General features: G+C 35.9%; 7 protein-coding genes across 7 annotated transcripts in view; 5 read left to right on the forward strand and 2 right to left on the reverse strand.

The window, feature by feature from the left end:
• The first annotated feature begins 11,865 nt into the window (after positions 1-11,865).
• On the forward strand, positions 11,866-25,318 carry LOC144354730 (uncharacterized). The gene is made up of 12 exons (XM_085505232.1): positions 11,866-11,998; positions 12,240-12,299; positions 12,416-14,183; positions 14,336-14,416; positions 14,697-14,768; positions 15,144-15,230; positions 15,453-15,524; positions 16,034-16,102; positions 16,485-16,559; positions 17,177-22,114; positions 22,242-22,384; positions 22,537-25,318. The coding sequence occupies exons 3-12, from the start codon at positions 12,605-12,607 to the stop codon at positions 22,663-22,665; spliced, it is 7,245 nt and encodes a 2,414-aa protein (XP_085361358.1). The 5' UTR covers positions 11,866-11,998; positions 12,240-12,299; positions 12,416-12,604; the 3' UTR covers positions 22,666-25,318.
• Positions 25,319-28,642: 3,324 nt separating this feature from the next.
• Positions 28,643-112,139, reverse strand: LOC100369761 (serine-protein kinase ATM-like). The gene is made up of 59 exons (XM_085505233.1): positions 112,131-112,139; positions 111,064-111,238; positions 108,688-108,762; positions 107,972-108,136; positions 107,133-107,298; positions 106,673-106,835; positions 104,724-104,828; positions 100,095-100,162; positions 99,394-99,457; positions 98,698-98,855; positions 89,900-90,007; positions 89,039-89,170; positions 87,942-88,070; positions 86,951-87,139; positions 85,706-85,994; positions 85,345-85,470; positions 84,366-84,605; positions 83,755-83,932; positions 81,079-81,251; positions 79,536-79,571; positions 78,668-78,750; positions 78,390-78,548; positions 76,787-77,020; positions 76,246-76,366; positions 75,204-75,374; positions 71,988-72,148; positions 71,180-71,429; positions 70,509-70,615; positions 69,415-69,550; positions 68,416-68,697; positions 67,341-67,418; positions 66,512-66,670; positions 65,847-65,976; positions 65,328-65,613; positions 64,178-64,322; positions 63,831-64,019; positions 62,815-62,980; positions 62,271-62,367; positions 61,150-61,290; positions 60,262-60,459; positions 60,066-60,168; positions 56,579-56,727; positions 54,455-54,685; positions 53,528-53,765; positions 52,510-52,680; positions 50,806-50,928; positions 49,627-49,826; positions 48,951-49,161; positions 48,157-48,270; positions 46,927-47,079; positions 46,292-46,430; positions 44,860-45,083; positions 43,357-43,473; positions 38,050-38,202; positions 37,151-37,319; positions 35,542-35,628; positions 34,530-34,644; positions 33,389-33,452; positions 28,643-31,354 (listed from the first exon to the last, which is right to left on the reverse strand). The coding sequence occupies exons 1-59, from the start codon at positions 112,137-112,139 to the stop codon at positions 31,019-31,021; spliced, it is 9,138 nt and encodes a 3,045-aa protein (XP_085361359.1). The 3' UTR covers positions 28,643-31,018.
• On the forward strand, positions 94,284-94,827 carry LOC144349935 (complement C1q-like protein 2). Its single transcript, XM_078008275.1, has one exon. It carries the CDS (start codon positions 94,284-94,286, stop codon positions 94,761-94,763), a length of 480 nt encoding a protein of 159 aa, XP_077864401.1. The 3' UTR covers positions 94,764-94,827.
• On the forward strand, positions 96,044-97,870 carry LOC144349936 (uncharacterized). Its single transcript, XM_078008276.1, has 2 exons — positions 96,044-96,132; positions 97,157-97,870. Exon 2 carries the CDS (start codon positions 97,161-97,163, stop codon positions 97,635-97,637), a length of 477 nt encoding a protein of 158 aa, XP_077864402.1. The 5' UTR covers positions 96,044-96,132; positions 97,157-97,160; the 3' UTR covers positions 97,638-97,870.
• Positions 112,140-113,942: 1,803 nt separating the features above from the next.
• LOC100369611 (c-Myc-binding protein-like) lies at positions 113,943-117,882 on the forward strand. Its single transcript, XM_002733593.3, has 4 exons — positions 113,943-114,074; positions 114,486-114,607; positions 116,426-116,555; positions 117,571-117,882. The coding sequence occupies exons 1-4, from the start codon at positions 114,060-114,062 to the stop codon at positions 117,619-117,621; spliced, it is 318 nt and encodes a 105-aa protein (XP_002733639.1). The 5' UTR covers positions 113,943-114,059; the 3' UTR covers positions 117,622-117,882.
• A 7,354-nt stretch (positions 117,883-125,236) lies between these two features.
• LOC102802472 (15-hydroxyprostaglandin dehydrogenase [NAD(+)]-like) lies at positions 125,237-134,431 on the forward strand. The gene is made up of 7 exons (XM_006815055.3): positions 125,237-125,347; positions 126,694-126,820; positions 128,037-128,143; positions 128,896-128,992; positions 131,880-131,956; positions 132,281-132,426; positions 133,445-134,431. The coding sequence occupies exons 1-7, from the start codon at positions 125,255-125,257 to the stop codon at positions 133,566-133,568; spliced, it is 771 nt and encodes a 256-aa protein (XP_006815118.3). The 5' UTR covers positions 125,237-125,254; the 3' UTR covers positions 133,569-134,431.
• Positions 134,432-136,958: 2,527 nt separating this feature from the next.
• LOC100370056 (nose resistant to fluoxetine protein 6-like) overlaps positions 136,959-144,179 on the reverse strand; it is an 11,155-nt gene continuing 3,934 nt past the window's right edge. Inside the window, exons 4-14 of the mRNA XM_085504957.1 lie at positions 143,769-143,856; positions 143,407-143,633; positions 142,382-142,558; positions 142,157-142,247; positions 141,726-141,999; positions 141,114-141,193; positions 140,302-140,409; positions 139,999-140,137; positions 139,358-139,544; positions 138,530-138,672; positions 136,959-137,692 (exon numbers count right to left, since the gene is read on the reverse strand). Of these exons, the coding sequence (XP_085361083.1) occupies positions 137,552-137,692; positions 138,530-138,672; positions 139,358-139,544; positions 139,999-140,137; positions 140,302-140,409; positions 141,114-141,193; positions 141,726-141,999; positions 142,157-142,247; positions 142,382-142,558; positions 143,407-143,633; positions 143,769-143,856 (1,655 nt within the window). The 3' untranslated portion in view covers positions 136,959-137,551. The remainder of the gene's footprint in view (positions 137,693-138,529; positions 138,673-139,357; positions 139,545-139,998; positions 140,138-140,301; positions 140,410-141,113; positions 141,194-141,725; positions 142,000-142,156; positions 142,248-142,381; positions 142,559-143,406; positions 143,634-143,768; positions 143,857-144,179) is intronic.

Raw genomic sequence — 144,179 nt, forward strand, 5'->3', positions numbered from 1 at the left:
CAGCAAGAAATTTTACGACGCTCGCCTGCATATACACGGAGCAGATGAGCGGAGTCAGAAATTAAAATATTACAGAATTGAGTCAGGTCAGTTCTTCTGGGTTGATGTTTTTCACCACTGTGATAACTGTATATTTTAAATAGTTATTTTTACTGACAATACTAAATGATTAGTTATCTCGAAATATCGGACCAATCAGTGAATAGGCGATGCCAATTTTTGATGCACACTTCAAATGAAGTTCCACATCGTATTTGTTCCATCACATGGTATATGCTCAACCTAATAACGTGTGACAACGATAGCTTGACATGTTTTACCAACTGTGAAAATTGATTGGCTGATTCATGGTTAAAACTCTTCACTGGACTGTCAGTGAATGAAAATGTGAAGAAAAATTATATTTGAAAAGGCATTACGATTGAGGCAATGCAAAGTGCTCTGAAAATCAAGTCAATTTAGGATACTTTATATAAGTGAGAGACAGATGTTCTATAAATGTGCATATAAATGGTGCATGGCTATTCCGCAACCATGCACATGCTTACCTCATTTAAATAGTTCGTGCTCTACATGCTTAACGACATGCCCTACAGCATGCTTATATACTCTAAGCATGGTTTTGTTACTATTCACATGTACATTATAGATACTCCCTAGAGGCGCATGCCAGTTTGCTTATTTAAAATATTGACAAATCAATGACGTCATACTTATTATAAATGATAAAAACACTGTACCCAATTCATTTGAAATTGTTACATAGTCACCATGAAACTAGGGGTTACTATTATGCCATTATGTCTAAAAACAAGTCATTGTCAATGACACGTCCCCGTTCCGTTCATATTTGAGTGACATATACATTCAAAGCAGATCATGACCGAAATGCACCTGCATATGTACAACACATTGTGCTAAATCTGAACAAAATCCATCCATGCATGACTGAGATCCGGTTCTGGAATTGTGAAAATACGTGATTTTGATGCATTTTCGGCCTTAAAATGGCCATCATTCCGCTATTGTTAAGCCGATCATGAAACAAATGCACATATCTATTTGTGACATGATGTACCATGTGTGTGTGAAGTTTGAACTTGATCAATCCAGACATGTCTTGGATACGGATCCAGAACTGAATTCTTTAACAAAATGGCCGCCAGTCGGCCATTTCGAACTTGATCCGAAAAAAAAAGACGTGCATCAAGGTCATATTATGTTTAATGTATGTACCAAATTTGAACAAAATCCATCCATGCATAACTGAGATACGGGTCCGGAATGGTGAAAATGTGCGATTTCAATGCATTTTCGGCCTTAAAGCGGCCCCCATTTGGCTATCGTTAATGAGATCATGAAACAAATGCACATACATATTTGTGACATGATGTACCTTGTGTGTGTGAAGTTTGAACGTGATCAATCCAGACATGTCTCGGATACGGATCCAGAACTGAATTCTTTAAAACAAAATGGCCGCCAGTCGGCTATTTCGAACTTGATCCGAAAAAAAAATGACGTGCATCAAGGTTCTATTATGTTTAATGTATGTACCAAATTTGAATGAAATCCGTCCATGCATAACTGAGATCCGGGTCCGGAATGGTGAAAATGTGCGATTTCAATGCATTTTCGGCCTTAAAGCGGCCCCCATTTGGCTATCGTTAATGAGATCATGAAACAAATGCACATACATATTTGTGACATGATGTACCTTATGTGTGTGAAGTTTGAACTCGATCAATCCAAGCATGTCTCAGATACGGATCCAGAACTGAATTCTTTAAAACAAAATGGCCGCCAGTCGGCCATTTCGAACCCAATCCAAAAAAAAAATGACGTGCATCAAGGTCCTATTATGTTTAATGTATGTACCAAATTTGAACAAAATCCGTCCATGCATAACTGAGATCCGGGTCCGGAATGGTGAAAATGTGCGATTTTGATGCATTTTCGGCCTTAAAATGGCCGCTATTCGGCTATCGTTAATCGGATCATGAAAAAATGCATGTGCATATGTCCCATATAATGTGTGATGTATGAGTGAAGTTTGAACTTAATCGGTCCATGCATGTTCGAGATACAGGTGATCACGGACGCACGGACGCACGGACGGACGGACGGACGCACACAGGGCAAAACATAAGTCCCCGTTTTCGGACTGCGTTCGAACGGGGACTAATAAACACGTGTCAGAAAAGGAGAAGAATTCAACTCCGTCATACGTCGTGTCGACTATCTTTACGAAACAATTTAGTCTAGACATAACCATATTATACTGGAATGAACCATTGCCTTAATTTGAATCCTGATTCCGGATTATGCGATGCATTAAGTATGTATCGCCATCTTTCTTCCAAATCGTGATACTTTTACCAACATCTATACCTGATCCATCGATTTTGTGAAGAAGCACCGTTCCACACGAGTAAACAGTATCACGTTCAGTAATAGGACTTGCTTCGGTGACGACAAGATTCAGTTCACGATATGCCTTTCGAAAATCCTTGGTCAGAATCCTTACTCCTGGAAAAATCAAATCAATAGCAAGTTAATAGTTAATCGATCTTTCTTATACATCACACATTCTAGTCATAAATACAAACATAAGTACTATTTATGAGAGATATTCTTAAAGCGGGAGGGTCGTCACCTGCGCACGCGCGGGAATTGAGTCCCAGGCGACGATAACAACACACGTTAAAACGCAAAGGCTCATGGGTAGATGATTGTTTATAAACAATGACAAGCTATGGCCATCTGACGAATGCGCAGGTGACTCCCCCGCTTTAATATCGAACGACTACACAGCCTAACAAAGTTGTCGATTTGAAGGGTATTTCATTCATCTACGTAATTTTGACTCACAGAAGGTTTTGTCGGTAGAGGGCGCAATTTATATGAAAGAGTATTATGTAATCGGTGACTTTCAAGGAGGGATTCCATGCATGGCAACATATTGTTCAATTGGTATTGCACGCGTTCTATTATGATCTTTATTTCGCGTGCCATGACACGATTAACTAGAGAACAGTCAAGTTTTACTGTATAGTAATGTTTGCATGAACAAATATTTTCGTAGTATTTAATACAGTGTTTGCCAATAAATTCCTCATTTCTAAATACACTAGTATATGGAGCTAACTCACATCCACTGAGAACACACATAATCTTATGAAGGGCATATATATTAAACGAGTCTAGAAATGCATATTCGTCCCGAGCATCGGTGATCAATAATAAAACGCCACCACATGAGTTACTATCGTTTCAGTCATTCTTTGAACGATTATGTTTAACTAAATATTGCTACACTACAGCAAGTTATTATCAACATTGTCGGTAAATGTACAGCAATTGCTTCCAATGTTGTTGAAGTTGTTTTGCTACGATAAAGTTTGTTTTGATACATTTGCGACGCACCCAGACTTCAAGTCGTCGCTCCACTTTCCAATCACGCACTCGTTGACTGTGACTGTCACATTCACAGTCATCATGTTGCGGAGTAAACAGGGATTTCCGACTCCACCTGCGATTCGCGAAAAGATAGTTGAGCTGTATTTAGAAGGAATATCTTTTGCTGACATAGCGAAAAGGGTTGGTGTGACGAAATCTATAATATATGCAAAAATTTCACCTCAACTGGTGATATTGAACATGATACTGGCGGTCCACAGCAATGCCGAAACATGAACACATTTTCAGCAAACCAGTCTTACATTCAAAATGTATGTCTTCTTAATTTAGCGGTGGCTGCCACTGCAGTCAGAGACGGACAAGATGACTTTGAGGGTGTTTTTTCTCATGCAAATTTTGTTATAGAGTTGTTAATTTTTAGTTTGATGATCGTTTTTATATAATTGATTGTTGGTTGGTTGAAATTTTAATTTAATTTAATTTACAGCAATTATACTTTCTTTACTCGCGAAACAGTCCGGGTATTTCAAAACTTCAATAACATTGGAAGCAATTGCTGTACATTTACCGACAATGTTGATAATAACTTGCTGTAGTGTAGCAATATTTAGTTAAACATAATCGTTCAAAGAATGACTGAAACGATAGTAAATATTACTGGTATAGAGTTAATTCTTGGTATCCGTTTCACGGATTTTAAACGTCAATTGTTTTTGTGAATGAGTGTCCAATACTAGTTAGCTCGATGCGGATGGCATATAATTTGCATATATTATCGACGTTCTTACAACATGGTTCACTGATAGTTCACCCTATTGAAGTAAATGTTTATTTCCGAGTCATACAATACAATTTGATTTTTTTACTAAATTGCGAGTTAATTCTATCAGTTATTATGGCTTTGAGTTTGAGAGAGTTGGAACTTAGTTGAGAACTAAAGACATTTGGTTTATATCCAAAACTACAGGACCATTAATATTTATTATCGTGTATTTTAATTTTTTACGAACGATTTTTAAAAATCTGTTGTCAAATCACGTGAACAAGCTATGTTTTTTTATTAATGAGATATCGACAATACTTGAATAGCTTTATCACAGAAATATGATACAATATATGGCATAAATACGTCAGTTCCGTTTGATAAAGCGCTGTTCTTCTGTGATTAGTTTTTTGGGTCAGGAATTGACAATAATGATTTTGTAAAGAAATGTAAATTACTGCCCCTGTTAATAATAAATCCGTTACCTTAGGGTCAGTAATGAGATTTTGCTATATTTTCTATATTTACATTCGGGAGTCACAGTTGAATGATCATATAGAGGTACAGCCATATATTTAGACAGCATTGCAAAAATCCTAGTGAATCACGAACATATATTTAAACCATGATTGTCAGTACAGCTCAGTACAGCTCATGAGCCCAATGAAAATGGCGACTGGTAAGCTCTAATTTACATATAAGCACGTGGTCGATGTCTATCCCCTAGTTTATCCACATATCTCACCTATGACATATATACATATCACTTAAACCAAAGTACATTTGGCATCGCAAACTACACCCCATTTACTGGCTTCGTCCCGATACGTGTAATGAATGAAGTCTGTAGTGTAGTGTAGTGTAGTGTAGTGTAGTGTAGTGCTGTGAAGATAAAATGTACCTCTATAAAAATGACCTTTTCCTACAAATAAAACTAATACTATTTGTGTCTATTTATTAACTCGACCTTTGACCTACCTTCCTTTCCTGTCACGGTCTCACTGCCAGGAGGCATATATTGGATATCAGGTGTCATATAATCCAGCCATTTTGTATCGGAGGTTTTCCAGGCATGGCAATACTCATCGCAGACATTTTGTAGTTTGGATTTCAAATCACTTGCAGACATGGCTGTAGAGCATTGGCGCCTAGAATGATACACCAAGCCAGCATACAGACTCGCACATCGACGGAGAGTAAACATAGCCGATATCAAGGCGACGGTAGAGTTGACTTCTCAGAACTCAGAACTCAGAGTGCGCCCTCAAACAAAGAAATTAAGGTTTATGATTTAGCTCTTGTTTTTTAGGGGAAAAGAAAACATTCTGAACTATAAACTTAGATATAATATTTTTAGACCAAACTACGGCACTTAATTAGCTAATTTGCATATTAATTAGCTACAAAATCATTTACATCTTGTAGTTCAATGTTAGATTTCAATGATATTTGATTGAGATGTGCGAGTTTTTTCACAGACCTGATAATTTTTTGGATCAATCATTTTTAAAATAATTTGCTTATTAATTCCACGGATTTTTATCATGTTCATGGCTGTTTTTCTGTTTACCTGAAGTTATTTCAATAAAATATGAATGATATACTTTTGCTTCGATCAATCTGCTTCAATAGGATAGTGTTAGAATGGTGACAGAATTTAAAAAAAAATTGAGAATTTTTTGACAGTCTTGGCTAATCTGCAGCGCCCTCTATCATCGTTATGGTGCCTTCATACTGATTTTTTTTTACATTTCTAAGATTTTTTGACAGTCTTGGCTAATCTGCAGCGCCCTCTATCATCGTTATGGTGCCTTCATACTGATTTTTTTTACATTTCTACGATTTTTTGACAGTCTGCAGGGCCCTCTATCATCGTTATGGTGCCCTCATACTAATTTTTTTTACATTTCTACGATTTTTTGACAGTCTTGGCTAATCTGCAGGGCCCTCTATCATCGTTATGGTGCCTTCATACTGATTTTTTTTTACATTTCTAAGATTTTTTGACAGTCTTGGCTAATCTGCAGCGCCCTCTATCATCGTTATGGTGCCTTCATACTGATTTTTTTTACATTTCTAAGATTTTTTGACAGTCTGCAGGGCCCTCTATCATCGTTATGGTGCCCTCATACTAATTTTTTTTACATTTCTACGATTTTTTGACAGTCTTGGCTAATCTGCAGGGCCCTCTATCATCGTTATGGTGCCTTCATACTGTTTTTTTTTTTACATTTCTACGATTTTTTGACAGTCTTGGCTAATCTGCAGGGCCCTCTATCATCGTTATGGTGCCTTCATACTGATTGTTTTTACATTTCTAAGATTTTTTGACAGTCTTGGCTAATCTGCAGCGCCCTCTATCATCGTTATGGTGCCTTCATACTGATTTTTTTTTACATTTCTAAGATTTTTTGACAGTCTTGGCTAATCTGCAGGGCCCTCTATCATCGTTATGGTGCCTTCATACTGATTTTTTTTTACATTTCTAAGATTTTTTGACAGTCTTGGCTAATCTGCAGGGCCCTCTATCATCGTTATGGTGTATTCATACTGATTTTTTTTACATTTCTAAGATTTTTTGACAGTCTTGGCTAATCTGCAGGGCCCTCTATCATCGTTATGGTGCCTTCATACTGATTTTTTTACATTTCTACGATTTTTTGACAGTCTTGGCTAATCTGCAGGGCCCTCTATCATCGTTATGATGCCCTCATACCGATTTTGTTACATTTCTGACATTATGACATCGTCATCTCAAATGTTCAAGGAATCTGCGCAATCGCAGTTCTAAGAAAAGCTTTTATCGTTTGAGGGCGCACTGAGATTCGATGTCTGACAAGACGAGTCAACCAAATTGTTGCATGTTTCCACAGATACCTTTAATTTTTTGCTGTGATCAAAATACTTAATTAAATATCAAAACAACAAGAACAACAAAATATAATAAAAAAAACTAATTTATTCATTAACCCCAATTTCTTCGTCTGAGGGCGCACTCCAGGTTCTGAGTTCTGAGGTTCTGGGTTCTGAGGTTCTGAGGTCTTTACTAGACTCGTCACATCCGACAATATACAACACACACTTACATAAGGTAAGGTTCATGCCAGGTTCGGCCACGTATGTGCAGTCGGTCCGGCGAACCATTTATTTAACAAAACATACTAATAAAGCCGACTAAAAACGGCTGCCATTACATTGCATGTAGTGTTCAAATTGAAATAAACTAAATGAGAGAAAAAATAACTTACATGAACTGCAAAAAAGATCGATTATTGATGCTCGAAATCAACATTACTCGGTTAAAGAAACATTTAAAATAACTGACAAAAAACATCGACAAAATAGTAACCCCCGTTACTGGCACGCCGACCGCCCAGGAAAAACCAGGAATAAAAAACCCTTTGAGGAAAAAATACCTGGAAACCTGTACCCGTCGCACTGTCGATCGTGCCCAGGGGAAGGTGGCGGGTGTCGCCCTGTATTATACAACAAACTTACAAAACAACAAGTTGAAAACTGCACTGTAGCGAGACTGGCCTAGATTGACATTCAACCTTCTGTCCTCCACTTAAATACCCCTCGTCACATGACCCCACATACCATACCCGTCTGTTTGCCATCTCGCACAGACAATAGTTACCCGCTATACTGCGAAACGCGGTTAACAATATGTCTTTACTAGACTCGTCACATCCGACAATGTACAACACACACTTACATAAGGTAAGGTTCATGCCAGGTTCGGCCACGTAGATTAAAAAAAAAGAACGGGCCCGTACGTACGCCTACAAAGTTTGCGAAATTGACAAATGACAAGCCAGAGAGTCAACAGCGTCGCCATCTTGGCGGTATCTGATTGGCCCTGGCCGTAAACGTGCATTAGATGCGGCAGTTGCACCTCCCGCCCGCAAAGAATGAATGCCAAATCTAAAGCATCATCACCATGCACTGCCCGAGACGTTTGACAATCGTCTCCTTCGCTCTGGTGTAACATAACGGCACACAAACTCAATCGAGTCTAGAAATAACGACTGTATTACCCTGTTTGCACTGCTCAGCTTTAACTGAGAAAATAAAAAATGACTTGTGGTTTTCGTAAATAACATAGCAAAATAAAAACTCTTCAAATTAACAAAACTGTACCGTGACATAATGAGTATTTCATACAAAGCGACTTCAAAATATTTCTGCAGATACAGAGGCTTCTCTGAATTCAACAACAAATATGCTGGGATAGACTATCAGTGAAAAGATGGATGGTTGGATAACCGTAACCAGCTGTAATAGGTAATTGTGTAAACATGACTGTTGGAGACTAAGCAAACATTCAAACAAATAAGAAAAAAAAATACAAAAGTGACCCTTCCTTGCCGATAATAGTGTTTCCATTATTGATATACGCGAAGTTCTTGATTGTTACCGTAGTATTTTCGCTGCGCGATTCACAAAGTAATACTTCGTCAGCCGAATAGGACGTCGTCCAGGCTCAGACCTGAAACAAAAAAACACTCTGTTAATAACTCTTACATCATGGCTTCTCATGCCAAAACGTTTAAACAAAACAAATGTGTAACGCCACCAGATAGAAATTGAAAGTTTCATTAAATACGCCATTGTGGCATACAAGTATTAATCTTACCATTCGTTCCACTTTAATTGCATATATATTGTCAGCCGGGCATATCACTGTCCGAAAGAGGCCGACTGCCACATGGGAATGAATAATGTGCCACGAGCTTGGTCTCATCTCAACTTCGCACATACCTTGTTCATTAATTTTGTAAAGCCATTTTTGAGTGCTTGTTTCCCATCCCAACTTTGGGAAAGAACATCAATTGTCTCAGTATTGGGACATTTTCAGCTAGGATTGAACCTCGCATAATGTACTAATGCTGTCAAAAGCATCCTTACCCCCTGAAATGTAGATCTCGGAGCATCCAGCTTCTGGGCAGCATCACTACTGATGCTCCAGTCGTAATTTACTGTTGCTGTCAAACGCGACCCCATTCACTGAAATGTAGATCTCATATAGCTTTAAGCTTCTGGAAAAGCATACATATGGATGATCTTGTCGTCGTTGACTGTTGCTGTCAAAATCAACCCCATCCACTGAAATGTAGAACTCACAGAGGATCAAGCTCCTGGACAGCATCATTACTGATACTCCTTCCGTAATTTACTGTTGCTGTCAAAAAGCAAACATATCCACTGAAATGTGGATCCCACAGGGCATCAAGCTCCTGGAAGGCATCAAAACTGAATACTACAATCGTTGTAAACAACATGTTTACTAAGCCCATCGGCTAGAACATTCTGCCCCAGGGGCGCACACCTTGGGCATACCAGCGTATATGCTATCGCATAAATCAAATTGCATAACACTATATCCCGTAACTCAGGCACTCTACTTTCGACTCTCGCAATCTTCGACACGATCTTGTTATTTGTGCACAATTGCACGTTTTAAGCCTTCAAAACTTTTACTGTTTCATAATAACATACGGTGAACTGCAACGAGTTCCTTCCAGGTTGAACTTCCAACGTGTCCTTATAGAGACCACTTACCTTCTTGGTCAGTATACCTGCCATAGCCAATTGAGGACGTGCCAGTATAAAAAAACACACGGTGTATGAAAAAACACCTTCAAAGTATTTACTGTTACATAAAATCCTCACTACTTCCTGGTTATCCGCATATCCACTGAAATGTGGATCCCACAGGGCATCAAAGCTCCTGGAAAGCATCATTACTGATACTCCTTCCGTAATTTACTGTTGCTGTCAAAAAGCAAACATATCCACTGAAATGTGGATCCCACAGGGCATCAAGCTCATTGAAAGCATCAAAACCAAATACTACAATCATTGGCTAGAACATTCTGCCCCAGAGGCGCACACCTTGGGCATAGCAGCGTATATGCTATCGCATAAATCAAATTGCATAACACTATATCCTGTAACTCAGGTACTCTACTAAGATAAACTTTAGACAATAGATCAACAACCGATTTGATTTAGCATGTAAAATTTTCGACAGAATATATGTAGAGTTTCAGAAAGGTTGTAATTTAGAGGAACATAATATGCAATTCTGATATCTTCAAATATTACAAGAAATATGTAAATACAACTTTTAAATCTGTTTTCATAATGCATTTATGCAACTCATTGCTTTTTGCGTATAGTAAAACTGTAGTTAATAATACTACATATATTGTGCATAAAAGAATATATTATATTTTCAAGTCGCCACATGTAGAACCCATTTAACATGAATAACTTGGAAACAATTACCAATATGCGAGAAAATGAACAAAGGGATCTATGATTGTATTGCAGAATTGAGTTTGATTTTAAAATCTTTTGAGAAGGTTACAAATGTTATACCTTAATATAGCCTTTGTGAAGCACTTTGGACAGAATTACGAAATTATTCAAATTCAGTGTGCTAACACTGATTGTCTGTCAACACTAAGTACAGGGAGTCTGCGTATACACATATAACGAATAATGTTTTTTTTTTACCTTCACTGTTTTTAGATAAGTGTTTTGACTAGATTTGCAAAGGATTTTTAACAGATACTTAAGTAAAAACAGTAAAAGCAACAGTAAAAATTTAAACAAAAGTTTTGAATAATATACATTTCACACTGGAACTGCATGTGTTAGCTCTAATGTAGAACGACCTACTCTGGTAGATGACGTCACTATTATAATTAAAGTCAACCAATGACCAAGATAAGTAAAGTTCTCAATAAATCTGATGTAGTAACTGGAGGTAATGACAACCGGGAAAGTGCATATATTTTGTTGTGGTTAGATTGTATTCAATGGCATGATGGGTAGCATAGAGACCCTTAATAGAGGGCGCAACCACACACAAGTCATACACACAACTAAGTTTATTAATTACAGTTGGCCTATTAGGGCACCATAACATGATATTGTTAGGTTGGATATATAGTTTATCCACATAAACATTGAATAAGACTTAGGACATAACACTTCCTTAGAAACTTCCAAGTAGTACCGCAAGTAATACAGCTCACACGAATTTGAAGATGTATGCTGGAACTTTGTGTTTTGCTGACCAGTGGTCAGTGGTTGATTCTGTCAAAAGCTTTTTATGCATTAAGAAAACATACAATACATTACCTCTAAGATAGTTATAATTACGAATAAGCTATTTTAAGGTGATATCACATAAATACATAGAATGTTTCTTTTTAAAACCAAACTTATTTATGCTGTAATCATAAGGTTTATATTACTGTTTATAATGGCTATATGTCGGTAGTTGATCTTACTGTCATATCTCCATTTTTGTCTTTCAATATAGCTCGGAGCTTGTCAACTACCGATTATGAGTGTCTACTTTTACAATGTTGTCACTGGGTTTCCTTTCCTGTTAGACTTCAGACTTCTCACAGTTTCTATTTTGTCGAGAAGGAAACATAACATGTTATTTTACTTTTTGTACAGTTTTTGTACTTTGATATTTTGAATTATTTTACATTGAGTTTGATATTTTATATGATATTTGTTTGCGTAAGTTAAACAATGTATACCCAATCATTATTGATTCGGTTTCCATATTGAACAGGCAGTCTGGTTTGAGGGCGCCATTTGTGATTGTGTGAGGGTGCCGTGCGCAAAAATAAGGGATTTTCCATCCTATAGGCGGAAGTAACTTACCAAAACTATACTTTGTTTATACTTCCATACTTTAATTGTGTATATGTTGACTTTCACACGAAGAAACTAATTGGTGTCATCGTCAGACTGACTATGTGATGTCCATTTAGCGACACATTGGTAGGTACCAATGCTTAAAGTTGTAGGTTTTGAAAAATAATTGTTCAGGCATCGGCTAATGATTATACCTACCTATGTAATAACATTTACTGTGCGGAAATAGTATATTGTATAACCAAATATAACGTTTCATTGCTAGGCTTTATATACAGTAAATGCCTGATCTGATTCGTGTTTCACTTGAAAAGCTTGAAAGAGGCTCAGTTTCAAAATCATGATTATTTATGTTTTGTGATGGCAGATTTATTCTGTACGAGAGAAGCACAGTTACACAGCCCTGGCTTATTCTACATAAGAATAGGTAATTATATGTTGAACGACATTTAAGTCTATAATTATCATATCATGTATACACACATTATATGTTGAGAATAATGATTACTATCATATCCATTTTATCTATGTTCCTTTCCACAGCTTCCCAACAAGATGTTCAAGAACTTGTTATTTCCATCTCTTTTAAAATTGTACTTTACAATATAGTATTTCTAACTTTGTAATATTGTGTTATAATTAGAGTATTTGCAAAGTAATTATTCAATAACTTAACTGCTGTTGTCAAAACACCAATTGAATTTCACTGCACGCACATACACAGAAGTCAACATGAACTTGCATATATTCTCTTTCGATGCTTCAGATAATGCATCCAAAAAACACATTTATAAAACACATTTGGTCAAACGCCAAGAAATTTCAGTTAAACCCGAATCTATTCCAAATCAAACATACAATCAGGTCATTCAAACTGCTTTAATACAGGTTAATCATAAACCACTATCCAGTACACCCGATATAAAATTCTACCAAGATGGACACTTAATGACAGGAGATAACTTTGTCCCAACAACAGACATACTTTGTGTTTGTATATACAACAGTAGTTCTTCTTACTGTACACAGCTGTATCCTATATTTTTTATGAATCAACGTCATGAATACATAGGATGCTACTTAGTGAATTGCTATGCACAGATTGAGTCCATGGTGACAGATTGGTTTGATTCGTTCAATGATTGTTTAAACATTGAATTAAGCTGTCAGACACGCAAGGGATTTCTCAATAAGAGCCAAACGCTACAAGAATGTGGTATATTTAATTCATGTTTGCTACATGTGCATATTTTCTACACATTAACTCTCAATGTTTTACAGCATAATTTGTATAGTGATATTTACACATACTCGGTTGATGAATCAGATACTGTTGGTAGACTGAAAACCTTCTTACAGGATGATGACCCCAAACTAATGGGGGATATTTGGTACCAAAATACTAAATTGAACGATGACATATGTGTTGGTGATTTATTTCCATTGGGCAATTTTAAAGGCACTGCTGACAATGATGAAATTATCATTGTAACACAGCCATCACACTGCCTAGTCCCCATCCCTCTTGTGGTCAATGGAAGCTTTAAAGAAAATTCCAATATATTTGTAAATCCAAGTGAATGCACTGTCGAAGATCTGAAAAAGAAAATGGAATGTCAGCTAAATATACCAATGTCAATGCAAAAATTGTACCACAACAAGGAAGAAATGCTTGACGGACATGTGTTATCTTCATATTACGACGAATACAGTTACCCACTGCAACCGATTGAAGTTGAACAAGTTCAACTGTTGAAAGTAAATGTTGAGATAATGGGTCAGAAAAAACAGTTTGTACAAAGCAGCTTCTCTTGTATCAAAGATTTGAAAAAGAACATATCATCGTGTTTTAAGTTTCCAATTGAAAGTCAAGTTTTGTATATGGATGATGAAAGTGAGGTTTTAGATAATAAATCATTTCATGAAATCAGTAATGTAACACGTACGCACCCAGATATCTGTCTTAGGCTCAGGGTTTATAAACACAGAAAGATTGTTAATGTGTATGGCTTGTCAAAACTTTTTTCTGTGCAAATATTTGATTCCAATATAGAGACATTCAGTTTTGTAACAGCTAGTATTGGCAGTAGAGAGGGAAAAAATCCAGCGCAGTATGTGCTGACATGTCCTACAGTAGATCAAGTGCTTGCAACTGACATCCCATTAAGTGAATATGACCTACCTGGATACATAAGTGTCTACGCAAAGCTAGTACCTCCAAGGCAAGACATTATCAAAGTGATTGAAGTTTCACCGGCTGGTGAAAACAACTTGATAGAGGCAACAGTTGTGCACGGAAGGCTTTTCTATGGTAAGAGGATTAACTGACTATATTTGCTTATGATTAAATAGATCATGATACATGTAAATATGCCTAAAAGTGAACAACAACTAATAGTTGAACACTGTACTTTGATTGCATGGAATGCGATTCCAATATTAAATATTCATTTGCATTTGCAGCTCCAACATCATACAAAGGATCCCAAGTGGATGAAGTGCCCAAGTTGTATATAAAAACTGACGAGGACACTACTGGAAAGGGTAATTTATACAGCTAACTCATGTTTTGTTCTTCGTACGTGTTTATTTCATTTGTTTGCACAATTACATTCCTTCCACGTTCATTTAGAATATAAATAAATTTACAATGCTCATAAATTGCCCTGTTCTTGATAACGACAAGCAAGATTCTTCTCTTGGTACAGAGGACACAGCCACATATTTTTTTACTATGCTGTGAATGTCCAATATAACCCGGATATTGCTTAATATATTTTGCATGTATACGCATGTCAATTGTTTTTCTTTTCGTTTCGTTAAGACGAGAATCCGACTCATTTGAGTTCCAGGAAACCTGCATCTGGCTGTGCTGAATGCGACAGCCGAATACGAGGCAAGTAAATAATGAAAAAAACACGGTAATACAATGCTATTTGTTGATACATATTCTGTGGTCACATAACCAGTGATCGTCACGCCGCGTCCTGTTCGATATGGAACCATTATGACGTACGTTTCTTTACTTGAACTGCAAAGTAATTTGTTTAGGAGAGGTGCACCGTAGTATATACTAATGAACAATAAAGAAGGGTTCATAGGTTAACCTGCATAACATAGACAAATTGTGATTGATTTCTTTTATTATTTAAAGCAACTCACTTCTCCTGGTCCAAAGGTCACATACCACCGTCTGTTGCCTCACGTAACGTGTTTTGTATACATGACAAAGGTTGTTGCTCAAGCCACATTGCATGTATTCACATTCTAGGATGTGCTGTCTCGGATAATGACAAGATCACACATCCATCAGTTGCCAAGGAAACCAAACATATTGAATGTGACAACCAAATACAAGGCAAGTTGTCTACAGATGTAAACAAGGACATGTGTATATGCTATGCGAAACATGTAAATACAGCACTACCTTCTAACATATGTTTGTCTATGGGTACATGACTATGTTAGCTTTTCTGCTGTTTTAACACGCCGTGTGTAACAACTGATATTACTTTTTAATTATTTGTCAAAATGTTGTTAAGAAAGCACATTATTATTAACTGCAGTGTCATTTGTTTAGGAAAGGTACACAGTAGCTGTTTAACTGATTATAATGAAGTGACTACCACCAAGAAAGATGACGAGGTCAAAGGTGAAACTACATGATATAGATTGTGATTGATTTCATTTTTTTAAGTAAACCACTTCCTCGTTCGTATAGACTACTTGTTTTTGATTTATAACATGTTTTGTACTTCTAATGTATAACTGACAGAGGTTGTTGCCCAAGCCACATTGCATGCAATCTCATTACACAATATTTCTGGCTTAGATAAAATAAAAAAACTTCTTTCTCCTGATTGCCAAAAGGCCCAACCCTGATAGTGTTATTAAACAATGTATATGTTATTTACACTACACCAAACAACATGGTAATACAGTGCTACGTGATATCTAGGAACCTGGCCATTGTTTACATCTCTGATATTCTAAAAGGCTGCATATAACATTTTGCATATGCAATTTGGATACATGACTATGCTACTCTGCTGTTTTAACATGCCATGTGTAACAATTGATATTACTTTTTAATTATTTGACGAAATGATGTTAAGAAAGTACAGCATGACATTATTATTAACTGCAGTGTCATTTGTTTAGGAAAGGTACACAGTAGCTGTTTAAATGATTATGAAGTGAACACTACCAAGGAAGACGATGAGGTCAAAGGTGATTGTTTTCATTATTTTATATAAACCCCTTGGTTTCAAAGTTCATATGAGATTACTTGTTTGATTTATGACATGTTCATATAGCTGACAGAGGTTGTTGCTCAAGCAGCATTGCATGCAATCTCATTCTACGCTGTTCTGGCTTAGATAAAGAAAAGACCCCATTGCCACTGGTTGCCAAAAGACCCAACCCTGGTAATGTTGAAGGCAACGGCCGAACACAAGGCAAGAGTTTTCCAAATGTAAATATTGACATGTTATTCACACTAACCCAATAACATTGTAATACAGTGTGAAGGTACGTGGCCATTGTTAGTATCTCTGCTTTTTAACAGGCTGTATATGAAAATTGAGTATTGACTGTTATTTAATTTGTTTAGGAGCAGTACACACAAGCAGTTCAAGTGATAGCAACGCCAATAAATTGACCACCAACGGAAATGACGACTTTAAAGGTGAAACTTCATGATATAGATAAATTTGATTTATATTAATTCTAATTTAAGCAACTCACTTGTCAAGCATTCGTATTTCATGCTGCTCTGTCTTAGATAAAGTACTGATTTTGTTCCCACTGGTAGCAAATGTATATAAACCAGATGACATTAATGGTATCAATCAAATACAAGGTAAGGTTTGTCCAAATATAAACAATGACCTACTATACATTGCAACAAGATTAAAAAAATACATCGACAATAAACTAAGTCATCACCACTATTTACAACCTTAAATAATTTAACAATTTCAGTTATAACAGCACTCTGGTATTCAAAAGTGTTTTGGCAAATAAAATATGCACTGTTATACACAGATGATCTCAAATGGCATCAATGTCACTTGTCCGGTGTGACCTTGGATGTGCAGAAATCGTTTGACTACGTAGAACAGAACGAGTCTTTTCCCAATCATGACACCTTGGTGTCCATGTATCACTCTTTCACAGATTTCTTCATATTTTGTCTATGTATGTTGGTTGTTGTTATACATTGCATTCATGAGCTTGTATTTTCCCTGTGCGATTTTTGTTTAATGGTCCACATTTGTTATTTCCACTTTTCTATTTATTCAGGTAAATATTGTTTTGGTTGTTGCCAGAAGAAATACCATAGTGCTGTAGAATGCATTGCTTGTGAGTGCAATGACATGTATATCCACATCCTGGAAAAAGAACGTAATCTATGTAGAAATGAAGTGGACGTGTATGAAACCAACAATCCAATTAACAAACTAGATCAACACTGCAGAGAATTACGCCATTCGGGAATGGTTACTACAATAGTTCAATTGCCAAGCATGGAGACACAGATGAATGAAATGTCAGTTTATATTCACGAAGCTAGCGCAGCTCTGAAACCTTTACAGTCGGATGGAAGAGATCGTCCTAAACTTCACACAAATAGAATACAATCAGAGAATATACCAACAGGTGGTCTGGAGATGGATAGTAAACACCTTGCAGCACATGGTGATAATACTGGTACCAATTTTTTCACGCGAGACAAGAGTGAATGGAATAACGTGGTTCCACAAACCCCAGCACACCCAGGTAAACATACAGACGCATACAAGGAACCAATTGTGAAAGATTCAGCAGAAAAACGGAAATTGTTATTCAAAACAGACTCTTTCACGGTTGAAGACAACCCAGGTCAATTATCAATCAAGACAGAGTCCTTGAATGAGAAAACTAAGTCCTTGAACGTGGAAACGCCTTGTAGAAGTTATATCTATCAGCAACAATGCACGAGACAACAAATAAACGTAACTGAACTAAGCATTGCTCACAACAGTAGAGATGACTTTATTTCAGCAGAATTGGTAAATGGCTGCAATGAGCCAAGTGTCAATGTCCAAGAGAAATCAACTTCTACACACCCTGACATGGTTGAAGGAAATGTACCAATCCAGACAGAGTCCTTAAATGAGAAAACTAAGTCCCTGAACGTGGAAACGCCATGTAGAAGTTATATCTATCAGCAACAATGCACGAGACAACAAACAAACGTAACTGAACTAAACATTGCTCACAACAGTAGAGATGACTTGGTTCCAGCACAATTGGTAGATGGTTGCAATATGTCAAGTGTCAATGTCCAAGAAAAGTCAACTTCAACACACCCTGACATGGTTGAAGGAAATGTACCAATCCAGACAGAGTCCTTAAATGAGAAAACTAAGTCCCTGAACGTGGAAACGCCTTGTAGAAGTTATATCTATCAGCAACAATTCACGAGACAACAAACAAACGTAACTGAACTTAACATTGCTCACAACAGTAGAGATGACTTGGTTCCAGCACAATTGGTAGATGGTTGCGATATGTCAAGTGTCAATGTCCAAGAGAAGTCAACTTCAACACACCCTGACATAGTTGAAGGAAATGTACCAATCCAGACAGAGTCCTTAAATGAGAAAACTAAGTCCCTGAACGTGGAAACGCCTTGTAGAAGTTATATCTATCAGCAACAATGCACGAGACAACAAACAAACGTAACTGAACTAAACATTGCTCACAACAGTAGAGATGACTTGGTTCCAGCACAATTGGTAGATGGTTGCAATATGTCAAGTGTCAATATCCAAGAGAAGTCAACTTCAACACACCCTGACATGGTTGAAGGAAATGTACCAATCCAGACAGAGTCCTTAAATGAGAAAACTAAGTCCCTGAACGTGGAAATGCCTTGTAGAAGTTATATCTATCAGCAACAATGCATGAGACAACAAACAAACGTAACTGAACTTAACATTGCTCACAACAGTAGAGATGATTTGGTTCCAGCACAATTGGTAGATGGTTGCAATATGTCAAGTGTCAATATCCAAGAGAAGTCAACTTCAACACACCCTGACATGGTTGAAGGAAATGTACCAATCCAGACAGAGTCCTTAAATGAGAAAACTAAGTCCCTGAACATGGAAACGCCTTGTAGAAGTTATATCTATCAGCAACATTGCATGAGACAACAAACAAACGTAACTGAACTTAACATTGCTCACAACAGTAGAGATGACTTGGTTCCAGCACAATTGGTAGATGATTGCGATATGTCAAGTGTCAATATCCAAGAGAAGTCAACTTCAACACACCCTGACATGGTTGAAGGAAATGTACCAATCCAGACAGAGTCCTTAAATGAGAAAACTAAGTCCCTGAACGTGGAAACGCCTTGTAGAAGTTATATCTATCAGCAACAATGCATGAGACAACAAACAAACGTAACTGAACTTAACATTGCTCACAACAGTAGAGATGACTTGGTTCCAGCACAATTGGTAGATGGTTGCAATATGTCAAGTGTCAATGACCAAGAGAAGTCAACTTCAACACACCCTGACATGGTTGAAGGAAATGTACCAATCCAGACAGAGTCTTTAAATGAGAAAACTAAGTCCCTGAACGTGGAAACGCCTTGTAGAAGTTATATCTATCAGCAACAATGCATGAGACAACAAACAAACGTAACTGAACTTAACATTGCTCACAACAGTAGAGATGACTTGGTTACAGCACAATTGGTAGATGGTTGCGATATGTCAAGTGTCAATATCCAAGAGAAGTCAACTTCAACACACCCTGGCATGGTTGAAGGAAATGTACCAATCCAGACTGAGTCCTTAAATGAGAAAACTAAGTCCCTGAACGTGGAAATGCCTTGTAGAAGTTATATCTATCAGCAACAATGCACGAGACAACAAACAAACGTAACTGAACTTAACATTGCTCACAACAGTAGAGATAACTTGGTTCCAGCACAATTGGTAGATGGTTGCGATATGTCAAGTGTCAATGTCCAAGAGAAGTCAACTTCAACACACCCTGACATGGTTGAAGGAAATGTACCAATCCAGACAGAGTCCTTAAATGAGAAAACTAAGTCCCTGAACGTGGAAACGCCTTGTAGAAGTCATATCTATCAGCAACAATGCATGAGACAACAAACAAACGTAACTGAACTTAACTTTGCTCACAACAGTAGAGATGACTTGGTTCCAGCACAATTGGTAGATGATTGCGATATGTCAAGTGTCAATATCCAAGAGAAGTCAACTTCAACACACCCTGACATGGTTGAAGGAAATGTACCAATCCAGACAGAGTCCTTAAATGAGAAAACTAAGTCCCTGAACGTGGAAACGCCTTGTAGAAGTTATATCTATCAGCAACAATGCATGAGACAACAAACAAACGTAACTGAACTTAACATTGCTCACAACAGTAGAGATGACTTGGTTCCAGCACAATTGGTAGATGGTTGCAATATGTCAAGTGTCAATGACCAAGAGAAGTCAACTTCAACACACCCTGACATGGTTGAAGGAAATGTACCAATCCAGACAGAGTCCTTAAATGAGAAAACTAAGTCCCTGAACATGGAAACGCCTTGTAGAAGTTATATCTATCAGCAGCATTGCATGAGACAACAAACAAACGTAACTGAACTTAACATTGCTCACAACAGAAGAGATGACTTGGTTCCAGCACAATTGGTAGATGGTTGCAATATGTCAAGTGTCAATGACCAAGAGAAGTCAACTTCAACACACCCTGACATGGTTGAAGGAAATGTACCAATCCAGACAGAGTCCTTAAATGAGAAAACTAAGTCCCTGAACATGGAAACGCCTTGTAGAAGTTATATCTATCAGCAGCATTGCATGAGACAACAAACAAACGTAACTGAACTTAACATTGCTCACAACAGAAGAGATGACTTGGTTCCAGCACAATTGGTAGATGGTTGCGATATGTCAAGTGTCAATATCCAAGAGAAGTCAACTTCAACACACCCTGACATGGTTGAAGGAAATGTACCAATCCAGACAGAGTCCTTAAATGAGAAAACTAAGTCCCTGAACGTGGAAACGCCTTGTAGAAGTTATATCTATCAGCAACAATGCACAAGACAACAAACAAACGTAACTGAACTTAACATTGCTCACAACAGTAGAGATGACTTGGTTCCAGCACAATTGGTAGATGGTTGCAATATGTCAAGTGTCAATGACCAAGAGAAGTCAACTTCAACACACCCTGACATGGTTGAAGGAAATGTACCAATCCAGACAGAGTCTTTAAATGAGAAAACTAAGTCCCTGAACGTGGAAATGCCTTGTAGAAGTTATATCTATCAGCAACAATGCATGAAACAACAAACAAACGTAACTGAACTTAACATTGCTCACAACAGTAGAGATGATATGGTTCCAGCACAATTGGTAGATGGTTGCAATATGTCAAGTGTAAATGTCCAAGAGAAGTCAACTTCAACACACCCTGACATGGTTGAAGGAAATGTACCAATCCAGACAGAGTCCTTAAATGAGAAAACTAAGTCCCTGAACGTGGAAACGCCTTGTAGAAGTCATATCTATCAGCAACAATGCATGAGACAACAAACAAACGTAACTGAACTTAACTTTACTCACAACAGTAGAGATGACTTGGTTCCAGCACAATTGGTAGATGGTTGCGATATGTCAAGTGTCAATGTCCAAGAGAAATCAACTTCTACACACCCTGACATGGTTGAAGCAAATGTACCAATACGGACAGAGTCTTTAAATGAGAAAACTAAGTCTCTGAACGTGGAAACGCCATGTAGAAGTTGTATCTATGAAGGCAGCTCCTATGGTCCTGAACTGAAATATAAAATTGTTAGAATTGAAGAGCAGCGGGAAGGAATAGAACCAGTGTATGCCGTTGCTCCTGGTGAAGTATGTAGTGATGATACAGCCACAGGAAGTGCGGATACTGATGTTTATTACCAATCTGTAGTAGAAAGAACACCAAATGTCAGTTATAAGGAAGATCTATGCCATGGAAAAAGTTTTACACATAGTGATGAAGTCAGTCTTGATTTACACAGTGATGTATTGACTAGTGTGGACCTAGCTGATAATTCTGGTGAACATGGCTACACTACTAGACAGTGTCTTCAAAACAACAGCTTGCCACCTAAATCGAGCTATGATGTACCTGGAAAGGATGGCAGTATATGCTCAGGTAATTTATGTTTACTTTTAACATCATGTATAATAGATGGGATTTAAAAAGAAATGCTAGCATACATATAGTACCGACATCACTGATATTGTGCATGTTGAATGCATCGTATATCATTTGTTCACAGAACTGTCTACAGAGGATCTTGATGATATCTCTTCTAAGATCGGTTCTGAATGCAAACGATTATTGAGAAGACTCGGTGTTCCTGATGATACAATTGAAAGAATATCAGCTGAAAATAGGGATACATATGAACTAACTTATCAAGTAAGTGTGCTTTCAGTAAATACAATCTAGATGTTAATTTAGAAGGATCTTCGTAATTTAATTAACTGACCTTTGTTCCGTTCAGAATATAACAAACAAAATAGTGGACAGTATGTGTTTGTAACCATAAGTATTGTTATTGTATTTTTCAGGGTCTTCTGTACTGGAAAAGAAATACTCCAGCATCAAGAGAGAAATTATATACTGCTCTAAATATAATTGGAAGAAACGACATCCTGAATTATCTATCTCAAAAATATATAGCTCTATCCACAAAATAATTTTATTCATTCTCTCATTTTTCAATTGTATTCACCTTGTATTTTATTAAAGCGGGGGAGTTGTCGCATGCGCATGCGTCAGGTGCCCATAGCGTGTCATTATTACAAACAAGCGTCTACCCATGAGCCTTTGCGTTTTAGCGTGTGTTGTTATCGTCGCTTAGGCGCGTGCGCAGGTGACGACCCATCCCGCTTTAATGTGCAAGTATAGAGGCGGCTCATATTGTATGTGTGTTTAAAGAATTCTGAAATTATTGCAGACAATAATATTCTTGGAAATAATTTACCCTGATAAAGCCTTTACATGCACACTATTGGCGCTCTGAGTTGTTATTGTCTTGTAATGATGTGACAGGAATTATGTTTGAAAGTTTAAAATCAAGAAACAATTATTTTACCTGTTTTCATAGTGTACATTTGGAATTATCAACAATGGGATATATACGAATGAAAAAAACTAAGACTAAAATGTGAGACTGCTGAAATTTGAATAATCTGACATCTGAGTTGACCTCTGTGGTTGCAATGGTTTATTTCGATTTTCCAGTAATATAAACCATTGGCGCACAATTTCAACATAGTTACATTACCTATGTGCCCATAATACACAATGTATATTTACCATTGCTTCATCAAAAAAATAATGAGATCCTCACCGAATGCTAATCTACAATCATTTTAAGGTAGAGATGCAGGTTCGTGGGCACTTGATAATACATTTAAATTTGGAACTGTTACAGCCATTTTAATTATGAGCATTAGCAAACTTCTTACTGAGTGAATTGTTATGCAAATTAGCAATTATCTCAGCTTCTTTTAGTAATTCTAAAAATTAAGGTAATCATGTTTTAATTTTCCTTTTAATTTGGTTTCTTAGATCAAAGGCCAAGTATTACATGTGTAAGCATTGTTGTTGCTCTTTGTTCTCTTAGGAGAATAACTGATATGAGAAATGAATTCATTCAAACATTCTAAATTTGTTTGACTTGCATTGATGACAGGACTGGTAGGTAGAGATGCAGTTTACCAGACAGGTATTTTAATTAGTTAATTAGAAAACCAAGATGACCTCCCCTGTACACAAAACTATATATTTTCGGAAAGCTTATTGTATGGATTTTAAAATTTTGTTTTTATTTTTTCATGGACACTGTAGTTTGAGATATGCACAAAAATGTGCGTTTTTGGTCAAAAGTGATTTTAAAAAATAGCTTCTAAACCATGCTTCTGTTTCCTGTCCAAATTGGTTTACAGGTACATCTGTTTACTATGTAGAAAGTGCCGTCTTGACAACTGTCTACCAGTTGTTAATTTTGCAGGGCAGCAGCTCAAATTTCACTACTTCAAGTTTATGCATAAATTAACACCCAGGCTAGTTGTCTGTACGATTGTTGTAAGACTGTTCAACCAAAAACAATGCCCGACGGCGTTTTGAAGATAAACACATAGTCAATCATATGTGAAAATTTCAAAACAAAAGCTCAAAGCTAGGAGCTATTTTTTTTTTAAGTTCTGGGATGTGCACGAAAAAGAAGCTAAGATAATTACTAATTTGCATAACAATTCACTCGGTAAGAACCTTGCTAATGCTCATAATTAAAATGGCTGTAACAGTTCCAAATTTAAATATATTATTGTTTTGTTAAAAGTTAAATATAGTGCATAATATGGAGATCCCGCCATTTCTTTTCACCATGTTTCTTTGTTATGTTTTATGTACAGCCTTGCTAAATCTTGCTAAGCATTCAAAAGAGAGAATGTTTGCGCCTGTTATCTACATTTTTATATCGTTTTTTGAGCATGTTCCACTATTCATAATTCTACAAAATGTTAAAAGTCTATAGCCAAGACGGTTTGGATAATAAAAAGCACGAACCTGCATCTCTACCTTAAGTAACATTCCTGTCTCTAGCGACCAATGTCGTGGCATAGTACACAAGCGTGCTATTAAAACGAAATAAAAATGTAGTGGGTTCGAGTCCCGTCCCGTCAAAAATGAAATCGAACACATCAAAATCACTAAAATACGACAAAGTTAAAGCAAAAAAAGTAGAAATAAAGTAAGTTTTGTTAAAGACAAGTACTAGTATTTTCAAACACATTTGCAAATTTGAAAACAGTTACTATACATTACTCATTTACAACTTACTGTCATGAATTAGTTTACGCGTATCTGTTGACCGACTTAATTAGCTAATTACGAGTGAATTGCTGTGTTATGTCTGTCATCGTTTAGGCCCATTTGAAGTTTTGGACTGAACTTGGTTCAGTGATTTGAAACTAATTACGAGATAACCGTAGCTATTCTGACTACTATTTCTGACAGTTAGTATCCGTAGTTATTAATTTAGTGAACGGTTAATCAAAAGATATGACGTATTTAGTACTTAGTGTGATTGGCTGTATGATTGACGGTTACGCCCTCGAGTCTTTTTACTGTTTTGTAATTGATTAGAGTTTTGAAAATGAATAAAGTTGTTTTAGTTGGTCTTGGCGAGTACAGCACGATAGACGCAGTCTTAGTCCAGTCCTGGAGCGTCTTCAAGTTGGGCGAGTCTTGAGTCAGCCTGGCGATAGCATTGGGGATTTTTCCTCAGGGCGCTGTGTCTTATAAAGTGCTCGATTGACCGACTAAGACGAGAGTTGAAACGTATTTCGTTGTGTGTGTCTTATTTGACTGTAAAGTTTTAGTGACTTTCCCGACCCCCTACCTCAAGGGGACGAGATATAGAGACGAGACGAGATCCCCCCCCCCCTGACACGTGTGGAGAACCCGAGAGTAGAAGAGTTTTCCCCCTGATATTACACTTAAGTAAGCACAAAAGTTCGTGAGAAAGCATTTTATTGCATTGTTTTTGGAACACAGTGATGGCAATGCAGGAGTATTAGTAGTACCATCACAACCAGTTGTACATTACGTCTCAAAAGTGACAACATTGATTTCGCAATATTGACTATTTACTGTCAAAGTGCCATTTATTTGGGTGTATTACAGTGAGTTAGCACACGTAGAACGAAATCGTCGTTTCAGGAGAATAGTACTTTTTCAAAGAAGAAAATGCAGCAACCGATTGCAGCGTAAAGTAGGGCAAGCATTTCATACGCCTTGGGAATCAGTGTTGGTAATGTTGGCTCCACAACATTAGTATTGTGTAGGTGGCAAAGGTGACCTTTTAACCATCAGAACTGACAAACCTGATGAGCAATAAATAAATAAATAGATATGCGTCTGTTGCGGTTAGTCCGGCACGTATCGAGTTCCAACTATTATTACTAATTACCAGTCAAATAGCAAACACACATTCGGACGCCACAAACAATGTACTCTGAAGTCAGGTGGAATAACTGATGTTCATTGGTCCAGGCCCGATGTTTTTACAAACACTTGCAAAACAGATGCAACGAATTGCAGGGCCCCGCGTCACACACGTACATATATATAAAGCACCGACAAACCAGCAACCTTCGTTGCATCAGAACTAGAAACCTATTTCATGTTCCCATACTACTACTTCGCAGCAAGGACCAGTTTCACTCTAAAATGACTCAAGCATCCATCAACAAGATTGGTCAGATCGACGGAAAACAGCCTACTCTGCCTGCTCTGTTTTCACTAACTTCTAACCCACAGAGAACTGTGGAATGGTGTCAGCAGAACGGACTGATTGCGAAATCACGTTCCTGTGGTGCATGTGGCAGAAACATGACTCTCTGCAAGCGCACACCAGCTCTGGAACCACTGGAGTGGCGGTGTAACCATCGCGCTTGTGGAAAGCGTGTTTCTGCTCGCAGCGGAACGTGGTTTTCAAACAGCCATCTTTCTGTTGCTACCACTCTACAGTTACTGTATTTTTGGTGTATTAAGTTTCCGGTTACTGACACTAAAACTCACTTGGGTGTTTCTGTTACTACTGCTATTGACTATTATAATTTCTGCAGAGAGGTTTGTTTCGCGATTCTGGCCGATGAGACGTACAACCACCAGTATTTTACAGAGAACCCAGCGCAATTGGGAGGCCCCGGTTGTGTTGTCGAAATCGACGAATCCAAATTCGGCAAAAATAAATACAACCGGGGCAGATGGCGAGAAGGGCAGTGGGTTTTTGGCGCCATTGAACGGGGGACGGGTCGTTGTATTTTAGTTCCCGTGAAGCAACGGGATGCTGATACTCTCCTTCCTCTTATTAACAAATTTATTTTACCGGGTACTACAATCATGTCCGACCAATGGAAGGCTTATTCTGCTTTCAGTTCTCCTGATTCTCCGTATTATCATTTAACTGTTAACCATTCAATGCATTATGTAGATCTTGACAGCGGCGCATGTACCAACACCGTCAAGGGTCATATCAAAAAACATGTCCAGACTACCTCTAAGGCATTGTTTCCTTCTTATTTATATGAGTTTATGTGGCGAAAACGTTTTGGTGATAAGATCGAAGCGTGGTCGCCACTTCTTCAGCATATCCGTTTTCTTTATCCTCTTCATTCTTGGGAGGGGGAGAGTTCAGACTAAATTTGTTTCATTTTATTGGCTATACAAATTGTATAGCCCTGTCAAGGTCCAGTTGGCCCAGCTGGTAGTCCCTTGTTCCGGGTCCCTACTCGGGGTTACGAGTTGTATATATATATATATATGGGGCCGTTTTAGGTCCCAAGCCCGTCTCCCAAACAATAAAGCCTTAAACCCCCCCCTAAACAAGAACGCACACACAAACACACGCGGTTTCACCCAGAGGGTGGCCGCACCAAATCAAATCCAAAAATAGAGTATAAATAGCACAAGTTCAGTAATGTGCTTTGCATCCACATTACCGTTACATTAAATCCAAACGCACGCACACACACACACACACACACACACTCACTCACTCACTCACTCACTGTATTCATCGGGAAACTGAACACTGAAAACAACTGCATTACATAAAGTATCGCACAAGTAACATGAAATTAACACCAAATTTATAGACAACTATAGAATAAGTGTAAATGGCCATATTAAACAACATTTGCCCAAAGTTGAATTCAAACTCAAATAACCTACAATAGGTTTATTCTCGCAACCTGCAATGGTGGAATTTAATTAAACACTGCTTGTTTACACCAAAAAAAAAAAGTCTCAAATATATGTCGCCCATATTATTTGCTTCACATTGAAGCCGACGAACATCAAAGGATTGCCAATTCTCCCTTTCTAACTCTTTCCCCCCAAACGTTCATTGCATTCAAGATAAAGTAGCATGGGTACCATGAAAAACAAGATGGCCGCCAGTCGGCCATATTTGTTCGATTCACGGAAAAAATGACATGCACCCACAACCCAATATGTATGATCATCATACCAACTTTGATCCAAATCGGCCCAGTCATCTCCGAGAAACTGCTGCGGACATGTTTTGGTATCAGAAATAACAAATTTTACATCCAAAATGGACGCCAGTCGGCTCATAAAGTAACTTGACGCGCATATATAAGACATTATGTATTGTCTTCATGTAAATTTTGAATGAATTCTGTCAATGGGTGTTCGAGATATAGCTCCGGACGTACGTGCAGATGGACGGACAGACGGAACGAACCCAAATTAATAGTCCCCGTTTTCGGACTTCGTCGAACGGAGACTAATAAGAACTAAAAACTTCATTTTAGTACAGTAATATTTGGTGTATTTTGCAGTTCAGTGAAGCATGTATTGATTACCTTACAATAGTTGTACTGTGAATATGTATATATGACTATACAGAAAACAACTCAAGTCTAGTGTTCAAAATAATTATTTAAAAGTCTTGGACAGAAAGTTCTCTATGCAATTGGGTGATTTTGATGGTATCCTAAAATGCTGAAACCAAATCCGTGAAACTTTCAGTGATGTACGGCTATTGGCCTGTTACTTCTGATGGGAATACCATAGCTGGTTAAAGTGTTGCACATGTTACTTGAGCTCCGGACAAAAACATGTTAACGAAAATACACCTTTAGTTTCTTTTAATTGTTTTTTTTATTGATTCTCACTTGATTACATTTGCTTCAAATCTAAACATACTGTAGAATACTTTATTTTCGCTTGGAATTTATTTTCGCTATTTTCGCTGAAAGGATGATTCCATGAAAATAAAATCCAGTGAATATACATTTTTCCCTATATTTCACATTCAACTCATCAAAAATCAGTGAAAATAAATTCCATACAAAACACCCAAAATGTCTTTTCAGCGAAAATTAATTCCAGCTAAAATAAAGTATTCCACAGTAGTCCAGGGTAATTTGACATACTTTGAAGAACAGATACACCAGCAAGTTCTTTTTCTGATGGCGATATCGTGTTGCTCAACATTTCTATTTTTGCAGGAATAAATCTAAAATCAAAGAAAGCTTAGGAAGAACTCCCGTGTGCTGAGTGTTTTGGAGACACATTAAAAATTAATTCAAAATTATTTATACTTGAGATATTGATGGAATAGCTGAAAACTAATTATGCAAATAAGGTAACTAATATGAACAGATTTAAGTGTAAAACTAATAAGGTCTGCACAATGTACCAAGTTTCATTGAAATGTGATTAGAACCAAAAAAATATTAATTATTATGCTAATTAGAGAATTAATATGAACAAATTTTAACCCAAAATTAATCAGACTGTTTATTGTTCTAGAGCATTTATGTACCAAGTTTTATTCAAATGTGATGATCAATACTTGAGATATCAGTATTAATTAATTAATTATGTTAATTAGGTGATTAAGAAGCATAAATATTTACCAAAAACTAATATGGTGCATAGTCTTAGGTTCATTGAAATGTGATGGGTACTCTTTAAAAGTTTCATTGAAATCCAATGAGTGGTTTTTAGACATCATAGAACAGCAAAAAATTATGTAATTATGCAAATTAGGTAATTAATAGGCACAATTATTTATCCCAAAATTAATCAGGTCTCTGCATAGTCCTAGAATATCTATGTCACAAGTCTCATTGAAATGTGATGATTAGTACTTGAGATATCAGGTGAAAAGCTGAAAATTAACTAATTATGCTAATAAGGTGATTAATATGCACAAATATTTACCCAAAAACTAATTAGGTCTCTGCACAGTCCTCAAGTAACTATGTACTAAGTTGCATTGAAACGTGATCATTACTACTCGAAATACCAAAAGCTGAAAATTAATTAATTATGCAAATTAGGTAATTAATATGTACTGATATTACCCTAAAAACTATCAGGTATGTGCAGTGTCATATGACACCTATGTATCAAGTTTTATTGAAATGTTATGATTAGTACTTGAGATATCAGTGGAAAAGCCGAAAATTGATTAATCATTATGTAAATTAGGTAATTAATAATATTAACAGATTTTTACCCAAAACTAATCAAATCTGCGCATTAGTTCAAAGCATCCATGTGCCAAGTTTCATTGAAATCCAATGAGTGGTTCTTCAAAAATCAGTGGAACAGTCATAGAACAGCTTAAAATCAGTTAATTATCATGCAAATTAGGTAATTAATATTCATAGATTTTTACCCAAAACTAATCAAATCTGTGCACTAGTTCAGAGCATCCATGTGCCAAATTTCATCAAAATCCAATGAGTGGTTCTTCAGATATCAGTGGAACAGTCTTGGAACAGCTAAAAATCAGCTAATTATCATGCAAATTAGGTAATTAATATTCATAGATTTTTACCAAAACCTAATCAACTCTGCACATTATCCCAGAGCATCTATGTACCAAGTTTCACCAAAATTTGATTAGTGGTTCTTGAGATATCGGTGGAACAAAAAAAGTGACATACATACATACATACATACATACATATATACATACAGACATACAGACAGGGTAACTGCAAAGATTCCCTTTTGTGCTTCGCACACGGGAGTCAATTATCAATCAGAATAAAATTTGATATCCATATCTTACATAACTGTGTTTTCTAGTATCGAAAAATTCATATATGAAATAATAAAGTTTATGCACAAAAATTATTTTTTTTAGTCAAAATTCAAAGAAAAGCTGCTATATGAATTGTATACAATGGCAGTATGTTTAGTAAAATTGTGGCAATTCTCCCACATCATTCCTGTATCCCTTACATTATTAATTATTATCTTTTCGTACAACTAGGTGAAGATTTTCAGCTACATTCGATATTTTGATAGTTGAAAATCAATATTTAGAGTACTTAGTTACATTCAAATAAAAAATCTTGAAGTTGACAATCTCGTCAAATGCCACCAATGCACATAATTCAGTAAATGCATTACTTATATGGCAGTGAAAACAGCTGTAAACAAAACATATAGAGTAAATAACAATGTAATGTATTTGCAGCAATAGTTTTTTATTCAAATCCAGGATTGCCAACCAGGAAACAATTTGCATAGATTCTTGGGATCCCTAGCTTCTTGTAAAAGTCTATTTACTTGTCCACTGACGCTGACAACAATACCATCTTCGACTCCTTTCAGTTTTTGTTGCAGTCGTAGTAACACTCTCTCCGCCATCTTGTTTGATTCTTCTGTACTTCCTTCGGCACTGTCTCCTGATCCGTCAAAGATGTCCCTCTCGCTTATGTTTGTGATATTCAATTCAGAAGCATCAGCGTCTGGTTTCATTTGTTGTAATTTCATCGCTTTTATTGGAGATAATGTCCAGACGTACAGGGGGTCATACAGAAAAACCTACAGAGGAAAAAACACACAATGTACAATATCATAATTTAAATATTAGCATCCGCTTGCGAAGTGATCTTTACAGAATTCAAAGAAATGTCTAGAAACAATTTCATACTGACCTCCATCAATAATAGAAATTGAAAAAAAAAAATTCGAATAGGATCATGTAGGACAGTTTCTGGTTAAAGGAAGCAATACCTGGATTTTGTTATGGCACAAATGCCAATATTAGGACACCCGTACATGTGAAATATTGACAAGTAGGTTCAAGCCAAATTAAAAATTGTACGTCATTTCATTTTCATTTTTCATCATACTTTCGTTATTATGTGCTCATACTATCAGAATACCAAAAATAGGCCAATTGGCCTATCACTTAATTAACAGATTTTGCCAAGTAAGGAAATCAAGTGTTATATCCACGTATGCAAAATGCTACACTCGTCGCAGGCTTTGAGGAATATATAAAAGACTTTATGACCAAACTGTACGACATTATTCAACAAATTGATCGAAGAAAGCCATGAACAGATTTCCACCAAAACCTCATCATGTCTTGCAGTGTTCCGATACATCTATATACCAAATTTCATTGAAATCAGATTAGCAGTAATTGAGATACCAGGAGAACAGATGCAAATACATATGCAAATTTACATAAATCTGCATGTTATCTGCATATTACTGTACTTCCCTGAGCATAAACCTAGGAGCTCAACATATATAAGATTGGGGAAAGTAAAGGGTGAACATTTACTGAAAAAATGTCAAGATTTTTTTGTTTGACATTGCGACCATGTCACGCCATCCAAAATTTATCCAAAGGACACTTTTTGTTCACCATGTGCCAGATTAGGGGGAATATTACATCCCTCTGTGAAATTAGTTGTGTTGTCAAAATTAAAATTGTCTCAGCAGCAGTTGTCTTCATTTCATGGTGAACCAAACCCATTGGTATTATTGCACAATTTGCTGATAAAAGCTTAAATGTATGGTTTTGGTGTTGTCATAGTGAATATGACTTCTCTCACTTCTTACATCCACAAAACGTTCTCACAAAGTGAGCTAACCTAACCGTAATCCACACGCGGTACTATAGATACCAAGTATCATATCAACAAGACTGAAAATGTAATAATGCAATAGATGATCTAAGAGGATGGACAATCAGTGATATGGCGAGCATCGTAGGGGGGTGCGTAAATGTTTGAAAGCTCATCAGAATGCCGGGAACGAGAGAAACCAGCCGTAAATTGCGCGTGTTAGAAATCAGCCGCCCTATTCTCACATGAAAACTGACTGATGCAGCTTGTAACTCAAACCTCGTCTATTGACCATGTATGTGAAACAATATTCACTGTCATTGGTAGCATAGTAGTTGTCGCATCAGTCTCATGATCGGTAGACCCAAGTCCTACTTTAGGCTTTACATCAAAAGGGTCGACCCCTACCCTGGGTGAGTGTGCCACAGACTCAATGGGAAGGCCAATTCCATTGGCCGAGATTCATTCACTGACGAATGCAACTTTGGGGGAACCTTGGTTATGGTTCGCAGCTTGTGTTCGATCAAGTCTGATTGAGGCCAGGATAGTGCATTCAAATTGCCATTAAATAGAGAGATGGCCACACAGCCCTGTCATGTAGTCCCAAACATGAATATGACTTGTGGCAAAATGCACTATGTGTCAGCACTAGCACTTGCAATTTTGCACAATTTTGTCAGAAGTGACAACAGTGACACTCAATGTCCAGAACTGTTGCCTGGCACAAAAAACATTTAAAATAAAAATAATATTCAATTTTATATAAATGTATTTATCTGTCATTGAAAACAAAATATCAAGTTGACAGTGGTGTAAATTTAATGAGTTGTTGCAATGCAGGAAATGAAGAGGAGTATTTTCACTTGTATCAGTATTACTTATCTAGGCTGAAAATAACTCAAATACATAAATTAAGAAGGTCTAACACCCCCCCCCACCCCCCCCCCCCCCACCATGGTACACTGAAACAGACAACTTTTGGATGAAGAATACCTACCTCCAAGATAGTTAACATAGATTCCTGGTTATTGTGCATTACTTTCATCGTCTTCTCACAGCATCTAGGTGAATGGTAAATTATTTTAAGTTTAAAACATTTGAAGGGACGGGTTTATGAGTCAATGAGCCACACAGACTTCCACAGTGGAAAGCATACTCTATAGGTCTGACACAGACTTTTAATCAGAAACAAATTAAGTTAGAGTGTATCTCACTAACTGTGATGTGCACAAATCTGGGTATACATGTTCTTATACATCTGTACCGTAATGACATAAGTTACAGCGTGCTATAATGTTGCGGAATTTTACGGGGTATTTTTCATCCTACCATATAAGAAAATGCGAATTCCAAATATGGAACAAGTACATGTATGCGTGTAAACGTCCTCTAATAATAAAAAACAAACATTGCTGCCACTAGGGTTTGACCGAACCTCACACAAAGAAGTTTGTAAATCTGTTCTAAACGTTTTGGATTTCAGCATTCATATGATGCATTCCTGGGAGGAAAAGCTGTATAATAATAAGGCTATTACGAAGATACTGCAAAGTATGCACACAGACAGTACACAGTTGCATGAACCTCCATTGCGCGCCGGTTGATACTCCCGCTGTACTGCCTTTGTGCATACATTGCAGTATCCTCGTAGTAACCTATTATTTTCAACTGTTAACATAATTTTTTTTTGCCTTATAAGGTAAATTGTTCAACAAACTGAATGAATATGTCAAAACAAATTTTTTTTTAATAATAATAATACATTTCTGTTCATTCAGTTCTCATGTGTAAGTTGCCTAGCTGTGCAGGTATTTTGTACGGTGTTTGTTTTTACCGATGTTTGTTTTGATGAGTTGAATGTAAAATATAAAAAGAAAGGAATATTCGCTGGATTTTAAAGCGGGAGGGTCGTCACCTGCGCGGGAATTAATTTCCAAGCGATGATAACAACACACGCTAAAAACGCAAAGGCTCATGGGTAGACGCTTGTTTGTAAACAGTGACAAGTTATGGCTATCTGACGCATGCGTAGGTGAAGACTTGCCCGCTTTAATTTCACTGAATTATCCTTCAAAAATAAATTTTAAATTATTTTACAAAAATTGGCCAACACAGACACTTTCCATCAATATCCTTACCTTCTGAAAACACCCTCCACTTGAGCCACTCCCATACCATCCACAATATCTCTTGTTAAACGGAAAGGAACAGTCTCTGGTGTTGGCAATATCCTGCCCTGCTCAAAGGCAACACCTGATGATTAAAAATGCAATTAAAATATGGTTATAAGGTACAGCAATGTGCATAGAGTCTATTCTTGGGAGATTTTCATCGCCTGACAATCATCACTGTTTCATTTTAACCAATGACATCAAAGAACACAAAAAATGCATGGAAAAATTCAATTGTTTAAACAGACACGAAAGCCGTCATTGGCTTATTTTACTAGATTGTGAAATATATGCCGTTGAAACATGCAAGCATGGCAGCAAGATGAACATTAAACATTTTTTTACAAAATAAATTATTTTTGTCATCAATTGAGAATTGAGAATCATTTCATCTCAAATCACAATTACATAACTTGAAGTTTTTTAACAGTGTGCCTTCTTAAGCTGATATGATGATAAAAATATTTGCTGTAACGTAATTAATTGTGCTTATTCACTGGCAAATCAATGACGTGGCACAAAATCATTCATTGATTTTGATCTTATAAGACATGTTACTTTTAGTTATAGAATTTGTAATTCGGTAAAATGAAATTCACATTTTATGGATGAAATAGAGTAAAAACAAAGGAATCCAGGACTACAACTGATAGAGTCACATAATTTCTCATCTGTCAACAAGCTGACTCATCTTGATTTTGGGAGAAATCATTTCAACTCAGAATGTCTACAAAATAAGTCATGTTAGAGAGCACACTGCTTCTCTGAATAGATTTATAATTATAATTATAAATCATATCATAATTTGCATACAATCAAAGCTGCTCTAATTTTGCAAAAAAATACGAGTTTAAAATGCAAATACCCCCACAATCAGCCATGACAGTGAATATGGCGATACCCTCCCCCCACCAGCAAGAGAAGCAGAGAAGAGTTTCTAATGTTTTTACCTTGAATGTTCAACTTAGTGATTTCTTACCTAAGTCAATATGAACCAGTTCCGCAGTATTACAGTCTATCAATATATTCTGTACATGCCGATCACCAAGTCCTACAACATAACCGACTGTGAACAACAAGAAATACAACATAAAATATTTAATAATCATTATAATATTTTTAAGTTGTATGGAAATAAACCTCTGATATGAAAATGTATGATTAATTCCACAATTGATTTCTTTTGTTTGGGTAATTAACTCCGCCTCTGTCCACTAAGTAAATGAATGCTTATTATGCACGCTTACTCAAACTGTGATTGACAGGCATTTTGCATATATTAGCCGCCATTTTAAACTCATTATTTTTACTTACTGCGGCATGTTTCGACCGAAAACAACTACATGTATACATTAAAAGCCCAACCATATGAGTGTAATCACTAGCGTACATATTCATGCCCCCGTAAAAATGTATTTGGAATCACATCTTGATCTCAAAACATCATAAATGGCACATTTCCCGGATCTCCCACCACGATGTGAGCAGTTTGGTTCGGATTAGCATACTAATTGCGATGGGCATATCTTGCCTCTATTTATAGTATCGGTTTCCCTTTAAAGTGTCTGTTTCTCTATAAGATTTAAACACACAGTACACCTTCATGTCCCCATGTTGTTTTTATCGTTGACGTAGGAACAGGAGAAAATTAAAAAAAATTATCTGTGCTTTCGACCATCTCTAAAAGATTTACTAAACATGATTTTATAACTAACTTTACATCATCTGAAAGAGGAAAGACGAATTAGGCCAAAATAAAAAAAGGTGCGTCTTATAATTTTGTTTTTTTGCAATTTGCGTACCGGTAAGCATGCCACCTACAGTAGAAATGTTTGTTTACTGTTTCAGAAAATGTTTTGTTGATCAAAAAAAACTTTCAATGCATATACATCGAAAGCATTATTTACTAAATGTTAAAGCGGGAGGGTCGTCACCTGTGCACGCGTGAGAATTTTAGTCCCAAGCGACGATAACAACACAAGCTAAAAACGCAAAGGCTCATGGGTAGACTCTTGTTTGTAAAAAATGACACGCTATGGCCATCTGACGCATGCGCAGGTGATGATGACTCCCCCGCTTTAAATGTTGAACTTGAACTTGTGTTAAAGTTGAAATTATTGTTCTGGTATTAAATAATCTCAATACGAAAAAAAACACAAAAAAAACATGTCCACATTATTTTTCAATTTTCCCCAAAACGAGCAACAAAATCTTTTTTTTTATAATAAAACAGAATATTATAATCAGAATACTGGGAAGTATGCAGATACTGTAAAATACTTTATTTTAGCTGGAATCAATTTTCGCTGAAAAGACGTTTTGGGTGTTTTGTATGGAATTTATTTTCACTGATTTCTGACAAGTTGAATGTAAAATATAGGAAAAAGGTATATATTCGCTGGATTTTATTTTCACTGATCATTCCTTCAGCGAAAATAGCGAAAATAAAGTATTTTACAGTACAGTACGTAGTTGCATTGACATATATGCTACGTGTTGATCGCTACACCTGTTATATTGTACATCTTTGTGGTTATGTCATATCAGCACAAATGTCATAGTATATGGTATTACATCAAAGCACTTACCAATAGATGAAGTAGCCACGCTTCTAGTGTATGCAAGACGCCTTTCAAACCATATGGCAGGGTCTTGAAACTTCTCAAGGAAGAAATGACGAAACACTGGATGAAAATTGTTACATACTTCCATGTAGGCCTCGTATTTATCATTATTATGTCCACTTTTATGGGCATTCTAATGACGAAGAAACAGTTTGTTAAACTTGGCAAGTATAATATTTTGCATGTACCGGTAATTGGTATTTGTCCTATAAATATTGCTAAGTTTTAGAAAGACGATAACTAACTGAAACCATTTACACCTTAAACCTTTTCACCACCAGATTTTCTTGCCCAAATTTTTCATCACTTTTTTCTTATATTTTCTGAAAATGAACCATAATTTTGGAGCCAACAGTCAGAATTTGAGTTAATTTTCAGTTTTTACTCCAAAAATTTGCCTATTTTTGCTCCAATCTTCTGAAGGAAAGTGCAGACTATTTTTTGGCAGGACTACTTTGTGAATTTGTAATGAAAAGAGGAAACTGGTGGTGAAAAGGTTAAAAGAGAACACATTTTTAACTTTAACCCTTCAATATTTAAAAATTTTAAACTATTTTATCAAAAAATAAAAGCAATATCTGAATACCCTTATAGTCCAAAATGATGATAAAATTTAGTGACAATTATAACAAAATGCAACACTGAATTTGGGTGGGTTAAATTAGCAGATTAGAAATAATACTAAGTAGTGAAAATTACAATTTGCATATCTTGTTGGAATAGCACACTGAATCTAATTCTGAATTACACCAGGATTATTTATCATTTGAATAATTGCATCAATATTAAAAATGCTAAAATTTACAAAAATATTTTTTTTCTTAAATTTACACTCTGCAAAAGTAAATCAAAGTTTAACTTACATTCATTTTAATTCGACAGTTTGTTGGTAGCAAATCTTGTGGATAGTATCGTTGGTGAGCACCGTCATTGCGTGATCCTATCAAATATTCACCCAATGGCATCGTTCCCTCACACCACTCTAAAACACCGCTACGCTGAGAAAGAGGTATCACCTGGAAGGGTTGAAATTGTAGTTTGTAAATTATATACCCAAATTTTGACCTCACATGTTGCCATTATATGCCGGTACCAAAAATGTTGAGCTCACATACCCAAATGTTGTCACAATATACCCAAACATTGACATCACGTCGTCATATATTGCCATTGAATACCCAAATGTTGTCATCACATGCCCAAATGTTGACATTAAATACCCAAATGTTGCCATCAAATACCCAAATGTTGTCATTATATACCAAAATGTTGCCATTAAATACCTAACTGTTGACATTAAATACCCAAATGTTGCCATTAAATACCCAAATGTTATCATCACATACCCAAATGTTGCCATTAAATACCCAAATGTTATCATCACATGCCCAAATGTTGCCATTAAATACCCAAATGTTGTCATCACATGCCCAAATGTTGCCATTAAATACCCAAATGTTGCCATTAAATACCCAAATGTTATCATCACATGCCCAAATGTTGCCATTAAATACCCAAATGTTGTCATCAAATACCCAAATGTTGTCATTAAATACCCAAATGTTATCATCACATACCCAAATGTTGTCATCACATGCCCAAATGTTGACATTAAATACCAAAATGTTGCCATTAAATACCAAAATGTTGTCATCAAATACCCAAATGTTGTCATTACATACCCAAATGTTGTCATTACATACCCAAATGTTGTCATTACATACCGGAATGTTGTCATTAATTGCCCAAATGTTGTCATTCAATACCCAAATGTTGACATTAAATACCAAAATGTCATTAAATACCAAAATGTTGTCATTACATACCGGAATGTTGTCATTAAATACCCAAATGTTGTCATCAAATACCCAAATGTTGTCATTACATACCCAAATGTTGTCATTACATACCCAAATGTTGTCATTACATACCCAAAGGTTGTCAGTACATACCGGAATGTTGTCATTAATTGCCCAAATGTTGTCATTCAATACCCAAATGTTGTCATTCAATACACAAATGTTGACATTAAATACCAAAATGTCATTAAATACCAAAATGTTGTCATTACATACCGGAATGTTGTCATCAAATACCCAAATGTTGTCATTACATACCCAAATGTTGTCATTACATACCCAAATGTTGTCATTAAATACCCAAATGTTGTCATTCAATACACAAATGTTGACATTAAATACCAAAATGTCATTAAATACCAAAATGTTGTCATTACATACCCAAATGTTGTCATTACATACCAGAATGTTGTCATTACATACCGGAATGTTGTCATTAAATACCCAAATGTTGTCATCAAATACCCAAATGTTGTCATTACATACCCAAATGTTGTCATTACATACCCAAATGTTGTCATTACATACCCAAATGTTGTCATTACATACCGGAATGTTGTCATTAATTGCCCAAATGTTGTCATTCAATACCCAAATGTTGTCATTCAATACACAAATGTTGACATTAAATACCAAAATGTTGTCATTACATACCGGAATGTTGTCATTAAATACCCAAATGTTGTCATCAAATACCCAAATGTTGTCATTACATACCCAAATGTTGTCATTAAATACCCAAATGTTGTCATTCAATACCCAAATGTTGTCATTCAATACACAAATGTTGACATTAAATACCAAAATGTCATTAAATACCAAAATGTTGTCATTAAATACCCAAATGTTGTCATCAAATACCCAAATGTTGTCATTACATACCCAAATGTTGTCATTACATACCCAAATGTTGTCATTAAATACCCAAATGTTGTCATTCAATACCCAAATGTTGTCATTCAATACACAAATGTTGACATTAAATACCAAAATGTCATTAAATACCAAAATGTTGTCATTACATACCGGAATGTTGTCATTAAATACCCAAATGTTGTCATCAAATACCCAAATGTTGTCATTACATACCCAAATGTTGTCATTACATACCCAAATGTTGTCATTAAATACCCAAATGTTGTCATTCAATACCCAAATGTTGTCATTCAATACACAAATGTTGACATTAAATACCAAAATGTCATTAAATACCAAAATGTTGTCATTAAATACCCAAATGTTGTCATTACATACCAGAATGTTGTCATTAAATACCCATATGTTGTCATCAAATACCCAAATGTTGACTTCATATAGCCAAATGATGCCATTAAGGTAGCAAGAAGGGCTTTGTGACGTTTTTGAATAAAACATTCTCTGTCTGTTGTCTTGTTCAGAACAGTAATTTAGCTTATATATTTCAAAAGACTAAGTATAGAGGTACAAGTTCGCACAAACTGGACAGTCCTTGTTTACATAATTATCACGTGACATCAAAAATGGCGAACCTTGTAAAAATTACTAAGTCCGCGATTGCGAGAGCACACTGCGGAATTTCCTGGTGAAATTTACATCATGCATTGTCCGTAATCAAGTCCATTGAAATGTGTCCCCGGTAATCAAAAGACCTATTATTCCGATTTCTATACAGGTTTGTTTTTTTGTCCCCAAATTATTTCATACTTGGCACCTTTAACAGACTATTATTCTGTGACAAAGCATTTTCTTTAAAAACCCAGACACATTTCGCACCATCATTATCTTTTCAACGATAACTGTGGGTATGAATGTCCTAGTCCAAATGCACTTGATTTGGCGGCGTTCCCAATGAGTCGTACTCAGTCAAAACTTCAACTCGAGAAAAACGCGAAAAACAGTTTTGGTTAATAAAACACTGTAGATTTGCTGCATTATTATAAATATGCACTAAAAATGGCCAAATACATTAACCACTGATATCATAGAACTCATAAAGAGTGTCAGATAATGAATAATTTCAAGCTGGAGCGTGAAAAATGAAAAAAAATGCTGGCATTTGAGTCCGTACACCAGGAACGTTCGGGTTTTCATTGTTATGCAAACGAACAACGAGGGTTAATCCTCTGACAAACATTACTGTCCCACTGTACACGCTGACAGTTTACAAACAAGCTAATCCTTCAAGTGTCTCTGATAAGAGGTCTAATAAAACAGAGCTAGAGTTGTCGGCGGTGAAACAGCCGCATTAAAGACGATGCAACTTCAACTGGCCATTTCTTACCTTGAAATAAAAAAAAAATACAAATTCGAAGAGCATCGGGGAAAATATTAATAATCATTCTTATCAATCACTTGCGTTATTTTATTCGAATCCATGAAATTCACGAGTTTTTTGACATTTGTTGGCAACTTCCGCGCTAAAAAGATTGAAAAATGTAGGTGTGGTTTTTTTGCGAGGTCCTGTTGATAATACACACAAATATGGTTCTGTGACCCAGGTCGTGCTCCGATCATGTGACTTTCAGCCAATCAATGATGTTGTAACAAAGCATATTTGACGCTAAGTGAAGGGTCGTCGTACCATCCAATTTCCGGCTTCAAAATTATGAGCTGAAAAACATCGGTATATTTTGACAAACGGATAGAATTTTACCTCAGTTCAAGTAGAAAATACTAGGCTGAGATACATTAGAATCCACGGCGAATCAGTTTCTCTGCAAGTTGGGAAATAAAGTAAACCAGAGTAGGGTCGATGATTTTCAGCCTTGGAGGACTTCCGTGTAAATCCCGAGTTTCGAATTGTTCATCGACTGGCCACCAAATATTTATGGCTATAACTAAATTTGACATGTTTTTTTAAGCACAATAAATTATTCATACATGTCAAGCTCTGTTCGATTTTTTCAAGGCACGTAGCCGTTTTTAGTCGAAAATATTTTTTATGGAAACAGTTTTACGGTACTCATTCAATGATCGTGACTTATTTTTGAGAATTGAATGTCAAATTTCACCAGACCGACCGACGTGGATTCAGTGGTATCGTTGTTTTTGAAATTAATCATTAACATTTCCTCGTTTCTCTGATCTGTCAAAATGAGTTACCTATGCTTTTTTCACGTAACTGTCTCATTAAAATAATTTAAAATATTACATCTAGAACAAGCACCCAAAACACGTAACAAGAGGTCCCAGTTCAGTTGCTTTCACGATACAAGTGTCATACAACTATTAGATTTGAAGTGTCGTTCAGAATTTAATAATAGTTAATACTAGTTGTATGTTTACACTTTACTATCAAAACCACCATTTCGACCACTCATGTGCCAGTGATCAGTGTTTGGGCGAGCGGTCGGTGTTTCAATGAACGAGCGAGCGAAAAAAAAAACGCGATTAAAATGCGAACGGTTTCCGGTCGGACAAAATAAGCATTCGATGTAAAAGCGGAAGGTTGGGTGAAATGAGTACTGTATGCCCAGACTGTATGACCATGTCTCTCCGACGAAGTCTCAACTGACAATAATGCTGACAATGGACGTTAGATAAACACGCATTGTTTGCGACGGGAAGCTTATCACTTGTTATATCAGAATCGTCAACAACAGAGTATACAGATAAGATGTTATCATTTAAACCGTTCCAAAGATAAACATTATGCAAATATCCACGAAACGGCAGTTGTAGTCTTTTCTGCTAGCGTTTTAAAACACTAATATTACCGGTAAGCAACGTTATTTCGCAATTTCGATTTTTTGTAAACCTGGGATGATGTATCAAGGTCTGAAGTAACCGTTTTATAAATTTTTGAAAAATCAAGAAAAAAGTGAAAATTTCCCTTCTCGCTACCTTAAATACCTAACTGTTGACATTAAATATACCCAAATATTAACATCACTAAAACAAATGTTGACTTCACATACGCCAAATGTTGCCATTAAATACCTAACTGTTGACATTAAATACCCAAATGTTGCCATTAAATATACCCAAATATTGACATCACTAAACCAAATGTTGACTTCACATACCCAAAAGTTGTCATCACATAGCCAAATGTTGTCATTACATACCAGAATGTTGTCATTAAATACCCAAATGTTGACTTCACATACGCCAAATGTTGCCATTAAATACCTAGCTGTTGTCATTAAATACACAAATGTTGTCATTAAATACCCAAGTGTTGCCATTAAATACCCAAGTGTTGCCATTAAATACCCAAGTGTTGCCATTAAATACCCAAGTGTTGCCATTAATTACTCAACTGTTGACATTAAATACTCAAATGTTGTCATTAAATACACAAATATCATCACACAAATTAAAAAATCTTACCTTATATTTCCGAACAGTTAGTTTCCGCTTTCTTGTCTCTGGTTCTTTCTGCAGTAATTTATTCACCAATCCAAACATCTGCTGCATAACAGCATCTTGTCTTAAGTCATCACGACCCTAGAAAATAAGATTTGAATAGTCTTGATGTTGAGCAATATACTAGTCACATACCAGTAATACCAAGGATGCATAAGATAGGGGTTTTCAATTTCGATATATATGTATGACGATTTAATGAAACTGTGTACATGTCTCCAATACCGTGTACATGTCTCCAATACCGTGTACATGTCTCCAATACCGTGTACATGTCTCCAATACCGTGTACATGTCTCCAATACCGTGTACATGTCTCCAATACCGTGTACATGTCTCCAATACCGTGTACATGTCTCCAATACAGTGTACATGTCTCCAATACCGTGTACATGTCTCCAATACCGTGTACATGTCTCCAATACCGTGTACATGTCTCCAATACCGTGTACATGTCTCTAATACCGTGTACATGACTCCAATACCGTGTACATGTCTCCAATACCGTGTACATGACTCCAATACCGTGTACATGTCTCCAATACCGTGTACATGTCTCCAATACCGTGTACATGTCTCCAATACCGTGTACATGTCTCCAATACCGTGTACATGTCTCCAATACCGTGTACATGTCTCCAATACCGTGTACATGTCTCCAATACCGTGTACATGTCTCCAATACCGTGTACATGTCTCCAATACCGTGTACATGTCTCCAATACCGTGTACATGTCTCCAATACCGTGTACATGTCTCCAATACCGTGTACATGTCTCCAATACCGTGTACATGTCTCCAATACCGTGTACATGTCTCCAATACCGTGTACATGTCTCCAATACCGTGTACATGTCTCCAATACCGTGTACATGTCTCCAATACCGTGTACATGTCTCCAATACCGTGTACATGTCTCCAATACCGTGTACATGTCTCCAATACCGTGTACATGTCTCCAATACCGTGTACATGTCTCCAATACCGTGTACATGTCTCCAATACCGTGTACATGTCTCCAATACCGTGTACATGTCTCCAATACCGTGTACATGTCTCCAATACCGTGTACATGTCTCCAATACCGTGTACATGTCTCCAATACCGTGTACATGTCTCCAATACCGTGTACATGTCTCCAATACCGTGTACATGTCTCCAATACCGTGTACATGTTTCCAATACCGTGTACATGTCTCCAATACCGTGTACATGTCTCCAATACCGTGTACATGTCAATTAAATACATAGCTGTTCTTTCACAGACTCACTCATTTGCATTTAATTTTAGTATTTCCAGAAATGTATGTTTGTCATGCAAATTTGTGATTGTCTCACAGTTATGTAACTTCAATTCTCGCGAGATTTTCATCACATATCACATCACTTGCAAACCTTCATTTTATGAACCCTTGATACTTTGCAAAAACAATAATATATGGCTTTCATATTTATATAATGGCTCACCTTGACTAGTTGTCTTTTCTTACTTCCATCAGATGCAATACACGTGATAATCTTTGGCAGGTTTACACCACCCGCCAATCGAAAAGTAGATTCAAAGGCTTTGATGTAAATAATGTTCTCATAACAACAACTAGGATCAACCGCCAAGTCCACTGTTGGCATGGCAACAAGATTCATCTCCTTTAGCTTGGGTAGCACGAGATGAGAAGGTAAATTGATGGGTTCTGAAAATGTCAAAAATATTACTTTTTACCAAAAATGACAAAAATATTCACCAAAATTAGATAAATGACGATATGGTGATGAAATAAGCAAATCTGAAAGTTATGCATGATTGCTGTGCTTTCCGTTGATATCCACGTTGTATCATATAAAAACGATGACCAGTATTCGGATATTTAAACAAAGTTTTATAATTATACAGTCAAATTAGGGGCATTTCGCTGAACTTGAACCCAAAAATAGAAATGTCCCAAAAGTGGGGTAGTCGAGCATGGGTCGAGCCTGGGCGCTAATGCGGTCAAGTACAGTATATAACAAAAATAATCAGTTCTGTGGTTTCCGGGAAGTAGTCAAAAATGTGATGTGAACATGGCATACAATGATCAATACAATACAGTATATAACAAAAATAATCAGTTCTGTGGTTTCCGGGAAGTAGTCAAAAATGTGATGTGAACATGGCATACAATGATCAATACAATACAGTATATAACAAAAATAATCAGTTCTGTGGTTTCCGGGAAGTAGTCAAAAATGTGTTGTGAACATGGCATACAATGATCAATACAATACAGTATATAACAAAAATAATCAGTTCTGTGGTTTTGGGGAAGTAGTCAAAAATGTGATGTGAACATGGCATACAATGATCAATACAATACAGTGTATAACAAAAATAATCAGTTCTGTGGTTTCCGGGAAGTAGTCAAAAATGTGATGTGAACATGGCATACAATGATCAATACAATACAGTATAAAACAAAAATAATCAGTTCTGTGGTTTCCGGGAAGTAGTCAAAAATGTGATGTGAACATGGCATACAATGATCAATACAATACAGTATATAACAAAAATAATCAGTTCTGTGGTTTCCGGGAAGTAGTCAAAAATGGGATGTGAACATGGCATACAATGATCAATACAATACAGTATACATGTATAACAAAAATAATCAGTTCTGTGGTTTCCGGGAAGTAGTCAAAAATGTGACGTGAACATGGCATACAATGATCGATACAATACAGTATATAACAAAAATAATCAGTTCTGTGGTTTCCGGGAAGTAGTCAAAAATGTGATGTGGACACGACATACAATAATCAATACAATGTATGTTTAGCTCAACACAATAATTCACCGACACCGAAATCTCGTTGAGAATGAGAATGCCACGAGACTTGAATGTGACGAAAGAATGGCATTACTTACTAGTGTCCCTCTTTTGTTGTCCAACATCATGGTAAGCCACACTTATATATGCATCACACAGTTTTTCCATTGCTTGTATGATTGCTCCACGTTCATTGCGTAGCCTTTCAATCATATTCTTTGCTGCTTGCATTCGTTCCTACAACCACAACAAGTAGTGTTTAGCTCGTAAACATGTATATATGTATAAATACACATAATTTTTTAAATCAGCTGGTTATTTTATGAATATCCAGATTGCTACATCATCCAGATACAAGCTTATTCACCCCAAACATATTTATGCAATTTTTTTTTCAATAAATTTTTTTTTTAAGTTAGTGTGCGAGGCATGCACTGAAAGCTAAAATTGAATCATATGATTTTGAACTTAAAATGTTCAATGTTTAAATACCGATCTTCAGAGAGAAACATGGCATTGAAATACCCTTTTGTCATCAAAATTTACTATCATCATTACAATTATTCAATGTGAAAATATTCTAAAAATATTTTCACGTTTGCCAAATTCCATGCTATGTTTGACGCCCACTATTGCATTATTATCTATGTTCGTCTTGATTTAACGTTTATTTTCACGTATAATTGCTACTTGTAATTGATAACATTAAGATTTGACTAAATATGATAATTACCCCATTTGTTGTGCTAGTAGCAGTCTTATTTATTGATAGTGAGCTACGTTTTTTCTTTGGTGCTGTCAGGATTTCATCTTTATTTGCATTACTCAGTGCCAGTATTACAAACAGAGTATGGTGTGGATGGTCAACAGTCGTCCTCTCAATCAGCTATCATGAAAGACAACAACAAATATTCAAAATACACTGCCAATGTTATTAAAGACATTCTCATCAACTTACACGTCATTCATCATTGATGTAGAATAATGTAGTTAATTAACTATTCTTGGGGAGGACAGCATTTTCTTTTTACTGCCTGGCAACCATCACTGAAGAAAACAAAAGCTGAAAGCTGTAGTTCAGACTAGTTGTTGAGACTACCCTAAACATGTGAAACATATATAAATTTGGCTGTTCAGGATTGCCTCAAAGTTGAGTTTTCGCTGTTTTGTACTTTGTTAGCTGTTTTCACCAGCTCTTTGACCAGTGTTACACAGCAGGTTGTGCAGAGCCGGTAGAAATACATGTACAGTGGTGTGCGACCAGGACAGTGGCACGGCGGCACAAAAGGGCAGAGGGGACGTTCACCCAGGAAATAGCATTTCATAGGGTCTAGATTCAAAAATTGTTAAGGGGGAGTATGCCCCCTAGTAAGGTCGCACCTTCGGTGCAAGGTTGGTGAGCAGATTCTACACCCCCCCCCCATGCAAAATTTGTTGTCGTCGTCTCTGCAGGAAACATAGAATGTTCTCTGAGGTAGCTTCGCCCACAAGAATATCATAGTTTTCAAGGCTCTTTGTTTCGGCATTAAATATTCTTGAGATTAAACAAATTGAGGTTGAGTACAAATTTATTAGGAGTCTGCCTGCATTGTTCTTATTTGATCTGTTTCCCATGCGTGTAGTAGATGATTCTCTATTCACCATGACATCACATGTAATGCATGAACAGAACATCTGCTGCAAATATCAAATGATGTCAAAATGCCAAGCTTTCAGATGAGAATATGACATTTAAATACACTTATTCTAGTGAAACTGAACATTATCAAAGGTGTATAGTGCACTATTAAGCATGTAAATACACAAAAAATACTTTCACGTTTGTCGAATATCATGCAATATTTTGATGCCACTGAGCTATGATAAAGTTTGTTGCGCAGATTTTACGTTCAATTTCACAGTGAACAGAACATGGTCTAATGTTACACTATAATAGTTCAAATAAGCGCCTTGAATTACTCACCTGATTTAGAGTAGAATGGAAATATTCATTCTGTTGTGTCTTAGTTGTCATCCTTGCTGCTAACTGGTACATTAACGGTAAAAACTTTCTACTCTGCACTTTTGGTAATTCATCCTAAATAACAAAACAGAAAAAAAAAATTCAAATTCTGATTGTTGATGACTACTATGAATCGACTAATTTTTGCAATTTTCACTGATTTGGCAAATTTTTTTCCCACAAAGTTAAAGCGGTTTACAATATATCGCCTTGCCATGTTTTCATTTCTGTTACAAATATATGCAGTCATTACATTTCATTTCACTTGATTGTGAAATAAATATAGAATCGTTAGATTTATTATCCAAGTTCATTCAACCCTTCTGATGTGCTACTTATTTCCTATTTTCAGCAGACTAAGTGTTTATTTGATTGTATCGGTATCTTAGAATTGATTATTGTCAGTGAACAGGACATCGGGTTACCATAATACCACTAGAAAGATTGTCACACACCATCAAAGTTTTTAACAGAGAAAATATTTTTTTTTACAACATGCACTGTATATAGCATAATTAAAATTGGCCAATAATCAAAGAAAACACACGGGTATGGTATTTGTCCTATTTGAAGCACATCTTGAATAGAAGTGCATTAAACCAAAAATTACATTGGGCGATGTATTAATCATTAAAATTAATTATTTTGACCATAGAGCGAATACGGGAATGGACATTACCAAATGGCTTCTATTGTCAATAGAAGATTCTTCTTTAGATCTGAAATTTATACAATACTTTCATTCTCACACTTACTTTCAATATCTCATTCACTTCCTTATCATGTGAATTTTCAAACCACAGTGAGCAGAGTCGAAAGACTCTCATGTCATGATAGTCCCCTAGATGCAAACAGCGCAGATAGTTGTTTACAGCAGTGTCCAAGTATGTAGCCCTATCAAACTTTAAATTGTCCATTTCCTGTTGGTCAAATTGTTGCTGCTTCATCAAAGTCATTACATACTTACTGAAAAAATATTTAAATGTGATTATTATAAAAATACAGCAAAGAGTGCATTAATGCAGTGTATGGAGAACACCTTAAGCAGTGCATAGTATTCATTCTTACAGGACAGGCAGATGGAAAAGCAGAATTGCTTGATTTTGAGGAATTTTCAACATTAAAATGACATCAGTTTGAACTTGATTGGTCAAGGTATGTCAGAGATATGGCTCTGGAACAGCATTCATTAAAACAAAATGAAAACCACCAGTTGGCCATATTGAATCCGAGCTGAAAAACATAACATGCATAAAGAACCCTTAAATTTCTGATGTATGTATCAAGTTTGAACAAAATCCGTCCATACACGACCAAGATCTGGTTCCGGGATGGCAGAAATGCTTGATTTTGAAAATTTTTAGCACAAAAATGGCTGCCATTCGGCCATCTTGTATGCATGTGAATATATATATTTAAAATTATACATACTTTCTCTGATTTTCTGTAGTTTCCAGCTTACTCAATTCAGCGTTGGATTTCTTCAGTAAAGCTTGTTTTAATTCAAATGTAGTTGATTTCATGTAATTGACAATTGTTTGATACTGGGAGTCGGCAAATCTGCCGACTGCTAGGTAAGCGTCCATTGCTTCACGACTGGTGTCTCCGATAGCTTCATATAAATTAACCGCCTGAATAATGACACACAGAACCTGATTAGGATTTAATATTTTGTTAAGGGTGCTAAAAAGGCAATAATTACTGCAGATTCATTACTGTTTACTTATAGTCACCCCCATATTGTTCCGAACACCAAAACAGCAACATTGCCAGTTCAGTTGCTGACTGGTTTGCTATGCGTGCCTAGAGATTAGTTGGGTCAAACCAAACTCAACAAGAAATGCCAAACTAACTGTGGGGGACTTAGACACATTGAATAAAAATAGAAGATCAATATGCAATTGCCTTTCAATTTATTTCATTCAATCGTATAAATTTCCATATAATAAATGACAAAGTTATTAAAAACAAAATGTATATACTGACGCAGTATGAAATGTCAGGATACAGTCACTTGGTGTGTCTGGTGCGTGTCATAACACTTGTAAATGCGTGCATTCAGCCAAATGACACACCCTCATAAAAGTGGTTTGAACAAATCAGCTCTAATCATGTAACGATCTCGAGACAGGCATAAATAACCAGTCTCTAATTTAGCTGGCAATACTGCTGTTACTGTGTGTGGAACAATATGGCGGTGACAGTAAATATTTTTGTGCCAGGCGAATATTTCTAAAATTGATTGTCACTGTTATTTTTCCTGACATTATTACATGTGAACTGCAAATGCTAACAGAAAACATGATGCATTATGTACTAACCATGTCTTGTCAGATTTTCTGTTTTATTTGCTGTTGTTATTTAGCATGGTTTAGCTAGTTGGAAAACTTCCCCGTTTAGAGAAATGTTTTTGGTTCATCCCTCAAGTATATTGAAACTGAAAGTAGTATTCTTTAATACCAATGTTGTGATAGTGTATAGACATTGTCCAAATTATATCCATTTCAGAGATGGCGGTTTAAATAAAACATATCCATATGCCATAACTATGAGGTGCTATACATCAATGAACATTGACAATAAAAAAATATGAAACAAAATGACAAAAACCTTTTCTAAGAAGCCTGTCATGATATTGTTAGGACTCTCAGAATGAGTTTCCGCTAACCAGTTGCCATGGATACCAAGTACCTGGGCATAAACGTTAGTTAATGATCTGTTCCTGGTATGAATCTGTGAAGTGAAAGACAAGAAATTGATTATAAACCAAGAAACGATATTAGACAGTTGTTCAGTATTTAGACAGGAATCTTCTTGCTCAAAAACAACCCTTTACAATGTGTACAACTGATGTAAGGCCAATAAAAAAAAACTAATTGTTTGTGGCTGATGTGTGTTTTTTTTTCCCTCAATTCGCAGTTCTATGAATCTTTAAATTATATTGACAATTTAAAGAAAGTAATATTTCGATAGCAAACTTGTATACATCATTGCGAATAATTTAATACACATTCTGGACATGCATGATAGAGTTGTGCGCCACCAAGTGATGTTTTACTGTTTCCTTTTGTTTTTTCTTCAAATACACCAAGAAAAATTGTGTTGGCTCATTTTAAACTGACATGTGTAAACACCAGAAACAAATCTGTTTTTTTTTGGGTTAATATATATTGTTAAATTTAACATGAAGTTTGAACATTCGCTGTCTGAGTTACTTTTAATCTAAAAATTCATATTTATGAATTTCGTACTGAACCAAATACTAGAATGCATTGACATATCACTATGTGAGTTGATATGCCATTTGACCTGATATACTGACATGTGACGTGACATAATACCTTGTAATCTGACATAATGCCATGTGACCTGATATACTGACATGTGACCTGACATAATACCTTGTAATCTGACATAATGCCATTTGACCTGACATAACACCATGTGACCTGATATACTGCCATGTGACCTGATATACTGCCATGTGACCTGACATAATACCTTGTAATCTGACATAATGCCATGTGACCTGATATACTGCCATTTGACCTGATATACTGCCATTTGACCTGACATAACACCATGTGACCTGATATACTGCCATGTGACCTGATATACCGCCATGTGACCTGATATACTGCCATGTGACCTGACATTATACCTTGTAATCTGACATAATGCCATGTGACCTGATATACTGCCATTTGACCTGATATACTGCCATTTGACCTGACATAACACCATGTGACCTGATATACTGCCATGCGACCTGATATACTGCTATGTGACCTGACATAACACCATGTTATCTGATATACTGCCATGTGACCTGACATAACACCATGTGACAAGATATACTGCCATGTGACCTGACATAACACCATGTGACCTGATATACTGCCATGTGACCTGACATAACACCTTGTGACATGATATACTGCCATGTGACCTGATATACTGCCATTTGACCTAACATAACACCATGAGACCTGATATACTGACATTTGACCTGACATAACACCATGTGACCTGATATACTGCCATGTGACCTGATATACTGCCATTTGACCTGACATAACACAATGTGACCTGATATACTGTCATGTGACCTGACGTAACACCATGTGACCTGATATACTGCCATGTGACCTGATATACTGCCATGTGACCTGATATACTGCCATGTGACCTGACATAACACAATGTGATCTGACATACTGCCATGTCATGCAATTAGTTAGTCTACATAATCTACATGTTACTGTTGTATTTCTACATAATCTACATGTTACTGTTGTATTTCTTCTCACTTACTTTGCTCAATTTTTCAGCAAGCTGCATCATAATATGCAGCGCTGTATTCTGCTCTCCTCTGTCCCAGTACATTTTCGACTCTTCTAGTTGCCAAGACCAAGATACGCTACTGTCTGATGCGCAACTCTGCTGGTCCAGCTGTTTCAATGTAAAGATGGCCCTCTCTGCTGCCTGTAGTTATAAGAGCCAATGCGTTGGATTATATTCATGGTGCTGGGAAATCGTCACACCTAGATTGGTGACATCAGACTTTATGTCAAACTCAAGCATGAATATTTTAACATGATTAATCACTTTAAGATCACAATGAGGCCGGGTTTCTTCACAGTATTATGTCAACAAACACGAACAGCTTTTAAAATCAAGTGGAGATTTTGCCAAAAATGCATCTATATAACTGAGTGAATGTTAGTCTATGTGTTGGTATATATATCCCCAAGTCTCTGAATTGCTTGGTACTGTGAAACCATTTATTTTTTCTGACATAATATCACTATTTTGATGTTTTGAGCAATTAAGTTCACTGGGTTTAAGTTCATGAACTTGGCTGGGTAACAGCAAGTTCAATTGTTACTTCACATGTTCACAGAATTTAATTTAATTTAGCATCTAGGACATCTACATCCCCTGTTTCAATTGAAATATGATGATTAGTACTTGAAAAAGCTGACAAATTTAGTTATTATATGCAAATTAGATAATTAATATAAACAAATTTTAACTCCAACTGATCTGGTCTGAACATTGTCCTACAACATCATAACAATGTGATGATTAGTACTTGAGATATCAGTGGTAAAGCAGTAAATTTACTAATTATTATGCACAGACTTTTACCCAAAACTAATTAGGTCAACACTTTGTTTCAGAGCACCTGTGTATCAAGTTTTATTGAAATCTGACCATTATCAAGTGACTTGTCATGTAAAGTAGAATACAAGTAATCTTTGAAGCGAGCATAAATTCTTGGTTAATAACGATAATCAGAGGCATGGATACAGAAGAAATACATACTAACCTGCGGCCTATTAGCTTTCCTTGCAATAGCAGCGGTGTATTCCAGATGTTTGACAAGACCATCCAGGACCTTACCACCAATGTGGGTGCTTGAACCCTGTTTGTTTTTATCCATTAAAACATGCAGTAATACGTTTCTTAATGCCAGGATGGGTTCAATGAACTCATAATCATTCTGTGCGACTATTGCAGACTGTGAATTCCATTTCAGCTGAAGCATCTCCAATTTGTTAATGTGACTGCAAATTTCAGAAAATGTCAATTATGTAATTCAACTTTTGAATAAGTCTAGCAATAAACAGGAAGGCATAGTGATAATATTGTATTAGTATGATACACACTAGTGAAACATGAATAGGTTGGTGACTCATTATTTTTATTTGTAGAAAACGTTCCTTACAAACCCCATCCATACACCCCCCCCCCTTCAGTTACAAACAAATCACAATGTTTTTAATATTCTAAAGGATCATTTTTTACTTTTTCTTCATAAAGCTTGTCTATTCAATGCATAGTAAAATCAAAAACAAGGTCAATGACTCGAGAAATGAGAAGATCCAATGTTTCAATGAAACAATACATCTTTCATAGCAGTCAGTGGATTGATAAATAGCTTACATTTTTGTCAGGTTAAAGTTCCTGGTATTGAATTTCACTTGTCTCTCTCGTTTTTTATTTTATATTCAGTCCTGACATATTCCATGTTTGAGACTATGACATTTTAATATGCCATCCATCATCAACCACCTGTGCATCTTAACCAAAGCCACTTCAAAGTAACTTCTGTTAGTGTTTTCTGACACACTCAATCACAGTTTGGAATCAACTCAACTAGAATTTGAACGTGAGTCTACCAATTACAACTGCTTTTAAATTACCGGTACTATGGAGGATTACTGTAATTAATAAATTAAAAAAAAAATCTTACTGTAACATCATATCTGCAAAGTTTTCTAATTCCACCAGTGACTGTAATTGACCCAAAGAAGTGTAGATATTACGAATACTTTCCAAGCTGGCATCACTCAAGCTTTTAAGAACTTCATGTCTAGCCTGGCTAAGACACGCCAACATGTTCTTCTCTTCCCTGTCCCTGAGGGCGCACACACTATTATACAGTGACTGGTGATAACCAACATGCAAATTAGCATCAGCTGATCTGAATATGCAAAAAAACATTACTGGTTGGTCAAAATGAATAAACTTTTCAATTTATCAAACGTTGAGTGTGTACTGCATGTTTATAGAGTGTGTACTGCATGTTTATAGAGTATGTACTGCATGTTTATAGAGAGTGTACTGCATGTTTGTAATGTACTGCATGTTTGTAGAGTATGTACTGCATGTTTGTAATGTACTGCATGTTTGTAGAGTATGTACTGCATGTTTGTAGAGTGTGTACTGCATGTTTATAGAGTATGTACTGTATGTTTGTAGAGTGTACTGCATGTTTGTAGAGTGTGTACTGCATGTTTGTAGAGTGTGTACTGCATGTTTGTAGAGTATGTACTGCATGTTTATAGAGTATGTACTGCATGTTTATAGAGTATGTACTGCATGTTTGTAGAGTATGTACTGCATGTTTATAGAGTATGTACTGCATGTTTGTAGAGTATGTACTGCATGTTTGTAGAGTGTGTACTGCATGTTTGTAGAGTGTGTACTGCATGTTTGTAGAGTGTGTACTGCATGTTTGTAGAGTGTGTACTGCATGTTTGTAGAGTATGTACTGCATGTTTGTAGAGTATGTACTGCATGTTTGTAGAGTATGTACTGCATGTTTGTAGAGTATGTACTGCATGTTTGTAGAGTATGTACTGCATGTTTATAGAGTATGTACTGCATGTTTGTAGAGTATGTACTGCATGTTTGTAGAGTATGTACTGCATGTTTGTAGAGTGTGTACTGCATGTTTGTAGAGTGTGTACTGCATGTTTATAGAGTATGTACAGCATGTTTATAGAGTATGTACTGCATGTTTATAGAGTATGTACTGCATGTTTGTAGAGTATGTACTGCATGTTTGTAGAGTGTGTACTGCATGTTTGTAGAGTGTGTACTGCATGTTTGTAGAGTGTGTACTGCATGTTTATAGAGTATGTACTGCATGTTTGTAGAGTATGTACTGCATGTTTGTAGAGTATGTACTGCATGTTTGTAGAGTATGTACTGCATGTTTGTAGAGTATGTACTGCATGTTTATAGAGTATGTACTGCATGTTTATAGAGTATGTACTGCATGTTTGTAGAGTATGTACTGCATGTTTATAGAGTATGCACTGCATGTTTGTAGAGTATGTACTGCATGTTTGTAGAGTATGTACTGCATGTTTGTAGAGTATGTACTGCATGTTTATAGAGTATGTACTGCATGTTTGTAGAGTATGTACTGCATGTTTGTAGAGTATGTACTGCATGTTTGTAGAGTATGTACTGCATGTTTATAGAGTATGTACTGCATGTTTGTAGAGTATGTACTGCATGTTTGTAGAGTATGTACTGCATGTTTGTAGAGTGTGTACTGCATGTTTATAGAGTATGTACTGCATGTTTGTAGAGTATGTACTGCATGTTTGTAGAGTATGTATTGCATGTTTGTAGAGTGTGTACTGCATGTTTGTAGAGTATGTACTGCATGTTTGTAGAGTATGTACTGCATGTTTATAGTGTGTACTGCATGTTTGTAGAGTATGTACTGCATGTTTGTAGAGTGTGTACTGCATGTTTGTAGAGTGTGTACTGCATGTTTATAGAGTATGTACTGCATGTTTATAGAGTATGTACTGCATGTTTATAGAGTATGTACTGCATGTTTATAGAGTATGTACTGCATGTTTATAGAGTATGTACTGCATGTTTATAGAGTATGTACTGCATGTTTATAGAGTATGTACTGCATGTTTATAGAGTATGTACTGCATGTTTGCGTATTTGTGAATAGAACTGCATCTCTGAAAACTCTTCTGTCTCTTCGGTGAAAATTTAGTGAAATCAAAACCATGTGAATAATAATAACAATAATGATGATAACTGAGAAATGCATAATACTTACCTGTCTCCATCCTCAAAGTCCCAGTGACAATTTCTCCATGCAGCTTGGTATTGGAACTCACATAGCTCACTACTATGTTCTGTGTATTTTTTCTCAAGACCACATAAGTATGTATTTAGAGTATGACTGAGGCCAAAATTCTGAAGAGCCTACAAAAGACAATACAATTTGCCAGCTGTTTTGTACTGAAGAAACACTTACATAAATTAATATTGGTTTGAAACTGAATTATTTGCTATTATGTGTGGAAAGCAAAAAGTTATAATGACTGTGTGTTCTATCTTAATCAGAAATAAGAAGTAATGTGAATTTTGTATGATCAGTAAAACAAAACACTGTAACCTGCGACAATAAATGCCTGCAATTTGTTATTGTTTTCAGGAGGGCATTTTTATTAAAATCAGTGTGCGTAATCCCTGTGCCGTTGAAATGCCCGCCAACACAATTATGTTTTTAGTTTCCTCTTGCTTTAAAGTAGACAAAAATTAAGTAATAAATCATATTTGAGTAAAATTTGACAGTCGGAGTTGTAGTCATGCCCTCCTTGTTGCCGCAGTTGACAGCTTCAGACTTTTTTCAAAGTGTTACTATGCGACTAAACAGAAAACACAGGACATCTGTCGTTCATACTAAGGGAAGATTTTATACTGATGAATTAGGTGACCAAGTTTGATAAAGTTTAGAATAGATTTAGTAAAGTTATTGTGCACACATTAACAATTGTTAACGATGACGATGACAACGCTGTTGACAGACATTTTCTCCTTAATATACCTTTCCCTTCTGTCTGTGATGGTACGGGCAAGCTAAAAAGAGGGAAGCCATGCAAGTGTCATGCACTGAATATCGTAAAAACTTGTACTTGTAAAAACTACTTCTTTTACAAGTGCTGGATAATCATGAAAATGATGAAAATCATGCTTTTAAAAGAGTATTTTGGTCATTTGAACATTTGGTCTATCGATGACATTACCGGTATACATTATACTGTTGGTATCCCAATTTATTTACTTATTGACTCTTACACAATCCCCGGAGGGAAAGAAAATGGTCACAAAGTACAAGGAGAAAAATATATATAAAAACAAAACAAAAACACAATATACTAAATAACAATTACAATCACTAAATTACTAAATAATACAAAATCTCTAAATTACTAAGTAATATAAATTACTAAATTGACAGCAGGCATTAAGATGTCAAGTAAGACCCTGCTTCCTGACTTTGAAGCTTTTAATTATGAACTGTACTACTGGTATAATAATGGTTTCATTCTGTAACAATTCCATGAATTTTTTCTCTGCAGGTTTATTTTCAAATGCTGGGATCATATCCTTAGCTTTATTGAACAGTTTGGTACGCAACTCATTATATTTGTTGCATTCCAGCAGAAAATGCATTTCATCCTCAATTAGACCTTTGTTACACATGTCACAAACCCTGTTGTTTAATGGGATTTTTTTATGACGACCCATTTCAATTTTGAGACTATGGTCACTAAGACGAAATTTGGTAAGCACACTACACAGTTCAAAGTTTTTTAGCTTGACTAAATATGGCTCAAGTTTTAAATCTTATTTGATTAGCTGATATGTTCTTAGTTTGTTTTTCTCATTTGCTTTGGTGTGGTTATCATTATGGACCTCACCTTTTCATCTTGTTAGAAATAAATCCTTGATGCCCAAATCAATTTGTTTCATTTGTGCCGAGGTTAATTTATCACAGTTGTTAACTGAATGATATAGTTGGATATTGTGTAATAATGATGTTACCGGTACTTCTAGATACCATTTACTTTTAATGTTTTGGTTAACCACAAAAGCTTCCTTGAGTAACGCATTATTAGAATTCATGGCCCGACTGTAATATTTAATTATTTGTTTTTTTATAAATACGTCTAGGGGGTATCTGCCTAACTCGCTATACATGGCCATAATTGGTGTGTGTTGTGACACCCCTAGTAGATACCGACAATAACTTAATTGAATGTCTTCAATAGGTGATTTAGTGGAGAACTCATCACCCCAAACATCACAACCATAAATGAGGATAGGTCTGATGAGTTTGTCAAAAAAGAAAATTGAAACTTTTATACTTATGTTTTGAATTGAGCCAAGCTTTGCTTTCATTGAAAACAGAGCTTTTTGAGCCTTATGCTTAAGGTTTTTTAGGCCATCCTTAAACCTACCATTGGCACTAATGACTAGTCCCAGATAGTTATAAGATTTAACTGTATCAAGTTCGATACCTCCAAGAAAAAATGTATCATTATTCAAACGTCTGTTTGATTTATTGAAAATTAAAATTTTGGTTTTGTCAGTGTTGACAGAGAGCTTCCATGTTTTAGCATACAATGCCAAACTATCAAGACATGTCTGTAATCCCTGTTTAGTTTTAGAAAGTATCACAATATCATCGGCATAGAGTAGACAGCTGACATGCGAGTTTTCTAAATAAGGAGGATCACAGGTATTAGGATTGAAAATAGTGGGCAGGTCATTTAAAAAAAGATTGAAGAGAGTTGGACTAAGATTACATCACTGTTTAACACCAATATTGGACTGAAATTGTTTTGTTAAGCCTTCTTTACATTTAACTTTATATTTTACTTTACTGTACATGTTTTTGATAGTTTTATACATTTTCCCTGTTATACCATATTTAATTAATTTTTTGAATAGACCATCATGCCAGACACTGTCAAAGGCCTTTCTAAGGTCAATAAAGCAGGCATATAATTTTTTTGATTTTTTAATATTTGTGTTATTTTGTTTATTGGTGCTCTCTGACTTACCACTGTAGAGATATTTATTTACCAGGGTTTTTAGTATGAAAAGATTGTCTGTAGTTCGACAATCATGCCTGAATTCGAACTGTTGACTGGAAAGAATGTTATTAGAGTCTAAAAATGATATCAGCCTAATATTTAGAATACTATTGAATAACTTGCCAAGACAGCTAGAGATGGCAATTCCCCTGTAGTTGGCCGGGTTATTTTTCGACCCAGATTTGTGAATTGGTACCAACAGGCCAGTGCTCCAAGAATGTGGATAGTTATTTGAACTATAAACAATATTAAAGAGTTTATGTATTGCATCTAATAAGTGATGTTCACCGTATTTTAACAATTCATTGCAAATTCTATCTTCTGCCGAAGCCTTGTTACTTTTAAGAAGTCTAATGGCTTTAGTTATTTCATTTTTTAAGATTGGTCTGTCTAAATAGGGGTTGCTACTTGCATTCTTTTCACTATTCTCCAGTTCATTCACAATCTCAGAGTTTGATGTGCTGCTATCAGTATTAAGTAGGTTCTTAAAGTAAACCAACCAATCACCAGGTTGAACATTCCCATTATTATTACTGGGGTTTTCGCCATTCATATCACGAAGAATGTCATGATCGTTAAATACATGTTCGCTAAAATACAATCACTGTTTTAGTCACAGCAGCAGAAATTTATCATAATATAACGGATAATACATACATGCAGTAAACCAATCTGAGTTGACATAAGTGGTGTCTCTATTTCTAAATCATAGGCTGTCAATGCTTTACCCCAGGCATGTTCATGCTCATATGTATGGATCCTGAAATATAGAAATAAAAACAAAAATTCTTGGTGGATAACTGTTCATATTTATAACAGTAACTTTTATAATAAGGATGTAAAGGTTACCAACCTGGCTGTAGTATCAGTCAATCTACCAGCACCATATCCATATACACCATCTGGTTCTCCTATACTACTATAGGCTTCTAGTAATAGTGACTGTACATTAACAGGTGAACTCGTTGATAAATTACTCAATATTTCCATACTGTTTTGACTGTTTCCTTGACTCACTTCTTCGTCATTTTCTTTTGCATTCATTTTAGACCTACAAATATACAAGAAAGTGATTACTGACACAGCCATTAAAACACACGTTTTTTGACAGAAGAGTTTCCTGAGGAGGACAGAGGAGTTTGAATGAGTTGGTGCAGAACACACAGACAGACACCTTTAACGATAGCTCCTCTTGTCATCTTTGATGATAGTGAAGTTGAAACCCAGGGGAGGCACTGGTCTTCCAGTTTGGTAGGGGTGTGCGGCCAGGAAGTAAAACCCCACCCCATCATAGACCATTTTCATCTCTAAAACCATACTGCATTATAGACTAAATAGTGATTTTGTATATCCCATCAGAGACCAGATTTTCACTAAATTTATTCAGTTATAGGTTGAATCTACTCATCACCTGACTCATCAATAAAAGTACTAAAACTCAAGTAAATACATGGAAATCGAAAAAACAGACCCCATCCCCGGACCCATTGTACACAGGCAAATCTGATATTGGACCTAAAGGGCAAGCAAATGTATACCCCATTCTAGACCAAACAGCTAAAATTCACGACCCCAAAGGGCGACACGTCCCCATAATGTGATTTGCATTAAGTAACCCCCCCCCCCAGCGCTGAAAGAAGCGACAAAAATAAAACATTACACATCTCCCTTTTAGATCAACCCAACAGAATGTTTAGACAACAATCAACACTGAGGGCGCTATTAAGAAATGTCAACTTACTTTTCTATATCGCACCATATTTCAGAGTAGAGAACACATGTAAAATGGGCAGCACAGCTCTGGGCTGCTTTGGCAATCAGTACATAATCAATATCTAACCAGAAGTTATTATTCCACACAGTTACAGGTGCTTTGCTTCTCCTTGAACATAAAAACAGAAAGTCAATTTATAAATGTGCAAGGTAGTTGCATTAATATGGTGATTGTATTGTCATAGAGTTTGCAGAAAGAATTGCTATATAGCATTCTATAGTGACAACATTGAAAAATGTAATGTTTCATAAGTTTTCAAGAATTTGATAGATTTACTACAGTGACAGAAACTGTGATCAGCCATTCATAAATGACGTCATAAAATGAATGACAAATTATGCCAAGGACCATGAATTGTTATTACCGGTAGGTCAAGATTGTATTATGTCTTGCATTTAATCAAAATCGGTCCAGGCATGTCCAAGAAAAGATGGTGATCATACGCGCCCGGGCACTGGTGTAAAGTCTTGTTTTTCAACAGAGACTAAAAAGTAGTATTTTCGATGAATGTTGAGTGAAATTTATGTTTTGCATTGCTACATAATAAATTTAATTTTATAATTGTGTATACTGATTATAGAGAATCTTTACATTAATACAAGGACGTGTATATAATAACTTTTACCTGGCTCAAAGCTGGCTTAGATTGGTTTCAGAACCACCAAATATTAAAATTAGGTGATTTTACACCAAAACTGACCATCATCAAACGTGTGTAGCACATTGTTAAAAATGGAAATACTGCAAAAATATTTTCACATTTGATGAAATCCCATGTAATGTTTCGATGTCAGTATGACCTTTGATTGTCCTGTTTTTACATTTGATTTCATGCATAACATGGAGATCATGGAAAATGGTCTTTTTTCTGCCTACATAGTCACACAACATAAATACTACAAAGAATAAATTAAAATTATTGATGACAAAGATGATACACATTTCATATAAAAATTATTAGTTTATATGAAAAAGTAAAGCCAGATTGCGAGTTAGGTTAGGCTCTGATTGTACTCCAAAACAACATGAAGGGGTGCTGTGTAGAACAAATTCTATGTGTGCAACCGTGAACTCTTGAGAAGACTTACCCAAATTTTGGTTTATTTTGTAATCTAAGATAGTGTATAACATCCAGCATAGTTCTAACTGACTGCTTGGTAATCTTGCCAGTGCAACTTGATTCCCCTATAGAAAATAAATCACAGCAATAATAAGTTCCAAGATAAATTGACGATTATGCCATGTTCATTAAACAGTCAAACCTGTGTATAGTGACCACCCAAGGGGCTTCATTAAAAATAGACAGGTAGTCTTTATAATGAGGTTGGAGTATTCTTTGTGGATTGCCAAATCATACATTTGATATAATATTGATTTATAAATAGAATGCTAATTATTATTTTAGTCTCAAAAATAAAGATAAATTGTCAAAAATATTGATGGTCACATAAAACGGATGGTCGTACGTTATACCCTGGGACTGGCTGGACATGAATAAAGGAACCCTGATTTTTACTACTTGAGGTGAGCATCCTATCATCTAATTAAGTACATGGTCACATTGGTCTGAAATTTCTGCATATTTTGGGGGGCATTATTATTCAGAATTTTAGGTTATTATTACTGACTTACCTTGTGTTAAGAGGGGTGTTGTAGCCTTACTACTGTCCTCTAGGTCCCCACAATGTCTACTAAAGAACCCTTGTATCTGCTGTGATAACACCTGTTTGTACGTCTCATTTCCAATCAGTAGTATCTCATGAACTAGGAAGGGCAATACACGCTCACTGAACTCAGCCTTATGAAAAGAGAAGATGAAACGAGGACAACTTAAGGTAGAAGCCTACTCATAATTTTTGAGAAAATTGTGTATAAATCGCATGACAGTGTTCATTGTTCAGTATGTAAAATCATGAAGCTAATGTCCCATGGCACCATGAAATAGAAGTTCTTTTGTGTGTTGTAGTGAAGTATTCTGAGAGTCTTGTCCTAACATTTTTCAAAATGGAACCAAATTAATAGTAGTCCAAAACACACAGACTCCTAACTTTTCTCAGAGATACAAATTTCCAAAAAGTAGTATTCCAACTGTACTAGAAATCAGTAATTTTATTTCTACATTGGCTTTTACATGTTATGATTTTAGAAAGGTACAAACACAGTCCCTTTATCTATGATATCTATGATAGAGGGACTGTGGTACAAAATATTCTTTGACAGGCTAAATTTCTACAAACACTTTCAATGAAAAAAGTTAATGTATTTTACAAAATAATCAACAAAAAATGCACATATGTAGCTTGCTGAGACTGTCTTACATTTTGATACAGTTTTTTTAGACGAACTTTTTTTTCATTTTCTGGCTATAACTGTGTTCCTACATTGATATACGAACTGCATTTGTTTGCAATGATGGATAGCATCTTGGGATTTCCAGCTCTGAACATTAGCACAGCTAGGTTTGCAAATAAATTGTTACTTTCAAACACTGATATACGTGAGCATGCAATAAGTTTGTATTATAGAAGAAATCATTGTGCTGTGTTGGCTGTATACGGTTGGTTATTGCTTTAACATGGCATTTACATGTATTTTTGTAACAGAGCACTTCAATTCACAGCTTGCACAAATTCATACCATATACTTACCTTCACTTTACATATGGGAGTTAGAAGTCGTAAGAACTCATCATTAATTCCACCATCATTTATCAAAGTAGTTGCTAGGTTACAGATCCAATCGTCATGGCTACCATGATCAGGTATCCATAACAATGGATCGCCAATCTTTGCTGAAAAACTCTCCATATCGGCAGAAATTGTTGGCAACGCAAACATCTGCAAATTCAAATTCATTTTATAAAGTATCAATTTTTGCTATAAACCAAAATTATTCACAAGGAAGCAATAAAGTTATTATTATTATATGTAATATGATAAACTGGTATAATATATGATATGATATGATTTAATTTATGATATGTGATTATACTTACGCTTTTCTTATGAGGTTTGAATGGATGTAGATAAAACAAGACACTGTCAATATTGCGTGATTTGTAGTCTTCATAGAATACTCGTCCAGATGGAGTAGAGAAAATATTTTTCAGGCAATCAGCAGATGCACTCACAATATCAACACTATGAAGAAAAGTCAAGATATTTATTAGGTGTTTTATAATGGCTATCAACAATTATAGTAGTTCGCTATCATTAACCTTTCCATCACCAGACTTTCTCACCCAAATTTGCACTTTTTTCTTATATTTTTCAATATTTCTGAAAATGAACCCTAATTTTGGAGCCAACAGTACAAATTTTTGTCAATTTTCAGTTTTTATTTAAAAAATTTGGCTATTTTTGTTCCAAACTTTTGAAGGAAAGAGCAGACTATATGAAGGACTATATGAAAAGAGGGAAAAGTGAAAAGGTTAAAATGCAGACAATGTTGATCACAGTTAATCATTGAAAAATGTATGTTTATTTTTAATGATCGCAAACTACACGGAATAGATTTTTCGTTCACTGCGAATTTTCGCATATTGAGTAAAATACGTACGTCTATCGAAAAAATCAAATGATTTGATTTTGAACTCTAATTTTTATAGCTCACTGTAAACATGATGATTGTTGAAAGGTGAATATAGCATTGAGATACCCTTACTTCATCAAAATTGACCACCATCAAATGTGTACAACACATTATTAAGCGGGGAAAATACCCCAATAATACTTTCGTTTATCGAATCAATGTTTTAACGCCATTACAACACCTGACCTTTGTTTGTTCTGTTTTTACGTTTCATTTCACGCACAACGGGCAATCTCAGTGAATGGAAAATGGTCTATTGTGTTATTTGAACATTTTTTGAAACTTATTGACAGCCATATGGCTTATAACAAACCATAAGTACCTGCCCGTGGCTATCTTAAAAGACGAATCATAACGATGCGGCATGTTATATATATGGGTCCCATACGACATATATAATGTGCTTAATACAATAACATTGTTTCTTTTATACAATAAATATGAATATGTGGTGCACAAACTTTAACACAAATTCAAGATTCAGGGCATTGCGTAAATCGGTAAATGTTATTTTAAAACATTCCCACGTTATAAATTCTTTCAGTGTCTCTGACCTTGGATCTGTCAGGTATTCTTGCAGTAGGTGTATAATTATGCTGTTTCTCCTCTTGCCACTGTTACCCTTGTACACCTTCACAGCTGTACTATAACTTGTATTAGTGTCTTGGTACTTGAGTGCTATAGTTGAAAGATCTGCCGCACCAATCTCTCCAAGGCATCTGCCAGCTTCCTCTTGAATGGCTTTCTGGTTCCCATGACAACCATGGCCATAGTTACCGACTTGGACCAGGTGTATCAGATCACAGATGAGCAGTAGTAGAGTGCTTTCAGATGGATTTTCTGAAAACAATCAATGAATGACTTTTTGTTTAGAAAAATGGTCTCCAACCATCAACAACTGCAATCAATTCAGCTAACTCAGAAATCGTGATTGTGTTTTCCCTTTGACCATCTTGACATTCCTTTCAAACAGAATGCCAGTTTAGATGAGTTTTCCCTTTGCTACTATCTTGACTACGATATTTAAATGAGACTAGCCCCAGTCTAACTGCACAACGTTGAAAACTACTTACCTTCACACTGTGACACCAGTACTGCTAAATCGTCTTTCTTATCAGCGAGGTGTTGTCTCAGATACTTGAGACCTTCCAGTCTATTGGACGATTTACAGGTGTGACCAACTCTCAGAAAATGATGAATCTCCTGTAATATACCACACAATCATTTCCTTCATTATTCAGTGGTAGATACAGAATTTCAAGTTAAATATTTGAAACATACATAAAATGTATCTTTACAAAGATGTTATGGGTATCCCAAGATGACTATCGCGATTAGCAAAACAAAAGCAACAACAACATGTACACTAGAAAATAGAGGGCAGTAATATAATTAAATACTATGAGATTTATTAGGATATCGCTAAATATTCATGACGACAGTGCATTATGATTATTGACTGACGTGTAGTGTAGGGCATGCACCCATGTACTGTCTAAGTGCATTAATTTGCAGCATATTTATAATATCTTGCCGACCTAACCACTTGGTTCAAATATTTCTCCCATCTGGGAAATATGTCGTAACTGTTCCAGTTAATTGATTTGCAGATGCATTCATCAATTCTGATGAGGTCATTGATTCACATGGCAGTTCATTACAATATTTTATAACAAACAAACAAACAAACAAACAAAAATCTCAATAACACCAAAGAGCGTGTGTGCATTGTACCCACCTCAAGTAAATTGAAAGACCTTCCATTGTATTTGACTTTGTTCTGTATTTTTCGTGCCTCTACAAACGGCATAGAACTAGGTAGAGGATCTATTTCTTCTATTGCCTTTGATAGTTTAGTTTCATTTTCTACAATCAGATATTCAAGCAAACTGGTAGCCTGGGAAATAAATATGGAAATATTATAGAATTCATCAACATGACACAATTTTTATAAAAACTTTCTTCTCACAGGCAGATTCTCGTCAGACAGAAAAAAAAACCAACCTCCAAAATTTCAACCAGCAATTCAGAATGCAAAATTATATTGAAATCCCGACTGGAACCAGTGACCTTTGAATGTGTATTGCCAGTGATCAGTCAAGTAGAAACAGTCGAAATGTTTTATCAGATTTCGACTACTCTCTCAATTTTTGCATGATATTTTCACACTGGACATCTGTCGTTTGTAGTTAGGGAGGATTTTACACTGATGATTCAGGTGACCAAGTTTGATAAAGTTTGGAATAGAATTAGTACAGTTAATGTGCACAATTATTAACAACAACTGGGACAGCAACAATGACAACAACGACAGACGTTTTCCATTTAATATATCTTTCTTTTCATCTTTGATGATACAGGCAAGGTAAGGTATCTTTTATTTTATTTTAATTTTAGGACCACCTACATTTCTCTTACATGAAAACAAATCTACATCAATGCAACACTGCTGTCTCTCTTAGTGATTGTCATCTCATTTAAAGGGGTATAACTCAATCCATGGGATTAGACCAAAAGACATCACTGTCTACATTAGTTTTTTGGTATAATAAAACAACTGTTTTTACCTGTCTTCCAACGTCAGTGTCCTCCTCTGCATGGGGAATAAGTGCTGTTACGATGACATGTAGATGTCTGCCGAATTCCTGAAATAATTGATAGTACAATAACAATCATTTCTATGAATCACGCCCTCTAGTGACAGGATGATTCCGTGATGTCATAATTATGTATATTAGGCAGGGACAATGACGTTCAAACCAGCAGCTGTGTAGTCAATTGTCATATAGTAAAATCGCTCAAACATGTAATTTTCATCGACGAACTACAGATCAAAAACATATCCATGATTTGAACATTGATTGTGTTATCCTTTTACATCATAGAAGAACCTCGTCACTAGAAGACGCAATTTATATAAATACTGTATTTATAATAACCTTAAATGTAAAAATGTTGTGGGGATAAATTATCTACTTGCCCTGAAACACCAAGGAAGATGAAATCAGAACTTTATTGTTTAGCCGCAATCATGTGAACAAAACATGATGTCATCGCTCATGTCTAATATTAGCCATAGAGGGTGCAGTAATGCTAACTATTGATCTCAATACATAACACCTTTCACATTATCAACTCTTGAAGAAGATAAGTGTTGGTCAAAAAGAGCAATTTTAGAATAGGAAAAAACGTTTAAATTACGAATTCAAAATTGTGTACCACATTTGCTGTAGAAGCACACGTGATTAAAAAAAAATATTGTTTTGATTAAACTTATTAAAAATAAACCGAACCGAACTGAGTTCTTTTTAGATATAAATATAACTAGGTTTTTGCAAACCCCTCACCAATGGCGAATTAATTTTAGATTTGACTACTGCAAATTATGTCACTTTTGGAAAGAAATTCAATCAAATATTATTCTGAGAAATGGTAATTGTTTAAATGATTTCTCATAATGTTAAAGGACGATGGTTGCCGCGCAGCGTCCTGTTTGATATGGGACTCCTAGCAGCGTACACATCACGTGTAAAATACATTGTTTTTTTACTTGAAATTCAAATACACGCTGCGCGACGACCACCGCCCTTTAATCATTCAATCGTTTGCACTACTTTGCGTAAGCCCTGTGCGATATCTCACCTCATAACAGCATTTAGTGGCCGATTCACACACTGTGTGTAACAAATCAATACACAACAAGATTAAATCAGACGACTTGGTGACATCACCCATGAAATGTACCAGAGTATAAATGATATCTTGTAGTACAAAGGCCCATGTACCACCTAAACCCAGGTGAAGCTCAGTCAGAAGCAATATAACAAATAGTCTATACATCAGTAGAGCTCGTCGCTTTTCATGGATGTGATGTGCCCTTGCCATGTGAGTATGTAGATGAAGCAGTATCTTCTGTATACTATCCTGAAATATTAACAAGGGTTCATTAAAATAAGGGTTTTCAGCTTGCATAATAAATGCGATCAAAATCATGTTCAAATTCACATATACACTGTGAGAGTTTGGTAATAATGACAATAATTATTCACGTACATCATATCAATATTATCTAATCTTATAAATTATTGCATATTAAACTCTCATGAAAAATGGTTCTGAGAATATTGATTCATTCTATGAGCCTACTTGAACTTTTATGAGGAATATTTTATAGGCTGAATTTGTACGAATTGTTGGAAATATGTACTAAACATTGAATTACAATGACTTTCAGTGAACCCGACTGTGATTGTCACGACCTCCCATTTAATTGATTGTGCATTAAAATTTCATTTTTTAAATATTTTTTTTTCTAAATAATGTTGCAACGCAAACAGATTCAGAAAAATTTGCTTTGGTTTTGAATTACTGCTGCAGCAAGACAAATCAATTTTTTTTCTACAATTCACACAGACCATCAAATACTTCACACTATATCTCAAGTCAAATACATGCTCTCAGAAGACTTTTCTTTCAAAATATTTATTATAAATAAAACCAACTTTTATCTGCCCAAATGTGTAGAATAAATAGATTTAACAAGCTTCAAAAGTGACTATTTTACTCTCAATGTGACGGCAACTCAGCACAGTTCTTTAAACAAATGTTTTAAAAATTTACCAAGTGTTACTTTTCTCATACCTGTGTTTTCGACAGCAACGATATAAGTGATTTGTTGCTACTACCGCTGACTTGGTGACATTCAGTCAAGTAATCTAACGTTGCCTTGATGGTATAAGACGTAAAACTTGGTGGGTTTGGTTGTGGGTCGGTATCTCTGAAAACATAAAACACATACAAGTTGTTGTTTTTTATTCCATTTAATTAGTATTCCTTTACATCAATATCCCAAAGTGAATTTGACTGCAATAAAAATACCCAAGTGAAAAAATATTTTGTTTTTAATCTCTGGCAAAATATATTTGTTGGACTGAATCTGTATTAGAATAATACCTGAAGTCCACTATATATTTGTTACTAGTATTAGAAACCCAACTGCTTACATGGTATATGTCTTGTCTAAGCTGCTTAAAAAAAAAAATCGATGTATAGGGTCTACAGGTTTTATCTATTCCATCCATCAGGTCATGACTGTTTTGTTATTTGTTGAGAATACAGTTTTTTAATACCGTTTGTCACAAAATGGAATGAATTGTAAACTGCGAAGGATGCTAGAAAACAAATTGCGGCAAATATGAAAAAACAAAATGTGATCGCCTACCTTACAGCATTATGAAAATCCTGTGCAATTCACAGGGTATTTTGCTTGATTACAAATGTTAAAAAAGCCCAAAAGTGAAATTAAACATCAGGTGATCACCTCAGAAAAAACATATGCACTACTATATCACCTATATTCAAGCTTTTGAATGATGTATACGATAGGTTGCTATGGTAGCATGCTTAGTAGCGTTAAGAAAATGTTTGAATCGCAGATCAATTTTTAACACAGTTTTGTTAAATTAAACATTTTTATATTAATAGTTTTATTTTTTAGTAAAACGCTATAATGTTGGCAAGATGGAATAGTACGTTAGAACTCTCAAAAGAAGGAAATAATATCAGTAATATAATTACTAGACAGAATTAGAAGACAGAAAAGAAAGTAAAAGAAGACATTCAAGAAAAGAAACTAATAAATTCTATAAACACACAGACAAGCACAAGAAATTAAAATATCTGGATATCAAGTGAATCCGGTCAGATTTTTATCAAGCAGAGAGTGTACAACTTACTTTACAAATTGTCCAATGTCACTATTTAAAGAGTGTGGTTCATGTAGCGTCATTAATAATACCACTACTATTTCATCTAAGTGACTCTGTATGAGTTTCTCCACCACCTACGAAGAGGACAGAAACAATGACACAACAGTAATGTTTATTCAAAAAGGCTCCAAATATAAGAAACAAAGTACTGTAAAATACTTTATTTTCGCTTGGAAATAATTTTCGCTGAAGGAATGATTCAGTGAAAATAAAATCCAGCGAAAATTCGTTTTTTCCTATATTTTACATTCAACTTATCAAAAATCAGTGAAAATAAATTTCATACAAAACACACAAAAAGTCTTTTAAGCGAAAATTAATTCCAGCTAAAATAAAGTATTTTACAGTATACTGTAAAGGGGGTAATTATTCACTGGGTTTTAATTTAGCTTATTTCGCTGACTGGAAAAATGCGCTAAATTAAAACACAGTGAATATGTAAAATTTAGCATAGAACACATTATCTAAATGACAAAACCGTGAATTTAAAACCCACTGAATATGCCCGAAATGGTAAATCAGTGAAATTTAAACCCAGTGAAAATTAGTCATTTTACAGTACACACAATGTACATCAAAAACAAAGGCATACTGAAACTGGCCACTGGTGGCACTACACAACTATCATCCAAATTTACCTCTTGAGTTAAGATATCCTGCAGGGTCGTTAAAACTTGACTGGCATGTGCTTTCCTCTTTTTCTGCTCATTGCTGAAATCCTCCCCTTCTCTGGTATGTGCAAATGTTGGTATAATATGGACAATAATCTGTGGGAAGCACTCTACCAGCAGTTGTTTCCAGTCAGTCTGTAACTCTGCGCCCAGTGTCTGTACCAATTCAATCTTATTGTTCATTATTATATATGGAATCATTACTTTGAAGTGCTGTCTGAGAAATGAAAAGATGAATCACTATTAGTATTACTGTGAAAACTGTATTAAAAGCCGCAGCTTCTATTAAAATGGTACAATGCAACAGAGGGAATGCGGCTTCTATTAGAGCATCCACACATATGAGAAATGGTGAATTTTTGGGTCTCCATTGTTTGGTGCAGCTTTTATTAGGGATGCGGCTTCTTATACAGATTTTACGGTACCGCTTTCAGCTTAAATATCACCACAACCAAGAACATCAACGCCATCAGGGAACATCATCTCCATCAATATCATTACCATCTCCAATATTAATATCATTCATTAACTGGAAAATATTTTATTTTAGCTGGAATTAATTTTTGCTGAAAAGACTTTTGGGTGTTTTGTATGGAATTTATTTTCACTGATTTTTGACAAGTTGAATGTAAAATATAGGAAAAAGGGTATATGTGCTGGATTTTATTTTCATTGAATCTTTCCTTCAGCGAAATTAATTCCAAGCGAAAATAAAGCATTTTACAGTAGTTATAAATAAGCACATGATGAATAAATTAAGTCATGGCCAACTTACTTGAAAAACTGTTTTCTTGTTGTACAACTAAAAAGTCTGAATGGCATGTCGTTGATGTCATAACCAACTTCCAACCATTTGGAAATGATATAACCGAGATGAGAATCCAGAAACGAACGCACATCAGGAAACTTCAAATTAGATGATATTCCTTTCATGACCTTATATATATATGATAAAATACAAATTGAAAATTCCTTGCATACTGAATGACAGTTATCGCTACTACAAATTGTTTTCCTTGCATTCGTCTAGTTCATAGGAGTATTTTTCAAATATTTTGACGTCAAGCGACAGTTTCTAACACTGAATGTCTCCTGTGCCAAATACAAGTAAAAGTGGTGTTCATACATGCAGTGCATTTTGCCCAGAAACCATATTTCATGTTTGTAGCAGGGTTTTGTGATGTGCTATCTTGGTGTCAACTGGGTTTGACCGAACACATGTATAACTAGTAGTATAAAAGAACCTGACAGAAGACTTTGAAATGCACCAATCAATGTCCAAAATTAATAAACTAACTTGATGTACTGATAGTATAATTTTTTTTGTTTTGATTTTAGGCCACACCGACTTAATTGTATGGATGACATCCATGCGCGCATTAGTTTTCGCCTTTTCTCAAAAAAAAAAAAAAAAATCTCCAACGACGAGTCTCTACAGATCGGTTTTCTGTCCGGAACTTGCCGACTCATATTGTCGCAAAGCGCCGGCTTGTCGTAAAACTCTTTTTGGTCTATCTAAAAACGTGCCAATTTTGTCGTAAATGATCTTCTGCACATGCGTATTGCGTTGCCAGGAATACGTGAGCATAACAGTTCAGAGGAAAAACTGAGGGATTGTTGTAGACTGGTACGCAATTGACGTCGGCCAGGGAGATATGACGTTTACACAGCTATACGAGAGATTGGTTAAAGCTAACCCCTACTGTGTAGAGAGGAGCAAGCAAGGACATTTCTGTATCATTGCAATGTTTTGTTAGTTATTGTCATAAAGTAGTGATATGTACATTCCGCCTTGACTTGTACTGAAAATGATGTCCATGTTGTACCTTGCATGCAGTGTTTTTGACAGAAGGTACAGTAGAACGTCGATTATCCGAACTGGACATGCTTTTTGTTCGATTATGCAAACAGTTCGGATATGCGATCTTGTGTGGGCGTGCTCAAGTTTACAGGCTCACTACACACAAATTCTAACGCACATGACTGTAATGAAATCAAACAATAATACATGTAGAGTACGTCATTAAAAACATTTTTATTTAATCAGTAATATATTGTAATAAAAATGTTGCATGCTGGAATGTTAAAAAGTGTTTCAAATTGTCCGTAAAATGTAGCGATAATAAAGTTCTTGGGAAAACCAAGTCCCGGAACCAAGTGAAGACGGATTTCTCTGAATGTACGTCATAGGCTGTTTTCGTTATCTTCGTTATCTTTCGTTTCAGTCCTGCACTTGAATCCATTTTACTGAAAAAATCCAGCAGCTTTTGTTTTGCCTTGATATCAGATATCATCGATTTACCAACACCATACTCGGTAGATAGATTGCTTGCGGTTTCGCCACGTTCTAGTCGATTTATAATTGACAACTTTGCGTCCAAATCAAGCACACAGCGTTTGCATTTCACTGGGGGTAGCCACGCCAACGCTAGATAAAAGACGCTGATAAAGTAAACAGGTGAAAGGTCGCTTCGTATTCGCTGTGTATAGATTGGCTAGCGGCTCGATGTTACCAGATTGCTCTGGGATTTTCGAATGGTAAACTGCTACAAGATGTCCCGATTTTATTGGATTCAGCAAAGTTTTTAACACCTAGAACGATTGACATAATAAATTGTTGTAAAAATCCAGGTTGGCTACTGTGATCACCAGACGTAAACACTTTGACGCTGTGAACCATCAAACGGCCCGCCGACTGTGGTCATTGGTTGCCGTTGTCTGCTGATAAACCATCAAAGAGGCACACCAAGGGGTTGTCGTTTCGCCTCTCTTTTTCACTGCACTATTAAACTGGCGTCGCTTCTGTGGCAAGACATCCCAGAAGTTATTTTCTTTCTTTTTTTATTCTGAAGAGGATGTGACTTCTCATACTGGACATTAAATTTAAAAATCGGAAAAAACATGGGATCGGCTTATGGCCGCGTTTCTTTGACGGCAGTGGAACACCGTACAATTTTCCCGGGAAACGTATCCGAACTGCGGTGACTTACAACTTGGTAAAGTTAAGGATCTGACTGTAAACAGTGGAGAAGACATTTGATGAAGTTTGTGTTTTTAGGACATTTTTTATTTACAGTGGAACACTGGTGTGGCGTAATAGGCTTGTCTGAATTTAGGAAATTATTGGATACTGTAATTCGTTTCATTGTTTGCGCAGACACTGTAAACAATGAACGTACACGTGAAAGACGTCGGATTACATGTTGATAACAGCTTTATTGAAAGTGTTGCACCAGGAAATCACACAAGGCGAATGTAGTATTTATTGTTCACAGTTGACTTTTGTATTACTATACGGAACACAGTCAGACCTGCATACAAACTTTGGAGGACACACAGTAGGTTCGGATAACCGAACATTTCGGATAATCGACGTTCGGATAATCGACGTTCTACTGTACTTCATCATGACTACATGTACTAGAGCTTGTCTGAAATGGTTATACCTGTGACAGTAATACAGTACGAGATGTGTATATCAACATGTGCCTCCTACAAATAAAGACTTCTTGTTGTTCTTTGATACATTGTGTTCTGTGGTCCAATTCGTAATAGCAGCTCCGTAGTCCTGTGCTCTTAGCAGGATTTTTTTTTTTTTGGCAGGATTTTTTTTTTTTTCGCCCTCTCGCATTAGTTTTGGGGTCTCCAGAGGATGTCATCCATAAAATTAAATCAGTGTGGCCTTACTTGCATTTAATTAATAATCTTTGTTTAGTTGATTTTGGAATTGGTGATACACATACGACTGGTGCCATAAGTGCTCACTTGAGAGAAGTCTGCTGCAACCAAGCCCCCCCCCCTCCCTCCAAATTCTACCAGTTAGCAATTGTATCACACTCACCGAGAGTAAAGAAGTGGTTAAGTAGAGAAAGGGAGGTTGACCCCTTTTTGGTTTCAAATCCAAGAAGGTTGTTTGGTGCAACAATTACTTCATTAATGTTGATCACTAAATGACAGAACACATGTATCGGGAAAGTTAACTCCACATTACCTTCAACATAAGATCAATGTCAATATTGTTTTCCTTCACTGCCTGTATCAGAGCAAACACACATCGTTTTTCACAGACTGGACTATGATAAGCAATTGTAGAAAGTGTTTTCAACAGACTAGCGACACGGTTGCTTCTCTCGTCATCCTGTTCTTCAACACTCACGCAGGACTGGAATAACATAAACGTGAAAATCATTTCAAACCTTGAATTTGTCTTTTTTAATTAAACGAATTTGCCTTTGTGGTACATGTACACATCAATAACTCATGAATAACAAATAATTAAATTAATTCCATTCATCATATAGTTCGAGTTGAAATGAATTATATGTGTCACATTTTAACAACATCAATCATGCATGATTGAAATTCAGTTCCAGAATATTAGAAGTGGAAGACTCTGATGTCTATTACAACTACTGTGGACGCGTGAATGAAAGGAACACCTAATTATGGAAATCCTCAGCAAACTAGCGAATGAATCGCCTGTGCTGATGTCTGGAAGTGGTTATCAATTTGAAAAACTTTGGGCCACCTCATTCTCAAAAGGAGGCAATGCTATTTACTGAGAGGGTGGACTCTCAAGTCGTTGCTTTATGCAAAATTTTCATATTTTGCTATTTTAAATGTAATAAATTTGAAAGTACAATTACAACAACGATAAAAATAATTATGGAAAATTCATATACCAATCATGTCCCTATCTTAGCCTCCTATTGACAATGGGATGGCCGAATCTCCAGACGCAGTTTGAATCAGCACAGGCAATTCGTTAGCAAGTTTGCTGATGATGTTGGTAATTAGTTGTTGCTTTCATTCACGCATCCACAGTGAAATGATCACTGCTGTAATTCAATGGCAGAATCATAGGAAATCTTTCCTGCACATTGCACGCAATTCAGACCATCAAATATTTCACATAGTCCCAAGAATCTAATAATTTTATGAATTATCTGAGAGTGCAACTTAAACCTAGAACACCAAGATCAGATATATTTATATACAATAATGTGAAGACAATCAACGAATAAAATACTTACGGGCACTACAGCAGCTTCTTGTACACACCCTAAAACTTTTGTAAATGCCATGTCTTGCAAATCAGTACATAAGGGCTGTAAGGCATCGCCATCAATGTCAGGCTTGTTCATCACAAAGAGTCTAGCCACAGGAAAAAAATTATTAAAGTGAGGGAGTCATCATGGCCATATCGTGTCATTTGTTTACAAACAAACGTCTGCCCACGAGCCTTTGCATTTTTAGTGTGTGTTGTTATCGTCGCTTGGGACTCAATTCCTGCACGTTCAGTCAGCTGAATTTTATTTTATTTGCAAACATACGAATTACGAATCAGCTAAAGCATGTATGAATTATTCATAAACCTAAATTTTTATAAAATCAAACAGCAGCGATGTAGGCTGATTTAATTTATGTCTGATTGATTTGCAAATCAAATCATGAAACCAGCCAGCCAATCCAGTCGTTTCATTTGAATTACAAGAAAAATGATTTAAATTTATCAAAATAAACATGTTTTTGCTAACTTCAGTTTATAACTAAACACAAATAAATCAGATTTACCCAGTAACAGCTTCAGCTACCTGCATTCTGACACCATGGCATCTATCATTCAGGAGATCAGGAAACTGTTCAGCCAATGAAACATCCATATCTCTATCACCACCACCTTTTTCTCTAGCTTTCTGTTTCATGACTGCCCATTTCCCATGTGGGTCTATCTGTATAAAAGCCTGCATGCACCTGACTAAGTTTAGTCTTGCAGATGAGGAGTACTGACCATCACTTTGCAGTTTCCTGAATACAAAAACAAAGTTATGCTAAATTTCTTTATGAAAACTGTGAACTTTAATATAAATAACATAATAATACAAATACAAAAATGCATGGGTGGATGTTCAGATCAGGGAAGAAAAATTTAAAACACATGATTCATTTAAAAAAATATTGTAAATAATTAATTTTGCTAAATTGCTTTTTAGTTTTTATAATTTAATGTTTTTACTGTTTTTTTCCCCACATCTATATTTGATTTCATTCAAAATCTTATGAACACAAATGCAATAAAAATTATGATTATACATCTGTCATCATATCGTCATAGTTACAGCATGCCATAATTTCACAGTATTGCACAGGTTATCTGTATCCTCTCATATTAGAAAATTTGAATTACAAATTGGAACGTTTTTGTAAAAAAACAAAGTTTAAAGCACAAAAGTTCCAATGATATGAGAGTTTTGATCAGTTCTTGACATTCTGCATCAAGTGATTGGATCAGAATGTGTATAATTGTCGCATACGACTTGTTTACCACTTCCGTGTGACTGAGAATGTTCTAGAACCGTACTGTGTCTGGGTGGAATTTTAGAAGTTGGTTGAATAGGTAATAGGACACTGTAGAAGGCAATAGAAGGTAATGGAACATTCTAGAAATTTGTAGTAAGTTCCAGACTCATTATGTATGCTGATGTAATGGTCTATTTATAGACAGTGTGGGTATATATAGGGGAGTTGTTCAGCACTGAGATCAGATCGGAGATCTCGTTGAATTGTTTTGGAGTTTAAGTATCTAGTTATTGGAGTAGTGGAGTTTTACCGCGTTATTGTACTTGATGTTTGCAGAGTATAATAATACCAGTACCAGTTGAAACCTCATCTGTTGGCTCCGTGTTCGTATTTTATCATCGCCGCCAGGGAAGTCTTTTTGTTACTGTTGCCATTTTGGTATTTGAACCATCACACCTGTACTATACCAATTACGGTAATATTACGTTGCGTGTGACAATAATAAAGTTTATTATAAGTACACCGCAAAGTATGCACTCAGAAAGTACAAGTACAGGTACATCAGCCCCTGATGCATGCTGGTCAATATTCTCGCTGCACTGTTTTCGCGCATAGCAATATCCTCACAATAACCTCATACTATTCTAATTAGAAACTCAAAAGCGAGAGGGTTGTCACCTGCGCACACGCGAGAATTGAGTCCCAAGCGATGATAACAACACACGCTAAAAACCCAAAGGCTCAGACGTTTGTTAGTAAACAATGATATGGCCACCTGACGCATGTGTAGGTGACGACTCGCTCGCTTTAAGTATTCTCTACACATGTACTCATATGATAGGCATGTACTTAATGAAAACAGCGTTAAATCACTCACCAGAAGACAGATAGCAGGTGTAAGGCAATTTCTCTGGCATCTTCCATTGTATCTGACACCTGTACTGTGCATGGATTAAGACATGGAATAATCCTGGCAAGTAATAACAGGACTGCAGAACATATCTCTTGATCTTTTCTGTGTGTTGATGCAACCCTTCTGTAATAATGCATCATTTCAATTAGATATAAGTGATACATTTAGATCCTTTTAATATACAGTTGTCAGTTTAGGACTAACTTATTGATCTGTGTAAGTAAGGAATGATTGACACTTACTTGAGTGCATCTAGTAGGATTTCTAAATGTGAATCTAGAACATGTGGACATTCTGCCAGGAACCCATCACCTATGGTGAAGAACTAAAAAACAGAAATATTGAATTCTAAAAATATTAAGCAGTCAACAGTAGTTTTTTAAATAGTTTTTTATTGGTGTTTCATTTTATTTTATTTTATTTTATTATATTATATATTTCCGTTACGAACTTCAATTTAGTCTGTTTTTGGTTGTCTTTTAAACTATTAGCCATTGTAATTTGATTAATTTTTATCTGTAATTTTGTTGTTGTTGTAACCTTTAACCTCCTTCAGTAGGTTGTTATGAGTTAATAAATTGTCACAAACTGTACAGTAAATAAATAATATTGAAGATTGAAAATGTTCATAATTGTACAACATAACACACACCTTCATGAAAATTTACTTATAACAGTTACGGCAATGACTGAACAGAAATCTACAACATATTTACACTTTAGTGCAAGTTACAAAGAGTACATGATTTTCTGTGAGATGTTGCGTATTGTGTGAAATGCGCAACCATAACATCTGCACAAAAATTAAATGATTTGATTTTAAATTTAAATTTCTTTTTTATAGCTCAATGTCAAAATGCCAAATCATTGGAATTGACCATCATCAAATGTGTATGTCATATTAAAAAGTGTAGAAATACCCAAATGAACTTTCGTGTTTGTTGAAGCCCACGCGATGTTTTGACCTCACTACAACACTATGACCTTTGTTTGTCCTACTCTTAATTTTAGTTTCACGCATAACGCAGGATTTACCAGTGAATAGAAAATGGGTCTATTACGGTAGAAAGTTAACTACTAAATCTTAAATGCATTCAATAACAAACTTACCATCTGCAAATCAAATGGCTTAGAAACATCAAACGTCTGTAAATATAAATTAAAACAAAACTTACTTTGATGATAAATAATTGCATTTCTTGCGCAGGCCAACCGACAGAACAAAATCATAATCATAAGTTGCACTCTGAGATTCATTCATAAAGCATTTTTGAGGTTTTAGCACTAATACTAATAATATTTAGTGACACAACACTGACTTAGAAAAGTACAAGTTTTGAATTGAATTGCAAAGTATTATAAAGGAATCACACCCACAAAAAAAGTTAACAATGATGTTGATGATAGCAAAGCCGGAGGACTATGACTTTCCCTTCACTTCAGAACTGTCAAAGCTGTTCTATATAAATTTAGATTCTGCTAAATAGTTATTTTTCACTACTAATAGTACAATTGTCGATAATTTTCTTTACTATAGTGATTGTTTGGACCTGTATTTTGATTGTCTGTTCCACTTTCATTTGAATAGAAACATGAATGTAGATGTACAAATATTGTATGTTTCACGTAGCCTGTAATATTTCTTGAAAAATTTCTGAATATTTACAGCAACTCATACACAGGACCAAATAAAGTAAAACAAGTCATTGAAAATGACACAGTTCCCTTTAAATTTTAAGTTCTCTTTGTGCTCGTCACATTAAAGCGGAGGGGTTGTCGCGAGCGTGTCCTTGAAACTTAAGTTTCAAGTGGCGTATACAACAGATTGTTTATTTACATCAAAACACATGTTCCTTGTAGTAGTAATATGCCGAAAAATAAAAACAGCCGTTATTTGGCCATCTTTGATCTGATTATGAAACACACTGATATGTATGATGTATGTGTCAAATATAAATGAAAACTGACAGAGCACGTCCAAGATACCGCATAAAAAAACAAACAAGATGCCTGCCAGTCGACCATCTTTGATCCAATTGTGAAATAAATCGTCATGGACATGTATCCTAACATGTATAATCTATGTACCAAGTTTGAATGAAAACTGATAAAGCATGTCCAAAATACAACATTTTCAAAAAACAAGATGGCTGCCAGTCGGCCATTTTGAATCGAATTGCTAAACCACTGCATGTGCATATGTCCCACATAAGGTACTAGGCACATGCAAAGAATGAACAGAATAGGTCCACATGATTCTAAAATATGAAACTGGACAGACTGACGCACAGACGGACGGACACACGGATGGACGGACAGACTCAGGAACTCACGGATGGTCGGGGACATGTATCCTAACATGTATGATCTATGTACCAAATTTGAATGAAAACTGACAAAGCATGTCCAAAATACAACATTTTCAAAAAATAAGATGGCTGCCAGTCTGCCATTTTGAATCGAATCGCTAAACCACTACATGTGCATATGTCCCACATAAAGTACTAGGCACATGCAAAGAATCAACGGAATCGGTCCAAGGGATTCTGAGATATGACTCTGGACGGACACACGGACGCACAGACGGAGACCGAATTATAAGTCCCCGTTTTCGGACTTCGTCCGAACGGGGACTAAAAATTACCTAACCTACCTCCTCATCTAGCAAGTCTAGTAACTGTTCTTTCACTAAGACTGGATCAACTCCATGTACAGTATTTTCATCAGTAGCACCACTAACACACCACGTGCATAGTAACCGAATACAGTCCAAACACAGTCTCTGTGGCTCTGTTAATATGTCAGTCAGCAATATACTCTGCTTGGCTGTAAGCAAAGTGTTATCATCTATTATTTTTAATACACTCATTCTGATTGGTTAGATCTGGTCACATGACATATTTACTCAGAGACACAATTATTATCTCCATACAGTGTACATGTAATGTATTGTTTGACAAAAAGAAAATGGTGGCAATGTTCGACTGAAATTTGTTTTTGTTTAATCAAATTGATTGAATTTTTGATTTGTTTATTCAGTATAATCATTTTATTTCATTACTTCCAGTTAAACGAACTTGAGATAATAGTGGCGTTCACGTTAGAGATCTTGGCACATGCCGAGACTCGGACTGAGGAAGTACAGCTATGGACAGGACACACGGATGACTGACGGACAGACTTAGGAACTCACGGACAGCCAGGGACATGTATCCTAACATGTATGATCTACCGTATTACCCCGGGCACGCGCCCAGGGGCCTGAACATACAAAATCGGGAAAAATTGGGGGTGGGCGCTTACCCGAGGACCACCCCAAAAAAGATTTTAAAAAGTTGTTTTTGTGATCGTATGATAAGGTCAAATAAAGGAATGCTTTCGTACACTTTGTACATGAACTTATTTCTTGATTTATGCGAGGTTTCAATTAACGTGAGCACTCGGTCAAGAATTGTGGGAACACTAAGACACAGGGTCGAATTTCAAGAATAAAACTTGTTTTATGTCAGCGAATGAAGTGGTATTACTCACTGAAATTGGCTACAAAGTATGGTAAGTATTGTAATCAATGCACGGTTACTTTTTTAGTACCGGTAACTGTGATCAGTGCAAGTCGAAATGACCGGGAAAAACTACTGCTTGTAATCCAAGATGGCGATGACCTCATTAGCATAATTTTGTTCACGCACGTAGTGATACATCGCATCGTAATTACTGAAGAAGAGCAGAGAGGGTTATGAAACAAATAAACCTTTTATTACTGATGTGAAATGTTTACAAACTATTGTGAATACATAAACATATCCAAATGGCGATACATAAAAAAACAGACTGAAAATAAACTCTGGTCGACCTCATTAATATGATTTATTCACGCACCCACACACGTGACAAAATTACAAAAATAACGATGATGCAACAAGTTCCCATCGTCGGCATGCCTCATTATGGTTATCGTAATGGACTTGAGGTCGGCAAAATGTTTTTTCTTCAACGACAGAAAAATAATCCACATGCTGTGATGAAGGATGGAAAGAAAGTAGCAAGTTTACGACGTGATGTCTCAAAAGTGCTAGCTCCCGTTATGGATTCACTGTCAGCGAAATGCTACGTTTTGAAACCAAAGCTAAGTGCTTCAAACCCCCGGTTCAAACCACTCACCAAGGAATGGATCGTTGCAATATTGCAATATTGGATTCATCGTGAATGAAGAGAAAGCAGAACGTGTGCGCCACATGCTGCGTGGTTCATCTTACGTCGTTAAGTTCCAATGAGTTTTTACGTATGAATAACAACCTTTATTGATATCGTATCCCTTCTGGGATCTAGATTAGACTACAATAAGGATATAAGGAACAATAAAATACATAAGTAATAATAATAATAAAAAAGAAATAAATAGTAATACTGCGAAAATATTATTATATAAATATTTTTTGGTGTTATTTTGAGGCAGCTGGTAAATTGCTTTTACGTAAAAACACAAACAAACAAAACGGCCCTTTTCAGGGCCACAACACACTCCAAAAAGAGAACTACCGTAACAAACACACTATTTAAATAAATCGAACGCGTTCGTTTTTGACTAATAAAACTTTATTGTTGACCCCGTTCTTGGCTAAAAATCACCCTGGGCGTTTAACCGAGGATGTCCCCAACATGTAACTTTTGTGAAAACAGGGGATGGGCGCTTGCCCAGGGAGGGGCGCGTACCCGATGTAATACGGTATGTACTAAATTTGAATAAAAACTGACAAAGCATGTCCAAAATACGACATTTTCAAAAAACAAGATGGCTGCCAGTCGACCATCTTTGATCCAATTGTGAAATAAATCGTCATGGACATGTATCCTAACATGTATAATCTATGTACCAAGATTGAATGAAAACTGACAAAGCATGTCCAAAATACAACATTTTCAAAAAAACAAGATGGCTGTCAGTCGGCCATTTTGAATCGAATCGCTAAACCACTGCATGTGCATATGTCTAACATAAAGTACTAGGCACATGCAAAGAATGAACGGAATCGGTGCAAGGGATTCTGAAATATGACTCCGGACGGACACACGGACGGACAGAGACCGAATTATAAGTCCCCGTTTTCGGACTTCATCTGAACGGGGACTAATAACATAAGAGCAAATATATATAATTTCAATACAACACAATAACAGATCTAAGAATGAGATTGTGATTTTGAAACAGGACTAATGTGAACACAACTGCTGTATACTCTTTGCAAACACAAAGAATTACGATTTTCGGCACGTGCTTAGATCCCATAACCTGAATGTAGCATAAAAAGTTGAATAATCAGCCACTCACCGGTATTATTTGTTGTGCCAATCAATTCCATTTTATCGCCATTCATTCCACCGAAATCATCAAATCCATTGTCTGTATCACCTGGCGTATCAAACTCAACGTCCATGAAACCATCCACCTCATCTTCGGCCATCGTCATGAAAACCGAAGTGCGGTTACCACTTTGCGGGTTACTACCCTGGGAAGAACACAATAAGCAAGAAACACCTTGGTATTTGTATAGGATGTTATTTTTCAAAGGTTATTTGTTTGTACCATCTTCCCAATGCACACTGATTTGTTGTAGTGTAAATATCAATCTGCATAATTAATCAGAAAGTTTGGGACATAGTCAGGTGTTCCCGGTCCATTGACTCCACAAATAATGTTTGTTATCAATGTATGAATGCAGAATGTCAGTCATTGTGTTTTAAAAATTGAAGCAACCACGTAACATCGTTTTGATTCCAAATAACGGTTACATATCCAAGAAACATATGCAGAACATAATAATCCACCAAGTTTTCCATTTCATGGTTGGTTTCTCTTCCAACAATTAAACACATTATGCTTCGTGCCATTGCTTGTAACCCATGCTTATAGAAAACTTTGCAGCAAAACTTTTATCATACCTTACAACTTGCTATTTTGAGCAAAAAATCTACGAGCCCTGCAGGTGTGATGTTTCTACAAGTGCATGCCATCCAAGACACGGCATCAGTCATGTTGTCATCAGCATCTTGAGCATCCCATGTATATATCTCCTTTAAGCCTCTGACTACATTGCTACACAACAAAGACTGCCCTCTCTGAGCTGTCTCAGCATCTCTTCTCCCTTTAGTGATACTCATCAATATTCTTTTCAGTAGCAGCTAGGAGAAAGAGTTGTAAATTATCTAAATGAAATAAATAACTTTAGCTTACGTAGAATGTTATCAAAATTCAGGCTTAGTGATCACATTTTGGAAATTGAACTGGGGAGAAGGAGAAAACCAAAATTACCAGCAGCAGAAAGAGTCTGTAAAAATGTGATCAAGGCGATATTAAAGATGAAAACATTTTCTTTTGAGCTGCTCACATTTTGAAAATGAAAGAAAAATCCTCCTGACAAACTGCGAAATTACCTCAAGTGAAAAGAACAACGACGTAATGTTCTTAAAAATTACGGAAAATAACATTACTCTGTCTCTATATCTTAAAAATACCATATACAAAGCACCGCCTGTGTAAACCCATTGGTAGGAAGAACCTTTACTTTGATATATTTACTGTATTTTTATTGCTTTCTGATTTGTTGTAGTTGAACTTTTAAATTTGTAGTTATTTTTAGTTGCTTTATTTTACACTATTTTTACCTTACTGTATCCACAGCAGATTACAGTCGCGTAATAAACTATTATTATTATTATGTAATGTAGAGTTTTGTCTTTTGTGACAATTTTCATAAGTGTTACACATACATTGCGGCATCATATGATGATATATCATGGTTATATGCTGCCAATCATGTACATTTCAAATGGTGATACTATTGTAGGTACAATTGTAGCTTTGAAGTTAAGTTACTCTTAGACTGTACTGTATGTATGTTTAAGAATTATGGGAACTCACTTTTATTTGACCGAATAACTTAGAATGATGCAAATCATCTTTGGTTATAGCTTGGTATCCTAGCAACCATGACATCACCTTGGTGATAACAGCACAGTGATGAACCATATTCTCAACGTGCACAACCTGAAATTTAAGACAGACTACAGATGTTAATAGCTCTTCCAGAATCTATATTGTCAACAATTTAACAATACACTTTTGAGGACTAAAATGTAAAGTGTTGATTTCAAGGTGCATTATCACTTTGTATTATATGCAGAACACCTCCCACCTGATTATTAGGATCACCATGTAAAATGATAAAATTAGTTGCTATGGCAACCAATTCTGAATTCAGTGACTTTTCAAGACAACTCACCTCAGTGGATGTAATCTCCAATAATCTATCAGCCGTTGCGTCAAGCATTCGTATCAATGACTTTAATACAACATTTAGTGTACTGTTCTGTCTTCTATTATCCTGGAATGATTCCTTCCCATGTTGATTCCCCTCTATCAGATCAAAACTAGACTTCATGTAAATGTCCTCAGTCGCTTGTAAAACTTTATTTTGGCAGTGTTCAAGCTGTGGTTTCCATGGTGATATTGTACTAGTACATCGCTGAGTCAGGATAGCAAGTACTTCAGATATAACAGTGACAGAAGGTCTACAAAAGAAAAGAATATTTGAAATCAATAGCTTTGGTAATGACTTGGAGTGGTAAAATAGGTGTTACGAAAATTATAAAAATGTATAGCGCCCTCTATGAACTTCAAGTACATTGCCTTTGTTTTTTTGATAAACATAGTATTTGGTTACATACAGAACAAGCAGCAAATACTCTAACACCTGTCACAGCATGCTGTTAATATTGCCGTATCAACACAAGTATCAGTGTTTTACCTTATTATGAAAAGTTCTAATAAAAAACGAAAATGCAATTTTTCAGAGATGGCTGACTAATAAATAAGGGAAGAACATTTTGAAAAGTATTGATGTCATGCTGGTAATTATTTTTCCCAAAAACTGCATTCCAGTGTGTTGTAATTTAGTTTCACTGATGAGTCACAAGCAATCATGCAACATGCATGGCCCACATATAAAACAGTCCCATCATTCATTGTACCAGTGTGCCGTCTAACAGGACTGATTTGGAGTCCCCAAAAATCAAGTTGAGTCAACTTGTTGCCTGCTTGGGCAAGAAAAAAATAAAACTGTATGTGAGTGTATAGATGACTTTAGGCAAAAACAAAATATTGTGACTCCCGATTTCCTCCATATTTAGTTATTTTGTTACCGGTAATAAAATATGAATTTCATTTTACCAAATTACAAATTCCATAACTACCGTAGTAGGGAATAAACCCCTCTTGATAAATGACTTGTTGTAAAATTTGGAGGGGGGGGGCTTATACTCGAGCAGGGGTTTATACTTGAACAACTACGGTATAGTAAGATGTTTTTCAAGCTTACTATTATTAATGTATGAACTTTTGTTGTATTAATAACATGTCAGTGAAATAGCACAACAAGTTACATTGCAGCACCTCTTTTGGCCATGGTGTGTCATACACCATAGAGGGCACAATGTACCGTACACTGTCTGTATGTCAGATTGCATACCTGTCAACTGTTTTATGTTGCTTCTCAGACACATCACCATTCTCTTCATTTGGCAGTATCCAATTTAGTAAAATATGTCTTAAGGGGAAATTCCTAGTGACGATTCCCATGGCAATGGTAGCATTTGGTTCCAGGTTCTCTGGAATTTGGCAGTGTTTGAGAAGTATGGAAAGGCACTGTACAGCACTCCTTCAGAGTAAATAATGACAAACATGGTAAGTAGAGAAACATATGTGTATAAGCATTTTGCAAAACACAGTCCCAGTTGTGTACTTAAAGACCATATAAAGCATATATGTAGAATTCTCATAAAGTAAATAATTGTAGAATAGTTTTTGGTGTGTCACATAGAATATAACAGCAGAGTAAAAACCTGTATATCATGATGATACACATGTTATGCATGTGAGAATGAATGATATCACGTTATATCTCAAAACAACACACATTTAAGGATAACTTAACTAGTCTAGCTCATAGTGAACATTTTTACATCACTATTTTATAGTTCAAGAATTGTACATATGCAAAAAGCATTTGATGATGCAGTAGTTGAGTGACCTGATGAATAAATCAAGACGGTAATCATGAGTAGGCTTTACAAATGAATAGTGAAGCGCATCAACCTCCAGTAATAGTTATTCTTTCCACCATGTTTGAAGAAAATCAAACCACACATGACCATGCTCTGCTTCTGGACATGTCAAACAGACCTGAGTTTAGCATTTTGTTACAACAAAAATGGCCACCAGTCGGCCATCTATGACTGAATCTAAAAATCACTACATGTGCATATGTATCAGATAAAGTATGTGTGAGGATTGAAGAGAATTGATTGATTAAAATTGTGCAAGAAATGTTCAATTATCTAGCTAGATGGCTTCAAGGCAATCACCTTCATGGCCTTTGTCAATTTCAAACCATGGCCAAATAACACTAAAATTCTGACATCAAAATTTTATGAAATTTAAAAAAAAATGAAGATACTTACTGTGTGGGTTGACAAGTGCCATGTGCCAGTAATTTCCAAATTTCTTTGTCAGCGGTTACCAACTGTGTTTCAATAAGAACACACAGTAAATGGAATCCATGTTTTTCAGCATGGTGTAGACTGGCAACCCTGAGACAGAATATAGAAAACGAACGATATGAAATGAAGAAGACCCTTTTGAAATCATACAAAATACTTTGAGATTGAAGTCAAGTTCCAAATGATATATGCCAGTCAATGCATTGAATATTATACAGCGCATGAAAGATGAAACAGACACAGCAATACAACACACATCAGATAAATTTGAATACAGTACAGTTGCTGTATCTGTTCAGTCCCTCTTCTTTGTAAACAGAAATTTGTTAGTATAAATAAAATTAATATACTGTATTCAAAGTTTTATTTTTACATTTCATTTTTAATGAAGCTTTCTGAGAGTCAATAATGCAAGTTAATACTGTTGACAGCACGTGATTGCTGACTGTGTGCCTTTAATGCAAACATACATGACATCAATATGTCACCAACGGGAATTTAAGTTTGGCGTTAATTACTAAATACAATACTATCAAGCCATTCTCTTCATTTGCATAAATATTTATAAAAGCTTGTTCGATTCATTCTATTAAAGTGCTTGTTTTTTTCTCTTTGTTTCTTTTATTATTTTTTCAACTATTACTGAAGCTTTTGTGGAATGCGCAGGTATTTCTAAGTGCACATACAAGGTCAAATCAGCCAAAAAAGTGCAAAATGATGTCATTTGTCATCAACCAATAGAAATCTTTCATTTCAGTTCAAATTTTGAAATTTATAAATCTTTATAAAAATAAAGGGAAAATACATTAAAAAAACCCACAACAAACCCACAACAAAACCACAACAAACCCACAACAAACCCACAACAAACCCACAACAAAACCACAACAAACCCACAACAAAACCACAACAAACCCACAACAAAACCACAACAAACCCACAACAAACCCACAACAAAACCACAACAAAACCACAACAAACCCACAACAAAAACACAACAAACCCACAACAAACCCGTTGTTGTGGGGTTTTTTTTTATATACTTTCAAACTCCATACCTGAGTGTACTACTCCATACTTTCATCCATAGAGGGTGACATGACTCTGTTATAAACAAAGTTTGGATTTTGTTACTCTGACAATAAGCAAGAGCACTGAGGCAGTCCAGAAGCCAGCCAGTTGTATTGTTTCTGAAAAGAAATAAATATAATTAAGTTTTGAAATGAGGTCAATCAAGTATCTAACTTTCGTGAGATTTGTTTTTTCTCACGATAACGAGCAGGGTGACACACTCGAGCAGCAATTGAAATCTGTTGTCAACACAATACTCCTTGAAAAAGTAATGCCAGCAAACTTAGATTCATTAACATATTATGTTGTTATGCAAATTGACCAATACTGTATGCAATTTTTCTGGGGAGAACACTGCAAAACCATCTCATTGCATCGTTTATCAAGTAAATTATTATTCACCTTCACTACAATAAATCCTATCACATATTGTTGTTCAAATTACCGTAACACAACTAATCTAATATTCGTAATGTTTGATACACTTCACACTAAACTTTGCCGACAATACAACTTTAAGAATCGAAAAACTTATAATAAATTCATAGCTGAACCACGCGAAATTGTCTCCCACAAAATTGAAGCGACTGTAGTTTACATTGTGATAATTAATGAGTAATTTACACTTATTTTAGTTTATTGAGAGGAATTACTATTTGCTATATAAATGACTTGACCCAAATGGCGTTTGGTTCACAACCAGCAATCGCAATATTGTCATTTGTCAAAATTATTGATTGAAACAACGCAGTTTTGGAATTCATCGTGCAGCATACGAGTTATTTAAATTGAATTAGTGGCAACTGTAAGAAGTATGCAAATTAGGTGATTAATATTCATAAAATTACCTTTTTGTTTCAGTAAGAAGTTGATGTAAAGTGATAAGAAATGGTTGTATCTCTTCAGAAGGCAGCCCAGTTGGGTGTTGGCTTAGCAGAGCATACAGTAACTGCAACCTACAAATCAATAAATCCAAATTTCTGAAGAGGAACACAGAATTAATTTCACTTCTGATCAATACAGCTAGGAATTGGAGTGAATTATATACATGTATTTATAAAGGCGAAGAAAATGCCTTTGTTTTTTCAATTATTACTTCTTCACATTCCTAGTTAATTTTGGACTAAACAGACAAGATTTCCTGTTGGCTACGGATCAGGATCAAAATCATTGAAAAAAATATTTAAAAAAACTGATGCAAGCTCATTTTGCGAAAAATGATAAAAAATGACTTTGGCACTAAAAAAATAACATATTGCCTGCAAGTTTCTCTGTAAAGGTCTTGTAAACCATTTATCCAGTACTAGACCAGAATTAATTTACTACAGTCCAGTTTTTGTCTCTTGTTATAATTTTGCCACATCTTATTGGTTGAATGTGATCTCCAGGTCTCCTGTATGCACTCCGAATGAAATAAAAATACCAAATTTTTTATATCAGTCATCGTGGTTCTCCATTATGGAGACTCAGGATCGTTTGTTAACCAAAACGTGTTTCCTGTCAGTAAATTTGTCACTGAGAAATGTTTTTTTATTTTCTAAGACACCTTGAATCAAGTGTATTTTAAAATAAAATAAAATAAAATGAAATAAAATGAAATAAAATAAAATAAAATAAAATAAAATAAAATAAAATAAAATAAAATAAAATAAAATAAAATAAAACAAAACAAAACAAAACAAAACAAAACAAAACAAAACAAAACAAAACAAAACAAAATAAAATAAAATATTTTTTCAGAGTGCCAAATTTCATTGAGAAAATTTGCATGTGTGCAAGCGAGACATCACATAATTTTGGAAAAAAATAAGTTAAGCTATACAGCAAACAAACACACAATTGGTAAATATGTGTACACCATATCTTGATCAGCATGCCACTGTTGTCTAAGTCTACAATCCGAGTGACCCCTTCAAATGCTGAGAGTAAAATGAAAGAACTGAGGCAAGTGAAGAGGAACAGTTCAACAATCATCTTCCTCACAAGTCATTATTTTTCTTAACACATACATTAATTTCATTGGAATCAGAAAACGATATATTGATAAATATTTTAAACTGCAACTTTAGCAGACTTTAGTGGTAAAATAATGTGATGTGGGTTTAATGTTGAATTCCAACCAAAAAAGTATCATCATTAACTTTGAGCCTTTTCAATATTAATTCAACCTTTTTTATAATGAACCTGGATATTTTTTTCATTATTTTTTCAAAAATTACTATGGAGGTATTATTTATAGGAAATTATGATCATTTGTTGTAAAATTAACTAATGAATAATAACTGTAGAAAAATACAAACTAAAATTAAGGTAGAAGAAGTTATGCGAGTCAAAGAAATAATATATAACTATTACCAATATTAAACAGTTTTACCAACTTTATTTCACTTTTGTTTCAAATTATTTAAATTTGTTCTTTGAAGTGAATTGTTGTTACAAACAACAGAATTTTTTTTTCGCTATTTCTTGCAAAATAAATTCTGATATGTTTTGTATCATTATTATCAAACTTTTTGTGAGAAATAAAAAGAGAAGATGTGGAAATTGACATATTCGTATGATATAATACTACAGCCTTAAGTTAAATTGTTTATCATTTACCGAGTAATCTTATCGAAATGGATATTTGAAATAAATAAATAATCTGTCAGTTACATCTGTTTATCAACAACGTGTAATTTTCAATTCTCACAACTCCATAGCACATGGTCATTTCGAGCAGAAACACTTCACTGTAAACGTGCAGAAAACTTTAATGATCAAAACAGGATACAAATTACAGGCGTAGTAAGTACAAATTAATATTTTTTTTTTTTTCTATTTTTTTAGGAGGGGGCACACAAGTTGGGTATAGTCAACCTTGATAATGGATTTTAATTTCACCACCTCAAAGTACAGTTTGTAACATCTCTTTTGAATGTAGAAAAGAGCAGGATATAATGCTATAAATAAAAAAAGTATAAAGATCATTTTTATAAACAATTTTTAATTATATAATTACACTTTGAAAAGAAACAAGATTTATAAACATAAATCTATTTAAATACATTCTCACTACAAATTACACAATACTTATTTTCTAATGGAGTTTCTTCACAGCACAAACTATTGGAATCATGCACACGTGTGAGTACTTCGGTGACACATTTTATAGCTACACCCAAAATAGTCCATCATTTATTACGTAACTGTGACACATGACACCATTCTGTTAACATCCACACATTTTCATAAAATCTCCATGCACTTTTTGACCTTTCATAAGTACAATACACTACAATTTACTCCAGAAAAACATTTTTCTTGGTACATTTCTACATTCTTGCATACTAATGAGGGATTCAGACACATTCCAAGCTGAACAATTTTCTTGGACTAACAACAAAGCTGGTCAATCCTTTCCCAGCAACTAGGAATATACTTATAACAGTAGAAAATGCACAAGTTGTTAAATTTTTTCAAAAAAACCATGAGAAGACTCCAGTCTAAAATGATGTTTTTGATTTTACCTACAGCAACTTGTCAGAGAAAATACAGTAATTTATACATAAAAATGTATGAATTATGTAACGCATTAAAATATTCACCCCGAAAAGTTTTTTTTCGTCCTTGTGTTCACAACTATTTTAACAACAAGTAGCCCCCATGGAATAAATAAACCAACATTCTGCCAACTGAACCACTCAATATTAAACAGAATACTCTATGTATGAGACAGTGGATGCAATATTCTAATTGTAACTCACGGTATGAACTAAACATCAGTGTTACTGAAACATTGTGATTTTTGGCATTCAATCCACGGGGATGGGGTTTGGAAAAGATGTAAGGTTTAAAGACAGGGTTTGGGTTTTAGATTTTAATCCATATCCTACAGCTGGCAACCCAAAACTTTTACGTTGTCTTGACCAGATAAGGGTTAATGCTTCCTCTACGCCTTTGCTAATCATCAATGGCAAATTTTTAGATTTTTAGAATACAATAAATTCTGTTTCTTTCTATTTTATTCTCAGCAAAAGTCTGTAATGTATAATACATCAATCCAAGTCTCGGTATTATGATAATGTTGCACCAATGACCAGAAAAACCCAAATTACAAGTTTATATTACTATTATTTATCAAGGAGCACACACAGCCAATTAGTTGGACAATTTATTTATCGTTGTAGTCAACTGATTTTTCTGTTGAGGCGTCAAAAGTTTTCAGAATATCCAGAATAGACTGGATATTTGTTCACAACAAGTGCATTTTTTGTTTTGTTTTGTGGAATAACTTTTATCAGTCATATCAATAATTTCTACAACTCAACTAAACCAGTGATAACCAGTGATAACCAGATAAATAGCTTTCCACACTTTGATTAATAGTGGTAATGTACTTCAGCATTGCAGCAAGAAAAAGTTAAAATTTGAAAATATAATACCATGGCAAAAAGAAAGCAGAAGAAATCTGAAAACGCAGACGTGAAAACAAGTACCGAGGTTAATGCTAAACCAGGTAAGAAATACACAGTAGGTGACCAACCAATGAGTAATAGCAATACATACTGTCTGCATTTTTTTGGCTTGAAAGACACTTTCTGATTGGTCAGACTCTGATCATAGTCACCAACCAATCAATGATGGCCATGTATCTCAGTGTGATGAAAGAAACTTTGTGAGTGGTCCCAATCATATACAATTAAAGGTGCATTGGAAGATGAACCAATCAGTGGAAATGCACCATTAAAACAAAGGGAGCAAGTTTAGAAAGTCTGAAATCTTATGTTTTATATTTCTCTGCCATGGACATTGAAAAGATCCTGTGCTTCATTTGAATAATAATGAAATAATTTTTTTGGATTTTATGATTTTTACTCTGGAATGTGTCATGGTTTACAGATTAAAAAAAAACAACTAATTATTCCGTAATACACGTACCTACTTTGAAATGTAAAATAAGATCTGTTAACTTTATTGTTTTCAAGAAAAAGTCGAAAATTTAAAGTTGACACTGACAAATGCTGGGCAATGAATCAGTAATAGTCAACAGCAGAGTTAAAAATTATATCATTTATTTTCCCTTCAGTTAATCTAAATTTACCCTGCATTGAATGGAATGGTGTTTCATGTATAGAACTACTAGTAATATTTCCTTATACTTTATTTACAGCAACTCGCACTGTGATCCAATCATATACCTGTACTCTTATATACGGTATAATCCTTGCCGTTTTGGTCACAGCCGCATTGATGACATTTACGGTACGTGCCGAGAAAGGAACATGCGACAGCCAGTGTTCAAAATACTCCGCACCAATCCAGAAACAATCAGCATTTAACGTTGGATTATTCAGCCACCGACAAGCAGAACCTAGAAAAAGCTTACCTATACTCTACGACTATGTCTACCTAAACATCGGCAATAACTACAACAACGAAACCGGTGAATTCGTCTGTGAACACAGTGGAATTTACGTGTTTAATCTGAACATACTTAAAAGCAGAGTGTGTGATAGTACAACTGTATCTATCTCTAAGAATACTGTATCTGAAAGTTCAGCATACGCTTATGGGAACGAAGGAAACTTCGCGAGTGCAAGTGCAACAACAGTTATCCACTTAGATAAAGGCGATACTGTTTTAACACTAATTAATAGCTCTGGGTGTCTCTTTGGTAGTAATGTTGGGTATACTAATTTTAACGGCTTTCTGCTTTACCCTGATGACTAAAATCATGTTACGAGTTAAGAGTTGGCAGCAACAATAAAGTAGAAATTGGAATCTATTGTATAAACATTTATTTAAATACGTCAAAAACAGAATTGAGTCACCTGCCTTGATTTTAAACAAGTGTTTTTCCAGAGTTGAACTTTTGAACCAGTCTGACACAAAATAGTTATGGTTTTGGCATAAATATATCTATATACATTTGATATATGGTTACCTACTTTTTATTTGATAGAATGTCACATACAATACTTTTTTCTGATCTGGGTTTTGTGAACGATAGTAAATACATTATTTGTTAAATTTACATAAAAATTCAAACATGCGCCGTGTTGTGACCATGGTGTGCAATTTTTGTATATTTGGTCACTCTTCTATTGTGGTAAAGCGTCAAGTGTGAATATAAAACAGCAAAGAATTTTTTATCCTCAAAGTGCTGCAAAACCTGAATCAACTTCACTTCAGTGATAACCCTTTGATGTACATATACATCCTTTGTCAATATGGTACTGGGTGATAAATAACCCTCCACGTGTGTAGATATATATTCATTCTGATAGAGTTCTTTTCATTTTAAAAACCAGTTCTTGAAAACCTGCTCAAATTTAGCCATAAGATAATACATTTCTAATTTGGTGTAATAACAACATATAATAAACTGAAAATATTGGTTACCCCCCTGTATAAAAAAGGATGACATTTTTCACCAACTAAAATAAATCGACACAGACACGAAAAATTCCCAATTGGCGGAAAGCCTAAAATAAATCACAAATTTAGTGCAACTGTGTTATTACAATTACCAGTACAGTGGTAGAAGGTATGAAATCATGTAATTGAATATGTTGAATTACAAATAGTTTTCAGCATGAGTTGAAGAAGCCACGTATACCAACAGATACCCTTTAGGTGTGGTCTGATAACAATCTATTACAACATACATCAAGAATTCATGGCAACATAGATGAGATATTTAGTTTACTAGATTTGTTTTCCAAGTGATGATGTTTCATCAGATAATTTTTAAAACTTGTTCAGAATGTTTGAAACTTTGTTAAAATACTAATTATTTACTAACGATATATTCAATGCCATTATTGTTATTTTTAACTCAGCCCCCAAAATATAGTTATAAATATTATCGGTATTTAAATGGACTAGAATTTTCATTCAATATCTTTTTGGTCACATACTCTTATCTTGTGAAACAATGCATAATTTTAGAGTGGCCCATGTGACCTAAATGATGATGAACTACTAGAGATAATTTCTAACAAACCATCATACACAGCCAAACACTCATAAACACACCTCATCACGACAAGTTATTGACAGAGTTTTAAAAAGTTATAAAGAGCAGCAACAAACACAGGCGAGTAATTTATTCCTTTGAAGATTTTCAGTTTTGAAGTACAGCTGACAATGCATTCCATTTTTGCTGTACTTCACATGACAAGTATACAACTATTTTAAGTTATACCTTGTCACAACTGCACACAACAGAATAAGCTAATGATTGATCTCTGGTAGCATAGTGGTTGTCGTATCAGACTCATGATTAATAGACCCAAGTTCAAATCCAACCTTAGGCTGAACATCAAAAGGGTCGACTCCTACCCTGGGTGAGTGTGCCACAGACTCAATGGGAAGGCCAATTCCACTGGCCGAGATTCATTCACTAATGAATGCGACTTTGGGGAACTTTGGTTAAGGTTCGTAGGTGCTTGTGTTCGACCAGACCTTGCTGACGCCAGGATAGCGCATTAAATTGCCATTTGATAGAGAGTTTAATGGCCGCACAGCCCTGTCATGTAGTCCCAAAACATGAATATGACTTCTGTGGCAAAAACACACTATATGTCAGCACTTGCAACTTGCACATACAAAAAAAAGTCAGGAGAGACAACAACAACAACAACAAATTTTGATTATATTGATATCCTATAGTGAAGTGATTCTGTACATTTCTCAGACTAATATGATAATTTGAGTTAGAAATTGTACGTGTATTTGACCCAAGTGCATATTCCTGAGTAGTAAAACACCATCCATTGACAGATAATAGTTAAATAGTAACTTGGAAATCTCACTACTACAACTTTTATGATCTCTTATATATATCAGTAGATACCATTATTTGCACCAATAAAAAGCTGTTTATCTCCGTGGTAAATAGTAATCAACAAGTACGAACTGTTATATTTATCGTTAAGCAATTAAACTTCACTCGGCATAGATCATATCAGGATTTCAAAATAGAGTATTGAAAACTGCGATATTATTCATGGTAAACCATGAGATTTTGCACAGAAGCATAACATACATGTACACGAACAGTGTAAGCAAGCATACACAAACAGGTATAATCAAGTTCTGATGCTGTCTTTTTTTTTCAGAGTCATGACCAAGATCAATGTCATGAGACTGATTGCCATAATTGCCATGGTAACTATCCAATGTCAATCGAAACCAAGTCAACCATCTCATGAAGATAATGGTGAGAGGCGGCGTTACCTAGGTGACAGTCATCACCATGAGAATGATAAAGGCTATAATGAGAAGCGCTACCTGAGTGATGATCATCGTCATATAAATTTATGGTCAGAAAAGAAAAAGACGCAAATAGGGCTGACCAGACGCAAAGAAAAACCACCACAAGATGACCAGATTGAAAAGGATAAAAAAAAGTGCTGTGGTCTTTTAGCAAAGCTGATGCCAAAAGAAGAGATACTGGATTTGACTGATGAAAAACTACAACGATCGTTGGCAGTTCAGAAGGTGTACAACAATGTACAGCTACCAATACAGGATTCTACACATCATGATACTCCATCCACTGCAAATAAAGCATGGCCTGCTCTTCCAATCAGCGGCTGAAAAACACTGACACCGAAAAAAATGACTGCCATTCTCACTGCCAAAATACTATCTACAATTACTTTTGATTTTTATCAGAACTGTTTTTCTTTTAGATTAGCATAAACCTATTTTTAGACAGTTGTGTTTCTACTAACACATCATTAGCTGAAATCAACTGTGCATAGCCGTAATGACTAAAAAGAAATAAAAACAATGTCAGCATGCAATTTGATGGCCATGCAATAGATGAACTGTATTGTTTTTTGTGTGCATATCTCATAGCTGAGGGGGGAGGGGGGTGATAGCACTAGAGAAAACACTTACCGTACTCGACCGCGTTAGCGCCCAGGGGCCTCTGCTCAGAAAATCACGATTTTTTAGGGGTGGGCGCTTACCCGAGCACCCCCTCGAAAAAGAGTGCAAATGAAAAATTTGATTCATCAAGTGACAGATTACGTCTTTGAGGGAAAATCAAATTACGAAATTAGTTGAGTCGTCATTGATTTTCACAAGGAAGAAACAAAAATGATCACAACAAATATGCACATTTTATTACAATATTAATTACGTACCACCAGAATTTATGAAATTAAAAACATTTGAGTCTGTTGGAACACAGCCGAAGTCAAAATTGTCATATTATCTCCACTGACGAAGGTGTTGGATCGTACGCAAACTCTCGATGCTGTACTGTTACACACTTTAGATAAAAACATTGTTATATATTACACTAGTTGTATGTAAAGTATTTTAAGTTGTTTTTAATTTTGTGAACGAATAAGGGCATATATTAAATCAGGCATTAGATTTTTGTTTCACATTTTCAAACATAGTATATATATATTTTTCTTTTTAGTTTAGTTTTACAGCATTTTCAAACACCTGTAAACATTTGGGAAAATTATTTTAAAATTGTTGCGCTAAGTTTAAACACTATTACCCTGATGGCATTAAATACTACCAATGAACACAAATTACTATTGAAACTTTAAATTTAATTTTTATTTTATTTTCATAAAATTGACAAATTTAAAAAAAAAAATTAAATTTAGCATTCAGTAAATATAATGTTACTCACCATGGTATAGTTTCTGTCATGTGACCTTGCTGCGTGAGAGCGTCTCGTATCATTTCCCAACCAGATTCCAAGCGTCGTCTTTTACTCCTACTGCCAGGTTGGGTATTGACAAATGTCATTTGAGTAACTTCAATCTCAGTGGTTTTCTCAGAAAATATCTTTCAATATACAATATATCAAGGATTGATAAGATAAGGGTTCCCAACTGATGTGATATGTGGTGTGAGATCTCATTTGAAGTCACATGAATTTTGTTTGATAATCAAAAAACATTTCAAGAAATACTAAATGCAAATGAGTTTTGTGTGAAAAGTAGTTCTCCTCTCAACAACTCACAGCCATTGATTAAGTTCTGTGATGGATGTGTGGAAATAATCACAAAATATATAATGATATATATATATACCAAAATTGTGTACCCGTATCCGTAATATTCATCCTTGATGCTAATAATAATAATAATCCAGAATTGGCATAATAATTATATATACAGATCAATCAGGAACCAAATCCTGTTTTGAACAAACGTTTCAAAGAGGTACCAGATCACAAATTTGCATAGGAGCTAGAGGTTACATGGTACGTGATTAATCATAGCAGTGCAAGTTGATGAAAATACAACTATTAACACTATTGGTATCATTCATCCATCCCATTTAATGATACATTTAAAACAACAAACAAACATATCTTTACCTGATGGCAGACATCAGCTGCTAGGCTAACATAATTCTCCTTCAGAGTGGTTTCCCTAGAACTACTGGAACAACAAAAATCACAATTACAGCATTTAAATGGTTATATTTCAAATCATAATCATATTATTATTAGTAGTAGTAGTATAACAATAAATAATACTGCAGGCATGATACAAAGACAAATAAAAGTAAGTGCAATCATTATTCAATATAGAGGGCGCACTAAGAATTGACATGTCTTAGGGACGACGTCAAAAAATCGATGTCGGATAAAAAACTTAATTCCTTTAGTTTTTTTCCAAACCCCCCTACCCCCCACTGAAACTTAATTGATAAATATTGGTCATGGCGTCAGACTACATTCACCATTGAATACAAATTGATAATCGGACAGTAGTATTGCATAGCAGTTGGTTGTCGGGAGAATGTAAAAAGACTTTACAAATGCACCTCATTTGACGCACAGATTTACACTCGAACCAAACCATTTTTCTGTTTTTTTTCTCCCTTTTTTGTTATTTCTGTCCATGATTGGATAGAAAAAAACCCAACAACAAATACTCCAAGATTTTTTTGACTTCATTAAAAAATAAAATCGTTTTTGTAGGATGGAAACTTTTTGAGGTCAAAACCCCCCACCCCCAAACTAAAGGAAATAAGTTTTTTATCCGACATCGATCTTTTGACGTCGTCCCTTACCTCAACCTCCTTGCTCCAATCTGTTGTAAATCAGTGTAGATGGCAGCATATAGCTTTTTTAAATGGCTCTGTTTAACAAAATGAACAGTACAATATTCAGATTTTAGAGTAAAACTGTTTTGTAATTTTCAAAAGTAAAATATGAATACCTTGACTGGAGTCATCTCATGGTGTAGAGAAAAAGTAAAATGTAACAAGTATGATAAAGCGGGGGTGTCATCACCTGCGCATGCGTCAGATGGCCATAGCGTGTCATCGTTTACAAACAAGCATTTACCCATGAGCCTTTGCATTTTTAGCGTGTGTTGTTATCCTTGCTTGAGACACAATTCCTGCACGTGCACAGGTGACGACTCTCCTGCTTTAACTGAGACACTGCATGGCAAGTGTGTTAACTGAGACACTGCATGACAAGTGTGTTAACTGAGACACTGCATGGCAAGTGCGTTAACTGAGACACTGCATGACAAGTGTGTTAACTGAGACACTGCATGGCAAGTGCGTTAACTGAGACACTGCATGACAAGTGTGTTAACTGAGACACTGCATGACAAGTGTGTTAACTGAGACACTGCATGACAAGTGTGTTAACTGAGACACTGCATGACAAGTGTGTTAACTGAGACACTGCATGGCAAGTGCGTTAACTGAGACACTGCATGACAAGTGTGTTAACTGAGACACTGCATGACAAGTGTGTTAACTGAGACACTGCATGGCAAGTGCGTTAACTGAGACACTGCATGACAAGTGTGTTAACTGAGACACTGCATGACAAGTGTGTTAACTGAGACACTGCATGACAAGTGTGTTAACTGAGACACTGCATGACAAGTGTGTTAACTGAGACACTGCATGACAAGTGTGTTAACTGAGACACTGCATGACAAGTGTGTTAACTGAGACACTGCATGGCAAGTGCGTTAACTGAGACACTGCATGACAAGTGTGTTAACTGAGACACTGCATGGCAAGTGCGTTAACTGAGACACTGCATGACAAGTGCGTTAACTGAGACACTGCATGACAAGTGTGTTAACTGAGACACTGCATGACAAGTGTGTTGACTGAGACACTGCATGACAAGTGTGTTAACTGAGACACTGCATGGCAAGTGCGTTAACTGAGACACTGCATGACAAGTGTGTTAACTGAGACACTGCATGACAAGTGTGTTAACTGAGACACTGCATGACAAGTGTGTTGACTGAGACACTGCATGACAAGTGTGTTGACTGAGACACTGCATGGCAAGTGCGTTGACTGAGACACTGCATGACAAGTGTGTTAACTGAGACACTGCATGGCAAGTGCGTTAACTGAGACACTGCATGACAAGTGTGTTAACTGAGACACTGCATGACAAGTGTGTTAACTGAGACACTGCATGACAAGTGTGTTGACTGAGACACTGCATGACAAGTGTGTTGACTGAGACACTGCATGGCAAGTGCGTTGACTGAGACACTGCATGACAAGTGTGTTAACTGAGACACTGCATGGCAAGTGCGTTAACTGAGACACTGCATGACAAGTGTGTTAACTGAGACACTGCATGACAAGTGTGTTAACTAAGACACTGCATGACAAGTGTGTTGACTGAGACACTGCATGACAAGTGTGTTGACTGAGACACTGCATGACAAGTGTGTTAACTGAGACACTGCATGACAAGTGTGTTAACTGAGACACTGCATGACAAGTGTGTTGACTGAGACACTGCATGACAAGTGTGTTGACTGAGACACTGCATGACAAGTGTGTTGACTGAGACACTGCATGGCAAGTGCGTTGACTGAGACACTGCATGACAAGTGTGTTAACTGAGACACTGCATGGCAAGTGCGTTAACTGAGACACTGCATGACAAGTGTGTTAACTGAGACACTGCATGACAAGTGTGTTAACTGAGACACTGCATGACAAGTGTGTTAACTGAGACACTGCATGACAAGTGTGTTGACTGAGACACTGCATGACAAGTGTGTTGACTGAGACACTGCATGACAAGTGTGTTGACTGAGACACTGCATGACAAGTGTGTTAACTGAGACACTGCATGACAAGTGTGTTAACTGAGACACTGCATGACAAGTGTGTTGACTGAGACACTGCATGACAAGTGTGTTAACTGAGACACTGCATGACAAGTGTGTTAACTGAGACACTGCATGACAAGTGTGTTAACTGAGACACTGCATGACAAGTGTGTTGACTGAGACACTGCATGACAAGTGTGTCAACTGAGGCACTGCATGACAAGTGTGTCAACTGAGACACTGCATGACAAGTGTGTCAACTGAGACACTGCATGACAAGTGTGTCAACTGAGGCACTGCATGGCAAGTGTGTCAACTGAGACACTGCATGGCAAGTGTGTTAACTGAGACACTGCATGACAAGTGTGTCGACTGAGACACTGCATGACAAGTGTGTCAACTGAGGCACTGCATGACAAGTGTGTCAACTGAGACACTGCATGGCAAGTGTGTTGACTGAGACACTGCATGACAAGTGTGTTAACTGAGACACTGCATGACAAGTGTGTTAACTGAGACACTGCATGACAAGTGTTTGACTGAGACACTGCATGACAAGTGTGTCAACTGAGACACTGCATGGCAAGTGTGTCAACTGAGGCACAGCATGGCAAGTGTGTCAACTGAGACACTGCATGGCAAGTGTGTCAACTGAGACACTGCATGACAAGTGTGTCAACTGAGACACTGCATGACAAGTGTGTTAACTGAGACACTGCATGACAAGTGTGTTAACTCAGACACTGCATGACAAGTGTGTTAACTGAGACACTGCATGACAAGTGTGTTAACTGAGACACTGCATGACAAGTGTGTTATCTGAGACACTGCATGACAAGTGTGTTAACTGAGACACTGCATGGCAAGTGCATTAACTGAGACACTGCATGACAAGTGTGTTAACTGAGACACTGCATGACAAGTGTGTTAACTGAGACACTGCATGACAAGTGTGTTGACTGAGACACTGCATGACAAGTGTGTTGACTGAGACACTGCATGGCAAGTGCGTTGACTGAGACACTGCATGACAAGTGTGTTAACTGAGACACTGCATGACAAGTGTGTTAACTGAGACACTGCATGACAAGTGTGTTAACTAAGACACTGCATGACAAGTGTGTTAACTGAGACACTGCATGACAAGTGTGTTGGCTGAGACACTGCATGACAAGTGTGTTGACTGAGACACTGCATGACAAGTGTGTTAACTGAGACACTGCATGACAAGTGTGTTAACTGAGACACTGCATGACAAGTGTATTAACTGAGACACTGCATGACAAGTGTGTTGACTGAGACACTGCATGACAAGTGTGTTAACTGAGACACTGCATGACAAGTGTGTTAACTGAGACACTGCATGACAAGTGTGTTAACTGGGACACTGCATGACAAGTGTGTTAACTGAGACACTGCATGACAAGTGTGTTGACTGAGACACTGCATGACAAGTGTGTCAACTGAGACACTGCATGACAAGTGTGTCAACTGAGGCACTGCATGGCAAGTGTGTCAACTGAGACACTGCATGGCAAGAGTGTCAACTGAGACACTGCATGGCAAGTGTGTTGACTGAGACACTGCATGACAAGTGTGTTGACTGAGACACTGCATGACAAGTGTGTCAACTGAGGCACTGCATGACAAGTGTGTCAACTGAGACACTGCATGGCAAGTGTGTTGACTGAGACACTGCATGACAAGTGTGTTAACTGAGACACTGCATGACAAGTGTGTTGACTGAGACACTGCATGGCAAGTGTGTCAACTGAGGCACAGCATGGCAAGTGTGTCAACTGAGACACTGCATGGCAAGTGTGTCAACTGAGACACTGCATGACAAGTGTGTCAACTGAGACACTGCATGACAAGTGTGTCAACTAAGACACTGCATGACAAGTGTGTTAACTGAGACACTGCATGACAAGTGTGTTAACTGAGACACTGCATGACAAGTGTGTTAACTGAGACACTGCATGACAAGTGTGTTAACTGACACTGCATGGCAAGTGTGTTAACTGAGACACTGCATGACAAGTGTGTTGACTGAGACACTGCATGACAAATGTGTTGACTGAGACACTGCATGACAAGTGTGTTAACTGAGACACTGCATGACAAGTGTGTTAACTGAGACACTGCATGACAAGTGTGTTAACTGAGACACTGCATGACAAGTGTGTTAACTGAGACACTGCATGACAAGTGTGTTAACTGAGACACTGCATGACAAGTGTGTTAACTGAGACACTGCATGACAAGTGTGTTAACTAAGACACTGCATGACAAGTGTGTTAACTGAGACACTGCATGACAAGTGTGTTAACTGAGACACTGCATGACAAGTGTGTTGACTGAGACACTGCATGACAAGTGTGTTGACTGAGACACTGCATGACAAGTGTGTTGACTGAGACACTGCATGACAAGTGTGTTAACTGAGACACTGCATGACAAGTGTGTTAACTGAGACACTGCATGACAAGTGTGTTAACTGAGACACTGCATGACAAGTGTGTTAACTGAGACATTGCATGACAAGTGTTTTATTTAACTGAGACGTACAACAAGACTACATAATGCCTACCTTCCAAACTGTGAAGTCATGTGCGTATGCACCGTCTTTTTCCTGCTGAACACCATGTGGTTGATGTGCACACATCTGTAGTTGAAAAAATACAACTATCTCATCCTGAAATAAAGCATAATTATCACTCAAATTTGCTGCTACTGCTACAATGCATAACAGAAGGTTTATATAACACATGCACATTTCACCAAAGAGAGAACCATAAGGTACATGTAAATTAAAAATAGGAATTAAACACCATGGCTTAGAAATCATTCAAAATAGGAACTCTTTCATGTACCGTATTAGTAGCACATGTGCTTACGTAAATCACAGAGATGTGTCTATAGTAAAAAACATAGTTGAACTCTGGTGACCTTGCCCTTTGTTATATAATATAATTCCCTTTATCATAGTTTGTTTCAATATAAATATGCATTGTCATAATTAATTTTGAATACAAACAAGTTTTGGGGTTGAACCAACAGTAGGGAATCAGTCTACCGAATGTCCTTAAAAGATGTAAATATCTTACAAAAACATTGGTGCCTTATTTGTTTAATTATTTTAAGGAACATAATTTCCAGCTTTATTGAAAGTAATTGAGATATTTTAGAATAAAAACAAATGTCTCATTCCAAAAAAAAGTGCTGCATTTAGATGTGAATAGATTCATAAAACATGCAAGATAACAGAAAAATTTAGCTGGCTTTAGTCCAAGTATTTTGTACAGGTGTCTGTCAAAAATGAATGATTCACTGAGACAAATATGAACTGCCTCATTGTGTGACTACTGTATTATGTGAAAAGTAAAAAAAAACCACCCTTTATGAATAGCTATCATGTTGCAAGCTCTGCTTTGTATGCAAATCAACTTAAACAGTTGGTGTCCAGTGGAGGGAGAAGTCAACAGTACTGTTGCCTCCTGAGAAACTACATCTTCAAACACTGCAATCTCTGAAGTGCGTTTTTAAACTAGTATTATAAAAACTCTATCATTCTGTTCTAATAGCTGAAACATATTCCTGTGAGTTTTCATTTGTCGAATGAACTGTTTGTCAAATACAGAATACAAATATTTTAGAATAATTTTCTTTTTAAAATGTGGATAAAATGTTTTGCTTTTAATGTATTTTTTATGTATTGTTTTTGATTTGATAACTTTGAACTAAACAGATTTTCTATTAGCTTCAGATCTTAATCAAAGTTAGGCACCCAGTTCATAGGAGTGCTTATATTGATTTTCTGACATCTTGTTTTCTGTAAAGATTTTATTGGTAGGTTTGCAAATGTGTATCAGACTGTGCAATCTCTCCATGAGTTGGTTTTGAAACCCAGTATGGGATTCTGAGATACATTACCAAGGATATTATTACAAGATAAATCATTTGCTTCTTTGAACACATACAACAATGCATATTTCCACTGAGATCAGTGACCTTTGATGTGTATCACCAGTGATCAGTCAAGTAGAAACAGTCAAAATATTTTATCAGATTTTCTCAATTTTTGCATGATATTTTCATACAGGACATCTGTTGTTCAAACTCAGGGAAGACTTTATACTGATGAATAAGGTGACCAAGTTTGATAAAGTTTGGAATAGAATTAGTAAAGTTATTATGCACACAATAACAATTATTAACGACGACGACGACGACGACAACGACAACAACAACAACAACGACAACGCCGGACAAAATTTTTCCCTTAATATACCTTTCCCTTCCATCTTTGATGGTACGGGCAAGGTAAAAAAAAAATATTTTAATGATTCAGTATTTAACAAATGCGACTTTTGGTTTATTTTCTACTAAAGATGTGTGCTTTCAATAGAGCAAACATGGAAATGGGTATTGTCTACCAGATGCCAGTTTCTTACTAAATGCAAATTTATGAAATCCTGATCTAGGTTAAACTGGGTCACTGTCACTTACCAGGTGTTAATACATTGTAACAGTGCTTACCTTTAAATCTGGTGAAGGTCTCTGACTCCATAAAAACAGCAATGTGGGTAATACATCTTCACCAAGTTTACAAATTAGTCTTCTACAATTTATTGCAACTGATTGGCAGAAACTATTCATAGCTGTGATAATATTGACCAACACTATACTACTCTTCTCATTTCTACAAATACACATCAAAATAAAACATATTTTAGTCAAATTATTTTATTTTTTTGCAATAATTCAAGAGAAGATGATCCAAAGCTAAACCATTGCTATAGCAGTGTTTGAACCTACTGCCCAACCATTACTGTTGGACGCCCAAACAAAGAGAAACAGAAATCATTCAGATTGTTGTGGTCATTTTCTACTTCAACTAAATAAAGTTACTTTTCAAGGCCTTCAAGTTTACTAGAAGGTGGCACAACTTTTCAACTTAGCAACACGAGAGGGCGATATGACATAAATTGACACTTACCTAAAATGTTTGGTTATTTCAGTAAAAAAATCAAAAAGTCTTCTATTTTGTACATTGCACTGTGTCGTAGCACCACAAATTAAAACGTATATAATTTGAGATAGCGTATCTCTGTTAAAACCACCTGCATATTCCAGTATAGTATGGCAGTACATTGATAATAAACCTGTAACATTAAGTCAACATGTCAAATTATTCATAGCTCTATTCAATTGAAAATTAGATAATAAATTATTCAGATAAGATAAATAGCCTCCGCTTTCTAAGAGAACTCTTGATACAAATGAGATTAGTGTAGTTGAAACGCCAACATGGCAAGGCTGTTTCCAGCAATCAGATCGCAAGATTCACAATCTATCTTTTCTGTATAGATTCTATAACCTCAGCCATAATGATTGACAGATGGATGCTAGACAAAGATTTGAGGTTAACAGAATCCAACACCATCAAGAACAGTGGATTTTCACATGTGCCATAAACTCTTTTTCTTTCATTTTTTCAATGTTTTTGCAGAAACCCCCCCCCCCCCCAAAAAAACAAAAAAAACAAACAAACTGTGAGCATCCACTTTGAACTTAGGCATTACCTGACCAGAGAATTTGTTGTTCTTGTTTAACTACCACACTGGTCTGACACCGCCACACATAATATCCTGACTTTATACAATATAATAAATTTCCAGATTGGACACAAATTTACCATAACTCACTAATTGATTATGTGGTAACAGAGTGGTTACAAACTAAACATAAGATTGGATTTTATAAACCAAAGTACCAGGAAGTACCAGGAAGTACCAAGATGTATGACCTCTTGGGGTCAAGGCAGATTTCACTTACCCATCCATGTTTTCTGACTCATATCACACCAGTATTTCTTACTTCCCAAGACATCCTTCAGTAATACATTACTATAATCAACACCAAATGCTTCACATGTAAAATCATCATTCATAGTAGTTTTAATATGTACAATGATGTCATTGCATTTGAGTCTTTCTCCTCCTGTAAAAACAATACATGTAGATCGACTTGTTGTAATCACACAAGACAAACCAGTTTCCTTCCCAGGATACAAACAGCATGGTGGTACCACCACAGTGCTTTTTTTTACTGCAACACAGGTCTGATACTACTTACTGTCATTATCCTGACTGCAAGGAGGTGGTATGAACAGCAAAGTTGACAGTCAAACCAACATTGTTAGCATAAACAGGAAACCAGGAAAAAGATACAGAATAAGATATCTCGAGATTATTGCATACTTATGCACTCAGCCATTATGGGATCACATCAACCTCTGCTCTGCTTTAAAGCGCCATAGTGCATACTTTTAGATATTCTCGAATCTCAAAGGCCACCAAACAAAATGTTATGAATTTCATCAGTCAATCTACTAGACTCAGTCTGCACCTACAGGTTTGGGTTGATCAAATACTGTGAATGCAATTATGGTTTTATATGCTTTTCCAGCAGATCAAATATGATAGATATGAAAACTGAGTGTTATGCCATTGTCAAGATGGTACGATAAATGATTAAAATAATAGACATACGTTTATTGGCAATTCGTATTGTCCATTTAAATAGTGTGCTGATTTCTTGTTTTCGTCTGATAACTGTTGCACTTGCTATAAAATAAATAAAAAAGTAACATACAGTAAAACTATTGTTTTATCAGACAGTTATTCACTAGGAACATTTAATCGATATAAGTGTTTTGATCCCATGTGCAGAAGCAATAGTACTGCCATTACCTTAGAAACTTAACCTTTCCACCACCAGACTTTCTTGCCCAAATTTTTCTGCACTTTTTGCTTATATCCCACAATATTTCTGGAAATGAACCCTAATTTTGGAGCCAACAGACAAAATTCAAGTCAATATTTGTTTTTTACGCCAAAAATTTAACTATTTTTGTCCCAATCTCCTGGCACAAAGTGCAGACTATAAACGGGACTATTTTGTGAATTTATGATGAGAAGAGGAAACTGGTGATGAAGAGGTTAAGTACACTGGTTAAAAATGTTCCAATTTCATCTACGTAAGGGAGGGGGTTGATTTTGCCAAGTAAATGTTTGGTATAGTTCATCAGAATGCCAGGAACCAGAGAATACAGTGAACAAATTGCACAAGCTAGAATCACCACCACCCAGAAACCCCCCACCCCCACCCCACCCCCTTTCTTGCTGGAAAACTGACTGATCAGAATGCCAGGAACCAGAGAATACAGTTAACAAATTGCACAAGCTAGAATCACCACCACCCAGAACCCCCCCCCCACCCCCACCCCCCCCCCCCCACCCCCTTCTTGCTGGAAAACTGACTGATCAGAATGCCAGGAACCAGAGAATACAGTTAACAAATTGCACAAGCTAGAATCACCACCACCCAGAAACCTCCCACCACCACCACCACCACCACCACCACCACCACCACCACCACCCTTTCTTGCTGGAAAACTGACTGATCAGAATGCCAGGAACGAGAGAATACAGTGAACAAATTGCACAAGCTAGAATCACCACCACCCAGAACCCCCCACCACCCTTTCTTGCTGGAAAACTGACTGATCAGAATGCCAGGAACCAGAGAATACAGTGAACAAATTGCACAAGCTAGAATCACCACCACCCAGAACCCCCCACCATCCTTTCTTGCTGGAAAACTGACTGATCAGAATGCCAGGAACGAGAGAATACAGTGAACAAATTGCACAAGCTAGAATCACCACCACCCAGAACCCCCCACCACCCTTTCTTGCTGGAAAACTGACTGATCAGAATGCCAGGAACCAGAGAATACAGTGAACAAATTGCACAAGCTAGAATCACCACCACCCAGAACCCCCCCCCCCACACACACACACACACACCACCCTTTCTTGCTGGAAAACTGACTGATCAGAATGCCAGGAACGGGAGAATACAGTGAAAAAATTGCACAAGCTAGAATCACCACCACCCAGAACCCCCCACCACCCTTTCTTGCTGGAAAACTGACTGATCAGAATGCCAGGAACCAGAGAATACAGTGAACAAATTGCACAAGCTAGAATCACCACCACCCAGAACCCCCCACCACCCTTTCTTGCTGGAAAACTGACTGATCAGAATGCCAGGAACGGGAGAATACAGTGAAAAAATTGCACAAGCTAGAATCACCACAACCCAGAACCCCCCACCACCCTTTTTTGCTGGAATACTGACTGATCAGAATGCCAGGAACCAGAGAATACAGTGAACAAATTGCACAAGCTAGAATCACCACCACCCAGAACCCCCCACCACCCTTTCTTGCTGGAAAACTGACTGATAGCGCTTTAACTCAAAACTTGTCTATTCAGGAATTTATATATATCTGTATTTATAGATCTGAAACAATTTGGAATTTAGGAATTGACAATGTTATTAATACCACAAAATTGTGTGGATGACACAGATTATATTCCATCTCTCTGTGTCCTATATGGTTATGCAATCAAGTACATCTATACAGGTATAACTCATCTAATTATTCCTGCAGGACAGAGACATTTTGGAACTGACAAATCTGTGTGAATCCATGTACATTGGAATACTATAATAGACAAGCTGGAAGTCATTTAAAAATTGAACGTTAAGTTCATATCCTATAAATTCATGCAAATTCAGAGTTTTCAATACTTTAAATATGTGTTAATGCTAAGGTTAGATTTATTTTCATTGTTTGTTTGTTTTTCTGATTAAATGGAATAATAATGTTGGCGTTTCTAAATTGAGAATACTAATGTATGAATCCCTGAAGCCCAAATCATAGTACATTCAAGGCACCATATTTTAAATGCCTAGTTAGCCTAAGTGCCTAGTTAGCCTAAGTTCCTTTTACCCTTGGAACATGTACGACATACTAGACCAACATGTCTACAGTAGGAAATAAGAATCACATTTCACCTCCTTTGGCTTTCCTCAGCACGTCAATTTCTTTGTCAATGAAATTCCGCACAGCCTTGAAGACATGGTCCCATGTGAAGAGTCTACCACTTCGATTATTTTGGTCAGAATTGCTATCCAGACACTGTATAACTTTAGACTGGGTTAGAATTCGCTTGAAATTTTCAGCTTGTCTCTGTAAAAAAAAATAACATGATCAATTAAATTAAGGCAATGGCTTTTGTGGTCTCTTTGTATGAATTTGGAACTGGTTTGCTTTATGTGTTTCAAGGAGGACTGAAACAGTTGAACCAGTGTTTTACACTAGACAGAAATATTTATAGAAACCATGATTTGACAGGCTATCAAACTCAGTAAACTGGCTTGAGTGCAATAGATGACTACATCTCCAATCTAAAGCAATCTAATGCAATGGCATCAAGTGTTTTTCTAGATCACTGGTGAATAAAGAATAAATTACGTATATTCTTGATGGAAACTAATACACTGGTGTTTAGATGTTGATAACAGCTGGCTGTCAATCAAACGAAACAACTTTGAATAAAATTACCAGCTATTTTTTTTGTATTTTAACAGTAAAATAGAAAAAATATATATCCTCGGGGTGGACATCCGGGCATTTTCTACCGCCTGGCAACCCTCGCGGTGAAAACAAAGACCAAAAACTCGCAGAAAACGGTACTTTGCGATGGTTGTTGAGAGTCCCCTGAACAGTGTAATAAGATGAGCCCTACGTGTGTAACATATATGAATTTGGTTGTTCATGATTACTTCAAAGTTGCGTTTGTGTTGTTTTCTCGAGTTTTCACCGGCTCCACCGGCGTTCCACAGCAGCGCGCACAAAGCCCATATAAATACGTGGTACAGTGGTGCGCGTCTTAGCAACGTAGAACGTCCGTGACGAAGCTCCGCCCCCGAGGATAGATGTAAGGGCTCAAAATTAACAAATTTGTTTGAAATTCAATTAGGGTAATAGTTTTAAGAGCTGGTGGTTCCACACTTGCAGCCATGCAGAAAAAAAATTCATCCCAGTAATAAGAAATATAAAGGAATACAATTTATCCAACCTGGCTCATAGTTCAGCTTCTCATACATATGACGTATCGTCATTGTTCTACATATAAGTATATTAATAAAAGAGAAAGAAAATTTAGAAATTTGCCCACCATCTATTTTGTTAAATTTCTGCCCATTGATGATGTGGATTTGACAAGTATTAAACATGTGCAAAAGACCATAATTAAGAAGAGGCTGCTGAGATCTTGTTGAGATGGAGAAAGCCAAGCAACTTGTTTTTGCCCCCCAAATAAGGTTATATTCTCATAACTGTCTCTGAACTCTGAACTCTGAATAAGATCTTGATGACCATTTTAGAATATGCTCTATTAATTTACTCAGTAATTTACTCAGTAAGTTTTCAAATTCTATTGAAGTGGATCTGGTTTTCCAAAATTTTTCACAAATTTGGTCAACCATTATGTCATAATTTTCTGATTCTATTTTTTTTAATAATACCATTGGCAAGATAATTAAACTTACCTTTCTTTCAGTTGCCTTGTCTGTATTCAATGATCCACAGCAAGAAATCAACTCAGTGAGAAGTTCATTCATATTAAAACTTAAATCTGTACATTTGAATGATATAGTCACCAAATATGTCTTTCATTGAATCACTAATATTTCATCTGAAATGAGAAAATTTATTGGTATTAACAGAGCACTGATCACACAAAAAGAATTGATTGAAAAGTCAACAACAAATGTTATAAACCATTGTCTTAGCAAGTAGTGGCAGAGAAAGTTTAAAGTTTGACATTATTAGAAAACTGATAATACTTTAATTTAATGAAGCATAAATGAATATACAACTTTGAATTTATATATACAAATGTATATATGAGTACTAGTATTTTGGTAGAGTGAGTTGATGGCTTGACAGATGAAAACTAATCTGTGACTTGTGGTGAAGTCATGATTATCGACAGATCTGAATTTCACTTATACTGATATTAAATATAGTATAGTCAATATAATTTCATGAAAAGGACATTAAATTTATAAGAAATCAGAGTGACTGTGTTTGTTTCTGTAAGTTTTGTTCAGTATAGTAGTTATTGTGCACAATATTCTTGATCTTGTCTCGCGATCATAGACAGCATCTAGTCAGGTGATAAATTTATAATCCCAGGATATTTTTCTCCAATTTTGATTTCAACAAACACTAATATTTTTGATAGAATGACAAGTGAGAGATAGGAGCAAACCCAGTTAAGCTCATGATCGTCCGCTACCATCATCGTTTTGCGGCGTTCTGGGTCTGAATAGGTCCTATGGTTCGTCAGTCGTTCCAAAAGAATCGGCCTATCTGGACCCAAGCGCCGCTAAAACCTGCACGGATAGACTTCTTCATCGTGCAATGACATGGGGCAATGGTGCTGGGACTGGGAACGATCAGCGTGATTTCTGCTGACCAAGCGTTAATCGAAAATGCGTGTGATACCATAACAGTTCTAGATAATTCGACCCAGTGAGCGGTTTGATTATAATTTGTTCATCGCGAATCGCACTTACCTAGATGTCCTTTCATTTCATTTAGTCGGACGATTTTGGTTTCGCAGATTGTTTTTTCTCAACTTACCCGCGATAAACTTTGACCTACCCACAATGCTTTCCATGGGTCAAACTTTTCAACCTCGTACAAAGCTATACTAACACAACAGGATTGTGTCAAACAAATTTGTTTAGTATTCATTTAGCATAACATTAAACAGATATTTTTTAATTTAAAAAATAGATTATGAGTCACAATTTAGACAACATATTTTTTTCATCAAAAGAAATTGATCACTAAGAAATTGTCGGGCCTGCATCTGTGCGCAACTATATTGCGCATCTAGCAACATCGCCATTTTGTTTTCAAATTTAGCTACTGTGAGCGAAACATAAACTTTGGAGCTGACAGTGATACTTATTATTGTCCAATAACACCTGAAAAAATGACGACTTACAGGGTGAGTATGTGGTACTAACATTCCGGCATGGTCACCGATATTTCTAGGGCTCTTATTTTCCAATGGGTTCACCAATATTTGCTGGTACTTGGCAAATAGAAAATATTTCTTTCCGGCTCAAAGTATAGGACAGCGACTAGAATCACTTATAAGAGGCAGTCTCCCGTCAGACAGTTCTCAAAATATTTATCTACATATGTTTTAGAATATATATTCCACGGAATCCCCGACAGCGATTATTGAGCTAAGTGGGTTTGTTGTTGTGTCAATTTCATTGAATCATGGAGGTAAAAATCTATTTTTACCCCAATTATTGACGTCATTAAAATGACACAGTAAAAATTAAGATACCATTTTATCTTGGTGAATGATGTATATAATTGTTTTACTGTGTATTTTATTAATTTTTAGGCCGCTGACTCGAAGCGTGAAGAGTTCAGGAAATACCTAGAAAAGGCCGGTGTGTTGGACACCTTGACTAAAGTTCTTGTTGCACTTTATGAAGAACCAGAGAAGCCAAACAACGCACTAGAGTATCCTTTTGAATTTTAGTTAAGTTGTAGATTGTCCCATGGAATCAAACCATGGGTTCAAGATAAATCGAAACAGTATTGTACAAGTAGGAATCTTAATAGTTTGTAAATTATATACATAGTCTTTCAAACAACATGTTTAGTCATGTTTTTATAATCCTCTGTGTGACTAAAGGGTTTATGAAGTACTGTAGAACTAAAATTGGCATTCCAGCTCAGCAGCCAATCAGCGACGGCCTAACGCTTAGATGACAATTTCGGTTTCAAATACCACGGCTTAGTGTTCTAGGTTCCTTCGCGTAATTAGGTGTTTGTATGCAAGGGATTTTTCCACACAAAAACGACGAATTAGGCCGAATTTTGTTATCGGTTGGCTTAATATAACCCCAACAGGCCGTATTTTTGTGAATGATTGGTATTTTTGTCCTGATTTGTAGGAATCTGAAAAACGCGTTTCACAACTTGTCTCTTATTTAGTTTTATGCGTCATTCAAGATGGCGGCCCCCATATAGTAAATATCGTATTTATTTTATTATCACGTGTGACTGTGTGTAGAACACATTGAAATACCTGCATGCAATTTTAGCGGATTCGACTCTAGGCATGAATTAACAGAATCTTAATTTAGCTAAAGTGTTGACTATCTCCCTGTGAGAATATACTTACTATTAAATTAGCTGCATTTTGAATTAGCAAAATTACAGATTAGCTAAAATAACATGCTAGCTAAAAAGACGTGTTTTACAGTAATTCAAAGGCATTTCTACAAAATTAAATTCTTGCAACAAATACAGAATGATGACCAGTCATTGTGAATAAATTTATGTTGAAAGTTCATTGCCACCATACGTGGATGCAATGAATGACCTGATGTGTGAATTCTCGTCTTTGATTGGATAACTGCGTATTATAATTGCCAGATTGATGAAACTCTCACTTGCATAATTTATTAATTTCTTATTAAAATCTAAATTAACTTGTATTATATTTTTGAGAGTCTGTCTTTATTTGCAACTAGGATGTCATAGCTCCATCAGAGTGAAACTCACTAAACCTGCCAATGCTAGATCACATCATGGCATATATTATGTTGTCTGTTTTTAATCATTTTCATTTTTATGCTATTCACGATCTTGAAAAATTATTTTTACTACTGCGAATTAAGAAAGTTCTCCGATATACAGTATACAAACCAATATGTATTTGTTGCGTCACTCATGAAGCTAGTAAATTCGTTGATGAATTATTAAGTTTCAAGAAAAAGAATGTTGGATATTTAACAGTTGCTTGGATTTCTTTCTAATCCAATGTTTGTACGTTGTATACTTGTATTTGTTCTGTGTACACCTGTGTAGGATACTATTTATAGTTCATCATTCTGCTATACATGCAATGCATGTTTTCTAAATTAAATATGTAAGCAAGAGATGCTGGTGGTCATAATGAAGGAGAGGTCATTTTATTTTGTTGACAAATATTAAAATGCTACTCGAGTTAAACCTTTCATGTATGACTGTGTGTATTTTGTTGCGGTTGATGGTGTAAAGGTGTAAAATTATTCAAAACAGATATGAAGAGCTTACATCAATGGATCAAGAAATGACAATTGCTACAATAACTAAAATTGCAGTCTCTATCAATATCTGACCTTGTTTATGCTCAGTGCTTGTGTGGAATACATGTATATTTAATTTATTCTGGCACACATGTAGTCCGTAGTTATTACACATACATATAAGTGATTCTCTGTGACTGTGTATCAATTACTCTTCTTTGTCAATTGTGTTGTGTTACTTTCTTTAACTAAGAACTTACAGCTTTTTAAAACAAAATCTTGGAACTGGTGGTCCAGACACAGCAGATGTTGAAGCCCTGCGCCTAGAAGTGACTGAACTCAGACAAAAAATTGAGCAACTCAACGAAGAAAACAGTGAACTGAAATCAAAGGTATAAATAATTTGTTCTTGCAAAAATCATTTTTTATTCTATTTCAGTGTTTTTGTAATCACTGTTTTGTGTTGGTACTGCCTATTGCTATTCTGAGTTTGTGCATTGATTGGCCTACAAGTCACAGCACTGTTGAAAGGGGTAAAAAAATGTGGTAGTCTTGTGGACTGGTTTAATGTTTGTTTAGTAGACTATTAGTACAGTATAACTACAAAGCAAACTACATAATTTCAACTCGTTCATGATTGACTTGTTAACTTGACATGTATCATCATGGTTTATAACATGGCGTCAACAAAATTAAAAAAATATTTTCACTGACTTGATTGATCACGAAAAGCTTATTTGTAGTATGTCACTGGAGGAAGAGGGCAGCCGTTGTATGGATTATTTGTTCAACTCATTTAGTTAATTATGCTATGTGTAATTTTAAATTATTTTTAGCACAAGATTCTGTCACTGTTAAAAATGTGATGGTTGTATGTGTATGTCGATAAATACATGAAGATCATGAAAGCGCTTAAATATTCATCTAAGACGTAACAATTATTTGAATAATGCAGAGAAAATATGCAATATGCGTCCTAAAAATGTACACAAAATCAAATTCATACATCGAATTGATATCTGTTCAAATGCATTCAAGCACAAAAAATGGGTGTATAATCATAATTATCGTGATTTGGCTGCATATTAAGCAACTAATAACTACCTGGCTTTTGGAACACATTTAATAAAATAAAAAACGCTCCATAACATTCACCTTTGTTCCGTTTCAAAACAAAGGCAGTATAACAATATATCTCATAACAAGTTATTTGATGACAGTTCAATATGGTGCCAAAATAAACACATCTTTTGTCATGTTTACATTCATGGCATGTGGAAATAAAACCTAAATTACATCTGTTTGGACCCCAGCATGTTTAGGACGTGCTGTTATCAAGCTTTGTCAAGATATCTGTATATATTCATAACAAATGTTTAATCTTTGTTTCTATTGCTTTGATTACAGTTGTTACAGTATGAACCATCAGCAGAAGGTGAACAACCAGCTGAGAGTTAAGATGTATTATATCAGTTCTCATGGGTGTACCAACTACCTGCACATATTAGCAAATACCCGGCTCTCTGTACACTTGATATTGTGGTCTTGCCAGTTTTCAGTCTCTTTGGCATTATCTACAATAATGAATGTGCATTGAAACCCATTCATTCAAGCTTGTAACATATGATCTACTGTACCCATGTAGTAAAACCGCAAAGATTTTCTTTATTTTTATTTTCACATTATGGTATCTATTTAAAGTATTTGAAAGCAATCAGAGTTTGATAACATTGTGATATGGTATTTTTGTTTAACCCTTGCGTCCGTTTGACCACTACTGGCACATTTTATAGTAATGTGGCCAAAATTGAAACACTGCTTTGCCTTGAATCTTTGTCCATGGATTGCATCAACTACAAATATCAAAATATTTTCATTTTGGAATGCATTAGTGGGGTGGGGTCACATCTGTGAAAAATATGCATGAATTCCACTGCATATTCACATACAATTCTCTGAATTGCATTTCCCGTTTCGGATGTTATACTGTATAATTGGGTGAGATACAAAAGGGTGATAAAAAATATTAGTTTTTGTTTTCTACACACAATATTACTGCTATCAGTGTGATTTTGGTTTTCTAAACACTAGTAGTGTAAGTAGTTTTTTGATTGTATTTAGTCATCAATAAAGCTATATTTGTCCCCATAGTGCTGCCTGGTTGTATTATTTTTGACCCATCAGCTTGATTAGCTATAGTTGTCTTTCACATACTGGAAACAGATTCAACTCATCTGTTTGGGCAAAACAGGCACTTATATTTTGAGATGTGCATGTCTGTGTCTTCATTTGTATCTTGGACATGTCTGAACCAATCACATGCATCTTGGGATGGCTGGTGGCTATTTGTTTTATCAAATAATGTTCTGTGGCTGTATCTCTGACATACTGTGGAATACTTTATTTTCACTGGAATTTATTTTCGCTGAAATGGCTTTTTGGGCGTTTTGCTTGGAATTTATTTTCACTGATTTTTGATGAGATTAATGTAAAATATAGGAAAAAATGTATATTCGCTGGATTTTATTTTCACGGAATTATCCCTTCAGCGAAAATAAATTCTAAGCGAAAATAAAGTATTCTACAATACTCAACTAATCATGTTCAAACTTTATTTCTTAAATTTGAAAACTCACTGGAACAATATAATAACAAATGCCATAAAATTGCTGTCTTCGCCATCCAAAGACCATGTATTCGGCCAAAGCCTCGACCCTTGGCAGATTTCACCATGATTTACTGTATGTCGCACGCCCTCAAACAATTATAAGATTCACTGGGGCTCATTTGCATTACCGAATCAGAACTCATGATAGATACGACACATTACTTTGTAAAATTAAAATCTAGCATTTTGCTCTGAACGAGCTTACTGACCATCAAAAAAACGTGCTTAGTGCTGCATCTGAGAGAGATGATGTATTTGTTGCAAACACAGACCGAATTGGGCAAGTTGATATGTTATCAGTTTAGACAGTTTTGTTAGTTTACTAAAACACGGTTTGCAGAAATATTTAGATATCGCATAGTTTTCATTCACTTGCCCACAAACAATTTTCAACATTGAAATAAAACAGTTTGGAAACGTGTCAACAAATAGATTAGATTTTCTTGAATTTTACAATGTCACTTATATTGTGCTATTCATATGAAAATATTGATTTTGGGGTCATTTACCATTGGTGGTTGTTCTAAAAATAATAGGTCTTGCTATATCACCAAATTTGTGACTGCAGAGAGTGTGAAAATGTGTAGTTAAGAGGTATGTATTCCTGGTCATGAATTGTTAGGAAATTCTGATGGTAAATATTTATTTATTGTGAAATAACAATTGAACATGCATTCCTATGAAACTAATTTCAAAATTGTTCATTTTGGCATATACTTGAAGGTAGTTCCAAACAAAATTGGAGAACAAAAAGCTGAGATGTGTTCAAATCAATTATGTAAAACTTTTGAAACAAAAAAAATGTTTTCATCTCTAATTTGTTTGTGTTCCCACAATTTACCTTAATAATCGACATGAGTTAATATGAGGTATCACAAGTCGATACTATGGCAGGAATATTGACCAAAGTGTTGATGTCAAAACAACTGGGTAATGTCTGAATACATACTTTGCTGCATTCTACCAATGTATGCCCATATATAGCCATGTGACCTCTAAAAATGTAAATGAGACATTGTGCACTAGATTTAGTAACAGGACCTCATTAAAAATGCAGTGCTTGTAATAAAGATTTACTCCGATAGCTCTCTTGTTATCTTACCAACCTAAATGCTTGGTGTGTGGAGCTCAGAACTTTTATTTAGCAATATTGCGCAAGTGACAGATATAATAATATTGTATATCATATGAAAGCTTAAATTGTCTCTCAGACAAACATTAGTATGGCATATGCACTACTGTATTAGTTTATAGCGCGGTAGTCGTCGCGCTGCGCATGTGCGACATTTGTGTTGACAAACATTGATTTCCCCACACTCCAATGCGCTCTTCAAATGGAAATCACATGTATGAGGTTTGACCTGGGCGCGACTTGCACTGATTACCGCCGGTGACTCCTTCGATACTTCCAATAACATGAAAATTGCTTAATTAAAGCTTGGAAACGTCTCATTTCGTACTCGTTGATCTGCGCAACAGTCAAAGTCGCCATCTTTGTTTATATGAGACCCATATATCTCGCACATGCGCAGCGCGACGACTACCGCGCTTTATGTCTAAGTTTTCAGACAATGGTTTGTTATAGTAGCATGCTAAGTAACTTACAGTTTTCTCTATTTATTTAATATGTGTCAAATCGATGGGAAAAAGCACAGTACACATTTCATGTGTATATAATTATTTATTATTCTAATAGTTATAGACATCGAGTTACGAAAACATCAAGTTACACAGATGATCACACCCATATTTCAGAAACCACGCCCAAATTGTAACTTGATATTAAATTAGCAGCTACAGGACTTCGAGTTACGGGCAAGATATATTTTTGTTTTTGTTGAACGTCCACATTTAGAAACTCAAACTTTTATAAACAGTTAACCGAACATCGAGTTATGGGCAACATAGATTTTTTGTTTTGTTTAACGTTCAAATTTAATAACTCGAATTTTAATTAACTGTTAACCGAATTTCGAGTTACGGGAAACATAAGACGTTTAACAAAATAACAAATTTATCTTGCCCAAAACTCGAAGTTCGGTTAACTGTTTATTAAAGTTTGCGTTACTAAATGTGGACGTTAAACAACATCAGCAATTTATGTTGCCCGTAATTCCAAGTTTGGTTAAATTTTAATTGAACATCGAGTTATAATGTGGGCGTAATTTGGCAAAAGTGGGCGCGGATTCTAAAATATGGGCGTGGTCATTTTTGTGACTCGATGTTCGTAACAATTCAGCATATTAAGAGGTTGTTTTATCATTCATGGTTTAATGTGCCGTGTGATGACTAAAACAAATGTTGTTATTTCTGCCGATTTCGATAACATCGACAGCCTAAACTGCACATGCGTGTTGTGATGTATTTGAATATGATAAAACATTATTATAACATTTTATAAATTACTCACAATATTTACTACAAACATTTTCTCCATTTCTAATTCATTAAATATGCTTGCATTATTGTACACTATGTCCAGTCTCCCAAACTTAGATTGAGTCATTTCATACGCATCTTGTTTGAAAAACATATCGCGACATCACCATAGAGTGTAAAAACTATACTTACATATAAGTATAATATTGCACATGATGAATATGTACTATGGTGTAGTGACACGAAATGCGCAAGGGTTGTTCACCAAATTGTGCAATTTGATGAATATTTTGGGTTATTAATATGGAGTCTGGAACATGGGGAATATGGTGTTTGTTCACAGTTAGATATCAAGCATCTTCGAAGTTTTGACAACACAGAAAAGTCTATATACAGCATGGTACAGCAGATTAAAGTATTAATTTCAATTTAGTACTCAACAGAGGATTAACAGTTTTTGATACATCCTGACTTAGAAAACATACACGATAGAGTACATCTCGGTCAGATTGATATTTACTCGAGTATTACTCGAGGTTTTATATCTCATTGAAGAATACTATGTGAATACAGTCGAAACACATCTGGTTTAAATAACTGTTGAGATAAAAAAAACAGAGTTTAAAGTCACAACGTGAGGAAGACGAAAGGGCAAATAAGTATCCATTTTCAAGTGAGCGCCACACTTTTGGGACGACCCCGTTGAATATAATTACAATGTATATTGTTTCACCAAAGTGTGCAATTTGATAAATATTTTGGGTCAATAATATGAAGTCTGCAACATTAGGAATATGGTGTGTTAATACAATTAGAAGTCAGCCTCGCTTGAACCCGGGTAGCTGCCCAATCAGGTTGCATACATGTAGCTGCCCAATCAGGTTGCATACATGTAGCTGCCCAATCAGGTTGCATACATGTAGATTAATGTGTCGGCAGAAAACTTATTCATGAAGAAAATGACTTATTCTTTAGTCAGTCAAGAACCAACCACTCAAAATCTTCAACGACAATTTTACAAACACAAATAAAATATAGACCCATAGTCAGATTTGGTGAAATCAAAGGTAACTGCCATCTGCCAACCACAGTGATTCTGGTAGCCATCACACTGCTGCTCGGCCGATGGTTCAAGTTGACTTCTAAGCTGACTTTGCTCCGCTTAACTGTTTTCCGAAGACCAGTCATATCGAAGTCAGTTTTGTTCAATGGATCTTAGAAACATTGAAGAAACAAACTAATTTTAAAATTGTACAGTAAGTGATAAGTTTACATGACTACATGTCAGAAACTACCAGTACAAGGATAATGTAAAATTGGTTCTCCATATGCTAGACTCCAGGGCAGGTTTAGTCTGTTTTCACTCACATTTTAGATTTGATTTTACGGTAACATCGACAAGAACGAAGACCAATTTAGATTATCCGTATGTCTTCTGTAACCTTGCCCGTATCTTCATCTTTATCAATGAATACCACGCCCTACATGTTGAAGTCAGAAAAAACATTGTAAACTATTGCACCTACATCAGCTGAGTCCTCCAACGAAAATATGGCTGAATGCACAAATAACAAACAATCAAAACAAATTTTGCGCTATTCTAAATGACGAACACAACATTTTGACGTCATGGTAGTACAACATATTTGTTGGAATAACCTATTACTACCGGCCTCAAACACATACCGATATGAATCAAATTAATACATTCATTGATACACTGACGATACGATACACATTTACAAATGAACATATTTTTTTCAATCCAGTGGTATAATATTGAACACTCTTAGAAGATAGATTTAAAAAGATTATTTTGAAAAAAGCATTTTAGAATTTCAGAATATATATATATATTCTCGACCATCTCCATCTCCTCTCTAGTGTATCTAATGATCAGCTGGGAGTCACAACTGTTTAAACTACTCTCACATCGTATACGCATCATGCTTTTGTAGGCCGGGCGTGAAATTACGTATACAGGGCCTTGCCAAAGTTGGCAACACAAATTATCGTCTCAAATTATGCAGGGCACAACCTGAAACGTAACAATTAACTAACTCCCCAAATTTATGCAGAGTCTCGCAAAAGTTGGGATTGTCGTAAATTAAACAGTAATCTTATTTTGTTGAAGATCCGTCCGCCGATGTTCTATCTGTGTATTTCGCGTTTTAGTGTTAATACTTCGGCCGTATTTTTTTAGTTGAGGTAATTTATTCCATAATTCATTCCACTGATTCTACAATCACGCCCTCTACCGTAGCAGCATCTCGTAGTTAAGCTTCTGTTTTTCTAATATTGTGTGAGGGACAGCAAACTAGTTTATGATATAGCCAGGAAAATAAGGATACTTGTAGCAGACACTTCTGTGGGTTTGGCCACTTTTTGCCACCGCCCAGAGACAAACATTATACTCGATATTTTGTGTGTCTGATTTCACCCAAAAAAAGAATTTCGTTTCGTGCCATCGCATCTCCGTTAGCCCTTTTCATTATTACAGAAATATGTGGTTCTTTAGTAGATAACAATGAAAAAAATGAAAATTAGGAAATTATAAGATAATTAATATGCTTCGATTTTAACTAATAAACACATGAGGTCTGCATATTATACTGGGAGGTGTATGTACCAATTTTCATTCGAATATGTTAGGAGGTTTTGGGGATGTGAGCAAAAAATCATTATTTATTATGCAAACTAGGTATTTTTATTCGGTCAAAAAAATAAAGATGAACATAAAAAAACAATAAAAAGAGTAGCTCGTAAAAAGAAAAGCAACGACTCGGTATAATTCCTCATAATAATATAACCAACACCACGTGCTAAAATATTAATATAATAGATAGCTTTAAAGCGCGGCAGTCGTCACGCCGCGTCCTGTTCGATATGGGACTCATAGCGACGTATACAACGCGTGTAAAATACATTGTTTATTTACATGAAATTCGAACACGCGCTGCACGACGACCATCGCGCTTTAATTATTATACACAAATATTTACAAAATCGAAACCTACTAAAATTGAATCGAAACGAAAATGGCCGTAGGTTCGGCTGACAGAAAGCATGTGAGTGGACTACAGTAAATTTGGGAAGTTGACACACTCGATTGATTACATTATTTAGTGCCATTGTGTCAACACAGGTGGCGCTATTCAGCACATTCGGTTGGTTTGGTCAATGTATTTTAGTGCTGGTTAACTGCATATGTGACGTCATCTGATGACTGCGAGACATAACGTGACAACGACGTAACTTGGGACCGGATCAGCAAACTAGGGATAAGCCAATTCAAAATTGGGGCGGGTCTGGGAGCTTAAAAAAAATGGGAATTTCAAAATTCTTAAGGGGAGCATGCCCCGGGCCCCCTAGTAAAGTAGCGATTTCGGCCCAAGGTTAGTGAGCAGCCCCCCCCCCCCCGCGCACACACCTCCCATGAAAACTTTCGTGCAGCCGCCTCTGATGTAGAATGTTCCAGCAAACGCCGAAACTTGTGTAATGTAATAGTCTTTATTGAAGTCGTATCCTAAAAATGGACATAGATCTAAGTACAATAAAGCATGGTTGTCATTCCATGTCAGAAACATTCAGAATAAAAAAAAATGTGTGTAATGATAAAAATAGCACTGTTCCATAATCCCTGCACGAGCCGTGCTCCTAAAATAGGGTTATAACCAGCAACTATAATTTTGCTCGATAGCGACATTATAAATCCATTTAAACAACAATATATCGTCTTGTCAAGTATTTCTGCCTTTTAATACAAAACATGCATATGCAAAGAGTGCACTGAACCGTGAGAATAATTGGTTTGTTTAGAAAATGTAGATATTTTTGATTCACAACAAAGAGATAATTTTTTGCCTACATTTCTGAGTTGCCTTGGGAAAAAGAAATGAGAAATTTCTGAATTTTCTCCAGACCCCTCCTCTCAATGTTCAAACGATTCACCCGTCATGTTATTGCGACAGTCAGGCGAGGTCAGAGTTCAACACGAATGCTGTGCATAAATTAAATTCAGCCAGTCAGCCACTGCAGTCAGTAATGGACATTGAAGGAAAAGTAGCGTTGATCACAGGTGGTGCTGGGGGTTTAGGAAAATGTGTGGGTGAACTTCTGCTGAGCAGAGCAGCACAGGTAATGTATTACCACTAACAACTTCCAGACGGTAATTAACACAGCTGAAGCGGTGCCTTCTCTAGTCTGAATCACGATTCTCTATGCGAATCCCCCTTGATTCTGGCTGCTGGCCATTTTCGTTCATGAAATCGTCGGATATCATCAGAAAACGCGGGATTTGTGCAGTTTTGAATAAAACCAAGTTAGCGATTATGAACAATGGTTATTAACGTAACACCTGATCCCCTCTAAAATTTTGCGCCGAAGTCTCGACTTTACTAAGGGGTCCAGGGCATGCACCCCTTAAAAAAAATTGCAACCTAGACCCTCTTAAACGCTAATTCCTGCATTTTGAGGGCCACGTTTTGCTTACACAAAGGGTTTTAGCTTGATTTTCGAGGGACGATGCCTCCAACATATTTTCGAGGAGGCACATATATTGTATAGATTGTTTTACATATTGTATTTAGTAGTGGCAACTTTGCAAGGCTTATCCGTGAGACATATCCCTGGTAATCACGTGATCGTACCAACGACTGCGGCTATTGACTGATCGCATGTTTACTCCGCCACGCCTTAGTGTTTTGACTTTTTATAATATAGAGAGTTTGTAACTTTTGTAAGGGGAAAAATGAGAAAAAAACCGTGGCAGGGAGGGGTTACCCAGGCTGACTGCTTGCGTGAATAGAGCTGGACTATCTGTAATGAACTAATGTGTATTTATTTGGGTCGAATCTGGTATCCCCGAATACAACGCCTGTGTTCATGACAAAGCACGAAGAAGACGACCTATGAAGTGCGTTCGATTACTGACTCATACATGGGGACACCTACATAAGTTAGATGCGTATACGATGTCGGAGTAGTCAAAATACTTCAAGTGTGACTCTGCGACTCTCTGGCGACCATTTGATACTCTCGAGGAATGATGGTTTCAATTTTGATTGTTTTTTTTTCCTTCGCATGATTCTCAGGGTGGTGTAATTTTGTGTTGTTTTTCGATTTTTGTTTGATTTTTGTTCCCTTGAATGTCCCTTTACACTTGTAAAACTCGTCTTTGTACAATCGACTAATAGTTTATAGGTATCTAATAGTTTACCCCAATGGTTAAAATAAAAACTGTTCTTTTGAAAACGTATTGTCAGTGAATCGATGAATGTCATATATATTAACATCATATAATCATAGCGGTATGTGTTTGAGGCCGGTAGTAAATTTCATTCTGACAACCTAGTTTAGTGTGTTGCTATTATTGTCATGTTTTGCGCCCTCTAGCGACTAAAAGCTTTATGACGTCAAAATGACGGAGACGAGTGAAAGGTGTAATAGATTACAATGTTCGTTTTTCTGACTTCAAAATGTAGGGCGTGGTATTCATCGATAAAGATGAAGATATGGGTAAAGTTACAGAAGACTATTTAAAGAAGACTTATGGAGAATCCAAAGTGGTCTTTGTTCATGGCGATGTTACCGTAAAATTAAATCTAAAATGTGAGTGAAAATGGACTAACCTGGTCCTGAGTCCAGCATATGGAGAACCAATCTTATCCTATTCCTGTTGTATTGCGAGTTTCTGACAGTCATGTACGCATCAAACAAACTGGTTTTAAATAAAGGGCAGTAGTCGTCGCGCCACGCATGCGCGAGATATATGGGTCTCGTATAAACAAAGATGGCGACTTTGACTTTTGCGAAGATCAACGAATATAAACTGAGACGTTACCAAGCTTTAATTAAGTTTTTTAGGTGACGGAAAGGTATCGAAAGTGTCAGCGGCGGTATTTAGTGGAAATCACGCCCAGGTCAAATCTCATACTTGTGATTTCCACTGGAAGAGCGCATTGGATTGTGGGAAAATCAATGTTTATCAACATAAATATCGCACATACGCAGCGCGAAGACTGTCGTCCTTTAATTGGGATCATTCATACAGCAGTATTTAGATATTTTTGCTGGTCCCAAGTCGCCCAAATTACTTTCAGTGAATCTCATCCTGTCCAACATTTACGATCTTCTCACGTGATTGTGTGATAGACTTCCAACTTTTCTCCCACCACACGAATCTATGCAACCTTATCGGACAATTACTTGGGCTCAAGTGAGGCTGACTTGTAATTACATTTAACAGGGTGGTTACCGAAGTGTGGCGATCATTTGAAAATGAATACTAATTTGTGCACAATCAGCACGGATCTTTCGTCTTCCTAATGTTATGACTTAAAACTCTGTTTTTTACCTCAAAATTTATTCAAACCAGACGTGTTTCGACTGTATAACTACACATAGTATTCTTCCATGAGATATAAAACCCTGAGTCATACCCAAATACCAATCTGACAGAGATTTACTCTATCGTGTATGTTTTCTAAGTAAGGATGTGTCAATAACTGTTAATCCTCTGTTCAGTACTAAATTGAAATTAATACATTAATCTGCTGTACCGTGATGTATATAATCATTTCTGTGTTGTCAAAACTTCGATCGAAGATGCTTGATATCTAACTGTGAACGAACACCATATTCCCCATGTTCCAGACTCCATATTAATAACCCAGAATATTCATCAAATTGTGCAATTTGGTGAAACGATATACAACCCTTGCGCATTTTGTGACACTATCTGTATTCGTAGTTTGCCATATTATACTTATATGAACATCTAGTTTTTACACTCCATGCTGACGTCACGATATGTTTTTCATACAAGGTGCATATGAAATGACTAAATCTAAGTTTGGAAGACTGGACATAGTGTGCAATAATGCAGGCATATTTAATGAATTAGAAATGGAGAAAATGTTTGCAGTAAATATTGTAAGTAATTTATAAATTGTAATATCAATGTGTTATCATATTCAAATGTATCATAACACGCATGCGCAGTTGAGGCTGTCGATGGTTAACGAAGTCGGCATTTGTTTTAGTAGTCCCACGGCACATACAGATAATAAAACCATGTACGATAAAAACCAACCTGAGGATATCGCGTCTTTTACTGGTAAACTTGGTATTTTGACTGAGATGACTCATAAATACAACGTGATATCATTAAGTCATTAGAAGAACCTGATTCATAATACTGTATATATTCCAATGTATCTTTGTTGTGATTATACGTTTGTGCCGAGTTTCTGGTCCTATCACGTGACACTCTGCCCGATTACGTCAGCAATTGTAGGCTCGTTCCAAGTTGGTTCATTGAGAAATGATCGGAGTGATTGCAACGATTTCAGTGTTTCAAACATAGATAGGGTGAGCCTGTGCGTCTGAGAAAACACGTAGAAATGGTGTTTAACACACATGCTGATCGAGCAAGGTTGGGGGTTCAAATTAAACATGTACCTGTCATGCCCGCTGTGAAATATACTAGTATACCACGTGACACTAAAGTTAAGTTAACGTCAATACAAATTCTATTGGAGCTGGACTTAACATTACGTTAATGAATATTCTGTGGGAAAAGAAATCACCATTGTTTCGTTGACAGGTAACAATAGTACCATATAATCTGGCTTGATTGAATGTTGTACAAATGTCTGATCCTGTTATTTGAATTGTTGTCGTAGATGGCGCTGATCACCAGTACGTATATGGCAGTTGAGTACATGGGTAAACAACATGGCGGTCAAGGTGGAGTGATTATTAATGTTTCGTCGAACTTGGGTAAATATGCGTTGATGTCATTGTTTCTTCGTATTTTAATAAATACATTATTCAAAATTATAGCGATGTAAAAATACGTCACATTAAAGTGCGTATTTGAGGGTTTATATCTGCTGCTGTTTCCATTACCTTTAAAGGGCGGTAGTCGTCGGGCCATGCATGCGCAAGATACATGGGTCTTATATAAACAAAGGTGGCGACTTTGTTACGTAGATCAACGAGTACAAACTGAGACGTTTTGATCCTTTTCATTCCACACCGGGACATAAGGCTGCAATCAGGTTCTTCCATTCCTGTCTATCCTTTTTTTCATTAATTGATAGTCCTGTTTGTGCTACAAACCTAGAGAGCCTGTTGGTCTTTTCTTGCATATGGTCTAGTCTTGATGAATACAGAGCTATATCGTCTGCAAAATCCAGATCGTCAAGTTTGGAAAACATGGACCATTGTATTCCTCTTGCTTTGCCGACAGTTGTGTTTCTCATTACCCAGTCAAGGGTATTAAGGAAGAGCATGGGTGAGAGTATGCATCCTTGTCGTACTCCTGACTCAACTTTGAACCAGTCTGAAAGAGCGTTGTCTGGGATGATGCTGCACTCAAAGTCTACATAAAATGTCTTGATTAGTTGGGTGAGTTTTGGGTGAATTCCATAGGCTCCTAATATCCTCCACAGGCTGTCTCGATGTACACTATCGAACGCCTTCTTAAAGTCAATAAAATTTATAAAGAGTGATGCATTCCATTCCAAACATTGTTCCTTGATGTTTCGTAGTGCAAAAATTTGGTCAATGCCTGTTCTGGTCTGAGCTTTGCATCAATGGCTGTTTCCATTCTATTTAAAAACGATTTTGAAGAAGACTTTGCTTAGAATTGATAGGAGAGTAATTCCCCGCCAATTGTCACAGTTTGCCAAATCACCCTTTTTTGGAAGTTTTACGATGAGCTCTTTACGCCAATCATCTGGAATTTCATTTTTGATCCAAATACAGTGAAAAAGTTTGGTAAGGGAGTTAGTGGCAGTGACTATATCTGCTTTTAACATCTCAGCGTAAATTGCATCGAAACCTGCAGCTTTACCATTTTTTAAATTTTGAATTGCTTTCATCATTTCTTCTGTAGTTGGAGGATCTATGTTGATATCCAAATAGTTTCTGGCTAGTTGAGGATGTGCCGGTAATTCTGGTTCTGGTTTATTTAATACTTCTGTGAAGTGTTGGACCCAACGTTCAGCTTGACTATGTTCAGATGAAATGGTCTTCCCATCTTTATCTTTCACAGGAATGGATTGATTTGCATTGGATTTACAAAGTTCCTTGGTCATTGTGTAGACAGCACTGAGACAGCCTCTTTGTGCTGCCTGCTCAGCTCGAGCTGCCTTTTGATTGAGAAAATTCCTTCTGTCATTTCTAGCGGATTTCTTAACTTGTTTGTTCCTATGTCGGTACAATTCATTTAGCTGATCCTGAAGTCTCTGAGATTTGGTATTAAGCAGTTTATTCTTAATTTCCTTCCTCTCATCAATGAGTTTCCAGGTGTGTGGACATAACCATTCCTTGGATTTGCTGGCCTTGACACCAAGAACTTTCTTTCAGTTTCAACATAAATGTTCTTAATGTTATCCCAATTTGATTTTACATCATGTAGATCAAGGTCTTCTAGGGTACTAAACCGATTTTGTAATTCAAGAATGAACTGATTCTTGACAACAGGTGATTTCAGTTGGTGAATGTTAAGTCTCTGTTTAATCTGCTTACTAGCAGCTGCCTTCCTAAGTTTAAGCTTGACTGTTGCACATACTAAATGGTGATCACTGAAAACATCAGCCCCGCAGTATACACGTACATCCTGCAATGAACTTATTATTGACAATAACATGGTCGATCTGATTTTTATTTCTGCCGTTTGGTGAGATCCAAGTAACTTTGTGGATGGACTTATGTGGAAAAATAGTCCCTCCTATGACAAGATTATTAAAGGAGCAAAAATCAATGAGTCTTTCACCATTTTCATTGACAGTACCAATGCCATGTTTTCCCATGTGCAACTCTATATCTGTGTTGACAGATCCAACTTTGGCGTTGAGGTCACCCATAACTAAAACCATGTCATGTTGATGTATTTTGGCGATTGTTGACCGAAGTCGTTCATAAAAAGTGTCTTTGTCATCTTCATCTGCATCATTTGTTGGTGCATAATACTGAATAATGGAGAGTTTGCAGTGGTTGGAGTTAAACCGGGCTGTAATCAGTCTGTCACTGATTGGCTCCCATTCCAAAAGCGAATTATTCCTTGCTTTAGAGATGATAATTGCTACTTCACTAGTGTGAGGGTTTTCACTACCAGAAAATAAGATGGTTGAGTTATCCTTTGCCTTTGATGAACCTGATCCTGTCAATGGCATTCACTGACTCCAATAATGTCAAAATTGTATTTGTACAACTGTAACTGAGACATTACCAAGCTTAAATTAGATATTTTTTCAGGTGATGGCAAGGTATCGAAAGAGTCACCAACAATAATTAGTGCAAGTCACGTCCAGGCCAAACGTCATTCTTGTGATTTCCATTAGAAGAGCGCATTGTATTGTGGGAGAATCAATGTTTATCAACACAAATGTCGCACATGCGCAGCGCGACGACTACCACACTTAATCTTATACAACAGTTTTGAATAATGGTAGCTTGTTTTTTTATCTTTATTTAGGCAATGCTGTCAGTTGCTAACATATATAGCTCTTAATTTTGTTTAATTTCCATTTTAAATTTATTTTTGAACATAATCTGTTGTACATTCAAATATTTTGCATAACAATTAAATGTAGTTTATCAAAACATCTTTAATGCACATTCGTTTTATGTTTACCAATACTATCCTCCTTCCTTGCAGGTCTAATACCAATGCCATACGGAGCCATATATTGTGCCACTAAACACGGTTCAGTTGGGTTCACTAGAAGTGTGGCTGTGAGTTATTACCGTTTGGATCATTTACTTTGGTCATGTTATTGGAATGCGATGATAACCTTGTTCATTTCTGTTCACGCAATCGAACATTACCCATCACCCACTGCGTTCTGTGATACGATTGGTTAGAAATACGTTCGATTTATACGGCACATTGAATAGGGTCACTTTCAAACGTTCGCAAATCGCAATAGTTCGTTTCTCGTGATATCTTCATGGCATATCACCGTTCTTCGTTATGAAAGTTGCATACCATAATCTAATGAATCCTTGTTAATGTTATTATTAGTCTCTTTATTTTATTGGTAATTATCTTTCTTTTAGATGGAGCCCTTGATCGTTGACAATGGAATTCGAGTGGCAGTCATATGCCCAGGCTTAATAATTAATACATCGCTGAACCCGGAATTGAATAATCGATACAGTGATAAATTGGTTGAGATGAAACAGGATATAGCATCCACATTGCAGTAAGTGGTGGCGCTAACTAATTATACGGTCAAATATTCTCAGTGTATTATACATGAGACATACATGTTTGTCCCATATCTTTGAATGTAATGCATCCATATAAACACGTTTTAACAAAAACCGAGTCTTTATTTGTGATAGCTACGTATTTGTGTCGTTATGCTATGAAATTGCCCTGTACTTGTTGAGTAACACACTCAAAATAAGACTACCCTTGACAAATTGTAATTATAATGTGTTTTGTATGAATATTGAGACAAGAATTTATCCGTATGAGAAGTATACATAACTACCTATTTGATTTGTTTAGGTTTTACGACCAATTATTAAAACTGTGACGCAAATTACTTCAGAACTTGAGTAATATGTACGTTTCATAACCGCGCACTATATAGACGTGGGTGTAGATGATACAAATTATTATTAATGATATTATTAGGACTAATTTATTTCATTGCTAAAGAGAAATCATCAATTACAATCTTGAATTATATTGATTGAAAGGTGTAAAATAAAGTAAAACTAATGAATGAAAATAACAAATATTTTTTATAGCTGTAATACCCAAACTGTCTTAATATACTATATTTATAAACTAACAAGTCATTAAGTGCAGTTAAATAGATACATCCAAGCCACTTATAAAATCGCTCATAACGACAAGTGAAAGTGACAACACTATGGAAAGTAAACATTGTACATTTCCGTATTATTAACGCTTACCCATTGGGAGTACCAAGTTTTAATATTTGACTACACGTACGTCACAGTTCGTACGTGTTATTATAACAATGATGCAATTATTTATCATCGACTAGGTCACGTGAATAACAAAAGTACATTGATGTTGAGTTCTCAGTCGCTTAATAAGACATACGTAAATACCAACATTGAATTATCATTTATTAAACGGAAATAATAGTGGCTGGGTACAATTTACTTTTAGTTATTCGATGTATCAAAAATCATTACGTTATATGTTCATATCATGTTATTATTCTCTTTTTTTCACCTTAGACCATCGACTGTCGCTGAGGGTATCGCCCAGATGATTGGAGACGATACATACAATGGCTGTGCTTGTTCTATAACTAGTTCTACTCCGTTAACTATCGTGGAACATCCGAACGTACAGTTCTAGGCTGATAGCTGTACTGTCTCCAGAGAAAAAAAACACATTAACACTTGACAAATGCCTCGCTGGAACTACAGGGTCATTTGACAAATGCCGCTCTGAAACCACAGGGTCACTTGACAAATGCTTCGCTGGAACTACAAGGTCATTTGACAAATGCCCCTCTGAAACCACAGGGTCCTTTGACAAATGCCTCGCTGGAACTACAAGATCATTTGACAAATGCCCCTCTGAAACCACAGGGTCACTTGACAAATGCCCCCCTGGAACCGCAGGGTCACTTAATGAATGCCTCTCTGAAACTACAGAGTCAGTTCACAAATGCCCCTCTGAAACCACAGGGTCACAACAGGGTCACTTGACACATGCCCCTTTGAAACCACAGGGTCACTTGACAAATGCCTCTCTGAAACCACAGGATCACTTGACAAATGCCCCTCTGAAACCACAGGGCCACTTGACAAATGCCCCTCTAAAAACCACAGGGTCACAACAGGGTCACTTGACACATTCCCCTTTGAAACCACAGAGTCATTTTACAAATGCCCCTCTGATGGAACCAAATGCTGCCAACTCATACAAAAATACAATTTATTCTCATTACCGAATACAAATCATACCAACTCATTGTCTTAAACAATTTGTATTGTCAATTCTGGGCAGTGCTGCTATTCTCCTTTTAAATAACATGTTTGTACTGTTCACATAATTGCTAAAATATCAACTTATTGAATTTGAGCGATGTGTGTGATTTTGCAGACAACAATTTGACAAATTCACTGACATTTCCAGGATTTTGTGCAACTTGATGTGTAACTAGATATTCGAATAATAAATACGAGTTATATACGTGTTAAATGCACACAAAATGCGTGATGTAAATAAGTAGAGAAAGCCGTAAGTTATCATTTGTGGTGAGCATAGACCGGTTGACTAATCAGATTCCAGGATTTGAATACTTCGATGTTTTTGAATTGACCTTAACAAATATGTATGACCGTGAGTTGAAACTATTGTTAATATAGGTATTGGTATATGCAAACCATTCACCCAGTTGTATTACTCGGGGATAGAGGGACTGTGATTCGAGTTAGCCTGGCGAGTCGCGTGAGTTAAGCCTTCCAGGGCCGGCGAGGGCGCTACTACACCTACACGTCGGGCTGAGTTCGAGTCAATCTGAATTAAATAATTTAATCTTGCTTGTACAATGTTCAAACAGTTATTTATATCAAGCGCTAACTTTGCATATATAATTAACATATACTATTATTGATGGTTACCTGTTTTCCTGTCAGTATCACACACATCTACTCTTCATAATGTAGATTTAAACTTTTTTTGTGTTTTGTTTGCACAGTACATTGTGTGCGGTGAACGGTTGGATAGTCGACAAACATACTAGTATATCATTCAAATATGTGATCCTGTATCGATACATTACTCATCATTCAAATGAATCACGCCAATTAAAATTGTAAATAACTCGTAATCATGATGAGATGCAGACCAAAACATATCTCGGCAAAAACTGAACTTTTGGATCACGTGATGCTATCAAATTCTTCCACTAAATCATGCGACTATCACGTGATCCAAAAGTTCAGTTTTTGCCGAGATATGTTTTGGTCTGCATCTCATCGTGAATACGAGTTATTTACAATTTTAATTGGCGACCATGCGACTATCACGGCCTTCAACTATATGTGTAATACAATTCAACCGTAAAATACTCTACACTCCTCGTGTAGTTAGTACGGAATTGTACCCACGTGTTAATCATGTTATTTAGCCCAAGTATAATGGCAGAACTATAATGATAGTTGAAACCGATACAGTTGAGCAACATAAATCTGCCTTTGAAAACAACAAAGAATACGTTGAGTAGTCGAAATTACGAAAGAGGTCAATGATGGTGATTCCGAAAACACACAAATATATATCACATGGGAAACTGAAGCAGCACATGATAAACTCATTACGTCAACAAATTATATATATGTAAATATTTATCGAGAGCTGTTGGTGGTCAGAATACCGTAATTGCCAGTTTATTTCATTTGCTATCACTGCCATTTCCTATATATTAGGCGAAGTTAACTGATAGTTGCTATAGTTTATGTACTTTTATATTTAGTTATACTATCATTCAAAGCAATACATTTGAAACATTTCAATTCATGATTATTATTACAATTTAAGTTACAATTCACATGATTATATGTGTATTTACCACATTTGGTGTTGCACTTATGATCGATTCTTACACAGTCAGCTGGCGCACACGTGATATTAAAATAAATACGATATTTACTATATGGGGGCCACCATCTTGAATGCAGCATAAACCTAAATAAGAGACAAGTTGTGAAACGCGTTTTTCAGATTCCTACAAATCTGGACAAAAATGCCAATCTTTCACAAAAATAGGATCCGGTGGGGTTATAATAAGCCCACCGATAACAAAATTCGGCCGAATTCGGCGTTTTTGTGTGGAAAAATTCAGTGCATACGAACACCTAATTAATTGTCAAACAGCAATACATGCGGAATGGATTCCAGGAATGTCAAACGTGCGAGAAAAAACAAGTATATGTAGCCCGGTGATGCCTCGTTGTACGAATTGTGATTGCATTTCTTTGCGATACCCAATTTGTATTACTAAATAATAACGAGTTCAACCGATCTTTTGATATATATTCCATCCACTCAGTGGTATCCACTCTGACAGTTAATACAGATGCTAATTATGCGAGATGTTTGCAAACACAACGTACGTTTACACACTTAAATTCTGAATACCATGCCCATACCACATCATATCTAAATCATAAATACCACACCATACATCATATCTCAGTCCAAATTAACACACCACCATCTACTTAAATTCTAAATATCATACTATACCTATGGTACATTGCACTCAAACATACTGTAATCATATTATACGCAACCTTAATCATAATACTATAAATAGTTACCAAACCAATGATATGTCCATGTCTCACTATACTGTACGATATCATACAATTCCTTTCCATATTCTTCAATACTATACCATGAGATTCCACATCCTAATATAACCTAGTAATACAATACAATATACTTCAGACCATTAATATATGTATGTTGATTGCAAGGCATACAACGCTATATCTCGATCCAAATGATAATACAACTGTAAGCGATATGCTCCACTATAATATCGGTGAACACATATATTAAGGCCGTGCAATGATTTTGTACATCAGTGGCAATTATTGTACACATGTGACATTGACTTATTACTTAGTGGTTTTCAGTATTTACATGAATGCCCCAAACGATAGCATTGTGTGTACATTGTAATATCATACAACAATCTATACGAAATAACTTTCGAAACAAATTCGTAAATAAAATTGAAAATTCTATTTATTACTAATGCTAAAAAACATATAAAATGTAAAAAGAATGTACTGTAAAGATGAAAAATAAAAGTTTTACATTGAATTAAATATAATATTAGGAATGTAGAAATAACATACCCAGACGATATCCTCCTTTATAATCATTAAAACTGTTGTGCGAGTCAAAGGACACAATGTCAAATATTCGAACATGTTACGACATGCTATGTTGATGTAGGTATTGGCTCCAATTTAATATTTGTGTGTGTTTTATTTTGTTTTACTTGCCCCTATTTTTTATATATCGTATCTCGGTCGCCTTAACTATTAACTACATACTTCAAGTGTTTCGAAATCCACATTTGATTTATACACTTATAGCTAGAAAAAAATGACATCACAAAATTTCTAGAGTTCTACTTCGATAGTAAAATATATATATCTATAAATATTGAAGTGTTGAGCCACTTCTTAGATGAATAATTGGATGATCCAGCAATGAACCGAGTTTTGTGGGCGTGGTGCTTTCTTGAGTTTTGGTTTACAGGTATTATGCAAATAGATTATGGAGTCTTGCAAGTTGAAGAGCTAAGCTGAATATCAATTTTTACTCGGCTGTACTTTCCGATATTTTGCTGGTATTATCACCTTTTCAAGCTCCAGCATAGGAAGTTCCACAGCAATTGCAATAACAAAGGATACACTATATGTAACCACCAGAATCCCAATAAAGTCTAGAGTCTGAAATTAAACACATATTGAATGTAAATTTATATTTGTAATTATATGAATCAAAGTATATGCAAATATGGTTGATTGCAAAAGAAATTTGTCGATTTATGAAGTATTACAAAAAAAAGGTTGTTTAGATAAGTGTTAGCTGATGTTGTAAATTTACTGTAAAAATTATGTTAATGATCTGGAGAATTACAGACTTCGTTGAATACTACTTTAAACCACGCCCAATACTATGTTTCAGCCGTATTTTTCGCAAATCAAATACTGTTTTTGTACACAGATTTAATATATTGGTCACTATACTTTGTGAGTTTGTCTAGGCTTAGTCTTTTCCACGAAACGAAACGGGGAAAAAAACAAAATTATGAACGACTTCAAACATCGCACGTCACAGAAATACATTTGTCGATAATATTTAGTTTCCACCTCTTTTCCGCCTACTTTGCAGCTCGATTGTTTTGTGCTGACATGACGTGACAGCCATTTTGGAATTGTTGAACACTGATCGCGCTTTTCACTTTTCATTTCGTGTTTCACAGTGTGAAATTCTCTCAGATACGTGTATTATTAGGTCAATGAAACAAATGCGAGTTAGGGTTAGGGTTAGTGTTTCGTTTCGTTTCGTGGAAAAGACTAAGCCGTTTGTCTACTTCAGCCAGTTTTGAATATATGTCTGACCCCCTCGCAAAACCATTTGCATTTTATCTAATAATCAATAGATTACAGTTCATTTTAACACAATAAAGCATCGTGGGCGAATTGCTCCTTAAATATACATAAAGTAGATATGTAGCTTTATAATATAAAGTAGAAAGCTATTAAAGTAAAAGATTTACTTACGAATCCCAAATCAGAGTAGTAATACAATGATTTCATACTGAAGGTATAGATAAATATCACCACTAAATGTACCAGGTACGCACAGTAGTTCATTCTGGCTAGAGGTAACCAGATACGCCATGACAGTATTGTATTCACTGGGCCTAAACACAATAATAGTTATTTGAATTTCATAATCGCACTTATATTCATCTAGTGGAGACACACAGACAGTTGTGCCGAAGCATATATAGTAGACAGAATATGATACGTCGAAAAATCTTTCAACAAAACAAGCTGCTCTCTGATTGGTCAAAGTGTTGGGTGTTAGGATTGCGTGGCCAATCTTGACTATCGTTATAGTTTCTTGTTTTATTTAACGTTATTCGTGTTTCCTCAACCTGCAGATTCAAAATACGGATACTACTTGCTCAATGGGTAGTACAAGAGAGAAACGCTAATATCGGTGTCGATACAATTAGTTCATTCCAAGAGGCATTATAACATTGTGCATGGGTACATGCTTTTCCTTTTGAGGTGTTTTTAAATCATAAACGGGTGGTAGTTGTGAATAGTATATTGCTTTGGGGAGTACGGAACTCCACCTTGCTTTGAAAATTTCTAACATCTACAGTGCATTAATTTATTTCACAAAAGAATTCAACCTCTTGTTTTATTTTAAATGTGCCAGTTAACATGTAAATTGTTTATTATACGATAATGTCAATTATTTGAAATGTAATACAGATGCGACTAGACAAAATATAATCATATCTGGTGTCACAACTAGGTATAGTTACATACAAATATTCATGCAGAATAGACGTGTTTACTATTTGATAGAATTACCTCCATTCCCAGTAGCGCATGCAAATACCACCCAACCAACGCACACCGAAAACACAAGTCTATGGATCGTTATATACAGCACTGCTGCCCCTTGTGATATGCGGATACCAGCGACGGATGTCAGTACACCATATACAATAGATAAAGCAACGGCGAAGGCACAGCACCATATAAAAATGTTCAAATACTGAAAAGGGAACAACAATGAATGTTATACGGTTGTGTATGGTCGTTCTTAGTTTTTTGTTTTAATATTAATATTATTTAACATTGTCAATTCTACCTTAACGTCGAGACCCGTGATGCATATATTTACTACATACCAAAGTGTTATTATCTGTTAAACTTATTTGAAGTTTTTTTTTTAACTTGGCCAGTAAAGTGGGCCATGAACTGGAGTCAGTTGTTACTGCGTTCACGACTTGTGTCGGAGCCTGGCGGATTTATTTGTTTTATCTGGAAAACCTACAATACCAACAGCAGTTTCGAATCCTGCTTTTGAACACGCTCACACAACAAGCCGAGGAAGTTTGGAATATATAATTATGTTCGCTTCAACGCAGTGGCAACGTGTGTTATAATCTCGATCGCTTGCCGAATAGACATAAATGTTTAACAACTCAATCAACATGAATACTGACCTTATTTATTTGCACCTTTTTACCATTGAGTTTAAATAATATATATCCCAAGACTATACCAACAAGATAGTTGGGTAAACGATACCACGGTTTTGTGTACAGCCACGCCCCTTCTTCATGTTTTGGATATCTATACTTTCTGCAAAATTGTCAAAATATTAATGATAATTAGCGTGGACGCGTTGTAACTACCGCAGCTGTTTTATATTGAACAAAAGTTATAATTTATAAAATAAAAGGCGAATTAAATAAAGCAATGATTGGAATACACTCTGTGGCAGTGCATAAAGATGTTATATTTACACTCTGTCGACACCGAATGGCATTCCTTGTACAGTTGCAAAATATGCTGATAATGCTATGCAAAAGCAAGTTGTCAAAGCAGTCAGACATATTCCACCATTACGAGACCTGCAATAAAAGGGAATTTCTGTAACATTTTACAAACATTGTAATATAGAAATCTAAAACAAATTGAAAGCGATGGTAGTCGTTTTCAAAAAGCATGAGTAGTATTCTGTTCCACAATTGGTACGCGTCATAATCAGATAGTTTATGTAGGAAACCCGAGTGACAATGATGCCATCTGAGATTGAATGCATAACAGTGTTATCACATTTATTCATATGCTCAATCTATCTGCCAAAAAACCTTTGAAAGTTAAGGCGACTCGCTCTACGCACAACCCTTTTGTTTTAACGAAAGAAGACAATGTCTCTTTCAAAATTTCGAATAAGCTAGGAAATGTATACCCCGTACAAAGGAGCTATGTATATTTAACTGACAGTTTGCTTGTATAATACTATGAAACAAGTGGATTGAGCTACTGTAAAACATGTTGAAAAAGCGGCATGCAATTTTAGCCAATTGTGGTAAAATGACGTAATAGCGAAATGTTGATTTAGCGAATCTCTCTTGTCATTGCTAATTTCTTTGTTTGGCGGCCATTTTGAATTGATAATAAAGTCATTAGCGACATCTTGCATTAGCGAATCAGTTCTCTCGCTAAATTCGCGAAAAAAACATGCTCGCGAAAAAGACATGTTTTACAATATATTGCAGCGCTAGTATTCCTGGCAGTCGCCTTATATGTTTAACTATAGTTGTTAACTTACTTGTAAAACACTATGATGAAAATAGGACTCATCCAGTATAACTGCATATCTACTGCCAAATACCACGACCATCCAAAACACTGTTAACATATACCAATTCAGAGTACAATTAGATATGGAGACTATGTCAATATCAAACAAACCATTCGAATCCAGCTATAATGGTTTATTTTAAAGGACGACAGTCGTCGCGCTGCGCATGTGCGACATTTGACAATGATTTTCCCACAATCCTATGCGCTCTTCTAATGGCAATCACAAGTATGAGGTTTGACCTGGGCGCGACTTGCACTAATTACCGCCGGTGACCTAATTAAAGCATGGTAACCTGACGGTCGCAGTTTGTGATCTTTGAACTGCGCAACATGTACAGTCAAAGTCGCCGTCTTTGTTTATAAGGGACCCATATATCTCGCGCATGCGTGGCGCGACGACTGCCGCCCTTTAACATATCAGCACTCAAATAAAGTATACTCTATAATCCCTAAAATATCTGAGTACTGGATATAATATATGCTTGCAATTACTGCTTTCGTGAAATAATATACAACCTCTGAATGTTTGGACAAAAATGTTTATTTTAGCCGACTAAATAGTTGTGTTCTTACTCACCCCTCCAACATCACCTGGGAATGGTATAAAGTTATTAAGGTAAAGTATGTGTTCCCATATAGTAGCAGCACACTCGGCCTGTACGTAGTACCACTGCCACCAAAGCGGTCCGTCGGACACGTATATGACTAATGTAGCGTACAACATCATTACAAATATGTAGACAGGTGTCAACCTCCAGTATCGATGGAAATAGAATAACAACCAGTTGAGATGCCTTGGACCACCACGTCGATGCAACTGATTCAGCGTCAGGTAGCTCACTAACAAGCCACTATGAAAAAAAATCAACATTAACAAATAACTATGGATGTATAAATAGTCTATCCATCCGTTCATTCAATCAATCGTCCGTTTATTATTATTATTATTATTATTATTATTATTATTATTATTATTATTATTATTATTATTATGACCTTTCTCCTTACCTAAGAACCAAAAATGCTTCAACTGCTAGATCACCTTTCCAAAGCACAACGGTCCGACCTTGATCAACCTCGGTGGCGTAACGAAAGTTGCCTGTAAATTTAAATGAGAAAAAGTTGAAAATAATTCACGGAAATTATGAGGCGGGTTTACCATTTTAAAGAAATCGATCTGATTACTACTGCTTTAAATGACAAAGACTTATAATAACAAAAAATGTCACTTACCGACTGTAGGATAATACTGACCAACAAACAGGTACGAATGGAAGAGAATTATCCAAAACATACTGAGAACACGTATTCCATTGAGACAAGTAATACTACTCTTTCCATGTACCGTACCCATCATCTTGCATATATTAACACATAACGAGAAAGAAAGCAAGCATCCCTGTACAAATTCTGATTAAAAAACATAATAAACCAACAGTTATATATAAAAACAAAAACAGGCCGTTCTGATATTGTTAATCGCTTCAGTGATCTAAATTGGTCAGTGAAATCCAAGATCTGAACATCTAAAATGAATGTGTGATAAAATTGTATCCGATCTAAACTACGGGGTTCCTGTGTCGGGATTTAACATTTGTGATGGTATTTTAGTTCCTGGTACATGTATTGTTTCTAAAGTTGTTATGTTTGAATATTGGGATTTTCTCGACAGAGAAGAGCTATAGTTTCTCTAACAGACTTGCGTTCACAAAAAAGTGTCACTATAGTAATTCTACGTTCGTAAAGTGAAATAGTAAAACACTCGGGGAACCCTATTTCCTACTGCTAATGCAGTTCGCTGTCAGTCGGTTGGTTGATATCTATTCCATGTATGATTGATGTTGTATTTCTCAAAACTTCGTTTTACGAAAGTTTTCGACCTACTACAGTGACGTCAGCTGGTCACGTAAATAATGTTCTCATTAGACCCAAGGAAGGTTGCCGCTGCCGAGCTTTCGTCTGAAACAGCACCGGAGTCGATCGTTTCCCTCACGGTTTTTCGCTCCGGTGAGAATTCAATAAATATATAGATATATGCTAGTTTTTACGTAACACGTTTCGGAGAAATCATGACTCTTCTGCGTCGATAAAACTCAATATGACACCAAATGTACCAGAAATAAGCGAACATCATCCAAAATACAAAAAAAAAAAAAAACACTCCAGATTTGCTAAGCAATATCGTCAATCGCTAAAACAACTCAGTTATACTTCGTTGGCAATTACAGTGACACCATTGACCATTTCTTTGAATTTACCTTTGCACTTGCTTGCACATTTCTTGGGCATTTCTCTTGATTCAATGTTCAGTTCTGCATTGGATGGCGATATAACAGCATCATCCGCATTAGTTGACTGGTTTTCAGGTGTACAAGTCGCTTGTTCCGATGTGTTCATCTCAAGAGTCTGTCGTTGTTTCCGACGTTTCAGTGCATCGTAGACAGTGCCAGCAATTATCACAGCAACGAGAACTACACATATAAATCTAGGACAGAACGGAGAATACGACAGATCAGATTGTCATTCTTGTCTCAATTAATTCAATTTTATTGACTTTACAAAACCTCTATCGATACGATATATTATCAAATAAAGGCAGTTTAGTTATTCCTTAACTCACATGGCTGGAACATCGCCAGGTCTTATGTGGTATTCTCTGGCACACATAACGTACGATATTGGTACTTTATCTAGCAGATCTTTAAAACCTAAAAGACAAACACAACTCAAAAAGTCGTTACACTGCCTTGTAGTCCAATGCGAATTATAAAACGCATGAACAATTTAAGAGCGACCATTTTTAAATCTGGGGCGATTTCAGAATTGACAAACGAAAATCTGCATGTCTAGGAAGGGGGGTATATGACCGCAGTCACTCGGGGGCTGAATATCAATAAATACTAACTTAAAAAAAAAAAAAAAAATCATCCGCTATACGTATATAAATAAACAAGTTGTGAAACATGGCACCTAGTAAATCGACACCCTGTCGGTTTCAAATTTCGATTTCTTACTTTAAAATGCGAAACAA

This window comes from Saccoglossus kowalevskii, chromosome 11, assembly GCF_978046115.1.
Source record: "Saccoglossus kowalevskii chromosome 11, keSacKowa6.1, whole genome shotgun sequence".
Taxonomy (NCBI): Eukaryota; Metazoa; Hemichordata; class Enteropneusta; family Harrimaniidae; genus Saccoglossus; species Saccoglossus kowalevskii.

What these genes read in the sequence shown, in the direction of transcription:
- LOC144354730 (XM_085505232.1), top strand. Translation starts at nt 12,605, where the DNA reads ATGAACTTGCATATATTCTCTTTCGATGCTTCAGATAATGCATCCAAA. An exon ending in ATGTGACAACCAAATACAAG is followed by an intron (nt 15,231 to 15,452) that starts GCAAGTTGTCTA and finishes TCATTTGTTTAG; the next exon opens with GAAAGGTACACAGTAGCTGT. An exon ending in CGGAAATGACGACTTTAAAG is followed by an intron (nt 16,560 to 17,176) that starts GTGAAACTTCAT and finishes CTATTTATTCAG; the next exon opens with GTAAATATTGTTTTGGTTGT.
- LOC144349935 (XM_078008275.1), top strand. Translation starts at nt 94,284, where the DNA reads ATGACATTTACGGTACGTGCCGAGAAAGGAACATGCGACAGCCAGTGT.
- LOC144349936 (XM_078008276.1), top strand. Translation starts at nt 97,161, where the DNA reads ATGACCAAGATCAATGTCATGAGACTGATTGCCATAATTGCCATGGTA.
- LOC100369761 (XM_085505233.1), bottom strand. An exon ending in CTTCTTACTGAAACAAAAAG is followed by an intron (nt 89,171 to 89,899) that starts GTAATTTTATGA and finishes ATTTCTTTTCAG; the next exon opens with AAACAATACAACTGGCTGGC. An exon ending in CGTGGCTACTTCATCTATTG is followed by an intron (nt 35,629 to 37,150) that starts GTAAGTGCTTTG and finishes TGTTGTTCACAG; the next exon opens with TCGGTTATGTTGTAGGACTT.
- LOC100369611 (XM_002733593.3), top strand. An exon ending in AAGCCAAACAACGCACTAGA is followed by an intron (nt 114,608 to 116,425) that starts GTATCCTTTTGA and finishes AAGAACTTACAG; the next exon opens with CTTTTTAAAACAAAATCTTG. An exon ending in ACAGTGAACTGAAATCAAAG is followed by an intron (nt 116,556 to 117,570) that starts GTATAAATAATT and finishes CTTTGATTACAG; the next exon opens with TTGTTACAGTATGAACCATC.
- LOC102802472 (XM_006815055.3), top strand. Translation starts at nt 125,255, where the DNA reads ATGGACATTGAAGGAAAAGTAGCGTTGATCACAGGTGGTGCTGGGGGT. An exon ending in TGCTGAGCAGAGCAGCACAG is followed by an intron (nt 125,348 to 126,693) that starts GTAATGTATTAC and finishes TTCAAAATGTAG; the next exon opens with GGCGTGGTATTCATCGATAA. An exon ending in CGTAAAATTAAATCTAAAAT is followed by an intron (nt 126,821 to 128,036) that starts GTGAGTGAAAAT and finishes TTTTCATACAAG; the next exon opens with GTGCATATGAAATGACTAAA.